This window comes from Sceloporus occidentalis, unplaced genomic scaffold (assembly GCF_023333645.1).
Source record: "Sceloporus occidentalis isolate IW3139 unplaced genomic scaffold, rSceOcc1.0.p SCAF_6, whole genome shotgun sequence".
Taxonomy (NCBI): Eukaryota; Metazoa; Chordata; class Lepidosauria; order Squamata; family Phrynosomatidae; genus Sceloporus; species Sceloporus occidentalis.
Window position 1 is genome coordinate 3,098,719 of NW_028316986.1, and position 144,179 is coordinate 3,242,897.

The window sequence follows — 144,179 nt, forward strand, 5'->3', positions numbered from 1 at the left end:
GGCCTCTTGGAAGTCATAGGTTTGCCATAAGTCAAAGCCAATTTGATGGCACATAACATCATCAACATCTTGGATGTCTCCTTTCAAGTCTGAAATAATAAAGCTCAAGGAAGATTCACTGCTCCTCAAAACAGAAGCCTCCAAAATTTCTGGTAGCAGGAGGGAAGAGAGAGCTGTGACCGTCCTCTTTCCGCTAGAAAGAAAGGCCAAACGGTGACCGATGGGAGGCTGGTAGCTGTCCGAATGTCAGGAAGCACTAATCCATCACAGCTGAAGCTGCCCTTTGAAGTCGCCTTCCCTTGGCTTCCTCTTGGTCTCTCTGGAAGGAACAGGACCGTTTTCATTCTTGTTTCATGCCAGCCAGACATATTTGTGGCAGGTTCATAATAAGGGAGGTAGTGCTTTAATCTCCGCAGAGCTCCTCTTTCTCAGACCTCTGGTCTCTGTCTCTGAGGTTTCGTCACCACCGACAACATTTAGCGTTCCAAATAAAAATCTAGGACACAAAGGCCGAACTCTTTCCTGTTGCTGGAAGCCAGGCAGGTGGTTGCCAACAGTCAGAAGGAGACTTAAGGCAGACTCTAAAATCTGGAGATTAGCCTTAAGTGGGGAAAAGTGATAGAATCACAGAATTACAGAGTTGGAAGGGACCAGAAGGACCATCTAGTCAACTCTCTGCCATGGAGGAAAACACAATTAAAGCACTCTTAAGAGAAGGCCATCCAAGCTCTGTTTAAAAACATCCAAAGAAGGAGACTCCACCACATTCCCAAATAGTCTATTCCATTCTCCTGGCAGCTCTTACAATCAAGAGGTCCTTCCTTTCTTGCCATTTGAATCCACTGATTCATATTTTTGTTCTCTGGAGCAGCACAAAACAAGCTTGCTCCATCTTCTACATGTCCTCCTTTCAGATAATTACAGATCACTATATCATGTCCCCTCTCAACCTCCTCTTCTCCAGGTCCATAAGCTGGTTCTCGCAGCATTTGGCAGGGGTAGCTGCATTGGCCATTTAGTAAATACAAACCAAAATCCACCAAACTATACTGTGCATTTTGGTTGGCCAATAAAGGTATCAATGTTTGGTGGGTTTTGGTTTGAATTTACTAAATGGCCAACACACCTAGACCTGTATGTTTTTGGGATTGTGAGATACCACATTGTAGCTGCAACAGGGGAACCCTGAAGAGTGAACCAGCAGACTGGGACCTTCAACCAAGGTAAAACAATTTTCTTCTTCTCCAGTTTGGACTGGATTGGCCTCAACACCTACCCAAATGTTCCTGATGCAAAAACATGGAGACTTCTTGAGGAATCCATTGTTCTCTGCCTACAAAGAGGCCTGTGATCTCACTGGAATGAGAGGAGGTCACTAAAATGAGTACCCAGATTGTTGGGGGCAGTTAGCTTACAGCTGTAAACCACTTAGGGAGTGCTTAAATGCACTGATAAGTGGTGTAGAAATGTACTTGCTATTGCTATTGCTATAAAGTCATCATCATAACAAAGATGGTGAACAACACTGGGTGCAGGACAGATCTCTGAGTCACTTCACTCCAGAATGAAGAGAAATCATTGCTGAGTACTCTTTGGATTTGGGCTGTCAACCCCTTACATAGCCAGCTAACAGTGTCACTGTTTAATCCACATTTTAGCAGCCTGTCTGCAAGAAAACCACAGGGGACTTTGTCAGAAGCCCTTGGAGCATCATGTAGATAAGATGAGGGAGTCTGGCAGCTGAAGTCCAAAAAGCAACCCTACGAAGGTCTCATTATTTTTAGAGACTCAGCAGTGCTCTTTCGTTTCTCTTGCGATGCAAAGCAATTGCACTTGCATGTGCACCATTCCATTTAGTCCAATTTGTTCCAATTCTTTCTTTCTTCTAGGAGTTGGGTTCCAAATCCACCTAACAGTAGCTCTTTCTAGCTCACAATTTGAAAGTAAGCTGAGAAATATACCTTCCCAAGTCCCAGGTATTACGGCAAGCTGAATGAGAGTTGATAGTGGGGTAGAAGGATTACAGAGTGTGTGTTGGGAGGAAAGAGCATTAATATTTGTATAGAGTAATTCATGAGAGGGAAGACTTTAAGAAGAGAGCATGGCTGCCCTTTTGGTTCACCTCTATGCATTCAAGCCTTTTTGCTCCCTTCCTGTTTCCACTTTCCTCTTCTCCCAAAAGTTACTTAGCCTGGATTTGCACTGCAGTTTGACATCGCTTTAACTACAATGGCTCAATGCAATGGAATGCTGCGATCTGTAGTTTTGCAAGATATTTAGCCTTCCCTGACAAAGAACTCTGGTGCTACAACAAACTACAAATCCTAGGGTTCCATAACATGGAGCCATAACAGTTAAAGTGGTGTCAGAGTGCATTAAATTTGCAGTATGGAAGCAGCCTCTGCTTGACACAAGTACCAAATATTCCTGCAATGTGAACATGTTATTAGACATTGATAATTGCTGGATGCCGGATAATTCCCTGGCCCAGGGCTTGTCAGATCAGGTAACCGGCTCTGGAAAAACACTGGCACTCAGCGAAATCTGCGGAGAGAAAGAGAGCTGATGCAGCTCAGCCCCAGGCTGGCCAAGTTATTCTCCCCTGGAAGGAAGAACAATGAAGACCTCACGTATTTTGTCAGCTCCTTACTGCCTGCTCCGAGGCTGGCTGGCAGGCATCCCTCCATCTCTCAGTTTGCAGCTGCTGGTGGTGCAATACCACGCAGGCAGCACATGTACTGCCACCCTTAAAAGAAATGCACTGGCTGCCAATTTGCTTATCATCTCATTGCAGGGGCTGCTGGTGATGTTTAAAGCCCTAGAGGACTTGGAGCCTTGGCACCTCTCACACCTAAGGACTGAAGTCTGAGGTCCTTCCTCTGTGTCCCACTAGTGAGGTCCATAGGTTGTGTTGGGACATGGCCCCATCCTATATCTATACATTTCATTTTTTCCACCCTAAGTTCAGTACCTTACATTTCTTCCCGTTGAAATTCATTTTGTTAGTTTTGGCCCAGCTTTCTAGTCTATTCAGATTATTTTGAATTTTGATCTTGTTCTCTGGGGTATTACCCAGGGGGTGTTCTCACTGGCTTATACTCCGTGTTACAAATCGAATCCAAGGTATAGCGTTCCTATTAGAAACCGAATTAACTCTAGAACAGTTCCAGAGTAACCCGCAATCGTTCCCACTAAAATCCGAATCGTAAAGCGGATTTTTATTTAATCCGTGTTAATGGCGTATAATCCGGGTTAAAAAAATAGAAGGGTCGAGCCTACAATTTTTCCTTGATTCGGGATAGGATTTGGAGTATTTAAATAGAAACGTTTCGGCCTTTGAATTGGGTCAACTGGATGGGAGGAGCAGAGCGCGATGGGCTGGCCTGGGGGTGTCACCCTCTTTGGTCTCTTTCTGCATCACCAGCACCATTTTCTTCCATTCGCATAATAGCCTTTCCTCCGGTGGATTGCAACCTCCCCTCTGCTCCTCTTTCATAGACCGATGTGGGAGGAGAGCCATTGAACACCATTTTTAACTATCCTTTTTTTCTTTTTCACCTCTGCCTGAGCAGCAGATGGGCTTTCTCTCCCCATGGGGCAGCCAAAGTGAATTTGGGGCTACCGAGGCTCTTTCCAGAGGAACTATGGGATGGGTTTTGCAGGACATATCCCCACTTCATGGCTCTCCAGACAGCCCTGGGAGCAATCTTCCCCAAAGATTCTCTCCCCATGGGGCGGCCAAAGCGAATTTGGGGCTACCGAGGCTCTTTCCAGAGGAACTATGGGATGGTTGTGTTTGTTGTGTTTGTGAGACATTTATCCTCCTCTGCTAGAGAGTGCTGGTGCCATAATAAACTACCATTCCCAGGATTCCCTAGCACTGAGTTATGGCAGTTAATATGGGGAGACACAGAAGAGGACGAATAAGCGCCTCTTCATTGGCTCTTTAAAAAAAACAACCGCGAAATTTATAACGAATTAAAAACGGCCGGGTAGTGGGAAGGCAGGTACAGGCTACACTGGTGTATGTTACTCCGAATTAATGTGATGTCATGATGACGTCGCTTTGATTGACAGCCGAAACAAGTGAATGTGAACGAAAAAGTAACAAAACCGGTTTAAATATACACCGATTCATCCTTGAATGGGGACGAAACAGGGTCAATTATAGCGAATTAAAAAAAAACGTTAAGTAAATGGGAATGATACAAATAAAGCGAATTGAAAAGCGGGATAACACTCGCTGTATTTTGAATCGCTTTGAAATGAACCGCTGTATTTAAATTCGTTTTAAATCACAAGTGAGAACACACACACACACCCCACTTCTCTTAATTTGGTGTCATATGCAAATTTGATAAGCATGCCCACTATTCCTTCAAGTAATTTGGATGAATCGTAGAACCAAATGCCTTCAAGTCATTTAAACCTATTCACTTGGGGCTGAGAGTGTGTGACTTACCCAAGGTCACCCAGTGGGTTTCCATGTCTGAATGGGGAATTGAACCCTGCTTCTAGAGTAGTAGCCCAACACTCAAACCACTACACCACGCTGGCACTCCAGTTATGGAATGTGCTATGGTTGCCCTCCAATTGGCACCAACACCGATTACAGTTAGAAGCCAAGTAAAAACCTGGATGTTCATCAGATCCCTTAGAGCTCACTGATTCCTCTCAAATACTAATGCACTTAACAAAAAACAGTTTTAATCTTTTAAATCTATTTTAACTCATTAATTATGTTTGACGTGTTTTTCATTTATTTAGATTATTTTTATTTTGACCTGTTTGCTTTAATTTCACTTGCAGGCCATTCTGAGATCTGTTTATATAGGGCAAAGTAGAAATATTATGAGAGCCAGCATGACGCAGCGGTTTGAGTGTTGGACTGCAGCTCTGGAGGCCAGGATTCGAATCCCCGCTCGGTCTTGGAAACCCATTGGATGACCATGGGCAAGTCACATGCTCTCAGCCTCCGGGGAAGGCAATAGCAAACCTCTTCTGAATAAATCTTGCCAAGAAAACCCCATGATAGGTTTGCCTTAAGGTTACCATAAGTCGGAAATGACAGGGAGGCACACAACAACAGAACTATTATACATGAATTATAAATATTATAGCATTTTATATATTTGTTGTTATGGGCCTTCTATTTATTTCCATTTTACGGTGACCCTATCAGGGGTTTTTTCTTGGGCTGAGAGTGTGTGGCTCACTCAAGCTGTCCCAGCGGAGAATCGAACTCTGGTCTCCTAGTGTCCTGGTCCAATGCTCAAAGCACTATGCCACGCTGGCTCTCATTTTATATTTTATATCTATTATAAATATATTGTGGTAGAAAGAAACTGAAAAATTAAGGAACTGAAATGAAACTAAAAGAAAAATAGCAACTGGAAGCAAAAAAAGAATTCCAGAAGTGGTAGAGATGCTAACATAATGCATACATTGAATTGTTGTGTGCCTTCAAGTTGTCTCAGACTTATGACAACCTTAAGCCGAACCTATCATGGAGTTTTCTTGGCAAGTTTCTTCAGAGGAGGTTTGCCACTGCCATCCTCTGAGGCTGAGAGAGTGTGACTTGCCCAAAGTCACCCAGTGGGTTTTCATGGCCAAGCCAGGAATCGAACCCTTATCTCTAGAGTCATAGTACAATGGTCAAACCGATGCACCATGCTGGCTCTCATAAATGGAATTGCAAGCAAGATCTCTCAGTAGGATGTCTGTATAACTCAGTTTAAGCAGAATACCAGTTGATGATGATGATGATGATGATGATGATGATGATGATGATGATGATAGCCAATTTAGTGGAATGGCTAGAGCTTTGTATTAGCTTTCTATGTTCCTTTCTTTCATATATGGAAAGACAGAGTTATCTACACTGTAGAAATTATGCAGTTTGACACCACTTTAACAGCCATGGCTCCATCCAGCAGAATCAGGGGATTAGTAGTTTTGTGAAGCACCAGCATTGCTTGGCAGAGAAGGCTGTAGAAACTACAAATCCCAGGTATCCATAGGATGGGGCTACAGCACTTAAAGTGTCAAGATGCATTATTTCTACCACGTAGATGCATCCCATGTTGGCCCATAAATAGTGCTGTGTAGTCCAAAAAAGCTTGGAGATGTGCAAATCAATCGAGAATGGAGAAATAAAGAGTGATGCTTCAGAATAAAAAGGCATGAGAATTGCCAAGATCATTTGGCATTTCTGTTGCATCCCATCCTTCACTTCTGTCCGGTTTCATCAGTTAATTAGAGGAAAGCTTGATTTGGCTGCCACTAGCTGCCTTGGAAGTTTCCAACGGAGGACGCTTTTGTATTGTGGCACTAGGACTGGCTTCTTAGGATGCAGCTGCCTGCCAACACAGATCTTCTCCAAATGCCATCCGGGCAGCAATCACTTCAGAAGAAGACCTTCCTGTCTCCTTTGCTGGCCTGGTAGCACCATGGAAGTTGGATGCCATCAGGAAAACCTGGGCATTTAGCACTGGGTTTGCAGGCAGAACACCAAAAGGAAGTGCTGAATCCGTCCCAAGCTACATCCGTGGCAAAGAGGATGCTGGACTGACGCAACCGCATCCCAGCTGGTCAAGAGATGACCCTGGGCACCTTGGAGATAGTTGCCAGAGGGGTTGCTGCATTGCCAATGGGAGAGGAAGCCATGAAGCTTTCTTGAGATGGAGGGAGCCAGGCCAGAATTATTATAAAAAGGAAGCAAAAACTGAGGAGCACCCAATGAAATCTGAAGAGGAAACTGGAGATGTGTCTCAAGACGAGGCTCAAATGATAGTGGTTTTATTAGTACAATGGGTCCTTGGTATCTGATAGGGTTTGGTTCCAGGATCCCCTGTGGATACCAAAATCCATAGATGCTCAAGTCCCATTAAGTACAATGTATAAAATGGCAAGATCAGGGTTTTCTCATTGGATTTTTCAAAAAGCTATTTTCAAGCTGTGGATGGTTGAATCCTTGGAAATAAAATTGATCGAAAAAGAGGGCTGACTGTACTTTGTTTGCTGTGCGCTACTTCGGAGTTGGGAGGCAAGCATGTTATACACTGAATAAAGAGATATATTGAAAAAGGGGGGCTTCATAGCTACCATTGCCACAGCCACCGTCATCCTCTTCAGAATCACCATCATTAATTCAATGAAAGAATTTGCAGTTGGCCCTCCATATCCAGATTCTCCACCCATGGATTCAAACAGTAGAAATGCTTCTACTACATTTCTATATACTCCATACATGACTTTATATGCTAAGCTAATCTGCAAAGGCTGCATCTGCACTGCAGAAATGATGCACTTTAAAAATGTTTGAACAATCATTAGAATCATTTAAGAAGGACTGGGAACCATTAATCACCTTTTTTTAATAAGGAAAAAGGGAAATTTACGGCAATTGCTTTTGATTAAACTTGGAGTCCCTAAATATGGTAATTGATGTGTAAATATAAATTTGTTTTAAGTATGTATTTTCTAATAGCTATATACTATGGATAGACTTGGTTAAAGCAAATGTTAAATCAAGACTGATTAAGAACATATTTGAAATATACAGAAGTTTGGGGTCAGCTGAACATGGTTGACTGAGAGAGCTTTTTAAAAAATAGATATTACACAGAAGACTAGAAGAGATACAGAGAAGTCATTGTCATTCTACTATTAGTGTCGCTATTTAATGTTGACTTTTGTTTTTAAGTGGTTTTGAAAAGAAATAAAAACTATTTCATTTTTAAAAAAATGCTTGGACAACCATGGCTCGAAGCTCATGGGATTCTGGGATTCGTAGTTTTGTGGGATATTTATGCCTTCTTTGTCAGAGAGCTCTGGGCTCACAACAAACTCCAGATCCCAGGATTCCATACCATTGAGCCTCGGCAGTTAAAGCAGTGCCAAAATGCTTTATTTCTGCAGTGCAGATGCAGGCAAAGGCTCATAGGCATGCTAGCAAAAAGTTCTCTTTTATTGATTCGGCTGCCAGCGGTTGTGGCAGAGATGGGAATTGTAACCAACACATCTGGAATCATGAGGATGAGGAAGGCTGCACACACCAGACAATAAACCCCTTTCAGAAGAAGCCAAGAAATCTCCAGCAAAGACAGGACAGCCGCCAATGCCAAGAAACAGGACAAAGCATCGCATGTTTAATGCCTGGCTCTGAAATGGGGGGAGTTTTAAAGCTGAAAATGGGCATCAAATGGCTGGCTTCACTCCCGCATTATAGCCAAGTTATTATGAACCATGGTCTCATGTTTCCCCAAACATTCCCCAAACATTTCCTGTTGTCATTCTTTTTATTTTCTTATCCTCTTTTGCAGGAGATGGGTAGGTTTCATGTTTTTAATGCACTCCCAAGATCTGTCCACTTAGAGCCAGGTCCAAAATGTGCACAAACACATACGCAGATATCTGATTTAAAGGCAAGCGTGCTGCACTACTAACAGTTTTGTTCTGAATCCCAGAAGGATGCAGCTAATCACTTAATATACTCTGTGTGTGTGTGTGTGTGTGTGTGTGTGTGTGTGTGTGTGTGTGTATATATATGGGAGTGATAAACTGGAGTGATTATATAAAAGTACTGTGCTTCACATGTACTCTTTACTCCTTCCAAGCCTTCTTTTTTGATTTTTGCAATCGATCTACATCAGTGATCCCCAAACTTTGGCCCTCCAGATGTTTCAGACTTCAGCTCTCAGAATCCTGACTGTTGGCCAAACTGGCTAGGGCTTCTGGGAGTTGAAGTCCAAAACACCTGGAGGACCAAAGTTTTGGCAATCACTGATCCACACCTTTCCATTCTGTCTTCAATTCTAATTTTGAATTTGGAACAAAAGGACTGCCAAAAAAAATTATAAAGATATAAAGCAATAAAGGAAAATAATATCATAACCTTCAGAGATCATCTTGACTGACCCTGTCTCCACGCTTACAATGTGATTTTCAACATAACTAATAACTTAAAAGAACAAACAAACGCCCAAATGGCAGGGATCCCATTAATATGGAAGTTAATTACAATGGGTTAATGGATGGATTACTATTGAATTACTAAACAGGTTTTTAAAAAGTTCAGGTTGAATCTCCCTTGTTCAAAATGCTTGGGACCAGAAGTTATTTTAGATTTTTTCAGATTTTGGAATAGGTGAATATCTATAATGAGCTATATAATGGAGGCAGGGTGGTGTACTGGTTTGAGCACTGGACTATAAGACTCTGGAGACCAGGATTCGGATCCCTGCTTCGCCATGTAAACCCACTGGGTAACCTTGGTCAAGTCACAAGCTCTCAGCCTTAGAGGATGGCAATGAGAAATCCAATCTGAATGAACTTGTCAAGAAAACCACATGGTTGCTTCTGTTTTCTTGTTGTGTGCCTTCAAGTCATTTCCAACTTATAGCAACACTAAGGGAAACCTATCATGGGGGTTTCTTGGCAAGATTTGTTCAGAGGGGTTTTGCCATTGCCTTCTTCTGAGTCTGAGAGAGTGTGACTTGCCCAAAGTTACCCAGTGAGTTTACACGGCTGAGCCAGAATCCAAACCCTGGGCCCCTGAGTTATAGTCCACTGTTCAAACCACTGCTCCATGCTGGGTCTCTGGTTCCCCTTAGGGTTGCCATAAGTCAGAAATGACTTGAAAGCACACAACAACAACAACAACAACAACAACAACAACGACAGTCAGATATCATGGAGCTGGGACACAAGCCTCAACATGAACTTCATTTATGCTTCATATACGCCTTACGCACCTCGCCTGTCGGTCATTTGGTACAGAATATTTTTAATACTTTTTTTTATGAAAGAAAAGTTTGCGCACCCTGAACCACCAGAAAGCAAAAGTGTGACCGTCTCAGCCACCAATGTGGACAATTTGGGATTTGGGAATATTTTGGAGTTCCAGATGCAAAAGACTCAAGCCGATGGCATAACTGCAAAGGAGAACAAGGCTCTGCAAAATGCAGGACCTTCAAGAAAAATGAAGGATATCATCACAAAATAAAAGCTAAAAACACTCATATAAATATAAATCCATGTTTCTTAGTCAGGACATTTTGCAATTCCTCCTGGAAAGAAAGTTGCAATGTAGCACCTGTCCTGGAAAAGGAGAACATCTGGTCACTTTGCAGCTGTACCTTGACGTTTCCCCCAGACTTTCTATTGTGAAGCAACAACGCTTCCTTGAACTCTCTACCAGGAAACACTGAAGCAGCACTGACAACCTGCTGAAACATTCTCAGGTATGCACTCAGATAACTTAAGGTCCCATATAGAATCACAGAACCATAGAGTTAGAAGAGACCTCTAGGGTCATCCAGTCCAACCCCCTTCTGCCATGCAGGAACTCTCAATCAAAGCATCCTGACAGATGGCCATCCAGCCTCCCTTTAAATACCTCCAAAGAAGGAGACACCACCATTCTTCAAGACAGCATCTTCTACTATCCAACAGCTCTTATTATCAAGAGGTTCTTCCTAATGTTGAGGTGGAATCTCTTTTCCTGCACTTGAATCCATTGCTCCGGGTCCTGTTTTCTGGAGCAGCAGAAAACAAGCTTGCTCCCTCATCAATATGACATCCCTTCACATTTTTAAATAGGGCTTTCATTTCACCTCTTCACCTTCTCTTCTCCAGGCTAAACATCCCCAGCTCCCTAAGGACTTTATCACACGGGGGGAAATGAGAGATATGTGACCATAAATGGAGACACAATAGCATGAGCTGTCACAGTTTAAATGGTGATTATCCCATGAAAATCGCACAAGCACAATTAAAATGTAATTAACATTTTTACACCCAGAGCGGTAAAAGAGCCATTATCCCAAGAATAACCAGGTAACAAACAGCAACAAAGCACACATGGGATTTTCCCCATGAATGATTTGTTGCTGTTTATTGTCTGGTTATTCCTGGGATAATGGCACTTAAATTGCTTTTCCTTGAGACGTCGTGCAAAAAACCTTTATCGCTACTGCATGATTTTCATGGGATATTCCCGTTTATACGTCCAATTTCCCCGTGTGATAAAGTCCTAAGTCACTTTTCATAGGGCATGGTTTACAGACCCTTTTGGTCGCCCTTCTCTGGACATGCTCCCGCTTTTCAACATTGTGGTGTCCAGAGCTTTTTGAATTGTGGTGCCCATATAAATAATGAGAAAGCGTGCAAACCACCAACGTAGGTGCCATTCAAAGAAAAGGGAGATAAGACTTTCCCATGCACACAGAACCAAGGAGGTATCAAAAGTCTCCAACTCACCATGGCAGAAAAGATCTCAAGCCCAAAGCCAAAGCACTCCAAGGTTTACACCAGATTTAAGACGACTCTTGGGAATCTTCTGAAAAATTGAACGCAGCTCCTAAGTTCTATCTGGGTTGGTTTCCCTGCCAGTCCGAGATTTAACCTGAGTCCATCTACTCCTTGATAGGTCCAGCTACATATTGGATGGACGGACAGACGGGCGTCTGTACTTTCCCATTTACACACGCAAGACTTGGGAGTGCTGCTTTCTTTTCTTTTTTTGCAGCGGTGCTGCGGCAGCGATGTGTGTTTTCAATTTACTTAACTTCCGTGGAATGCTAGGGACTGACCAAGAGAGAGATCTGGTTTTAAAAGAGAAACAGAAGGCCAAGACACAAGTGTCGAAAGCTCAGAAGGAACACGCTGTTCTCTCGGTCGGTTACAAACAGAGCAGCCGCAGCCATTTGACATTGGCTTTGCCAGCCAGCGAGTATTATAGAATAATAGAGCTGGGAGGACCCCAAGATAATCTAGACCAACCCCAGATTATTCTAGATAAAATGAGAGAAAAGAATGGCACTCAGGATTTTTTAAACCGTCCATTTTAGGCTATCTGCACTGCAGAAATAATGCAGTTCAACATTGCTTTAACTGACCATGGCTCCAACCTATGGAGTCCTGGGATTTGTAGTTTGTTGTGGCACCAGAGCTCTCTGATAGAGAAAGATACATAGCTCACAAAACCAAACTAGGTTATACTTCTGCATCTACACTGCAGAATTAAAGCAGTTTGACACTGCTTTAACTGCCACAGTGCAATGCTATGGAGTCCTGGGATTTTTAGTTTTGTGAGATGCTTAGCCTTCTCTGTCAGAGAGCTCCGGTGCCACAACTACAAATTACAAATCCCAGGATTCCACAGCATTGAGCCATGGCAGTTAAATAGCGGTGTCAAACTGCATTATTTCTGGACTGTGGAATCAGCCAAAGCAGAATAATCTCCAGTTGAAAGCTTCATTACAGATGAGGAAAGAGGATTTGGCCAGTTGTGGTTGTGACATTTGTCAGAAAAGATAAACAGGTTATACCACTTTCTTGTGCAAAAGCATCTTATTCTAAAGAGATAGAATGTGTGTTCTGTTACGCTCTGCCTGGGTTAGTGTACCTAAGGGAAAAAGTGGAAGTATGTGACCGTTCATGCTATTGTGTCTCCATTTATGGTCGCATAACTCTCATTTGAAAAGTTGGTGCTGGAGGCAAAGAGTTGTTGTGAAGCAACAACACTTCCTTGAACGATCTCCTATCAGGAAAACCTCCAGCAGCTATAACAGCAGAGACTGCCCAAAAAGAAGACAAATAAATGGGTTCTAGAGCAAAGTGTAGCAGTTTGAGTGCTGGACTAGGACTCTGGAAGATCAGGGTTCGAATCCCTGCTCAGCCACGGAAACCCACTGAGTGACCTTTCGCAAGTCACCTTCTTTCAGCCTCAAAAGAAGGCAATGACAAATCTCTGGAGTTCATCACACGGGGGGACAATTGGAAATATAAGCAGTGATTAAGCCATTATTATCGCACAATTGTGCTAATGGTTTTCACACGATGTCATGTTCAAAGTGATATTATCCTGTGAATAACCTATTATTGTCACGCAATTGCGCTAATGGTTTTCACATGACGTTGTGTTCAAAGTGATATTATCCCGTGAATGGTTTTCACATGACGTCTAGGCGAAATATAATTAAAGTGCCATTAACCTGTGAATAACCAGGCAAGAAACAGCAGCAAATCATTCACAGGATTTTCCCATGAATGACTTTTTGCTGTTTATTGTCTGGTTTCACTCCAGTTTCTCAATGTCCGTTTTGAATTGTGGTGACCAGAAACATCAGCGCTTGTCCGACCAGAAACTCCATGAGAATCTTTTGTATTCCTATGGAGTGGCAATAGGTGCAGCTAAGAACTTGTTCTATGCTCCACGTATTGCGTCTGCAAAGTCCCGTCCAGCAGAGCTGACTCAGCCGCCCCCCGCCCCAAACCCTATACTAGAACCAACTAAAGCCTGCTGTGACGATTTTAAAAACTTCTTTGCAGATAAAATCTCTCAGATAAGGGCTGATCTTGACGCCGGCATTACAACAGAAACGATGTGAGAGATATCCAGCGCTTCCGTGGACTGTGTTAAGCTGGATCATTTTGAGTCTGTAAATACCGATGAAGTGGACAAGCTGCTTGGAAGTGTTAGGAAGACAACATGCACTCTCGATCCATGTCCCTCTTGGTTGACCACCCAGGGAGGAGATGCAGTAATTACACTATTACAACTTATAATAAATGCATCCTTCAGGGAGGGCAAATTCCCATCTGAATTGAAGTTAGCAGTGGTTAAACCACTGTTGAAAAAACCCTCCCTAGACCCCCTGGTGAGAAACAACTATAGACCAGTCTCCCATTTACCATTTCTAGGCAAGGTAATCGAGAGAGCGGTTGCCTTCCAACTCCAAGCAGTCTTGGATGAAACCGATTATCTGGACCCATTTCAAACCAGCTTCAGAGCGGGATACGGAGTGGAGACTGCCATGGTCGCCTTAGTCGATGATCTCCATCTGGGCATCGACAGGGGAAGTGTGACCTTGTTGGTGCTATTGGACATCTCAGAGGCTTTCGATACCATTGACCACGGTATCCTTCTGGAGCGCCTGAGGGAGCTGGGCATCGGGGGCACTGCGCTCCAGTGGTTCCGTTCCTATCTCTCGGGTAGATTCCAGATGGTGAAGCTGGGAGACAGCTGCTCCTCTAAGAGGGAGCTGACATCTGGCGTCCCCCAAGGCGCCATTCTGTCTCCCATGCTATTTAACATTTACATGAAACCACTGGGAGAGATCATCCAGAGATATGGGACGCGGTGTTATCAGTACGCTGATGACACCCAAATATGTTTCTCTATGTCTGTGACTGATACAGGTACTAAGGATGGCATCTGTCCTCTGAATGCCTGCCTGGAGTCGGTAATGGGCTGGATGAGGGAAAACAAACTCAGTTTGCATCCAGAGAAAACAGAAGTGCTGGTGATAGGTTCCCCAGGCCTTAGAAAGGAAATTCATCCACCTGTCCTGAAGGGGGTCACACTTCCGCTGAAGGACGAAGTTCGCAGTCTAGGAGTACTTCTGGACTCATCCCTGCAATTGACATCTCAAGTAGATGTGACGGTCAGAGGTGCTTGCTATCAACTTCAGTTGATACGCCAACTGCGACCCTACCTGGGCCAAAGGGACCTTGAAACTGTGGTACATGCTCTGGAAACCTCTCGGTTATATTTCTGTAATGCACTCTACATGGGGCTACCCTTGTACCAAGTTTGGAAGCTACAGTTAGTGCAAAATATGGCAGCCAGATTGGTCACTGGCTCATCAAGGTTTGACCATATTACACCTATTTTGAAAGATCTTCATTGGCTTCCCATTCACTTCCGGGCACAGTACAAGGTGTTGGTTATTACCTTTAAAGCCCTATATGGCTTGGGCCCAGGTTACTTACGGAACTGCATCTCCCTGTATAATCCGCCCTGCACCCTCAGAACATCAGGAAAGAATTTGATGGAAACAACATCTACTACATATGTGTCAACCTTGCAAAGGGCCTTTACTACAGTGGCTCCGAGATTGTGGAACAGCCTCCCAGAGGAGATTCGCTTGATAACCTCCCTGGAGTCATTCAGAAAGGCAGTTAAAACGGAACTTTTCCATCGAGCAAACCCCCCTGATATGACATGACCAAGAATTTTCTGCCGCCTTATGTCTGTTGAATTTATTAATTGTTTAATTGTTGACGTTTTTAATGAATTAATGGTTTTAATGGTTTACATGTGTATGAATTGTATTGTACGTTTCTATCATTTCAAGTAGTCTGTAACCCCGCTTCGATCCATTGGGAGAGGCGGGGAAACATAAAATTATTATTATTATTATTATTATTATTATTATTATTATTATGTGGTCTTCCTCTTTTCCAACTAGCTTCAACCTCACCAAGCATTATAGACTTTTCTAGGGAGTCACATCTTCTCATGTGGCCAACCTCAGTTTAATAGTCTTGGCTGCCAGGGAGAGCTCAGGCTTGACTTGCTCTTGAGCACATTTACAGTCTGCCCTTTGTTTACGCGGGGGATCCATTCCGGACTCCCCCGCATAAAGGAAATTACATGTATGCTTGAGTCCCATTTAAATGAATGGGGCTCATGCACACGGTGGCGCATCATTGGTCCCTATGGGACGTGCTGCCCCTTCCTCCCCGCGTTCCCTGTGCGGCTTTCAGCGTATGCTGAAAGCTGCATGACCTGTGCCCACATATAACCCAGGGCCCTGTATTTGTCTTTTTGGTAGCTGCAGAACTCTCCTTCAGCACCACATCGTAAATGAGTTGTTTTTCTTCCTATCCGCTTTCTTAACTGTCCTGCTTTCATAACCATACATAGAAATGGGAAATACGATGGCATGGACAATCCTGACTTTAGTATTCAATTCAATATCTTGACACTTCAGGATCTCATCTGATCCTTCATAGCTGCCCTTCCGAATACTAGTCTTTTTCTGCCCCCTTGACTGCGGTCTCCATTCTGATTAAAAACTGAGGAAAGGTATGGGGAGCCTTGAACTATTTCAACGTCTTTATTGTCGACTTTAAAGTTATGTAAACCATCTGTGGTCATTATTTTTGTTTTCTTAAGCCTGCCTTTTCACTCTCTTCCTTGGCTTTCTTCAGTAGTAGCAACAAGTCTTTGCTCTTTTCCATTAGCAGAATGGTGTCGTTTGCTTATCTTTAAACTGCTGTTGTTCCTTCCTCTAGTTTTCAAGCCTCCTTTGTCCAAATCTAACCCCGCTTTCTGTATGGTATATTCTTCATATCAGTGAAACAGAGAGGATGATGAAATGCAGCCTTGTCTGACACTTCCCCTTCTCTTTCTCCATATTCGGCCGTGACAGTGATCTCCCGTCCAGAGTTACATGTCAGAACAAGCAAAGGCAAGGTATAAATATGACAAAGAAAGAAAGAAAGAAATCTGGTGGGTCACTGTGGGCAACAGTTATGGACTAAATGCTGGGCTTTTGTTAGCTGAAATGGCAACATAGAACCAAATGGTGTGAGTCCAGCCTATCTTGGAATAACAGCTGATAAGAGATGAGCATGTGTTACTCCCAAAGGCGGGGGGACTGGGGTCCCTACCAACTCTTTTGGCGTCTCCTTAAATGTCAGGGGAAATGCTTAGCTCAAGGAAGTGTGTGAGAGGCTGAGTAACCTGAGTCATGGAATCACAGAAAGAAAAAGTTGGAAGAGACCTCAAGGGCCATCCATTCCAACCCCATTCTGCCATGCAGGAACTCTCAATCAAAGCATCCCTGACAGATGTCCATCCAGCCTCCCTTTAAAGACCTCCAAAGAAGGAGACGCCACCATTTTCCAAGGGAATGACTTCCACTGCTGGACAGCTCATACTGTCAAGAGGTTCCTCCTAATGTTGAAGTGGAATCTCTTTTCCTGGAGCTTGCATCCATTGCTCTGAGTCCCATTCTCTGGAGTAGCAGAAAACAAGCTTGCCCCCTCCTCAATATGACATCCCTTCAAATATTTAAACAGGGCCATCATATCACCTCTTAACCTTCTCTTTTCCAGACTAAACATTTGCAGTTCCCTGAGTCTCTCCTCATAGGGCTTTATGGTTTCCAGACCCTTCACCATTTTATTTGCCTTCCTTTGGACACGCTCCAGTTTCCCGACATCCTTTTTGAATTGTGGTGCTGAGTACTGGACACAGTATTCCAGGTGAGGACCTTCCAGACAGTAAGTGCTTTTTCACAGATTAGAAAACGCTCCCTCGGAGAATGGTGGTGTCTCCTTCCTTGGAGGCTGTCTTTAAATAAAGGCTGGATGGCCCTCTGTCAGGGATGCTTTGGTTGAAAGTTCCTGCATGGCAGAAAGGGGTTGGACTGGATCAGGGCCCTTGGGTCCCTTCCAACTCTAGCATTCTATGGCCTGGTACATACCACCAAGAAGCGGCGTCCAGGCAGCGATTCTAGGGTTAGGGACTGTGCAGCAACCGCACAGTGCCTAACTCCAGGGCGGCACATCATTGTCGTCATAATGGCGGCCTCTTACGTTACAAGTGTGCCAATGCACTTACTCGCAGGTAAGTGGCTATTAGGACTACGGCTTTGGATTCTATAGGAACCCAGAGCTCACAGAAGGGCCAGGCTGGATGGATGCCCTCAACACAAAGGAGGACATGGCACTGCCAAATGGAGGACCTGCCAGCAAAAATGGGAGACATCACACACACACACAAGCTAAAAACACAGCATATAAATTCATGCTTCCTGGTCATGCCCAGAATGGAGGACGTTTTGGAATTCCTCCTGGACAGAAGGTTGGAATGTAGGAAGGGTCCTGGGAAAGGAGGGCAACCCTAAGGCAACCCAATGGCAGAGTTTTCTTGGCCAGTTTCTTGAGAGGAGGGTGTGCCATTGCCGTCCTCTGTGGCTGAGAGAGTGGGACTTCCACAGCATTGGGCCATGGCAATTAAGGCCTCATTCCCACTACCTTTTAAACCGGATTGCAATTTGGTTTGAACCGGTTCAAATGACCCTGGTTCCCACTTGAACCAAATTGCCAAAGCGATGGGGGGGGGGGGTCATGTGCTAGACCCATTTAACCTGCGTCTTTTGGGCGCTGATGTTTTCCGCATCTTTTTGGATAAATCGAATCCGCGCAAGTGAGAACCAGATGCAGATCAGAATCGATTTAAATTTGCCCTTCAGCCGGCTGGAGCAGGTCCATTTCCAATCGATTCATTCATGAATGTGAATCACAAGTGGATTACGTTAGAGGGGGAAAATGTGATCGGGGCAAATGTAGTGGGAACCACACTCCGCTGTCGAATCGATTCATCGATTCAGATCACTCACCAATTTATCTGTAAGGCCCTTATCACACGAGAAAAATTAGAAGTTATCCCAGGTTCAATGTGAAGGCAATGCAGGGGCAATTCGATCAGGAGCCATCTTAAACACAACTGAGGGTCATTCCAGGGTTAGCTAAATCCTCTTCCCCCCGAATTTACCTAACCCTGGAATGACCCCCGATTGTGTTTAGGATGGCTCCTGATTGCGTTTGGCGTCGTGTGATAAACAAACTTGAAACCCCATGATTGCCCCTGCATTGCCTTCACACTGACCCTGGGATAACTTCGATTTCTGCTTGTGTGATAAGGGCCTAAGTGGGAACCAGGCCTCAGACTGGATTATTTCTGCAGTGCAGACACAGCCAGAGACACTTTGATTTAAGCAGGCTTCCGTTCTCAGTTGTTCTTGTTTCCAACTGATAGCAACCCTAACGCTAGCGATCATAAGGTTTTCTTGGCAAGTTTATTCAGAGGAGGCTTGCCATTGCCTTCCTCTGAGGCTGAGAGAGAATTCGAACCCTGGTCTCCAGAGTCATAGTCCAACGCTCAAACCACTACGCCACGCTGCCTCTCACTTTGAGAGTCTTGCATCTATACTGCAGAACTGACGCAGTTTGAGACCACTCTAACTGCCATGGCTCCATACTGTGGAATTCTGGGATTTGTAGTTTTGTAGCCCCAGAGCTCTTTGTGGGCTAGACAAGGTAACTGTTACATGGATCTGTAATTGGTTGACCGGCCGAACGCAAAGGGTGCTCAACAATGGCTCCTTTTCATCCTGGAGAGAAGTGACCAGTGGGGTCCCACAGGGCTCTGTCCTGGGCCCAGGGCTATTCAACATCTTTATCAATGACCTGGATGACAGAATTGGGAGCATACTTATCAAATTTGCAGATGACACCAAATTAGGGGGAATAGCTAATACCCCAGAGGACAGGATCAAGATTCAAAATGGCCTGAATAGACTAGAAAGCTGGGCCAAAGCTAACAAAATGAAATTCAACACAGAGAAATGTAAGGTATTGCACTTAGGGCAGATAAATGAAATGCACAGATATAGGATGGGTGACACCTGGCTGAATGAAACTCCGTGTGAAAGGGATCTAGGAGTCCAAGTAGACCACAAGTTGAACATGAGTGAACAGTGTGATGCGGCAGCTAAAAAGGCCAATGCTATTTTAGGCTGCATCAATAGAAGTATAGTGTCTAGATCAAGAGAAGTAATAGTGCCACTGTATTCTGCTTTGGTCAGGCCCCACCTAGAATATTGTGTCCAGTTCTGGGCACCACAATTCAAAAAGGACATTGAGAAACTGGAGCGTGTCCAAAGGAGGGCGACAAAAATGGTGAAGGGTCTGGAAACCATAAAGCCCTATGAGGAACGACTCAGGGAGCTGGGGATGTTTAGCCTGGAGAAAAGAAGGTTAAGAGGTGATATGATAGCCCTGTTTAAATATTTGAAAGGATGTCATATTGAGGAGGGAGCAAGCTTGTTTTCTGCTGCTCCAGAGAACAGGACCCGGAACAATGGATGCAAGCTCCAGGAAAAGAGGTTCCACCTCAACATTAGGAGGAACTTCCTGACAGTAAGGGCTGTTCGACAGTGGAATGCACTCCCTCGGAGGGTGATAGAGTCTCCTTCCTTGGAGGTCTTTAAACAGAGGCTGGATGGCCATCTGTCGGGGATGCTTTGATTTGGATTTCCTGCATGGCAAAATGGGGTTGGACTGGATGGCCCTTGCGGTCTCTTCCAACTCTATGATTCTATGATTCCATGATTCTATGATTCTGGCAGAGGCGGCTAAACCTCTCACAGAGCTACAGATCCCAAGATCACATAGCACTGAGCCAGGGCTGTTAAAGCGTGTCAGACGGCGTTAATTCTGCAGTGCAGATGCAGCCTCGGAGCCCTTGTTACAGCCACTTGAGTCATGACATTAAGTAGAGGCTCTACCTCCAAGGGCAGTCTACCTTAGAGCACCTGTCCCTCGGAAAGAAACCGAGAAAGAAAGCCATTGCATCCTTTCCAGGCTTGGGGAGCGATGTACAGTTTGGATGGTGGACCGACTAGATCAAGGGATCCAGGATCCAGCGAAGATCTACTTCTTTGCTAATAAAGGTCGGCGCTAGGACCCCGAAGCGAAGAAGCGCCTCTCTCCAGTCAAGGTATAAAAGGGCGTGGTCCGGTAAGTTTGACATAGGCGTGGCTTACATAGAGGGCGTGGCTTGGATGCATTGCGGGCGTTGTTTGAGCGGAGGTTCACCTCAGGCGAAAAACGTTATACAGTACAGTAGTAAGGCGCGTGATCCGTCAGTCTCCCAAAGAGGCGTGGCTTATGTGGAAGGGGCGCGGTTTTGAGGCGGGGAGGGGTGGGGCTTCCCCTGAGGCGAAAATTGTAACCATTAAGACGGGAAAGAGGCGTGGCCTTAGCAGCCCTCGGGTGGGCGGGGAGTGGGCGGAGTTACATTCTAAGGTGAAAATGGCTCCCAAGGAAGGGCGTGGCCTAGATAAAGGGGCGTGGCTTGGCCACTCTCAGGCAAAATTTGCGGCCGAGGCGCTCGACTGAGGAAAGGCGGGGATGGCAGCGAAGCGGCGGCTGGTCCTGTTCGACCTCGGCGGGGTGCTGCTGGGGTCCGGCGCGCAAGGATTCCGCCGGCGCTTCGAGGAGCCGCTGCAGGGCCTTCCTGGGTGGGTAGCCCTGAAGGGAAGCGTCGTCGCCCGCCCGCGCTTATTTCCTTACGTCAAACATAGAATTTAGCCGCTCCTCCTCTGCGCCCCTCCCTCCCCGAAATCATTCCTGTGTGCGTCGCGCCCGCCCGCGCACCATCCTGGAGGAGGCCTCTTGATGGGGATGAGGATGATTTTAACATAAGATTTGGGTCAGGGCAGGGTTTCCTTCCTCCCTCTCGCTCTCCACTTAGGGAGGCTCCGTTTCTTGTCAAGATTGACTCTTCACCACCAGCAACAAGAGTTTGGTCCCTTCTGAGGCTGAGAGAGTGTGGCTTTTGGCCCCAAAGTGGGTTTCTGATGCTTCCCTTGAGCTCATCTGTAGAAAATAATGCGGTTCGAAGTCGCTTTAAAAGCTGCCCTGGAGCCATCGGAAACAGCTCTGGGATTTGTGGTTTGGCAGGGAAGGCTGAGGACCCTTCAAGAACTACAGATCCCAGGATTCCCAGGGATAGTGCTGCAGGGCATGAAATGGCGTCAAACTGCATCATCATCATCATAATGGTGATGATGATGATGATAATGAAATGTATTTATATGCCGCCCTCCAAACAATCCATAAAACAAACCAATAAAATACAAAAACAATGTAATCACATTATAACCGTAATCCTCCCGTCAGTAACAATAAAATACAATTAAATTAACAGTTATTAAAATGACTGTTAATAATACATTAATTAATATTAATTATTAAATAATTAATGGTTATTTCTACAGGGGCAGGTGTGCCAATGGGTTTTGCACGGATGAGGAAAAAGGATTCGAACCCGAGTCCCTTCTGCAGAACCGCTGCGGCTCAATGCTCTGGAATCCTGGGATTTGTAGTTCTGTGAGATAACTTGGCCTTCTCTGTCAGAAAGCTCTGGTGCCACAACAAACTAAAAATCCCAGCATCCCATAGGATGGAGCCGTGACAGTTGAAGGTGTGTCAAACTGCATTGTTTGGAGCGAAGACGGGAGGAAGCAACATTCACAACCTCAGATAGGATGCAGACAATGACCCCGTAATATTAGCAGAAGACATTCAGGAATTGGAACGGTGAACAAGGAAGGTCAAAGAGGAAAGTGCGAAGGCGGGTCTGATGCTGAGCATAAAGAAAACTAAAACAGTGTCACAACTTCTGTGTAGACAATGAGGAAATTGAAATAGTACAAGAATTCCCATATCTAAGATCAAACAGAATGGCGACTGCAATCAAGAAAGAAGAAGAAGCCTAGGAATGGGAAGGGCAGCGATGAAAGAACTGGAAAAGAGAGTGAAGAGCAAAGCCATACAACTGATCCCTAAAGTCAGAATGGTCCAGGCCATATTCCCCATCATCCCCATGTACGGATGTGAGAGCTGGACAGTCAAGGAAACAGACAAAAAGAAAACCAACTCTTTGGAAATGTTGGGCTGGAGTCGGAGAAGAGTGCTTAGGATGATCCCATGGACTGCCAAGAAGACAAATGGGTCTTTGAAAAGGTTAGACCAGGGCTCTCCTTGGAAGCAAAAACGTTCAAGTTGAGACTATCATACTTTGGCCACATTATGAGAAGGCAGGGATCACTAGGCAAAACAATAATGCTAGGAAAGGTAGAAGAAAGAGGAAGATCACAAACCAGATGGATAGACTCGATCAGGGGGTTATTATGGGCAAGGGCTTATTGCAAGATCTGGGCAAGACTGCAGTGGAAGATAGGGATTCTTGGAGATGTCTCATCCAAGGGGTTGCCATGATTCAGAACTGACTCAAGGGCAGCTAACAACAACAACCGTATACAGGATGCTGACTTAAGCTGCAAAAGACCCTTTGCCCACTTAGGCCAGGATTGACAACTCCGACTGGCAGGCATGGCTAGCCCTACATGGAGAGCCAAAGACCATAGCTGTGTTAGTCTATATCAGTATGCAAAGGGGTATTGAAGCAAGGGGGTTTTGTAGCACCTTTGAGACTAAGCAAGAGTGCCTCTACTCTGTAGAAACAATGCAGTTTGACACTTTTTGCCTGTGTGGGAGATTAATGCTATGGTCCTATCATTGCTGCAGCCTTTTGTGTCGCCTTTTGTGTCTCCAGTGTCTTCCGATTGGCACTTCACTGGCCTCTTGGTTTATGAGAAAAGGTTAACATGTTTGCCACATTAGCTTGCACGCTTAGCTATGATAGCCCTGTTTTAATATTTGAAGGGATGTCATATTGAGGAGGGAGCAAGCTCTTTTTCTGCTGCTCCAGAGACTAGGATCCAGAACAATGGATGCAAGCTCCAGGAAAAGAGATTCCACCTCAACATTAGGAGGAACTTCCTGACAGTAAGGGCTGTTCGGCAGTGGAATGCACTCCCTCGGAGGGTGATAGAGTCTCCTTCCTTGGAGGTCTTTAAACAGAGGCTGGATGGCCATCTGTTGGGGATGCTTTGATTGAGAGTTCCTGCATGGCAGAAGGGGTTGGACTGGATGGTCCTTTTTAGGGGTCTCTTCCAACTCTGATTCTGTGAAAACATGTTAAAATTACTCTTCTCTTGAAACTTGCGAAAATGTCATGTTTGTACTTTCAGTGACCTGACTTCTTGCTAGCATGACTTTTGCCATTCTGTTTGAGGATTGTGGGAGTTGTAGTCCTCCCAAAGTTTTTTCCCTCCTCCAGGTTCTGGTTCTGCCTACCTTAATGGTCTTTTTTAACTGTACGATTTGTAACTTTGATTATCAGCCAAGACTTGCGCTTGGAATGTAGTCTGTGGAGTCCGTTGCTGTTGTGAGGGTAATGAAATGTGGCTAATTAGAACATGCTTTGGGCTCCAGAGATGTGTCAGGAATGCTTTACCTTTAAATATTTTAAACCACAATTGCTGAGCATGAGATCCCTCTGGATACCCATGGAATCATGGCTTATGTGGCGATTAACTGTGAAACAAGATTTTATGTGCTTTATGCGTTTGGTATTCGCTGGAGTTTGGTTCCAGGAACCCCTCTGGATGCCAAAATCTATGAATGTTTAAGACCTATTATATACAACAGCATATTAAAATGATATCCTTTTGTGTCTCCAGTGTCTTCCAATTTGAAATGGCAAAATCAAAGTTTGCTTTTTGGATTTTTAAAAAATATACATATATTTTCAAGCCACGAATGACTGAATTTGTGGATGCAGAATCTGTGGATATGGAGGGCCAACTGTAAATTCAGTGGGGCCTCTACGTTTGCTAGGATTGGGGGCACAGGACCCCCGTGAAAGTGGAAAAACCACAAATAAACTCTTTTGTTTCACCTTAGAGAAGACCTCTCTAGGAATCTCTATGTCCTCCATTGCAACTCTGTGACCAGCATCTGGTAGAGGCTGATCATAGAATTTCTATGGAGGACTGACAAACACTAAGAAAAGTGTTTTCTCTTGGAACTGGCAGGTTCTCCGCACAACCTTATGGTCCAATACTGGCAGAATCACACCAGAGGACCTGGAGATTCCTGGGGAGAACATATTAATAAACACAGCGAATAATCTGCAAAAATCCACAAATAATCAAATCCTCAAAAGTCCCAGATCAAAAGTCAAAGCCCCAAATGGGGAGGGCCAACTGTACTTTTAATGGTGATGGTTCTGTAGAGGATGATGGTGGTCATGGTAGTTTATAAACGTACCTGTCTCCCAACTCCTACGTAGCTGACAGCAAACAAACTAGGGGCAGTCCTTAACATCTACAGATAACATTTGCAAATGAATATCTTCCTGGGTGCAGTCCGTTCTGCAAGATACAACCCATCTACTTCAGCCCAACCTGTTGCTGAACAAGTCAAGCCCTTCCTTTGCTGAAATAGCAGTTTGTCAACCTGGTTACACAATTCAGCTCATAACAATGTGGCAATGAAGACTCTGAGAAAGAACCAGTTGCTTACTTTAAAAAACCCAAACCTTCTTTTTATTGTTTTATTATTTTTCACCTCTGGCAAGGCTGAGGGCATTCTGAAGTTTCCCTTGTCTGACTTCCTCTGTATAAGTACAATACCAGCGATTCATTTACATGCATTCTCTCCCTTCTTCCATTTCTCCATGTCTCTTTTAAATTGCAGCTCACTTCAAAGCTCTTTAATTATATATCTGCTCTGGTTTCTTTAGACATTTCCCATTTTCTTTTGCATTGTGCTTCCAGTATAATGCTGCTTTATGCAACTTCCATCCATAATGAACTCCCTTTCCTTGAAGCATTTCTAGCCCTGGGAGCTGACCCAATATTTTCTGAAATTGATTGAAATCAGCTTTCAGAATGCATATCTGACTGTATTTGGTTTCCCTTTCCTCTGTACAGTATGACCCTTGGACCTCCAGTTTCATTTACCCACATCTGAAAAAATAGGTTCTCTCAAGCATTTTCTAGGTCCTCCAGTGCGATTCAGTGATATGTTTCTGCTGAGAGCCATTCATTTCAATAAGGTTTGTTATTATCCGCAGTGTAGCATTTCCTCGGTAAGTCCAGATACACATTCCCTGCAGATATGGGGGTCCTACTGTATAACAAATCTCAACAGGATGTAGTCACTCGTATTCAAGTTGCTTCCACTCCATTGACTAGTTCGTTCTTCCCTGTTGGTTAGGATCAGATCCAAGACTATCAATCTTCTCCATCTCATGGACAATGAAATTGTCAGCAAGGCAAGTGAGGAATTTCCTGGATCTTATATTCTTGACTGAGTTTGAGTTTCAACAAATATTAGGGTAGTTGTAGTCTCCCTGTACCACTCTATCTGTTCTTAAATGTTTGGTCATCTGTTCTAGGAAGGCATTGTGCAAGTCATCAGTATCAATTGCAGGTGTATAGTAGATGCTCATTACAGTGGGTCCTTGGAATTGACTGAGGTTTGGTTCCAGGATCCCCCATGGATACTCAGATCCATGGATACTCAAGTCCCATTATATACAGTGACATAGTAAAATGGTGTCCTTTATATAAAATGGCAAAATCCAGGTTTGCTCTTTAGAATTAAAAAAAAAAAAATCAAAGCTATGGATAGTTGAATCTGTGGACATGAAGGGCTATAGTTGGCTACATGCGTATACCAGTGGTGGCGAACCTATGGCATGTGTGCCATAAGTGGCACTCTCTGTGGGCACATGTGCCGTCACCCCAACACAGAGTTTGCCAGAGTTTGTTACTGGAAAGTAAGAGGGACTTGGCACTTTGTGATAAATAAGTGGTTTTGGGTTGCAGTTTGGGCACTCGGTCTCTGAAAGGTTCACCATCACTGGTGTATACTATATGCATAAGGGGTCACTTTTGTTTCCCTCCCCTTTAATTTTTACCCAAATACTTTTTCCCCATGAGTTAAGGCATAGATCCTCTCACATATGTATGCATCCTTCACGTATAGTGCCCTTCCTTTTCCCTTTCTGTTTAGTCTATTTCTTTGCCATAGATTATTGTATATATTTAACTATAAGTCAACCTCATGTATAAGTCGAGGGCAAGTTTTGGGAACAAAATTATGGATTTTGCTATGACCCGTGGATAAGTTGAGGTTAAAACTTTGGGGCATGTAACAAAGCAAAGTTTCCAGGAGAAAAGCAAAGGAAAACAATGCCAAAGAACTTACAAAAGTTCAGCAGGTATAACTCTTTATGGTCACACTAAAGACAGATGGATGAGAGAGTAGAGGGGGTGGGAGAGATGCTTCCTTTTTTGATAAGAATTAGAATACAGCGTGCCTGCATTTTACACGGGTGCGCCATATGCGACTTTCTGAAAGCCGTGCTGGAAGAGCCCATCGCATGCCCCGGAAAAAATAATGGGGTGCACACTGCTGTGTTGCGGTGGGCGCGAGCCCCATTACATCTAATAGGGCTCCAGCACACGCAGAATTCCCCTTACAGATCCCTGCATAAGGGGAGGGCGCACTGTACAGTATTGACCCCTGGATAAGCCGACTGAGATTTTTGGAGTCAGTTTTTAACTAAAACTTATACATGAGTATATACAGTATACATCTCTATTACTGGATTCCAGTCATAAGGCTCTTCCCATCAGGTTTCAGTGATGCCTATTCATATTTCCCTTCCTTTGTTAGGGGTTCAAGCTCATCTTGTTTATTGTCCCTGCTTTGTCCATTAGCACAGAGACCCCTGGAATTGTGGACCATTCTCTGTAGCTGCTTTCTTATCTTTTGAGGCTCATCAGCATGTTCTTGTATTATTGCCCAAATCCCCCTATATCTTTGAGGCTTTTGTTCCCAGGTGTCCCTCTAGAATAGTGTCTTCTTCCCCCTGAATTTTTCTTTTCTCCTTGGGGAAAAGTGAGAATTACTTCTCTTCTGATCTGATTTTCCTGTCTTAGGATAAACAGCCTTTCCAACTTTAGTTTGTGATGGTTTCTTCCTCAAAGTTTTCGTGTACTGGCTACAGATAGAAACAGCTTACAAATATTATTTTGGGACAACAGGTCCCAGCATCCATACTTAGCATGGCCATTGGACAGTGGGGAGTTTGAGAACATATAGTAAAGGGGGGAAAACCCCTATGCCCCCTCCTTTGAGCTTCTTCAGGGTGAAGTAGGAACTACTGAAAAAAAGATTAGTGCCCTAAAATGGTAGGTGGATTCTTCCATTTTAAAAATTAATGTCTGATTTTAATCACATCCTTCTTTTTTATTATTATTAGTCCACCAGGAAAGAAAAAGAACAAGCTTTGATAGACTGCTTGTGTGATTCATGTCGCAGAGACATGTCCATCTGGCGTCTCTCTATTTTCTGCCTTTCGCACAAGGTTGGGACACTTCTTAGTCGATCATGGTGATTCTGAATACATTGGACGACAACCTTTGTGCTTATTCAAGCTGTTAAATAATAACTCTCTGGTGTTTATTTTATTCTGGGTCGTGCTGGGTTTGTATTTGTGCTTCTTTCATTTTATCATAAAATTAACTGCCTTTTAAAAATTGTGTTAAATTAATGTTTCAAATGTGATGGTTTGTTTAATTTGTTTTTTAAAAATACTTCTGTAATCATTTTAATGGTATTTTCTTTTTAAGTCTCACTGTTAGCTGTCTTGGGTCTGAGATTAGGAGAAAGGTGAGATATGAATTAAATAAACTCCCAGGAGCTTATTTAAAAAAACCAGTTTTTAGGATTTAAACTTTTGGGAGGGGGTTAAACAGATGTTATGGTCACAGCTTAAATAATAATTGTTCCCTCCAGAAATGCTCTTTTAAAGTAAATTCTTTTGGCTGATCTTATGTTAATTGAAGGATTTGTTTCTGAATGGCATCCTTTGCACTATAAAATAAAGCGATTAAAAAGAAACAATGGACACTGGATATTGGTCTAATAATGAGCAACAGCCAATAAGATGTTAAAGTTAAAAACGTTTAAATTCAAACCATCACTCTTGTTCCAGGTTGGAAAATAGTAATAATAGTCTGACTTTAAAAATAAATACATGAATACAGTAGGCCCACCACATTTTCTGGGGTCGGGGGCAAAAGACTCAGTTTTTGTCCCAAGGAGATGGGGATCACCGCACTGATGCATATCGGGATTGTTGTTCCCATTATGTTTTGGGTTCACGAATCTCTGCGAGTCATTTTAACCCTTGTGTTATTCACACATGCCATCGTTTGGGGATAAAATGGAGCCGCCTCCATTCCCTTGAACAATACAGAGCGATCAGAATCGATTTGAAAGTGCATTCACACTGCCAAAGATGCAGATCGATGCGGATCTTTCAGGAAAACTAAAAACAAACAAACCAGTATTGAATATCTTGTTTAAGTGGGGCTTTTGGTAGCCCCTTGCCCCAAAAATGCCCCCTGAGTGTGAACTCAGGGCGAGTGTGAACACCAAGCAAATGACCCAGAGTAATCTCAGATTATTTTTGTAGTGTGAATGGGGCTTGAGAGACCACCTCTCTAGGAATCTCTAGGTCCTCCGGCAGAACTCTGTGGGCAACATCTCTCAGAATTTGAGCATAGACTCATGCTGGAGGATCTACAAATGCTTAGAGAAGTGTTTTCTCTAGAAATCTCTAGGTCTCCAATGCAACTCTGTGCCCACTTTCTTGCAGCATTTCTCTGGTGGACCTAGCAATTCCTAGAGTGAACAGATTCATCAAATCCACAGAAGTCATAGCCGCAGATCTGGAGGGCTGACTGTAATCAGTTTGAAACACAAAAAAGACAGGAGTGCTTTTTAAAGTCATTTGGATTAAACCATGGTTTAAACCAGCCAACCTTACATAGCCAATGCTTAGTCAGTGCCTATTTTGGAGTTTATCACACTGGGGCTAATTTCAGCATTAAAGAGAGATTAAAGTGCACTTAAAGCATCCCACAAATAAAGCAAAAATGGCAAGTAATTGCGCAAATGATTATCACATGCAATTTTGTAAATAAAGTGATGTCAAAAATGCATTGTCCCTGAAATCCTGAAAGTTAAAAAGATGCACATTAATGGTTCTTTGTGACCACTTTAATGGCAGGTTTTGTGCAACATGTGAAATCGTTTTGCATAGTTGCGTGATTTTCCCAGGATATTCACAAGATAAACTGCTGATCCCCTTCGTGTGATAAACTCCTTAGTCAATGCTGAGGAATGCCTGGAGCTGCAGTCTGTCAACTTCTGGAGGACCACATGGTTGTAACCCCAGTCTAGGAGCAACCACCAAGGAGGCCCTCTCCTGCATCCCCTCCAAACATACCTCTAGAAGAGGGAGGGCTGAGGCAAGGTCCTCTCCTTCAGATCTTTAAACTTGGGCAGTTCATATGGGGAGATGGTGCTATTGTATGCCTTCAAGTCATTTCCAATTTATCGCAAGCCCAAAGTGGCTTTTCTCTTATTCAGAGGAGGCTGGGAGGCCCAATGAGTTTCCATGTCTGAGCGGGGAATCGAACCCTCCTCTCCTAGAGTCCTAGGCTGCCTCTGCATTGCAGAAATAATGCAGTTTGACACCACTTTGCTCAAATCCACAGATGGCAAGCCCTCGCTTGGGGCAGGCAGGCTGTACTAGAGAGGTGTGCACTGTCACACTGTATGCTACCAATATTTCTGAATATTGTGAGGGTAGATGAACACAGAAATCACAGATGGTTGCAATTAAAATAAAATGTAGTGCTGGGACAGAAGAAAAAACTCTTAAGTTAAAAGAAATGTAGGCTGGCAGCACAAACCATTTCAACAACTAAGCCATTGCCAGACCTCCACGAAATCTGTTTTCTATCATTATGAATACTATTATATCCAGTGATGTTACTACTCCTTTGTTTTGCTATTAATTGCCATCAAGCAGACTTGGACCTATGTCAAAGTGATGAATTGGAGACCTCCCGGTCACCCTGCCATCACCTGCCCTGCTCAGGTCTTGCAGACTCAGGGAGCCATGGCTTCATTGATAGAGTCTATCCATCTGAAATGCAGCCTTGCTCTATTCCTCCTGCCTTCTACCTTCCCAGACATCACTGTCTTGCTCTATCATCCTCTCATAATAAGGCCAAAGTGCAACAGCCTCAGTTTAGCCATCTTGGCTTCTAGGGAGAGTTCAGGCTTCATTTGCTCTTGGACCCATTCACTGGTCTTTTTAGCAGTCCGCAGTGCACTTGTCCTTCCACATTCACTGGAGTTGGGGACACAGGACCCCCGTGAATGTGGAAAAACTACAAATAACAAAGATACTATGTTTTTACTTAAGAGGACACCTCTCTAGAAATCTCTCTGTCCTCCAGTGCGACTCTGTGGTCAACATCTGTCAAGCATTGACCATAGAATTGTGCTGAAAGAGCTACGAATGCCTAGTGGAGTGTTCTCTCTAGGAATCTCTAGGTCCTTCGGTATGACTTTTGGTTCATGTTGACCATAGAGTTATGCTGGAGGACCTAGATATTCCTAGAGATAACATGTTAGTAAAACCTGCAAATAATCAAAACCTGCAAAAGTCAAAGCCGCAAATGGGGAGGGACAACAAGTGGGCCTTCAGAACTGTCCTCCAGCACCAGACCTCAAAGGAGTTGAGTCTCCTCCTAGCCGTTTTCTTCACTGTCCAGCTTTCACAGTCATATACAGTAATGGGAAATACAATGGCTTGAACCATCCTAACTTTAGTATTCAGTGATATATTTTTAAAACGTCAGGCTCTTGTCTAGTTTCTTCATGACTGTCCTCCCGCATCCAAGTCTTCTTCTGATTTCTTGACTGCCGTCTCCGTTATGATTAATGACTGAGCCAAGGTTTGGAAAATCTTGAATTATTTCCATCTCTTCAATGGCTACTTTAAAGTGATGTAAATCATTTGTGGTCATGATTTTTTGTTAATGTTCAACCGCAAACCTGACCTTGGCGTTTTCTTCCTTGAATTTCTTCAGTAATCGTTGCAGATCTTTGCTTTTTTCTACCACTAGTATAGTTTTGATGCCTTGAGTCCCTGTATTGGGAGAAGGTGGGATATAAGAAAATAAAGTGGTGATGATGATGATGATGATGATGATGATGATGATGATGATGATGATAATTCATCTGCACATCTATTGTTGATATTATTTCCCCCAATTTTTATGCCTCCTCCTCCTGAATCTAATCCTGTTTCACGTTCTATGTACAAGTTAAACTGACAGAGTGATAAAATACAGCCTTGCCTGACTGCCTTGCCAGTGGAAATCTATTCCATCCCTCCCTATTCTGTGCTAAGAGTAGCCTCTTGTCCTGCTGCTATTCCTCCTGCTGGTATTATTTTCTCCCATTCCTTTGCTCATTGAGCACCCAGAACGAGTCACAACTGCTTGTTGCAGACAGGCTACCTGCCAGAAATGAAGGAGGCTTGAAACTGATCCATCTGTGGCAACTCTGGTTCCATTAAGTTTGACCTTTCCTTACATAACGTTTACTTATGCTAATTGGCTTGTTTGTTTGGCAGCTCTGCTTTGTTTTGTTTATTTACATAATTTATGTCCAATTTTGTCTGTCATAATGGGTCCCTTGGAGCAATTTGGATTTGTAATGAGAAAACGTTGGCCCTTGAAAATCAATGGCAGGGAGGGATGGGTCACAGGGGAGTGGCAGGGCATGTGCTTTGCATGGGGAAGACCACAAGTTGAGTCCCTGCTTAGGAAAGATCTCACCAGATGCAAAGATGAGAGTCTAGATTACCTAATTCTTTAGTCTGTGATAGAAGAACAATTGCTGTGTTGTGAGACCTTTCCATCTCCCTAGGACTGTAAGTGGATGCAGCAGGTGGTCTGCAGCAGGGGAAGCATCACAGTCCTTTTGCTGGTGGGTTCCAGCATCCCCTCACAGCAAGCAGTAGAGTCAGGTCTCTCAACAATGAATTCTACCCAGAATATTCCTTTTGAGGGTCTTCTCAATGATTGCTCCCAGTTTGGAGCTCCCTCCCTGGAGAGGCTGGAATGGCTTCCTCCTTGCTCTCATTCGGTTGGCAAGTAGAAATGTTCCCATTCTGTCAGGCTTTTAGGAATCGGCTGTGCGCTTTGCTATTTTTTTTTTTTAAAAAAATACTGTCTTTTATGACTTTTAAATGAATTTAATGGTAGATTCTTTAATGGTTTGTAAAATAACTTTATATGTACATTACCATCCTCATATCCCCAGGGGATACATTCCTTGACTTATCGTGGAAATACAAAATCATGGATAATAGCAAACTCTATTGAAATGAATTACCTGCAATGGAAATTGACCATAATAATTTAATAATTTGTTTTATTTATATACCGCTATTCCAAAGATCATAGCGGTGAACAGCAAGTAAGCTAATTAGCAATGACCATCGAGTCATGCTGGAGGATCTAAAGATTCCTAGAGAGTACACCTAGCCAGGAATCTGTAGGTCCTGTAGCTCAACTTTATGGAAGAATACCATGAAGGACCTAGAAAGTGTCTAGAGAGAATATTTTTTTTTGTTGGTGTGTGTGTGTGTGTGTGTGTAATTAAAACCATGGGTACTGGCCCCATGGATACAGGGGTCATACTCTCTATATAGTTTACTGATGTCTTTGTATGTTTTTGATCTGCTACTCCCCCTACTACTCCAGTGAGATCTGCCGACTCGCCAGCCACAGATTTAAGCATGCACATGGCCTCGCTGCCATTAAGGATAGCATCCATTAAGGTCAATGCACCATTAGGGACAACAAGACTTCATCTGAAGTCCCATTGTGTAGTGGAGTCTCCTTCCTTGGAGGTCTTCAAGCAGAGGCTGGATGGCCATCTGTCGGGGATGCTTTGATTGGGATTTCCTGCATGGCAGAATGGGGTTGGACTGGATGGCCCTGTGGTCTCTTCCAACTCTATGATTCTATGATTCTATGATTGTCTCTAATGGAAATGTGGCTGTGTGCACGTGCCAGCATTAGGAACAACAGGATTTGAGGTCCCACAGATTTTGGTATCCGTGGACGGGTCCAGAATGGATCCCCCATGGATACCAAGATCCCACTGTATCATTTTTCCATGGCTGACAGTTGTCCTGGATGGATAATGGGTCCCCTGAGCTGTGGTGCACCCGTGGAAGATGATCTCCTGTGGTTTGTATTAATAATTAACAATAGCAACAACATTATTTCTTACCCTAAGGATCAAGGCAGGGTACAATATAGATAAAAACTCATAAAACCATTTATATACGTAGGTTAAAACACATAAACACAGGACAAATTGCAATCATCCAGACGTAAAATTAAAAATACATATATACCGATGTCACGTATAAGGTGAGGCTACGTTTTGGGGCCAGAACTATGGATTTTGATATGACTCATGGATAAGTCAAGGGTAAAACCTAGTGACATGTAATAAAGTATCTAAAGGAGAAAGCAAAGGAAAACAGTGCCAAAGAACTTGCAAAAGTCCATCAGGCATAACTATTTGTGTTGGATGGATGAGAGAAGTGGTGGGGAGTCAGTGCTTCCAGAACAGATGACACTACTGCCTTCCACCACGGATGGTTACCTTTTACTATATAAGAGCTAAAATACAGTACTTATATCGACCCATGCAAACGTCAACTCAGGTTTCTTGAGTCAATTTTTGACTAAAATTTCTAGACTTAAACATGAATATATATAGTGTACCAATTTAAAATTCATATTTTAAAGTGGACTGGGTAGGCCTGCTGAAAGAGATGGGTTTTTAATACTGTTTTAAATTTAGACAGCATATTTAGCTCTCAAAGATGCCCCAGTAGGCCATTCCACAGCCTAAGGGCAGCTGATGAAAAAGTCCTCTGAGTGATAGTTGCCTGTCTAGTACTGTCTGGTTGAAATAAATGTCCTCCAGAGGATATGACTGTACAGGGTAGATTATATGGGAGGAGGCAATCCCATAGATAACCTGGGCTACATAGGGCTTTAAAGATAACAACAAACACTTTGTACTTTGCCCGGAAACTAACTGCCAGCCAGTGGAATGATTTTAATATCATTGTGATATGCTCACTCCTAAATGTATCATCGATCAATCTGGCTGATGTGTTTTGTACTGATTAACATTTCTGAATGTGGTACAGAGGTAACCAAATATAGAGAACAGAAATCCAGCCTTGAAGTTACCAGCATATGAACTATCATCTTTAGGTCTTCCAGTTCTAGGAAGGTTCACAGTTGGTATATCAGCCGAAGCTGATAATAAGCACTCCTGACATGACATTTGGAGAGATGGATCCAGGCGCAGTTTATAGGGTGCAGAAACAAAAGAAAGCAAATCAATGTGTTCAAGCAAGGCCCTTGTCCCATCTGAAAAGGTATGAAAACAGTGCAAGCAAATTGCTGTTGGGGAAGTGGATTCCCTTGGTCCCTTTACAGCAGAGTTTACTGAACACCAGTTAACCTTTCCAGCTGGACAGCCATGACTCTGACAAGGACTCCGAAACCTATCTTTTTGGTGGCAGAGGCCACACTCACTTCACCTGGGTGTCCCAAGTATCTCGAGCAACCCAGTGTCTATAAACCAGCTGCCTGGATCTTGTTGGGAAGATTCGAGGAGGAAGGGGCAGTGATGGTGGTGGGCTACAAGCTTGTGGGGAAAGTATCTGGGAAGCTACTCTCTGGGAATGGAAAGGATGGACTGGATCATGCTGCCGAGGGTCAATGGGAATTGTAAGCCAACACATTTGGAAGGCATCAAGATGGAAAGGCTTGAACTGAAAGGAATGAGGGAGTCATGGTGAGCTCTCCTTTGCTTCTTGTCGTTATGTGCCTTCAAGTTGCTTCTGACTTATGGCAACCCTAAAGCGAGCCTGTCACGTAATTTTCTTGGCAAGATTTGTTCAGAGGGGGGTCTGCCTTTGCCTTCCTCGGAGGCTGAGAGTGTGGTTTGACAGTGGAATACATTGCCTCGGAGGTTGGTGGAATCTCGTTCTTTGGAGGCTTTAAAACAGAGGTTGAATGGCTGTCACGGGGAGGGCTTGGATTGTGTATTTTTGCATGACAGAAGGGGGCTGGACTGGATGACCCTTGGGGATCCCAACTATAGGATTCTGTGACTTAATGGGCAAACTAGCCTAATCTGTTTGCATCAGATTTAGGGAAACAATTCAGCATACTTGGCTGGTTGGGTGTAACTTTCCTTCCTTTACTCTTTCTTTCTTTCTTTATTCAAAATTAGGGAAAGGGGGGATGGAGAGATTAAGACACTATATTTCTGAAATCTCTGCATGGGTTCAGGGAATTAAATTCCAAGTGGGAAGATTAAAAACTCATTTAGTCGGGATGTACCTCTGAGTCCATCCCAGGGGCAAATGGATACTGATACTGTCTTAATTACAAGTTTGGAGATTATCCTGTTGGAAAGGAAGTGGATGAGAGAACTGGAGGTTTTGGCCTATCTCCCCTTGTGTAGTCATGCATGGAAATCTTTGACATCTGTTCAGCGCTGCAAGAAAAACAAGTATTGCTTTAGAAAAGAAAAGTAGATCTAAGAGAAGTTACGCCTTCTATTTGAAAGGTCATTATGCACGCCTTGAATTCTGATGGGTACTTTGTATAGCCAGAGGTTATGCTCACTAAAGTGTTGTCATTGGATTGCCAAGCTTCCAACTTTTGAATTCAAATCGCACTGCTGATTGACACAGAATCAGAAAATCGTAGAGTTGGCTGAGACCCCAAGGGCCATCCAGTCCAACCCTCTTCTGCCACGAAGGAAGACAGAATGCATTCCCAACAGATGGCGATCCGGTCTCTGTTTACAATCCTCCAAAGAAGGAGACTCCACCACACTCCGAAGGAGTATGTTCCACTGTCGAACAGCTCTTAACCATTAGAAAGTTCCTCCTAATGTTGAGCTGGAATCTCTTTTCCTGTAGCTTGCATCCATTTCTCCAGGTCCTATTCTCTGGAGCAGCAGGAAACAAGCTTGCTCCCTCCTCAGTATGGCATCCCTTCAAATATTTAAGCGTGGCCATCATGTCTGCTCTTAACCTTGTCTTCTCTAAGGAGCTGGGTATATTTAGCCTGGAGTACAGAAGGTAGACCATTAGTGATTATTTATTTCAGAACCCGCCTTGAATCCCATTGTGGGAGAAAGGCGGGATAGAAATCCTTGAAATATATAAATAAAAAATCAATATTAAATATGCAGCTTCTAAAAATACATGTTAGCGAACTAGAGAAACTAATTATCAGATTGGTGGTTTTATATGGGGTGTGCGTTTTAGTTGTATTAACTTATTGTATGTTTTTATGCTATATATACTGTTTTAGTTAGATTGTTTTAACTGTTTTTAAATTTTTACTACGGTCACCCCCCCCCCCAACTCATGAGGATCCTCCCCCACAAGTTAGGAGACTCGCAGATAATCAAGCCCCATTTAAATGAATGGGGCACACTCCTGCGCACAAGTATAGGGCGCACACCATGAGAGTGCACCTCATTCACCTCAATGGCAGGTTGCCCTTCTGTGGATCATGAAGTCTGCTGATTTCAAGTTCGCAGACTTGGAGGGGCAACTGTATAAGTTTTTAAAATGCTTTTATCTTGTGAGTTCTGGGAGAAAGGCGGCATAAAAATGAAATAAATAAATAGAGTAATAGAATCCTAGAGTTGAAAGAGACTGCAAGAGTCATCCAGTCCAACCCCATTTGTCCATGCAGGAAGACACTATCCAAGCCCTCCCTGGGACAGATGGCCATCAAGACTCTGTTTAAAAACCTCCAAAGAAGGAGACTCCACCACACTCTGAGGCACAGCATCTTCCACTGTCCAACAGCTCTTAACCCTGAGGAAGTTCTTGCTAATGTTTAGCTGAAATCTCTTTTCCTCAAGCTTGGATCCATTGCTCCAGGTCTTAGTCTCTGGCCATTTTCTATAAACCAGAGCTTGGGAATGTTACCTTTTGGACTGTCTCTCCCCAAACCCCCCAAGAGACAGAGCCTTGACCCCAGGACTGCATCTCTTGTGCCTGTTCCCTATGGAGGCTGGTGGTTCCCATGGCCATGACTTGGTGAATCTGCTTTTGGTTTCTAGCCAAACTTTAAAGGTGATGTTGAAAGTGTGATGTCCTCTCTCTCCGTATAGCAATAGCATTTAGCATTTACATTGTTTACAGTGTTTAGACGTCAAAGAATCGCCCAAAAGCCACAGCTGCAGCGGCAAGGGTATCTTTTCGCCACTTTAAAAAAGAAAGGCATTTTGCCGGCCCTTTTTGGGTTGGCAAAGTGCTGGATCGGGCCCAAGGAGTGCGGTTGCCGCAGGCCCAATCTGGCACTCCCAGGAGCGGCACAGAGCCACTCTATTGGGGCGGTCTCTACAGCTCCATAGTCTTCTTATAAAGGTCTTTCCTTGGCACCAGTTCACTCCATGCATCTCAGGAAGCAGACTTACCCATCTACAAAAGCGTATGCTGCATCTTCTTTTGCACAGTATGTCTCAAAAGTGCTATAAGATCCCTATGCACAAGACATGGCAGCCTCACCCACACAATCCCCCAGAACCTCCACTACCCCTAAATAGCTTTTTATTACAGTCAAAATGACATCCAGTCATTTCCAGTCACCATTTTGAGACAGGCTGCAGACAAAAAAAGAGACATTTGTGTTTTGAGTGTCCCATGGAGGAGGGCTTGGGGTGAAAATCAGTCCCTGGCCCCATACATTTTCCTTCCTTGGTGTAAACTGTGAAGCCGGGCTTGGGCTGCATCTACACTGAAGAATGAATACAGTTTGACACCACTTTAACTGCCATGGCTCAATGCTATGGAATTTGTGGATTTGTAGTTTTGTGAGATATTTACTCTTCTTTGTTAGAGCGTTCTGGTGCCCCAACAAACTACAGATCCCAGGATTCCATAGGATGGAGCCATGGCAGTTAAAGTGGCGTCAAACTGCATTAGTTCTGAAGTGTGGCAGCAGCCATGGTCTTTTAGGACATGGTGGTTATAAGAATTTAGTGAAGTTTGGCTGCTCCTACTCCAAAGTTGCTCATAATTTAAATTATGTAAATTTACAGTGCTTTATAAATAAAGGATAATAATAATAATAATAATAATAATAATAATAATAATAATGCATTCTGTCTCCTAGTGATTTCTACCGAAAAGTCATCTTGCATGGTGGCATCGATGGACCTTTCTCTAGAGCGATGACGGGTCAGATCGGCCTAACCCAGGTAAGGTTGTCTTGGGATGAATACTGCAGCAGCCACGGTCCACCCCTGGCATCTTCCCTTTAAAGCAAAGGTGGGTCTGGTTTGCCCTATGGGCCACATGCGGCCCCATAACCCATCTTTTGTGGTCCTCAAAGCCTTCAACTGCTCCAATTACATTTTTTTTTAAAAGAAAGATTTTCAGGATGATTTATGCAAAACCATGCAGGAAGCTCCCATCCCCAAGCACTTCAGAACTGTGTACTACTCTGAAATACCTCTCTTTTCCTCTGCAGTTTCTCTCAAAATGGCAACGGAAGCGACATGGCATCACTTCTGTCACCATTTTGAGAGGAACTACATAGGAACATGTTGATATTTCAGCTTGCTGTCAGGGGGGAGTCCATGCGGGGCAAATTAGTTCCTGCCCAGTAGTCCACCCCTACTGAAAGCAAGCCTTTTCCAAACCAGTGTCCCTCTGGTGTATGGGACTGCAGCTCCCATCAGTCACCTTTAAGAGAAGTAGCCTTGCTAGTCTCTTGCAGCATGAAAAGGAGAAAGGGAGGAAATGTGGCAGCACTTTTAAGACTGAGTTTTATTTTAGCATGAGCTTGGTCTTAGCCATTTGGAGAGAGGAGACTCAAAGGCATTTTTTAACAGAGTGTTTATATTTTGTGCAGCTGGAAAACTGGCAGCTTGGGGGCGGGAGTATTGGGGGGATCAATATAGGTCTCAGTAGCCACAGTGAGACCCCTGTTCCTCCTCAAGTTGCATGTGGCCCATGGGCTGTATGATTCCTGCCCCTGATTTAAAGGAAACCCATTAAATGCTCTCATAAAGTTCAGTATGTTATGAGTAGGCCAGTGGTTATTCGTTTAATATAATAAATTATATTATTAGTATTATTTTCATTTTTTTCTTTTTAGAAAATATATTTATTGAACATATATATTAACTCAAAACAAAAAACAAACAAAAAGTAACATTACAAGAGATCATAAGCTATATGTTCCATGAGCTCTAATCTCTAACTTACAACTTAAAACACAACCATTCAAACGTTTGAACATCTAAATAATTAAGCTTTGATATTGTTTTGACTCCATTGATTGTCTCATCTCCCAGTCTTCCTTTCTCTTCATCTCTTACTCATTCTTCATATTTCTATCTTCCTTCCTCCCTGCTTGATCTTTCTTCCTTTCCTAATTCCCTTTCTTTACACTTCTTTTCTATCTTCTCTTACCCATCAAACTATTCTTCTCTTACACTTACCTTCTATCTACTTACATTACCTTCTCCTACTTCTTTGTGCCAGTCTCCTCTTCAGTGCTATTATCTATATGCTTAGCTTCTAAAATTTTCAAATATCTTAAAATCAATTGAGCATTTTCTTATCATGCAGCAAACATAATAATTGCCGAAATGTCCATTTTCATTTTCAGATGAAAATGACAATTTACCAAATTAGATCTTTTATTACTTTTGGTTTGTGCTGCAAGGATAGAGATAGTTACAGTATTGGGGGGGAGTGGGAGGACGGATAACTTGTCGATACAGAATTGGTTAAATCGAATATGGGGTATAGCTTTATCGGAGAAGTTCACATATAAAGTAAGGAGAAGTAAAGAAAGAATTTATTCAAGGCCATATGGAAACTATTTATTAGTTACATGGGTCTGAGTAATAATAGTACAGTAGATTCAAACCACCGTGAAATCAAGTGAGATTTTGGATAAATAATTAGTGAAACATAGGAATAACGTTAATGAAAATATGTACAGATCTCGTAGCACCTTTGAGACTAAAGAAAGAAGTTGGCAGCATAAGTTTTCATAGACTTCAGTCTATTTCCTCAGATGCATTACTCAGATGCATTAAGTAAACTGACGTCTACGAAAGCTCCTGTTGCCAATGTCTTTCTTTCCCTTAGTCTCAAAGGTGCTACAAGATCTTTCTATATACTGATTCTATAGACTTAACATAGCTGTATCTTTGAATTGTACCATTAATGAAAATAGATAGTTAAATAGAGGTCATTTTGAAATAAAAGGATAGTCAGAGAAATGTTTTGTACAAATGTATGATTAGCGTGGGGTGGGCTGAGACTATGGGGCTGTTCAGACCTCCCCTTTTAGCGCCAGGTCAGGGCCACTGCAACCAAATACAGAAAAGCTCTGATCTGGCCTTTCTGCACCGCAGAAAGGGCACCGTAGCCGCCAGCGCACAGGTTTTCTGTGTTCCTTTGTCGCTGCATCATCTGGACGCAGCACCAGAGGAGTGCTGTGATGCCGCCTGCTGTGTGGTGCAGCGCATGGCATCGCACCAGCATGGGGGCAGGTGCAGGGCATGCATTGTGCGGAATCCACGCCCCCACTCTGCCCCGATGCCAGCCTTGATGGCCGGTCTATACAGTCTCTAAATGAAGTTTTTAGATTCTGACTTGTTTGTATTATTACAGTGTGTGTTGTAAAGAAAAATAATGAAATTAAAAGAATTTTGGTTTTTTAAAAAGGGTAGGCTTGTCGTCCTTAACCTTAGTAGGTTCACAGGTCCCTTTGAAAAATCTGATGAGCAAGCTATGGATACTCTGCATAGAAAAGTGCAGGTAAAGACATACATACAGGATTTTGACTGATATTTATTTATTTCCTTATAGATCAGTCTGACATGAGAAAATTCCACTGAATCTTTGGAAAGACTGTTCTAAATACTGTACACTCTTACCTCGGGATATGAATGCGCCGGGATACGAAATTTCCGGGTTACGAAAAAAAAAAATAAAAAATATTTCCGGGTTACGAAGGTTATTCCGGGTTACGAATAACCTTTTGGTGCTTTTCGGCGCTATTTCGCACCAAATCGCGGCTTCTCTCCATTAGCGCCTATGGCTTTCTCGGCTTACGAAGCCTTCCGGGTTACGAAAATGGCGGCGGAACGGATTAATTTCGTAACCCGAGGGCCGAGTGTAGTTAGTCCTTTCTCGAGGGGATCCATGGGATCAAATGGATTTCCCTGTGTTGACTCACAGTTGACTCAGTGGGTCTACTTTGGTTGGAATTCATCAAACAGCATCCAGCCCAACTTTTACCTTAAAATTCACAGTAGCAGGACAAATTCAAAATAAGAAGAAAATCAAAGTGGGGAAAAGGCATTTTTGCAACCCCTTCATGGAGCACTTAAGAACACCTGGTTTAGACCTCAGTCTCTCCATCCCTCGGTTTGGGTGGCATACGTCTTGTCCTAGATCTGAGATAGGTGTGTGTGTGTATGGGAGGAGATTTCCATTTTATGGTGTTCTTGTCTTCATTGCCTACTACTTGCTGTCAGAACTAACACTGTGGATCAAGAGTAAAGCCACATCTTCTGACGCCCTAAACTGTATACTGGAATAATTGCATATACAGGTATAAATTGCACCTCTGGGTACATCTACTTTATAGAAATAATTCAGTTTTACATGACTTTAGGGGCTGTACCTCCATCCTAAGGAAAACTGGGATTTGTAGTTTTGCCAAGTGTTGTCTGCTAAAGAGTTCTGGTGTCTCACAAAACGTCAAATTCCAGGAATCTGTCCGATGGATGTTATTCAACTGCATTATTTCTACAGTGTAGATGCACCCACAGGAACACTCTGTCTTTGAGGATTATGGGGATTATGGGAGTTGTTATCTAATCCATCTGGAGGACACTAGGTAGAGAGAATCTGATTGGTACAGTATCCTATCCAAGTAAAGCAACATGGAATGTCTCAAGAAATCCACATGAAGCATGTTCACATCTTGCAAAGAGGCCCTTAATCCAAATTTAATGCAGTTCCTAACCTTCAGTCTGGGCCCATATTTAAAAAGTGTGTTTCTTAGTCTCTTTGCTCCACTCAAAATTATCTTCATTACAATTTTTTAAAAAAGTAAATACATGTGTTTCAGCTTATTTCTGAGCTTGAAGAAGACTCCAAAAAAGTTGCGGCTGCCTCTGGAAGCGCCCTCCCCGAGACGTTCTCAGTGGACCGGTTATTTCGGGAGTTGTGGGAGGGAGAGGTCTTCAACAGCCTTCTTCTGAAGGCCGCTCTGGCTCTCAAGAACAAGGGTAATGGTTTTCATTCTCTGCAGAAGCCCACGGCTAGGAAGACCGCCTAGCGCTCTACAGAATTGCTATTGGTTTAAAAATGGGTGTTGTGCTCAGCTGCTAAAATGTGACGGAGTCCACTAAGTACGCTACAGTCAGTGAATGAAGGAAGTACACGTACTGTAGTCAATATAGATGGAGTATCCCTTATCCAAAAATCCGAAATGCTTCAAAATCTGATTTTTTTTAAGCACTGACATGACGTTTTGAGGAATATTTTGGATGTTGGAATAAAAGTAGCATAGTGTGTACTATGCAAAGGGATCTTGTAGCACTTTTGAGACTAACTTAGCAAAAGGCGTTGTAGCATAAGGTTCCATAGACTCAAGTCTACTTCTTCAAATGCGTGGAGTGAACTGATGCCCAGGAATGACCTTTATAATCAGACTATATGAATAGCTATAAAAATGCAAAACTTGTGTGTATGGGTAACAACAGTCGTTGAAGGTCAGAGGCAGGAGGAAAGATGTTGCCTGAGGTGAGGATGGGCAGATGACCGTAGTATGTATTATGTTTGGGAGGCTGGAGAGAGATGTAAGAGATATGAGACTGGGGATCGATATAGCTAGAGAGACACTGAGGTCATGTGAAATGGCAGGAATGTAAGCATGGTGCTTGGTGCAAATCCGTGTCTCTTTCCATTTCACAGATCCTTCCATCTCTATCCAGCCTTGTGTTGTTCTCCAGCCTTCCAGATGCAGTACATACGGTACTTTGCACCTGTATTCCAAAATCCAGAAACGTTCCCAACTCTAGAGCACTTCTGGTCCCATTAATTTTGGATAGTTTGCAAAATCTGTCTTCCACCTTTGTCCCTTTAATTACTCTTTTAGCCCTGTCACCAGGCCCACATTTTACATTTCTGTTACAGTTCACACTTCCCATCCTCCACTCCTTTGTGTGTGTGTGTGTGTGTATATATATATATATATATATCTTAGGGGTGTCATTCGTTGTTATTTTTCTTCTCAGAAGCAGCAAGTAGTTTTCACGATTTAATTCTCACTCTGAGAAAATTGTGGGAAACTGCCAGTTTCTGAAGACTCTTTGCAGCTTGAGACTTACTCTGCGCAAAATTTATGTATGATTTGGTCTTTTTGTATTTGCATAGAAAACAGCATTTTCTTTGCAGGAAATAACACTCTGCACAGAAATATTATCTTCTGCACGGCATAATATAGTTTTCTGTACATAGGAATTTTGTATGTACAGGTAATAGGTCCCAAACTGCAAACATTCTCATCTGTCTCTAGGATTTGTCTTGTCAAAATTTTTCAGCCCTTGAAAAACATGGGTTTTTTTTGACAAATATTACCTCCCTGATCTTAACTGCTATAACCCTTTCCTCTGAGAGACACGAACCGGCAGTGTCTGCTGGACATGGTCCCCTTCCCTACTGCCATTCCTTTCACCTTTTGTATCATGTCTTTTTGGATCTGAAGGCAAACTTATATGAGAGATTTGTTTTTTCATTTAGTCGCAAAGGTGCTACAAGATTCCTTTTTTTAAAGCTGAAAAGGACTGACAACGCTACATCTTTGTATATGATAATATCAACATTTAGCCACTTTTAAAGCAGTATTTGTAGTCAGTAGCATAGTTAACATTGTATTAATTAATGTACAGGTTGCGTCTGTTATCCGAAATGCTTGGGACTAGAAAGTATTTAGAATTTTGGACTTTAATTGGATTTGGAATATTTGCAAATACGTAATGAGATTTTTGGAGATGGGATTCAAGTCTAAACGTGAAATTACAATGGACTCTTGGTATCCACTGGGGTTTGCTTCCAAGACCCCCTGTGGATACCAAAATTCATGGATGCTCGAGTCTTGTTAAATACATTGACAGTGAAATGATATCCCTTTTCAAGCTGTGGATGGTTGACTCCGTGGATAAAGAATCTATGGATATGGAGGGCTGACTGTAATTTGTTTCGTGCACACCTTATACACATAGTCACAAAGGCAGGGCGTAAATAAAGGTAAAAGCAATTATTATTATTATTATTGGTTTTAGAGTCTACCAGATGTTATTGACTGGAGATCTATTATTGCTTCTCATCCTAGGAATAAGATATCGCCACATAATGTGGCGTATTCCAATTATTGTCATTTTTTGCAGTTTTGCTACTGAAAACCCATCTTTGGACATTGCATTCAAATGTGTTGTCAGTCCATTTGGAATTGCTGTCAGAGCAACCTATCACCATTGGAAATATTATTCTCTCTTCTTCAATGAAAATCTTTAGGCAAAGGTCATTTCTAAAGTAGACATAATAGAGGGATTTCATAGAGTATCAAAATATCCCTTGATAATTTCTCCTCTTGCCTCTTTCCTGGGTAGTTTCAGCTTCATAGGGGTTTGAGAAACATCTCTGATAATTGTGTTTTTCTGCTGTTTTTCTACATGAAGAAGACTGTAGCCCACAAGCCCCACACATATATGCCCCCGCAGAATCTAAATTATACATAGTTCCTAGCTGTGGTAACAAGTGTGATGATTTTTATCATTCAAGCCGTAATGCAAAGCCTCAACTTGACACCCCTGTTCTCCTTAATTCCTGAATTGCCTATCTCTTCTTTTTCAGGTTTCAAGATTGCTGTTCTGACAAACAACTGGATTGATGATACCCCCTACAGACACCAGACGGGGCTTGCCTTATGTCTGTTGCGGAGATATTTTGACAGGGTGATTGAGTCCTGTCGCCTTGGACTGCAAAAACCAGATCCTAGGATTTATGAGTATGTGCTGAATGAGCTGAAAGCAAAGCCAGAGGAGGTCAGTTGTGGACAGTGTTAAACTGTTGTTGTAAACAGAAGGTTTTGTTACTGCTCTGTGTCCAGTTACAGGAAGAGTTATGGGAACAGCTTGTCTGTGTCCCCACTGCTCTCCACCAGCCAATAAATATTAATCCAATGTTTTTATTCAGACACATAGCAGCGTTAGTCTGGAATATCAGTATGGAAAGGGATCTTGTAGCACCTTTGAGACTAAGAACCTTATTGCATGAGAAAAGAAAGCTGTAATGGAGCAAGGGAGTAGCAGTTTTCTCCATGCCTCTATGCATGCTATCATAGCACTTCTGATCTCTTCTCAAGGGAGAAGGCAATAAAAGCATGCCTTTTGACATGTGGGAAAAGTCTGTTTGACGAAAGCCTCCACTCTCTTGCTCCATTTCAGCTTTCTTTTCTCATGTGATAAGGCTCTAACTGTGTGGAAGAAGTTGTCGCGTAGACTTGGTTCTGTTTTGTCAATCTGACTATGCAAGACATTGTAGCATAAGCTTTTGTCGAAAGATTTCTTATGAAAATTACACAGAAGCTACAACTTTTGTGCACAGCTAGTCTCAAAGGTGCTATTTATGATTTCCACTTTGGTAGCCAAACTTCTAGATCTGTGGGGTTTTTTAACATGACATAGCTGCTTCCCCCCCCTTTTTTTTTTTCTTCTGTTTTGCTGTTTGCTTATTTATTTACACACTCTGTAAGGGATTCTGGAGGCAGCTTCTGTTTACCTTGCCTGTTGGGTGCAGGCACTCACTGTACTGTACAGTAACTATAAGGTGGGTTTTTTGGGGAGGGGTGAGGGAGAAGCCTTGCTATGATTCCACCTGATGGAACTTTCTTGTACCTTTTAGTGAGCCAAGATCTGTTAATGATTAGTGCTACAATGGTCTCCTCCTATATTCAATTTGGTAATCCTATCTAGAATTTAGAATTGTGGTCCATAGGGACACCAGCGTGTATGTATGTGGCAGGAGTGGAGCTGATGTGGCCACTGTGTTGAGAGAGGCTGCCTCACCTTGCTTTTCTTCTTGCCCTCAGAAAATATGCCCCTTTGCATAATGCATGCAGGATACAGAATTCTTTGGGTGCAGAATAACTCCTGTCACAAAGACAGAAGACAAAGAAAAGGCAGAATTCCTCAACACCTTCTTTGCCTCTGTCTTCTCACAAAAGGAAAAGGGTGCTCGACCTGAGGACAATGGAGCACAGGACAGATTAGGGGAATTTCAGTACAGAATAAGTAGAGAGATAGTAGAGGAATACCTTTTTAATCTAAATGAATTTAAGTCTCCAGGACCAGATGAACTACATCCAAGGGTAGTAAAAGAACTAGCAAATGTAATATCGGAGCCATTGGCAATCATATTTGAAAACTCCTGGAAAACAGGAGAAATCCCAGCAGACTGGAGGAGGGCAAACGTTGTCCCCATCTTCAAAAAGGGGGAAAAAGAGGATCCCAACAATTATGGTCCAGTTAGTCTGACATCAATACCAGGAAAGATCCTGGAGCAGATCATTAAACAGAGTGTCTGTGAACATCTAGAAGGCAATGCCACAATCATTTTACCTTATTGTGGGGTTTTTGCACAATCAGAAAAAGTCAACACGGGTTTCAGAGAAACAAATCATGCCAGACAAATCTAATCTCTTTCTTTGATAAAATTACTAGCTTAGTAATTACCAGTGGGGTCCCACAGGGCTCTGTCCTGGGCCCAGTGTTATTCAATATCTTTATCAATGACCTGGATGACAGAATTGGGAGCATACTTATCAAATTTGCAGATGACACCAAATTAGGAGGAATAGCTAATACTCCAGAGGACAGGATCAACTGCGCCAGTGGCGCAGTGGTTAAATGCCTGTACTGCAGCCATTCACTCGAAACCACAAGGTTGCGAGTTCAAGACCAGCAAAAGGGCCCAAGCTTGACTCAGGCTTGCATCCTTCCGAGGTCGCTAAAATGAGTACCCAGACTGTTGGGGGCAATTAGCTTACTTGCTAATTAGCTTACTTGATGTTCACTGCTATGATCTTTGGAATAGCGGTATATAAATAAAATAAAAAAAAAACATTGAAAATGATCTGAATAGACTTGAAGGCTGGGCCAAAGCTAACAAAATGAAATTCAACACAGAGAAATGTAAGGTACTGCACTTAGGGCAGAAAAATAACATGCACAGATATAGGATGGGGGACACCTGGCTGAACGAAACTACATGTGAAAGGGATCTGGGAGTCCAAGTAGACCACAAGTTGAACATGAGTCAACAGTGCGATGTGGCAGCTAAAAAGGCCAATGCAATTTTAGGCTGCATCAATAAAAGTATAGTGTCTAGATCAAGAGAAGTAATAGTACCACTCTATTCTGCTTTGGTCAGGCCCCACCTGGAATATTGTGTCCAGTTCTGGGTGCCACAATTCAAAAAGAACATTGAGAAACTGGAGCGTGTCCAGAGGAGGGCGACTAAAATGGTGAAGGGTCTGGAAACCATGAAGCCCTATGAGGAACGACTGAGGGAGCTGAGGCTGTTTAGCCTGGAGAAAAGAAGATTAAGAGGTGATATGATAGCCCTGTTTAAATATTTGAAAGGATGTCATATTGAAGAGGGAGCAAGCTTGTTTTCTGCTGCTCCAGAGAACAGGACCCGGAACAATGGATGCAAGCTACAGGAAAAGAGATTCCACCTCAACCTTAGGAGGAACTTCCTGACAGTAAGGGCTGTCAGACAGTGGAACACACTCCCTCGGAGTGCAGTGGAGTCTCCTTCTTTGGAGGTCTTTAAGCAGAGGCTGGATGGCCATCTGTCGGGGATGCTTTGATATGGCTTTCCTGCATGGCAGGGGGTTGGACTGGATGGCCCTTGTCTTCTCTTCCAACTCTATGATTCTAAGATTCTATGCTCCGCTTGGCTGTGTTATAGAAGCAAGTGACCGATGCATGCATGCACCCTGTTCTGAAAAGTTTTAGATAACCTCCAGATATATTTGACTTCAGCTCGCAGAATTCCTAACTGTTTGCCAAGGACTTATCTGTATGTGTGTGCCATGTGCCTTCAAGCCGTTTCCAACTTAAGATGACCCTAAAGTGAATCTATCATTGGGTTTTCTTGGAAAATTTTATTCGGGGGATGTTTGCCATTGCCTTCCCCTGAAGCTGAGAACATGTGTCTTGATGGGCTTGTCCACAGCACTTTAAAAAATTACCCTTCCTCCAAATCTGGGGCACTAAGGCTGCGTGATGCATGGCCCTATCCACCCCAGATTCAAGGCATTTTACCTTATTGTGGGGTTTTTGCACTGACAGGCACCACCCTTTAAACGTCCAGGACGGTTCCCAGACCCAAACAGAGCGGTTTCCCTCTTCTCCCTTGGCACTACCACTGCTGCCCTGATCACATGCTGGATGCTTCATTTGCCTCAGAGCAAATGGTGGACATTCCTGTGGAGATGGCACTAACAAGGGAGGAGGAAGGAAAAATCTCATCATTTGGGCCAGGAACTGGCCTTAGATGGTGGCACCTGCCAGGATCTGTCCTGGCTTTGAAAGGCGGCAATGGCAGTTGTGGGGATGGCAACGCCAGCAGATCTAGGAAACTTTGCAGGGACAGTCAGGTAGTGTAAACAAGCTACCTGATGTCCCCGTGGAGAAGAAGGTACACAGTTTGGCTCTGAGGTGGGTTCAGGGGCAGGAGCCTATTTGGACTTTTGCCCCTACTGTAGATAAGTCCCATGCTGGCTGGGGCTTCTGAAGGTTGAAGCCCAAAGCACCTGGAGGAACCAAGCTTGGGAAGCACCAATTTAGGGGTTTCTTTCTTCTATTTTTTGCGGACAGTGGTTTTTGCCTTCTTCCTCACTCTAGGTTATTTTCTTGGATGATGTTGGTGAAAACTTGAAACCTGCTCGGGAGATGGGAATCACCACCATCCTGGTACGAAATCCTGAATCTGCCCTGAAGGAGCTGCAAGATCTGACGGGGGTTCAGGTAAGCTTCTCTGGCATGTGGCCTTTTCAATGGAGACCTCTTTCAATTTCGTGCAAGACCGGTTCAGGAGTGTGTAGTGTGTGTGTGTGTTTGCTTAATACAAAAAATTCTAAACTGCTTTTCAAAGCTTCACTCTTCCCGAGGTGGCTTGCATCCTTTAAAAAGGATTTTAAGCAGGAGCGCACGCCCCCTGCAGCCAATTTTAAGGCTGCATTGCATTGCCTTTATTCTATTGTATTCTACTGTTTTGGGGGGGCTTTAGCTTTCCCCTGAAAGACAGCTTTAAAGAGGAAAACAATCCTACAGTCCTAGAGTTGGAAGAGACCCCAAGGGCCATTCAGTCCAACCCCATTCTGCCATGCAGGAACACACAATCAAAGCACCCCCAACAGATGGCCATCGAGCCTTGTTTAAAAACCTCCAAAGAAAGAGACTTCACTACACTATGAAGGGAGCGTGTCCCACTGTCAAACAGCTCTTACCATTAGAAAGTCCTTGAATAGATATCGAAAGCGTGTATAGATAAAAACTGTACAAAAAGTTCTGTTTGAAATACCATGATTGATTGATTTCAGTCATATACTGTATATACTCATGTATAAGTCTAGAAACATTAGGCAAAAGATTGACCCAAAAAACCTTGGTCGACTTAACCATTGGTCAATGTAAGTACTGTACTTTAACTCTTATCAAAAAGGGAACCATGTAAGTCTACAAAAGCTCATGCTGCCAAATTCTTTCTTTCAGTTAGTCTCAAAGGTGCTACACAATCTCTCTACATAGTAAAACAATAAGTAATACAAGTTAAAACCATTAAATAATATATCCTGGCTTTTTTTATTAAAAAAATTAATTGGAAACAGGGTAAGTTAAAACATAATGTGAAGTTGAAGGCTTTCATGGCCAGCATCCATAGTTTTTGGTGGGTTTTTCGAGCTATATGGCCATGTTGTATAAGAGTTATTATTAAAACATAATAATGATTAAAAATACAACACACTCCAGTTGAAAGATCTTTTGCAATGTCCCCTTTCACAACCAAAAGCCTGTCTAAACAAACAAACAAAAATGTGTCTTCCTGCTGGCAAAAGGTGGCCAACCTAACCTACCATTGGAGAAAATTTGGAGATGTTTTGAACCTCAACTTCCAGAAGCCCTAGCCAGCCAGCAGTCAGGAATTCTGGGAGCTGAAGTCCAAAACATCCGGAGTCAGCAACCGGCAAGAAGAAAGTTCTCTGCAGAGTACTACAGCAGGCACTATCAAAGAAAGTCATAAACCTGCAAAGAGGTTAGGGCAGGGCATTCTGGCGATGTAGAGGAGCATGGAGGAGACCCCTACTCCCAATGCGCTGCAGGACTGCTGACTTAAACACTATTAACCTTGCAGACTTGCTTGCCTGATAGCTTGACTGAAATCCAGCAGGATTTTGTTACTAAGCCCCTGCATGAAGCATCTTGTCAGTAGCACTGGTAGCTATTTCTCTTGCTCCCAGCTTCAAAAGCCACACAGCATCTTTCTCTGTCTGCGAAAGGTAGCGCACGTACCAGCTGATTCTTGGAAAGTGGATCCCCCTCATTTCCTCCCGCTCCTCAGCAGATGATTTCTGCCTTTTGCACTCTGGAGAGACCTCTGCTGAGTGAACCATTAACCAAGGAAGTGTTAGCCTCTGCTCTTGTGCATCGGCCCAGACAGCTACCTTTGCACTTGGCAGACTTTGCTGGCAGTTGGTTCTACATACTTTTCTTTTAAAAGGGAAAGAGAATACAAAGGGCACTTTCAGACAGCAAGATTGTTTCAAGAGCCAGAAATTAAACTCAGGCCTTTGGCTCTTCTTAATTGCATTGCATTATCGTTCACTTTCATATAGAATTGAGGAGAACAGTTTTCTTTGGAGAAAAGCAAATTTCCAGATCTTGTGATTACAGATGCTTGATGGAGTGCCATTTTTGTGCAAGCCTCCTCTGTACTCTTAGACTTCAGCTTATTTCCTCTGCATGATAAATCCCTTTCATGTATTTTTTGGGAGTGGGGTATTTTAATATATTTCTAAGATGACTTTGCCAGAGTTCATGGATGTTTGCCTCAGTTCTATCTACTTGCTCATAGAATCATACACTTGGAAGGGGCATCACTCACAGTTTCCTCTAGCAAAAAACTATTGTTTACCTCTCCAACTGCTTGTGGGACCATATTGTCCCATGGAATCTCTGTTCTTCAGATCTTCAGGTAAAGCCCTCATTTTGGTCCTGTCACCATCAGAGACACATTTGGTGGGAAGACAGGACAGGGCCTTCTCAGTGGCAGCCCACAGAACTCCCTTCCTATCTATTTAGTTATTTTATAGCCTGTCTTACTCCTGGCGAAGGATTCAAGGCAGCTTGCAACCATTTAAAGCAAAGTACAATTAAAAACTATTGCTACAAAAGTTAGAAGAGAATTAAACCACTGTTGTTATTGTTGTTGCATGCCTTCAAGTTGTTTTTCCAACTTTCGGTGGCCCTAAGGCGGCCTATCATGGAGTTTTCTTAGCAAGATTTCTTCCGTTTGCCTTTGAGGCTGAGAGAGTGTGATTTGTCCAATGTCACCCAGTGAGTTGTGAGTAGAGGGAGTCAGAACCTGGTCTCCAGAATCCTAGCCCAAAACTCAAACTACTGCACCACACTGTCTCTCTAATAAAACCACAGTTCTATTTAAAACATCCAAGTTATGGCTAACCAACAGTGTGACTTGGTAAAAAGCAGTTTCCTACATTCCTATGGCTAACTCTAATTGCCATTCCTCACTAGAATAAACTTGTTCGTCTCAATGGCCTGCGAGGCCCCTTCCAACTCTAGGAACCTTATCATACTAGACGAATCCCACTCAGAAACGGAATTTAAAAGTAGAAAAAACTATGTTTCTTCCAAACAGCAATAATGTGAAAATAAAGCAAACAGTAAGTCGACAAAAACAACACCTTTTTACTTTTGGGAATGTCGTTTTTGTCAACTTTCCATGTGTTTTATTTCATGTTATTGCTGTTTGGTGCAAATGCGTCTGAAAAACATCCCGCATTTGTGGGCTTTTCCAATATTAAAATTCCATTTCTGAGCGGGATTCATCTAGTGTGATAAGGCTGTATGATTCTGTAAACCCATTGAACCAGTGGGATTTACGTAAGTGTTGAAAGAAGTTGATTCTCTGTGTCTGGTCCAATTGGGTTTAAGCCAGAAGTTCCCTGGGTCAGTCCTTACGGCACTCTTAACATATCCCTTTCTTTTCTTAAAAAATCATCTCTCCTCACAGCTTCTCGACCAAGAAGAAAACCTTCCTCCAGCGTGCGAACCAGAGAATGTGGCTCACGGCTATGTGACCATCAAGGTAATTGCAGGAAGATAGTATTGTCAGTGTAGTGTCACTTTTCATGGTTTCAGCAGGGCTAATCATTATGGGTACTACTACCTGAAATTTTTTTCACACATATGTTGCAAAACTAGGTGGATTTTTTTATTATCTGCTTTTCATTGTCCACAATGTTCTTTGGGATGGAATACAGTCTGTGATTTAGGAATGGCCGCAGCCAACCATTGTTATTTACCACCTTTGCGTCGACTCTGACTCATGGCAACCCTGTGGATAAGGCATCTCCAATATACTCTGTCTTCCACTACTCTGTGTAGTTCTTGCAAATCCATGCCTATGACCTCCTTGATTTAGTCTACCCACCTGATGTGTGGTCTTCCTCTCTTTCTGCAGTCTCTTCCTTTCCTAGCATTATCACCTTTGCTAGTGAAGCATGCCTTCTCATGATGTGGCCAAACTATAACAAGCCTCATCTTGGCTTCCAAGGAGATTTTGGGCTTTAACTGCTCTAGGACTCATTTGTTTGTCTTTTAGGCTGTCCATAGTATCTTCAGTACTCTTCTCCAGATGTGTTGCTTTTCCTCTTATCTGCCTTCTTCAGTGTCCAGTTCTCACATCTGTACCTGGTGATGGGGAATACAATGGTTTGAATGATTCTAACTTGAGTTCTCAGTTGTATATCTTCGCTTTTTAGGATTTTCTTCTTATCTGTTCTTCATTTTCCATAATGTTCTTTGGGATGGAATACAGTCTGTGATTTAGGAATGGCTGTTGCCAAACATACTATATGGGTATACCTCAGTGTACAAAGAGGACATGTTCTTGGCCATCCTGCCTTTAACAGAAAATTTGGTAGCAGAGACAGAAATAACACAGAAAGAAAAAGGATAGTTCACTATGTTTGAGCAGATTCATCCAAAACTAACAATACGCACATGGAAAATGAAACAACCAGGTCAGGGAAGCTTTCCATAAGTAAACAAATATATTTTGAACTTTCTAGACACCATGTAAAAACATCTTCCAAATGCATCCAAGGCTGTTTTTCCCCCTTCACCAGCCTCTATTTTGTTTTTTTTATGATTTTCATTGTGCTGCTGAAAATGAACTTAATGATCTATGCTTCAGTAAGAGTTTAATGATTTATGCTTCTTTAACTTGCTGGTTAGGTCATCTTATCTGCCTTTTCTCTCTCTTTTCCTGTTCACACATGGTCAGTAAGGGATTTGTGAGTTATGTGCCATCAAATCATTTTCTGACTTATGGTGACAGCAAGGCAAACCTGTCACGGGGTTTTCTTGGCAAGATTGGTTCAGAGGGGATTTGCCTTTGTCTTCCTCAGAGGCTGAGTGAGTGTGACTTGCTCAAGGACAGCTAGTGGGTTTTCATGGCTGAGTGGGGATTCGAACCCTGTTCTCCAGAGTGTAGTCCAAGGAGTTTATCACTTGGGACGGATCCCAGGCAGAAACGAGATTTAAAAATCTGGGAAAACCCTGCAAAAGTGGGCTGATTTTCAGACACATCAGGGTTAATAAGCAATAACGCAACATTAACTCGAACAGAAAGTCGGCAAAGCCTGCTCCTTTTTACTTTCGGGATTTTCCAGAAATAAAAAGGAGTGGGTTTTGTCTACTTTCCATTTGGGTTAATGTCACGTTATTGCTCACTAACCCTTACGTCATGTGAAAATCAACTTGCTTTTGCAGGTTTTGTCCCCTTTCTGTTCAGGTTAACCCTCGACCTCAACTTTACCCACTTTTGCATTTTTTTTCCAGTTTAAATTCAGTTTCTGCATGGGATCCGTCCCGTGTAATAAACTCCCAACACTCAAACCATTATGCCATGCTGGCTCTGTAGGATTTGAGAGACATCTCCTGGGAGACAGCTCCTGTTTACCTTGCCTGTTGTAGGCAGGTGCACACTACAACAGTAGGATCAGCTAAAATAGAATCCCATTCTTTCTCAAATCAAATTTTTATTGCACTGTTTACTAATGTTGCAGCCCAGCACTGAATTTCTGTTTCTGCTGCCCTCTCTTACCATCTACCCATTGCTGATACAGCTAAAAAGCATCCAGCTAAATGGAGACAGAATAGGAAAAATGAAGCTGGGGGGCCTAAAAAGACTTTGCAAAAAGGAGCTTCTTTGTCATGGAGCCTTGTTCACTGAAATATGCCTCTAAATTGCCACTTTGATTTCTAAACAGAATGACGCTCCTCATCAGCTAACTGGCTGCTGGATTTTGGCCTGATTCAGCAAGGCAACACAAAGCACATAGCTGTTCTTCAGAGAAAATATATTGGCCTCCGTGTATATTTTTCCATAGGCCTTTCTGGACACACATGCAAGAGGAAGTTGCATGTAAAGTGTGTGTTTGTATAAAGTGTTCATGGGATGCCATGTCAGCTTGTAGGTAAAAACAGTCACGTTATTGCATATTTGGACTGTCGGTACACAGCACTCAGGCTCATGCTCAGCAGTCAAGGATGCAAAATACACTTACTCTGCCTTCTTGGCTTCAGGAAAGATGTACTGGTGGTGGCGTTATCCTAGAATAGCAATTGCCAAGCTTTGGTCTTCCAAGTGTTTTGGGTCTCAGCTCCCAGAAGCCCTAGACAGCTTGGCCAGCAGCCAGGAATTCTGGGAGCTGAAGTCCAAAACATCTGGGGGACCAAAGTTTATGAACCACTCTCCTAGAAGTTTCTAAACTGTGTAGACAGTTGCTAGAATCCTCTGCAGAATCTCAGAAGGCCATGGCCTTCCATGTACCCTGCTCTTTTTATTTACTACTTTAAAAAAACACTAAAATTGCCTCCTTAGGTATGGTTTTATTTTTCGATTTAACAAAGGCCTCTCCTCTCCCTAAAAGAGCTGGCGGTATGGGTTGCCAGAGTGAAAATTGGACAGGGCTTCTATAGCTTTAATGGTTGTAAAGAAGAGGGAATTTGAGCAGGTGTTGCTTGTTACCTGGTTGCCTGCCAAGGAACATCTGCTGAATTTCTCTCTTCTACACAACCATTAGAGAGTGTCTGTGCGGTAATGATTTAGACTACGACTTTAGGAAACCTGGGTTCATAGAATTATAGGTCTGGAAGAGACCACAATGGCAATCTAGTCTAACCCACTGTCAAGTAGGAATACCTAAAGCTATAAAAGCCATGGTGTGCCCAAAGCCAGACGGCCATCCAGTCTCTGTTTAAAAACCTCCAAAGAAGGAGACTTTACCACACTCCGAGGCAGTGTCTTCCACTGTCAAAAAGCTCTTACTATCAGAAAGTTCTTCCTAATGTTGAGGTGGAATTTCTTTTCCGGTAGCTTGAATCCATTACTCTGTGTCCTATTCTCTGGAGCAGCAGAAAACAAGCTTGCTCCATCCTCAATATGACACCCCTTCAAATAGTTAAACATAGTCATCATGCATGTGTCTGCCTAACCTTCTCTTCTTCACGCTAAACATACCCAGTTCCCTAAGCTGCTTAGGCTTGTTTCAGTTCTCTTCCTGTTTATGAATGCGCAAAATATGTAGTTGGTGCCTTTTAATCCAGGGTGTATTTGACATGTTGGAATTTGTGCTGAGATTTAGAAATGTGGTTTGCTCATTCCATCTGCGGTTCTAACTCAAGCCTTCTCTTCCTCCAATCCCACCCTTAGCCTCAAACCCAGTTGCACTTTGTGGAGATGGGTAGTGGTCCAGTCATTTGCCTCTGTCATGGCTTCCCTGAGACCTGGCTTTCTTGGCGATATCAGGTATGGCCATTTTATTTCATTTTTTACTCAAGAGCCAGTGTGGTTACGTGGTTTGAGTATTGAACTAGGATTCTGGGAAACTAGGGTTCAAGTCTCTGCTCAGCCATGCAGACCCTTTTGGTTGCTGGTCACTTCTTGTCTCTAAGGGATTGTGATTGTCTTTGTGTCATTGTCAGCTGCTTCCCCCTGGCATAGTCTTCACAATTTCCACCCTGATAAAGACTGGAAGCCTCTGTTTTTAACACATTATAAATCCAAGCTTTTAACAAATCTAATTGTTGCTTTCTGTTATATCCATGTCGGCTGCAGTGGCTCTATGCCCTATGGAATTTCTTCTGAAAGAACCTTCTAATCCCTTCTTTTTGGTGAGAAGGGAAAGAGATTGTGGCTTCAGGAGGGGTTTGGGGTTGAGCAAAAAGAAGTGGTTAAGCAAACTGAATTGATCCCACCCCCATTTTACTCCATTCAAGATTGTTCTTTTCCTCCATACTAGATTCCGGCACTGGCTGATGCTGGTTTTCGTGTCATTGCCTTGGAAATGAAAGGCTTCGGAGATTCCACAGCTCCACCAGGTGAGATGAGAGAATTCAGAGACATAGCTGTCTTAGCTCAGAATATCAGTGTTCAAAAGGATCTTGTAGCACTTCTGAGACTAACTGTCTGAAAGAAGTTGTAGGAGCTCATTCCCACTTACATCTAAACCGGTTTGTGATTTGCCTTCGCTCTGTGTTGATAAATCGAATCCAAAAGATCCATTGTTGTAATCGCTTTTTTTATTTGCGTGATTGTTTTCTCCACTAGTTTGTGCCACTTCAAAATGCATGTCAATCATCTGTGCATCGTCAGTGACGTAAGTGACAGCCTGGGTAGCCCAGCTTGGGAACTACAGTTGGCCCTTCCCTTACACGGGGGATCCATTTTGGACCCTGCTGCATAAGGGAAATACTGCATAAAGTCAAGCCCCATTAGAAACAATGGGGCTCGTTCCCATGCCATGCACCTGGCACCTCCCCATTGTTTCTTCCTCACGTGGGAGAAGCCTTTCTGGCACGGCTTCCAGCATATGCAGGAAGCTGTGTATAGCACGCCCATGTACGACGTGGGCACACTGTGTGTGTGTGTGTGTGTGTGTGTATTTAAAAATTGATAGAAGATTCGATTCATTGGTCTTGCAACTACAGTACTTGCCTCACTGATTGCAAGTAGTTGCAAAATCAATGAATCAAAACTTCTATCATTTTTTTAAAAATCATGTGCCCATAGGTCAGATCACAACCACAAAGGCGGTTCTGGGGTGGTAGTGGATCTACCAAAAACTAAGGAGGGATGGTAAACACCCCTCTGGCATTTGTCCCTCCCCACCAGAATGTTGTGATTCAGATCCGTCGTTCCCACTTGTAGAACATGCTTCGGAATCGATTCTTTTCAAAAGAAACACCAAAGAACTAGGGTCAGGAAAGAGGGATTTTGTGTGTGTTTACCTCACTTCACTGCGAATGAAACCAATCACAGTAAGATCAGAACCAGTTTCAAATGGGAACGATGGTCATATAACCTGATCAGCAATTCACTTTAAATCATAGTGGGAATGCGGTCCACCATCAGCTTTTGTAGGCTTGGCCTACTTTCTCAGATACATGACGTGAACTCTATGCATCTTAGGAAGTAGACCAAGGACTTTATCACAGAGCCCTGTTCTCACTGCAGTCACGCAAATCAATGAAAGCTCGAACATGATGGTTTTGTGAGCAGCTGTTATCCCATGACTTTGCAATTGCATAATTGGGGCAGCTGCTGTCATTGTGTTTTTTTCCTGCTCTCTCTCTTAACCCAGCCTCCCTACCCTATACCATACCCAGCATACCTTTTTTAATTTACTTTATTTTTTCTTTTTTAAAATGGAATTCTGCACTTCTGTTAATGTGATTTAAGTTTTTAATAAAGAAATAAAAAAAGAAATACAAAATAGTGAATCGGGTTGCTTGGGAATGGCAGGGGTGGAGACAGGAGAAGAAAAGAAGACTGTGATACCAACTGACTACCAATATCACAACTGCCCAGGCAGCAATGCTTCGCACTTGAGGAGTCCCGGGATTGCTGCACAATTGGGAGCTATTGATGGGTTTCCCCCATTAATGAAAAAGGATGCCCTAGCCACACTTATCATACAGAATAGCTGTAGGGCGGGAGTGACGTCATATGATAAGTATTGCCAGATTCGCTATTTTATGACTACAGTTGTGGTTTACTGCACACAGTAATCTCCCATGTCTACAAAAGCTTATCCTACAATGGTTTTGCCTAGTTAGTCTTACTGGTTAGCTGGTATTTGGCATCTAGGCCCAGTTTTGGCGGATGTATTTTGTAAAAAAAAGAAAAATAAATTAAATTTAAATTGCTTGTTAGCTGTGCTTCCTTTATGTATTTAATATCCCATTTATCTCCTGAATGGGACACAAAGCAGCTTAAACTGTATGTTAAAACAAAACAGCTGAAACAGTCTTTCTTCCTCCTTTCTCCATCTTAGTTCAGTTCTGGGCCCACTCCAGCACACAGCCTCACACATCCTTCCTCCCCTCTTCAAGTCTCTTTCTCTGTAGCATCCCAGGAGGCAAAAGCCCAGCTGTATTGTTCAGCTCTTGCTGGAGACTTTTGCCTTCTCTTGCCCACGTGGAAGAGTCTATGGCAGCTTTAGGAACATTAAAAATAAATTTGTGGGTATGCAAACGGCTTTCATAATTCATTTTGCTCTTGCAGATATAAAAGAATATTCCCAAGAAGAAATATGCAAGGTAGGTCATGGCATTCAAGAGTGTCTCCTTGTCTTTTTGCTTACCTCTGACTTGATTGATCCTGAGCAAACAGTTCCAATGAAAGGTCCCTCATCAATGTATTTACTCCAAAGAAGGTATCTTTAAAGTGCATAAATGGATGTTTGTTTTGTATGAGCATTGCAAGAGTGTGAAGCAGAACATCTGTCATGCCACAGGAATGCAGCGGTCTTCTGTTGTTGTGCTTGAAATGTCTGGTCTCTTGCATGGCAGCCTACTTTTCAACATTCAGGATTTTTTTTATTAGAGCAGGGTTGTTCATGTGAGCTTCTGTCTGCTCCCTGAAATAACAACAATCCTGCTACTGAACTGTAGAATCAGAGTTAGAAGGGTTCACCAAGAGTCTTCAGTATACACTTATTCCAGTGCAAGTATACCTCAGTTAACAATCAGATGTTTATTTATGGTATAGAAAAATTATCATTCCAGTAATGAAATATCAGTCTTTTAGCATTCAAAAAGAAGTTTAAAAGTTCACTTCCTTTGACTATTTTTGAATTTCCAAGAAACAGGTAAATAATTCAAAAGAATGTGGATGTCTCTGAATATCAAGGAACTTTCCCAAAGGAAATGTACTCATGTGAGGACTTCTTCCCCAAATGTAGCTACTGTGGGACAATGCACGCTAATGCTGCATTTTTAAAAAATGCATACAGACAGACATTAGGCATTTGTGCGCCCATTAGGGCATCCTTTTTTAACAGTATGCAAGTCTTTAAGAAGAAATCAGTACTGAATTGACTTGGAGGCAGGAAAAGTGTGTGCATGTGCCCGAGCCTTCAAATCTCCTGTTGACTTAGGCTGTTGCATGAGTTTCCCAGAGTTTTCTTAGGCTTAGGAATACTCAGAGATGGTATTGGCCACTTCCTTCCTCTAAAATAGAGCCTAAAAAATGACTTGGATTGATCTGCAAGTTGCTAATACATACTCTACTAGTTGACTGCTGTTCACAATCTGCCTCTGCCTATCCTAAATAGTGTGTTTGGAGAAGCAGCAGTAGAGGAAGGAGGAAGCAGCTAGTAGAAGAGAACTGAAGGCTTATTCTTGTGTTTGCTTCCTTAGGATTTGGTGATCTTCTTGGACAAAATGGTAAGTCCTTTACCATGTTTTTTGAAAAGAAACTTGAGTCTTATTTTGTGTTGTTCTTATTTGCAGTCAAGTCAACTTCTACATACAGTGACCCTCCGAATGAGAAACTTCCAAGACACCTTGTCATCTGCTGCCTTGTTTAGGTCTTGCGAACTCAGGCCAGCCGTGGCTTCTTTGATTAAATCAATACACAGTACCTATAGTACAGTCTCACCCTCTTTTCCTATTGCCTGCCACTTAACTAGGCAGAACATCCTCAGTTTAGCCATTTTGGCTTCTAGTAAGAGTTCAAACTTGATATGCTTCAACACTCATTCATTTCTCTTTCTAGCAGTCTGTAGAACTCCCTTCCAGCACCACATTTCAAATGAGCTGATTTTCTTCCTATCAGCTTCCTTTACTGCCCAGCATCCATATTCATGCATAGAAATACTATGGTCTGGATGATTTGGAGTTTAGGAAGGGGCATTTCAAATATCCAGTTAGAATGCTCCAATGCCCCACAAACTCCAGGACTTCTCTAGTTGCAGCCATGGCAGTTCAAATGCTGTCATTGTGCTATAATTGTGTAGTCTGAAAGGACCCCCGGACTTCTAATTTGTATAGAAAACCTATACAGAAACCAGTGACCTTGCACACTATAAATTAGCCACATGGTTTATTTGTGCAAGATTGCCATTTTCAGCCCAGAAAACAGCACTCTTGCACAAAGAAGTGACTAGCTGGAGGGAAAATTAATATTATAAGCTGCTACCAGTCCCAAACTTGAAAAAATTATCAAAAGAATGTTTTAACACAGGAAAAAAAACAAGATTATTCCACAAAGAACGCTGGTGTACTTCTACACAGACTAATTTCCCCACAAAAAAAATCTGGATTGTGTGGGATGCTTGGCAAAAACTGCACAAAATTATTGGCACTTTGTTATCCTTCGTGAGCAGGTTTCCTGACTATTGGGAAACCCGTTTTTTGTCCTGGAAATAAGTAACTTTCTATTTTTTCCATCTCTTGTCTTGGAGCTGGGAAAGAGAGCAATATATAAATATAACCCCTGGACAGAGAAAATCTCTGCAAAACCATCTTCAGGTTAGTGTTGCAGTTCTAGTTTTATTGTCCACCGCCATTTCCATCGCTTTCTCCCTTTAGTGTGATCTTCCCTTCTCTCTCTGATCATGATTGCTGAGAAAGAGCGGGTAAAGGTAATAGAAATTCTGTCCAAGTTCAGACGTGCCTGGTTTTCTTTCCCCCAAGCATCATAGAAAGAGAACAGTAAAGGAAGATTCTCTCGGGACTTGGCAGGCGGCTGGAGTGAATGTTTTAATCAATTTCCCTCTCTTGGCTATAGTACAGTCCCTCGGATCAGTTTAATATCGGAGGCATCCTCTGTTGAAAGAGTTATGATTTGTGCCAGAGATGGAAGAGCAGAGCAGCCAAGCCAAAAAAGACACACACACACACACGGGCATTGTTGCACTAGCTCTTTGTTATGTATTGTAACTAACCCCAGCTTTGTTTGGGTCACAAATATTGATTGCTTTAGAATGCTATGGTTTCATCCTGGCTTGCAGAGTGACTTGATGCAAATGGTGTGTGTGTGTGTGTGTGTGTGTGTAGATGGGACATTGTTCTTTTTCCTCTTCTGCCCTCAGCTTCCAGGGTTTTTTCAATACGTGTTGATTTCAATTTGGGTTAGCTCAGTTGTGTGCATATTTAGGCAGTATTGAATTTTCTTGGACTAAACACTTTCATTTCATTTCTGCCCTGCCTTTTTCCTCACATGGGACCGAAGGCAGCCTATAGTATAGGTTAAAACATATTTAAGCCAAAGCCATTTATAATGTAAATGTTTAAAAACCATTAAGTAAAAAATCCTGTTGAAAATATTGGCTAAGATCCTGCATCACAGATGTACAGTACAGTAGTTGTGTGTAACTACAGGCTGAATCTCCCTTAACCAGAACTCAGAATACTCCAAAATCATCCACTTGGGTGGCTAAAATAGTGACACCTTTTGCTTCTGATGGTTCAGTGTACACAAAGTTAGTTTCATGCACAAAATTACTGAACATATTTTGTATAAAGTTACCTTTGGGCTATGTTTATAAGGTGTATGTGAAGCAGAAATGAATTTCGTGTTTAGACTTGGATCCCATCTCCAAGATATCTCATTACGTATATGCAGATATTCCAAAATCTGGAAAAAAAACCAAACACTTCTGATTCCAAGCATTTCGGATAAAGGTGACTCAACCTGTACATACTGTCTCCTGACATGACTCCTCCACCCAAAACGTACCTTAATAGCCAGCAGCTGCACCAAGCAGCAGAGATCTTCCTAGCCTCTTTCCGCAAGTGAGGCTGTAAGGCGTGGAAGAAGGACCCCCATTGCAACTCATCATCACACCACAGCTTGTTTACAAACAGGTCTGGAAGCATCATTCTGCAGCACCCCAATTGCTAGCAGAACAGACCTGTGTTCCTCAATGCAGCTACTGGCCGTGAAGGTACATTGAGGGGAGGGAATTTTCCACAGCTGTAAACATGAATACCAATCAACTCTAAATGTGCAGATCATAGAATCATAGAGTTGGAAGAGACCCCAAGGGCCATCCAGTCCAATCCCCTTCTGCCATGCAGGAACTCACAATCAAAGCACCCGCTATGACAGATGGCCATCCAGCCTCTGCTTAAAGACCTCCAAAGAAGGAGACTCACTAGACTCCAAGGAAGGAGTGTGTTCCACTGTCGAACAGCCCTTACTCTCAGGAAGTTCCTCCTAATGTTACGGTGCAATCTCTTTTCCTGTAACTTGTAGCTATTCTTCTGTGTTCTAGAAAACAAGCTTGCTCCATCCTCAATGTGACACCACTTCAAATATTTAAACAGAGCTATCATATCACTTCTTAACCATTTCTTTTGCAGGCTAAACATACTCAGCTCCCTTAGTCTTTCCTCATAAGGCATGGTTTCAAGGCCCTTCACCATTTTGGTGGACCTCCTTTGGACACGTTCCAATTTTTCAACATCGTTTTTGAACTGTGGTGCTCAGAACTAGATACAGTATTCCAGGTGAGGCCTGACCAAGGCAGAATAGAGTGTCACTATCACTTCCCTTGATTTAGACAGTATACTTCTATTGATGAAGCCTAAAATCACATTGGCCTTGTTAGCTGCCGTATCAACTGTTGACTCATGTTCCACTTGTGGTCTACTAGGACTCCTAGATCCCCTTCACATGTTGTCTCCTTAAGCCAGGTGCCCCCCATCCTATATCTATGCATTTCCTGTCTAGCTTCTGCATTTGTAACTGCTCAATAGGATGCCACTCAGTAATCTGAAACAAATATGTTTGGTGGGGATGCGAGAGAGGGCCTTCTTGAGGGCTGCCCATAGAACCTCCCTTCCCAGGGAGACCCCAACGTTCCCCTCCTTGCTGCACTCCTATTGACACGCTAAAAGCTTTGTATTCAGACAAGCTTTAAAACAGAATGGTCTAGGGAATGCTATATTGTTTTAATTGAACTGTTTTTAGGAGTTGCTTTTGCTAAAGAAAAATCTTTTTTATTGCATTTACCTGTTTTAACTTGAGGGTGTATTATTTTAATACTGCAAATAGTTCAGTTCTGTTTTAATGTTTGCTTTTTGTCTGAGTTTTTGAACTATATTGTTACTCCCTTTGGGAAGAAAGATGGCATATCAATGAAATAAAGAAAAATATTGTTCTTTTAAAGTGTGAGCCACTTTGAGCCCCAATTTTGGGAGGAAAGCAGGACCTACCCAGATTTTATAAACTTGCCCTATGTCACTGCTGCTAACTGTGTAGTAACTTCCTACTCTTATATGAGCCTGAGGTTTACAGTGGGAATAGTCGCAAGGTCTGTATTCCTTCACTGTGGATTCTTTCATTTCTTTTCATTCATCTTTTGAGGCTTCCAAAATTCTTTTGTGATCAAGGCAACTATAATGTATTGTTTAGTGTAGGCATGTTTCCCTTTTGAGTATGCCCTCCTGTCATGGGAAATCGTGCTTAAACAATATTATACTGCATGAAAGAGGACCACCTTCACCTTGTGCACCAAAGTTGAGTAACATCTGCCTAATTTAGGATATTGAACTGGGTACATTTTAGATTCCAATCCTGCAGTCTCTCGCTCCTTTTCATAAATAATGCCAAACCTGGCGTTGCTGACCTTCCCTGACAAAATGGCCTCCCTCTCCTCCTTTTGATAAATGGTCAGCTCTCAAATAGAGCCCAAAGAAAGAGGTCACCAGATCAGTGGCTCTGATGTTAAATAACGATTCCTCCTTTAACCTCTCCGGGGACATTAATCTGTTTTGACAATATAATTAGGATTGTAGCTCAGATTGCCTGTCCTATTGGAAGGAAAGAATCAATTCAGGATTTATTAAAATGGAGTTGGTATATCAAGGGGAGAGTGTTTGAAAAAGGAGCTGAAATGCCAGCATCAGCAGGTTTGGCTTTTCCTCTTGAAGCTTAAAATCTTGCAAAAGATTTAGAGAGTTTCACTGCAGAGTTCCACTTTACAGTCCAAACTCTGTACTTCTCTGTGTCATCGGCTACAATACAATTTCAGGACTCAAATAAGTGATGAGCCTAGAGCCCACTTCTCAGGATGCGCTGTTCTATATGGGTTGTTCCCTGTCCTTGAGATCTGATTCGGGACACAAGGCAATCAACTGGAATTAAAGCAAGATATTAGTGTGTTTGGCCAGGACTTAGCATACGGTTGATATGCCTTTATACTTAAGCAGCCCTGTTGGGGCAGTGGAATTTATATAAGTGTCAAGTCAACAGTGTGTCTCTTGATTCATTGGGTTTACTCCAGGTTGGTCTACATATGGGGTTCAAGCCCTAAAAAGAATGTTAAAAGTGTGGAAAGCTTAAAACCTAGTAAAAGAAAACTGCAACTCCTTTCCAGTTAAAAATCCCTTCCTCAGGAAGTGAGATCAGTTGGCCTGTGTGTGACAATGTGCTTTCAAGTATCCTTATGATGACCCCGTGAATTTCCTTGGGTTTTCATAGGCAAAGACTCCTCAGAGATAGTTTTGCCAGTTCCTTCCTCTGAAATGTAGCCGACAGCATCTGGTATTCATTGGTGATCTCTCCTCCAACTAATAACTGACAGTGCTTAGCTTCCAGGCTCAGACGGGATCTGGTGCCTTTAGGGTAGGCCTATCTGAATTTTAAAAAACTATCATACAGTCATAGAGTTGGAAGAGACCACAAGGGTCAGCCAGTCCAACCCTCTGCCATGCAGGAACTCACAGCTAAAGCAGCCCCAACAGATGTCCACCCAGTCTCTGTTTAAAGACCTCCAAGGAGGGAGACTCCACCAAACTCCGAGGGAGTCTGCTCCACTGCTCTACAGTTCTTTTTGTCAAGAGGCTCTTCCTAATGTTGAGATGGCATCTCTTTTCCTGTAGCTTGCATCCATTGCTCTGGATCCTAGTCTCTGGAGCAGCAGAAAACAAGCTTGCTCCATCCACAATGTGACACCCCTTCAAATACTTAAACAGGGCTCTATCATATCACATCTTAACCGTCTCTTCTCCAGGCTAAACATACCCAGCTCCCTAAGTCTCTCCTTGTAGGGCATGCTTTCCAGACCCTTCACCATTTGGGTCACCCTCCTCTGGACACGCTCCAGCTCTCTCCTGTTCTCACCAGACATGCCTATGAAGGGAACAGGAACTTCCTGACAGAGCTGTTGGGACAATGGAGCAGGCTGTTTTGAAAGGTGGTGGACTCTGCTTCATTTGACGTTTTTTAAGATGAGATTGGGTGCATTCCCTAGCAGTGAATTCCTACATTGTCAGCAAGCCAGTCTAGATGGCCCTTGGGAGGTGGGGGAGGGTGGGTTGCATACTACATCCAGTGCTCCTATAGGAATCCAACAGCAGTGATTTGGGATATTGTGCACTGCTTTAGTAAGCCTCTTTGATGTGAACCTGGAGACTATTCTTACATATATTTCACCTACCCAGCTTGCAATTTCTGTGGCTATGTTGTAGCAACTTTACATTTAGGCTTTCTTGAGCCACATTTTGGGGGACTCATGGAGTTGGAAGGCATGCTCAAGGGCCACCTAGTCCAACTTCCTTCCTATCAGTACAGAAATCCACAGTTAAAGCACCCCTAAGAGGTAGCTATCCAACCTTTGCTTACGGAATCATAGAATCATAGAGCTGGAGGAGACCCCAAGGGCCTCCACCTCTATCCAGTCCAATTCCATGCTGCCATGCAGAAAGACACAATCAAAGCACCTCTGACACTTAGCCTCTGTTTAAAAACCTCCAAAGAAGGAGACCCCACCACTCTCCATGGCAGCATAATCCATTGTTAGACAGCTCTTACAGTCAGGAAATTCTTCCTAATATTTAGGTAACCCCTAAATGCTTAAAAATCTCTGAAGGAGGAGATTCCACCATCTTGCAAGGGATTCCATTCCATTGTAGAACTGCAGTTTCCTTCCATAAGTTCTTCCTTGTGTTTTGTTGAATCTCTCTTCTTGTCATTTGAATGCATTGATTGGAGTTCTACTCTCTGAAACAGCAGAAGATGCATCTCACTCTGTCTTCCACCTGAGAGTCCTTCAGATATTTGAAGATGGCTTTCATAAATACCATAAATAATAATAATAATAAAATTGCCCCTCAATCTTCTCTTCTCCAGGCTAAACAGACACATCATTAATGCCCTCCATTTTTCTTCTCTCTGTTTCTCATTTTCTCTCTCTGTCTTGCCCCTACCTGCCTTGGACCTGGTGCCTCTGGAAACAGTTTGTTGTCATCTGTTGTCTCACCTCCTTGCTAAGGTCAGTACCTGCTCTGTGCCTTCTGAAGAATGAGATTTGCTAGCACAGCCTCTCTAAAATAATTTGTTTAGAAGAGTGAACTTCAGCAGTCTGCAGAGCAAAGACTCCAAAACAGCATTAGATTAAGCAACAGTGTCATAAGGGGAGATGGCAGTAATGGAATTAACAAAAACAAATGAACTATTCCAGTGCTTTGAGATGTTTAATTCATGCAATGACCTTGATTTTCCAATACGATCCTAGGCTGCATAAATAGGAGTATAGAGTCTAGATCAAGGGAAATAAAAGTGCCACCCTATGCTGCTTTGTTCAGACCTCACTTTGAAAAATACTGGGTGCAGTTCTGGCCACCAAAATTCAAAAAGGGATGTTGAGAAGCTGGAGCATGTCCAATGGAGGAAGACTAAAATGGTGAAGGGTCTCGAAGCCATTCCTTATGAAGAGAGACTTAGGGAGCTGGGGATGTTTAGCCTGGAGAAGATAGGGTTAAGGGGTGACACAGTAGCCATGTTTAAATATCTGAAAGGATGTCATTATTGAGGCTGGGGCAAGCTTGTTTCCTGCTGCTTCAGAATCTAAGTCATAGAGTAATAGATGCAAACTACAGGAAAACGGATTCTACCTCAACATTAAGAAGAATCTCTTGACAGTAAGAGCCATTTCAACAGTTGAACCCACTCCCTTGGAGGGTGGTGGAGTCTCCTTCTTTGGAAGTTTTTAAGCAGAGGCTGGATGGCCATCAGTCACAGAGAGTGCTCTAATTGTGAGTTCCTGCATGGCAGAAGGGGGTTGACCTTTGGGGTTTCTTCCAACTCTACGATTTCATTAATTATTGTGGGTTTAGGACCCTCATTGGCCTTGCAGTGATCCATGAGAGCAGCACCTCCCAACCCCTGAAAAAGATGTGATAGAATCCTACAGTTAGAAGAGACTACAAGGACCATCCAGTCCAACCCCATTCTGCCATGCAGGAACTCACAATCAAAGCATCCCCGACAGATGGCCATCCAGCCTCTTTTTAAAGACCTCCAAGAAAGGAGACTCCACTACACTCTGAGGGAGTGTGTTCCACCGTTGAAGAGCCCTTACTGTCGGGAAGTTCCTCCTAATGTTGAGCTGGAATCTCTTTTACTGTAACTTGCATCCACTGTTAAGTGTTCTCGTTTCTGGCGCAGCCGAAAACAAGCTTGCTCCATCCTCAGTATGACATCCCTCAAATACTTGTACAGGGCTATCATATCACCTCTTAACCATCTCTCCAGTAACTTTTGTGGGGGTGTTAGGGCCCTGTGGCCCAAAAAAAAACAGCCTCAGGTGCCATCTGTCACCCATCGGCCGCCCTTTCTTCAATATTTATCAGTCTTACTCGGCTTCCTTTGTCATGCTCTTACAGGACCTGGTATCCCTAGCACTCAGAGTCTTGCCAGGTGTGGCAAAACAGGAGATTTAAGATGATCCACACTAAGACTCAATAGATCAAGATGGTGGCATGGTTCCTTGGTGATTTTTCTGTTGAAGCGCACACTGACCTCTGGAGCAGAGAAAAAGAGCCTGGGCCATTGACGTAGTTTCTCCCAAATGTCCGTCCTGCTAAGAACTCTCCCTGTTTTTTGTTTTGTTTTAAAGCAGCTGGGGCAATGAAATCAACCAAATTGATGTTGAGAGAAAATGCAGAGCAAGTCTGGGCCAGAAGAAGGAAGTGTAGATCACCTTGTAGCCCTTTGCAGATAAAAGCTCTCAGATCCATTCTGATTTGAATGCCACATTTCAGGCATGGGCAACAATGGTGGGTCTGGGGGATAGTTTAATGTTACTTGGACCCCCTGGGGGCCCATGTGAACTTCTAAAAATTACCCCCCAAAAAAAATCAACAACCAAGCAGCAAAAATGTCCACTTGCCATTCAATTGCAGAACAATACACAGATTAAAATGTAAATCATTCAACCATCAGTATATATACCCCACTCTATTCCATGCCAGCATTCTCTCAAGATGCCAGGCACAGCTGCTGGCAAAACATCAGGAGCAAACTCTTCTAGAATATGGCCTCATAGCCCAAAAAACGCTCAAGAAAATATGGATGCTGGCCGTGAAAGTCTTCGATTTCACACGTCCACTTCTGGTTTTAAAAACTATGATACAGTGCAGAGGGAAACTTATAAACTATGTAAAAAATGAGCTTCTGTTCTTGGATGCTCCTAGGAGAAGTGATTGATCCTCTTTGTGTGGGACAGGACATGGGGAGCATGGAAGGGTAGGGGTGTATGAAAATAACCTTGTTGTTGTTGTGCCTTCAACTTGTTTACCACTTGTGGTGAACCTTAGATTCCCTATCATGGAATTTTCTTGGCAAAGATTTGTTAGAGGGGATTTGCCTTTGCCCCTCTATGAGACTGAGAGAGTGTAACTTGCCCAATGTCACGCAGTGGGTTTCCATGGCCGAGTGGGGATTTGAAACCCTATTCTCCAGAAATGTGGTCCATTGCTCAAATCACTACACCATGTTGGCTCTTAGAAAATAATAACACTGTAATAACCTTGAGACCACATTTCATAGAATCATAGAGTTGGTAGAGACCCAAGAGCCATCCAGTTCAACCCCTTGCCACTCACAATTAAAGCATCCCTGACAGATGGCCATCCAGCCTCGCTTTAAAGGCCTCGAAAGAAGGACACTCCACCAAACTCAGAGGGAGTCTGCTCCACTGCCAAACAGTTCTTGTTGTTAAGAGGTTCTTCCTAATGTTGAGATAGAATCTCTTTTCCTGTAGCTTCCATCCATTACTCCATGTTCTAGTCTCTGGAGCAGCAGAAAAACAAACTTGCCCCATGCTCAATGTGACACCCCTTCAAATACTTAAATAGGACTATCATATCACCTCTTAACTGTCTCTTTTCCAGGCTAAACATACCCAGCTCCCTAAGTCTTTCCTCATAGGGCATGGTTTCCAGGCCCTTCACCATTTTGGTGGCCGCCCTCTGGACACGCTCCAGCTTCTCAACATCCTTTTTGAATTTTGGGGCCCACAACTGGACACAGTATTCCAGGGGAGGCCTGACCAAGGCAGAATACAATGGTAATGTTACTTCCCATGTTAGACACTATACTCATATTGATGCGGCCTTGGCCTTATTAGCTGCCGCATCACACTGTTTTCATGTTCAACCTGTGCTCTACTAGGACCCCTAGATCCCTTTCACACGATTTCCTCCTCCATAGTTGATATAGGTCCAGAGGATGTAACTTTGAGCTTTTCTTGTCCACTTAAAATTTGCAGCGACTCCAATGTCAGGTTTTCCTCATTATTGCTTTGCTGTTCTCTTTCTCTGCATCTCTGTTGGTCGGATTCCTTTCCCGCTGTGTTGCCACTGTTCTGGGCATGTGCGGCCCCACAACAACACACACAGACTAGCGTCTCCCTCACCCACTCCCTCTTCTTGGCTTTGTTGTGTTGATTTAAATTTCCTCCACAGCGAACATGAAGAAGAGTTCTGAGGAGCCTTTGTTCTCCACCTCCGACCCCAATTCTGATGGGCTTTATTTGTCCAATCGATAGCAACGTAACCTGCCATTCTTTGGTGTTGGAACAACTGTTTGTCTGCTTTTTGAAATGGCTTGGTGGGCTTCCAGGGTTTGAATGGGATCAGTAAGCACCTTGCCTGCCTGGAAACATGAAGGAAAAAGCCCAAACTTGGCAGGGAAGTGCCCCCTAATTCCTTTCTGTGCTCCCCCCATTTCCCAAAAAAATCAAGTGTTTGGCAGTGTGCAGATAAGATGGAAAAGGGAATAAGAAGATGATAAGAGAGGAAGAATGAATAACTGGCATTCTCAGAGCAAATCTATGAATATAAGACACTCTTCCATTCATTCTTCCCTTGCAGAAGGAGGGAAATCCCTTCTTCAATCATAGATCCCTTCCTCTTCCTTGCTTCTCTACCTCTCTCTGTGCCCTGGCAAGAGACAGCTTTACATTTACATTTACATTTAATTAACTTTGGAGGGCAAGGCTTTGAACATGTAGGTTCTCTGTCAACGTTGGCGATGAAAATTGGTGTGTGCAACCTGCTCACATGGAAGGCCCCCTTTCATTTAATTTGCTTGCTGATGAAATGTCCCCCGTGCCATCTGCCGCCCAGCAACAATTAGGCAGAAAGGTTAAGTACCATGACTCCGAATCAGAGAAATGAATCATCCTCTACTCATAGTAAACATTCTCTTTTGAAATATACATATTCTGCCATTTCAATGAAATGCAAGGTACCGAAAGCAATTTCCCACCGTTTATTTAAAATATTGCACAGAGTCTTCAGCAGCCCAGGATAGGCAAAGGAGGACAAGGCACTGCAAAATGTAAGACGATCAAGAAAAATGTAAGACATGACCACATAAAAACTAAAATCACTAATGTAGATGTAAATTCATGCTTCTTAGTCATGCGCAAAATGACGAGGGCTGAAATGTAGGACATGTCCTGGAAAAGGAGGGTGTCTTGTCATCTTAGTCTAGGGGCAGTTATCTGCTTCCAGCAACCACACATTCTGCAAAAATACTCTCCTCCAAAAAATAACACAATAGCTAAGAGTCCACTTCCAGTTTTGAGATATGACTTTTTCTTTCTTTCTTTCTTTCTTTCTTTCTTTTTGGTATTACACTTGGAAGGGCAAGTCTTCCTTCAGTTCCTTCAGCTGTGAAGGAACTAGACAAGATCCTGACATGCAAAGATATATCATTGAAAGCTGAAGTTAGACTCGGCCATGAAAACCCATTGGGTGACCTTGGGTGAGTCACACATTCTCAGCCCCAGAAAACCCCATGGTAGGTTCACCTTAAGAGTTGCCACAAGTTGGGAATGACTTGACAGCACACAACAACACTTGTGTAAAGATGTGTAATTAAATACCAAGTGTGACCAGTCTAATGAATTGGAAATGATATATTGACAAGAATAAAGACATAACAGATAGGACATTACAATATACGCAGTAACCAGCTAGTACAAGAAGACACAGTCACACACATATCAATAACATGTATAGAAAGCATGTGAAATAAACAGTATTAACCCCATATATTTCACCCCATTGCATACATATAACAGAGGAATCTCACTTCGTTAGACTTGTCATACTTTGTTCACCTCTACAGTCTGGTGCTTTTCACCCTTGTGTAATGGTTTCCATTTTATACTGCTGCTCCCCCTTTCTTCCGTTTCTCATTAAGTACCAAAGTCAGAATCATACATTTCATCAGATTTCCAATTTCTATGTGTGAGTGTGAAAGCTGGACTGCGCATAGAAGGAAAATCAACTCCTTTGAAATGTGGTGCTGGATCTCATGGACAGCTAAAAAGACAAATGAATGGGTCCTAGAACAAATCAAGCCTGAACTCTCCCTAGATGACTCAACTGAGGCTGTCGTACCTTGGCCACACCTTGAGAAGATGTGACTTGCTAGTCCTGGCAAGGTAGAAGGCAACAGAAAAAGAGAAAGACTACATTTTAGATGGATAGAGAGACTCTTATCAAGGAAGCCATGGCAGTGCTGAACTTGCAAGACCTGAGCAGGGCTTTTGTGGATAGGGTGACTTAGGGGTCTCTCATTCATGGGTGTCACCATATCGAAGTCGATTTGTTGACAATTTACAGAAGATCTCCAGCCTATGCTAAATGATGAGGTGTAATTCACATTTAAGGGGAGACAGACAAGGTGGTCTGAGGAGCAGAGTGGATTGAGGGTCACAAACACAGCCTTGGCCCAGGCAAAGGCCACACATTTCCCGCCGCTGTGCTCAAGGGGAGTCAATGGCTTGCATGGCTGGATAAACGTATGTTTGTGCCTTGCTTGCAAAGAAAAGAATCTTGCTGTTTGCCTTTTCCTAATTAGCCTACTAATTAATCTGGCTTGTTTGTTCCATTCCCAGAGAGGGCTCTACAAATCCCTCTCCCTCTCTTCTCAGATGTTTGCAAATGCCTTTTCCACTCTTAATTAAATGTAGGCATTGCATCTCGGGGGGCTGATCCAGTGCCCTTGTGTTCCTTTAAATACACAGGCAGGACTTATTGCAGCAGAGTATGAATTGGACTCTGCCTTCTCTGCGGACCATGTCCTCTGCTGCGTGAATTCCACTTCTTTATGTTCGTGCCTCAAAAATCCAGGGTGGGAAGGATTTGGATGTATGCAGGGATGTGTGTTTCTTACCAGCTTTAGAGAACCTTAAATCCTAATTAATGAATTCATTAAATTTTATTCATATCCCGCCCCCCGGAGTGGGACCCAAGGTGGCTGACAAACGAATCGGCTCAAAAACGTGAACATTAAAATTCCAAACACAAGTTAAAACCATCACATTAAATTAATAGATTATAAATAGTGTAAAATCATTAAAACCATACAAAAGTTTAAAATAAAACACTCCCATGTCATAAGAGACTTCTCTGCAAGCAATTACACATTAAAAGTCTGCTTGGACAAAAAGAATCTGGTGGAAGGCGAGCAGGGAAGAGGCCAGCCTAGGCTGCCACCGCACTGCAGAATGAATGCAATTTGACACCACTTTAACTTTAATGGCCTGTTTAGCCTGTTTAGCCTGGAGAGGTGACATGATAGCCCTGTTTAAATATTTGAAGGGATGTCATATTGAGGAGGGAACAAGCTTGTTTTCTGCTGCTCCAACAGAACCCGGAACAATGGATGCAAGCTACAGGAAAAGAGATTCCACCTGAACATTAGGAGGAACTTCCTGACAGTGAGGGCTGTTCGACAGTGGAATGCACTTCTTTGGAAGGTGATAGAGTCTCCTTCCTTGGAGGTCTTTAAACAGAGGCTGGATGGCCATCTGTCAGAAATGTTTTGATTTGGATTTCCTGCATGGCAGGGGGTTGGACTGGATGGCCCCAGTGGTCTCTTCCAACTCTACGATTCTATGATTCTATGATTCTATGATTCTATGAACTGTCACCATCTGAAACCTTCTGAAAGGCTTTAATAGCAGATTAAAATAATGCAAATGTAAATAATTGTTAAGGTTACTCAGTTAAGGTTGTTGGTGTTTAATGATTAAAAGTGTGGATTTTTATCCCAAGGTGTATTTGGAACGGTAAGATGTTAAATATTTTAAGTACATTTTTTTCAAAGAACTTTGCACTTTGGATTGTAAATGTTGCAGAGCACTGTTCCTTTTTTGGATGTTAGTTCCCAGAATCCTCTAGTCGGCATAGTCATGGGGATTCTGGGAGTTGTCATCCCAAAAAGTAACTTTTCCAAACACACAAAGCAGTCCTGAAAGTTGTTCACCCAACCTCTGTTTAAAGAACTTCTAAGTTAGTATATTCCACTGTTGAATAGCTGTCTAAAAATGTAAAGCTGAAGTCATAGAATCGTAGAGTTGGAAGGGACTGCAAGGGCCATCCAGTCCAACCCCCTGCCATGCAGGAAATCTAAATCAAAGCATCCCCGACAGATGCCCATCCAGCATTTGTGGTATTGCATGTTACAAAAATTGTAAACAACACACTACATATCACTTGTGAATATGAGCAAAAGCTTCATTAACACACATACAAAACACACATACACATACATGCAAACACAAAAGGGTGTGCAAGCAGTCCCAAGTGAGCTTCGTACGCAAGATAAACTGATGAAAGAGTAGAACGTCTGTAGAATTAATGGAACTTGTCTAATTTGCAAGTGTTGAAAGAGTGAGGCATTGGAAAGCGAGGTCTGGGAAGGCTGTAGTTGATGGTCCTAATGTACAGGCAATAACACCGAGTTGCCATCATCCTCACCCTCACTGTTGGTTTCAAAGTCTACCAGGTGTTACTGTCTGGAGTTTTGGATCATCGTTGACTTAAGTTCTATACAAGAAACTAGGAACAGGTGAGGTATTGTCACTTAATGCATCCTGTTCCAAATAGTACGACTTTTTGTAATTGTGTTTTGGTGATCCTGTCTTATGGCCATTGCCTTCAGCCGTTATGTCAGTCTGCTTGGAATTGCTCCCAGTACACATCTTACCACTGAAGCCGTGTGTGTTTCGTTTTACCCAGAGATGCCAAAACCCTTACTATTTCATTATATACCAGTTTCACAGTCTACCAAGAGTTAGCAACTAGAGTTTTGGATCATCGGTAACTCAAAGTTCTACCCAAAATTCTAGGAGCCAGACGAGATACCATTGGACAATGTGGGATGACAAGCAATACCATTTTTTGGCAGTTGCGCTCTTGTGATCCTTGTATGGTGCCTTCACTCTTATGTTCTGTCGGTCCAGAGCTTCCAGAGCACCAAGCACACAACTGGAACCACACTTGTTTTCTTTGCCCAAAGGTGCTGGATCTCAATTTGTAGGTCTCAGTAGTCTTTTTCTTCTCTATTTCTTTGATTCTGGGATTGCCTCATCACCATCATTACCAATGCTGATCCTTCTTAGCTTGTTTTTACTGCAGCCTCTCTTTCCCAAGCTGCCTCTTCCTACAACAAGCCTTTGGCCTTTTTCTTGCTGCCTCAGCAGAAGCCAGCCACAGCGTCTCACTTACCGGTGTGTGGTTTTAGACAAAACTGCTCACCAAAGGAGCGTAGTTAATCAAGTGGAATTTGCTATGCCAGGCCTGGCTGAGTCCATGGCTGCTGATGAGGCAGAAGCAGGGAGCAAGAGTGAGACCCCAGAATTGCCACAGCTGTGAGCCAATGGAAGCTGTCACACTGACAGCATGCTTGATGCTGCAAACTTGGCATGACGGGTAAAGTATTTGGAGTTGCATGAAGCATCGGTCACTGGTCCCACAGCACAGTCCAGGAATAAGTTTGGCAGGACCTTTGTACAGCACTCCAAAGGCACAAAGCATTTTGTTCTTTGCAAGAGTTCTGAATCTTGGCCTCCCCTGCCAAAGCGCGAATGGCTAAAGCATCAAGCCCGTCTCCTAGTTCCTGGGTTAGTGTGCTTCCTTTGCTAATGCGTGCACATAATGCTAGCAAAAAACTGCATTTCGGAAGACAATAGTGTGCATTTATCTGTTTCAATCACTGCAGAGGGGAAATGTTGCTGGCTGATAGGGGATCAGGTTGTTGCTAATTGCCATCAGGCTGCCTTCAACTTACGGTGACTCCGCCAATGAGAGGCGCCCGCAGCGTTTGTTCTCCACCTTCAACTCTTTGCTTAAACCTCCCTCTCCTCCTGTCTCTTCACCATTCTCTCCTAATGACTTTGCGAACTATTTCATCTCAAAGATTACCACTATTCGCTCTGAGATAGTCCCTCCCGATTCTTCTTCTGCTCATAATCTTCTATTGCCCTCGCCTAACAAATTTTCTGTGTTTCCCCCTGCTTCTTTGGATGAACTATCTACACTTCTGAACTCTTGCAAACCTGCAACCTGTTCTCTTGATCCAATTCCTACTCGTCTTCTAATTTCTGTAGCTCCCTCTTTTCTGCCCTCGCTTCTTCATATCTTCAATCTCTCTCTCTCTCTCTCCAGGCTCCTTCCCATTGGACTTCAAACACGCTCTCATTTCCCCAATTCTGAAAAAAACTTCTCTTGACCCCTTCTCTTTGTCTAGCTATCGTCCGATTTCTCTTCTTCCCTTTCTTTCTAAAGTTTTGGAACGGGTTGTTTATTCTCGCTGTCTCGAGTTTCTCGAAGCCAACTCCATTCTTGATCCCTTTCAGTCTGGTTTCCACCCAAGGCATTCTACAGAGACAGCGCTCACCAAGATCTCGAATGACCTTTTACAGGCCAAGGCTAATGGTCTTTACTCTGTTCTCATCCTTCTCAATTTGTCTGCAGCCTTTGACACCGTTGATCACTGTCTCCTAATTGACATACTCTCTGACCTTGGGTTCTCAGACTCTGTTCTCGACTGGTTTAGATCTTATTTGTCTGGCAGATCTTTTGCAGTGGTTTCATCCTCTGTTTCCTTATCTGTTGGAGTTCCCCAGGGCTCTGTTCTGGGTCCCCTTCTGTTTTCTCTCTACACACTGTCCTTAGGTAAACTCATTAGCTCTTTTGGTTTTTCCTACCATCTGTATGCCAATGACACCCAGCTGTATCTTTCCACCCCTGACCTTTCTCCAAGGCTTGAACAGCAAGTTTCGTCTTGTCTCACAGCTGTCTCGCAGTGGATGCGCCATCGGCGTTTGAAGCTCAACATGTCCAAGACGGAGCTTCTTCTCTTTCCTCCTAAGTCTACCCTTCAACACTCCTTTTCTGGCTCTGTGGACAACATTTCTATTCAACCAGTCCAGCAAGCCCGCAGTCTTGGTTTTATCTTTGACTCTTCTCTGTCGTGTATCCCTCAGATCCAGACCACAGCCAAGGCTTGTAGATTCTTTTTGTACAATATTGCCAAAATCCGACCTTATCTCTCCGCCTCTTCTGCCAAGATCCTGGTCCATGCCCTAGTGGTCTCACGACTTGATTACTGTAACGTCCTCCTGGCTGGGCTTCCTCTTTCTCACTTCCATCCTTTAATCTCTGGCCAGCATTCAGCTGCACGCATTATCACTGCCACCCACCGCTCTGACCACATCTCTCCTGTGTTGGCATCCCTTCACTGGCTCCCCCTCCCTTTCCGTATTCAGTACAAGCTCCTGCTGTCGATGTTTAAAGCCCTCCATGGGCTGGCCCCTCCTTACTTATCAGACCTTCTTTCTCCTCACCTTCCAACTAGGGCCCTCCGTTCTGGTAGTCAAGGGCCTGTTACAGACAGCCAAAATAAAGCTGCTTCGAGTCACAGTGGAGGTATGGTGTTTCAATGATGCATGCGTCCTAAGAGTCCAGAAGCCACACCAAAGCCACGCTCCAGTCCTTAGGGATGGAGTGTGGCTTTGGTGCGACTTCTGGACTCTTAGGACGCATGCATCATTGAAACACCATACCTCCACTGTGACTCGAAGCAGCTTTATTTTGGCTGTCTGTAACAGGCCAAGGTCTGCTGTCCCAGCCCATGATTTCCTCTGCCCCATCCCGGATTCACCCCTTTTCACTCGCTGCCCCTCACTCCTGGAACCTTCTTCCCCCGTGAGACACAAGGGCCATCAGTTCTTTAACCAGCTTCAAAACGGAGCTGAAGACCATCCTGTTCAGAGAAGCGTTCCCAGGCATTGCATAATTGTCACTTGCTATTTGATGTTCTTTTGTTGTCTGTTTTATTTCCTGTATTGCTATGTATTTTATATGTATTATCCTACTAGTGAGGCCCCTTCCCCACCACCTTTCCCTTCTCCTTCTGTGTCGTGTCTTTTTAGATTGTAAGCCTGAGGGCAGGGAACCATCCGATTAAAAAGATTGTATGTACAGCGCTGTGTAAATTTACAGTGCTTTATAAATAAAGGTTAATAATAATAATAATAATAATAATAATAATGGACCTCCAAGAGACCCTATTAATAACAGCCCTGCTTAAGTCTTGCAAACTAAGGGCTGCGACTTCCTCGATGCAATAAATCTACCTGTGCTGTGGTCTTCCTTTTTTCTTGAGCAACACTTTGGGAGGTTGAATAAGAGAAGAAAACTGTGCTGAATTCTCGCTGGTCTGTTATTCTTCCCGACAGGATCAGATTTTCAATCTGAGAATGAATAATTACAAATCTCCTTTCCATCCTGAACTTCCTATATTTCTATGGTGGAATGACTACCTTGGCTAGAGAAATGTGGAGGACAAGCATTGCCAGCATCTCTTCCATTGATGAAGAATGCTTGATTGTTCATGCCTTAGTAGGTTTTGGAGGGGAGCTGTGGTCTGCCATCTTGGCACCACTGGGTAAAGAGAGCTATTCTCCAAAGGCAACACCAGCCAAGAGTTTGCCCTCTTGCAGAGGGTTGCTCTTGGCTAGTCGCCTTGGCTGCCCAGCTCAAAAATATCCTACCTCTTCCCAGCAGCAGCTGGGACTGATTTAGTATTTGGAAGAAAACTCCAGCAAGGCTGTCATGGGATCTTGCCTTGGCCTTTTGGAACAGACAAGGAAAGAGGTTGGTGGAGGGTGAGTTGAGAGCAAAGCCATATCTTGTGCAAACAGATGGCACTTAAAAGAAAGAACGGTGCTTTCAAGCTAAGTGTGGACCTGGATGCTTGGAATTGGCACCTTAATTTCTTTTTCTTCTCATCTCCTTCCTTTTCAAGATAACTTGGCTCTGGGTGTTCCCTTCCAGCTCGGAGTGACACTGTGCCAGTATTGTTGCCCGAAACTCAGAGAAGGTTCATTTTTTCAGGAAATGTTCCTTGCCGTTGGAACTCAGGATTATGGTCTTGTCCATGTTCAGATACGGTGGGTCCTTGGTATCCGCTGGGTTTTGTTCCGGGACACCCCATGGATACCAAAATCCAAGGATGATTTATGGCTTTGTGAGCTGTCACATAAAAAAGGAACGTTTCCAGGCTCAGCAACATACAGTGGGCCCACCACATTCCCTGGGATTAGGAGCGCAAGACTCCCGTGAAAGTGGAAAAACGGCAAATAAAAAAAAAAACCAAGAATTTTTTTACCTGAGATTATACCTACTGTATCTAGGAATCTCTGGGTCCTTCAGTGCAACTCTGTAGTCAATATCCACTGGAAGTTGACCATAGAAACATGTTGGAGGACCTACAAATGCCTAGAGAAGTGTTTTCCCTAGGAACCTCTAGGCCCTTCATCGTGACTGTATGGTCAACGTCTGGCAGAGTTGCGCTGGAGGAACTAGAGATCCCTAGAGAGAACATATTAATCAAAACTGCAAATCTGCAAAAGTTAAAGCTGCAAATGTGGAGGGCTGACTGTAGATGTGTTTCTAGACATTACTTCTTTAACAGAAGATTTACTGCAGGAAGAATATGTCTTATCCAAAATGCTTGGCACCAGAAGTGTTCCATATTTTGGATTTTTTTGGATTTTGTAATACCTGTGTTTCCATAGAAACAATAAAACATAATGATTCTATGAAACATAATGAGGCTGGAGAGAGACTAAGGTTCCGTGAAACCGTGGAAAGTGTGAATTTGTGCCATTTCACAGATCCTTGAGTCTCTCTCCAGCTGCATCTCTTTCCAGCTGTGTCTCTCTCCATCCCTGCAAATACAGTACAGGTATATACTATGCTATTTACATTGTGGCTCAAAAGGTTTTGGATTTTGGAGTACTTTGGATTTTGGAATTTCAGATACGGGATACTCAATCTGTATCAGAGGCAGAAATAACATGGATAGAATAGGGATAGGTTCCTGTATCACAAAACAAGAAGAGCAGATCAACATGTTTCAGCAAAACAAAACAAACAATTGCATGTGTGAAATGAAATAGCCAGGTCTGGTAAGCCTTGTGTAACTAAATAAAAACATTGCAAATTTTCTGAATACTGCTTGAAAGCATTTTCCAAAATACATCCTGGGCTGTTGTTTTTATTTTCACCAGCCTCCAGTTTTCTTATGATTTCCATTTTGGTGGCCAAACTGGGCTTTTTTCCTTAACAACCTGGAGGTAGTTGGTGAGGCACCTTTCTCACAGCAGGGAGAAAATTATCAAAATTACTTGTTGCCCCCTTCAAGAATAAAATTAGGAAAGAATTACACCCCTCATCCGAGACTCACTTTCCTTTTCTTCCTTTCCACACTAAGTGCGATGCTTCTGCTCTGTTCCGTCTATTGAATGTCCAGCCACCACTTTCAAGATGGGTTCTGTGGAGTAATACCTTGTGCTTATAGGACAAGCTTCTGAAATGTTGTTGTTGTTGTTGTTGTTATTTTTATTAACATTTATGTATAGAGTGCTGTAAATGTTGTGTTAACATGGCCTCATTTTTTTCTCCCCCCCCCCTCCAGGGCATCTCTCAGGCTACTTTCATTGGTCATGACTGGGGTGGGGCCACTGTTTGGAGCATGGCTCTCTTCTACCCAGAGCGAGTCAAGTAAGTTAATCTATTAATTTTTCCATTAGTTCATGGCTTTCCTGTAAAGACTCAGCCTGACTAGTGGTTAGAGTCTTGGATTAGGGCAAGAGTGGGCAACATGCCACCTGTCAGCTGCATGCCAACCCCAGGACCCACTGGGTTTTTAAAAAAAATGAATTTTGCTATGAAATTTTTTTTAGAACTTCTGAAAAAAACATGTCAGGAGGAGAGGAAGGAGGATGATGATGATGATGATGATGATGATGATGATGACAGTTGCAACATAATGGACAAATATAGCTACCCTGCCCCTCACCCCACTCCCTTCTCTCATTTCTTTCTGTGACATTTTTAGGGCAGTGGCCAGCCTAAATACACCCTTCAAACCTGCAAACCCTGAGATAGATGTGATGAAGTTGCTTGAATCGAAGCCTATCTTTGATTACCAGCTCTACTTCCAGGAGCCGGTGAGTAGTGTCTGAGGCAGTGATTCCCAGACATTGGTCCTCCAGGTTATTGGACTTCAACTCCCAGAAGCCCCAACCACCCTGGCCAACAGACAGGAATTCAGGGAGGTGAAGTCCAAAATAAAGCTTGGGAATTGCTGCTCTAAGCCAATCATGTGGTGGTGGGCCGGGCTAAAGGCAAAAAGGAGCCATGCCAAAAATGTTAGCGTATTTAGCTTAGAACTCTTTCCCACCTGCTAACAAGCTGCAGAAGAAGCATTTCAGCCTTCTACAAAGAGGGGATGGGGAACCTGTGCAAAACCTGGGAATTCTCCCAATGCTGGTACTGTATTAGAAGAAAGGAGGCATGGCCCAGTGCCCCAGGCTGGGATCCACAAAGGCCAGATTTATTCCAGGAGTTTATTCTACATCAGTTGGAATGAACTGATGTGATCTCAGCCAATTCTGTGGTTGTCAGGATGAAGCTGAACCAGCATCCAAAGAGACTAGGGTTTTCCCCTCAGTTCAGGGTCCCTGCTGTCATTTTTGGAACTGGATCATCAATACCAGACTTCTCATATTTGAAGCTTCATTCTATCTGTCAAGTGCAGGGCCCAGTGCTGCCATCTCTTAGTCCTAGGGCTTCTCTACATGATTGAAATACTCCTCATAACAATTGATTAGAATGCGATCTGCTCACATGTGTTTTGCAGGAGTTTGGGGCTTTTGGGGAGGAGCATGAAAAACTTTAAACTCTGGAGAGAAAGGTTTTGAAGTCTTTTACAGAGTATCCAAGAGTATTCACAAGGATGTGCCCATTCATCTGCATGGCATGGATTCACATTTTCAGCAGAGCAAGGGAAAATAGGCGCAGATATAATAATAATAATAATAATAATAATAATAATAATAATTTGTTTTATTTATATACCGCTATTCCAAAGATCATAGCAGTGAACAGCAAGTAAGCTAATTAGCAAGTAAGCTAATTAGCCCCCAACAGTCTGGGTACTCATTTTAGCGACCTCGGAAGGATGCAAGTCGAGCTTGGGCCCTTTTGCTGGTCTTGAACTCGCAACCTTGTGGTCTTGAGTGAATGGCTGTGCAGGAAAGTGGTGTGAATGTGCAAAAAGCCACAGCTATCCATGCAATGCATGAGTGTAGACTAGCCCCTGTTTGTGCCTATCTGAAGAGGGCCTTGGGACCAGAATCCTTTGACCGTCTCTCAGTTACACAACTTGCTTTTGGTTGGCAAGATTCCCAAGTCAAAGAGCAGTATTGTCGCTGACATGCTGGCTGTTGGCTGCTCCCTCTTTTTCTCCTGCTCCTTATTTTGCCAGCCAAAAGCAAGATATGTAGCTGAGAGACATTCAAAGGATTCTGGTCCCAAGGTACAAATAGGGGCCAGTCTACACTTGTGCATTACGTGAATAGAATCTGTCCTTCAACAACTTGGTTGTGTCCATGTACAGCTCAGGACAGTATAGAGGTTAGGTGGAAGGAAAAATGGTTGCATGAACCATGAACTTAGGACAGCTCATGGCAAGACGTAGATACAGGTTCTGTAATCAATACTCCCTCTGCCATCACCCAGATGGGTTTTAGAGTCCTTGATAGCATCATGGCCAAAATGTTAATAGTGGTCCAGTGACATAGAAAGGCTTCATTTGTGCTTGATAGTCTCTCTTTAGCTTAGATGTTCAAGGTTGTCCCAAGGAACTGAAGGCTAAGAACAGACAGGGAAGTAAACTTTTCTTTTAGCATCCTAGTTTTATTGTTCTCGTAGCTGTTACAACAGAAGATGGGTCACACCTGCACAGTTCACTTTCCTTTGTTTGGTTCTGCCCTATATAAACCCTAGGATCCTCCTTTCCATTGTTTCCCTGAGGGGGAATGCATCCAGCCCAGAGGATCTGCAGAGTTCAATTTCTGTTGTTGCTTCTGTATAAATGTTGCCTCACCTTGTCAGGTGGCTGCATCCCAATTCACCAGCCCTGTTATCAACCACGGGGATATAGACCATCAGCCATGGAATCGTCTGGAAGGTATTTTTACCATACATGAAAGGAGTCACAGACAGAATAGAGAAACTGGTGTGGAAACACAATCTTCAAATGGTTTACCAACTGACGAAGAAAATCCAGCAAATGTTACTTAGGGGCTCAGTTGTTACAGGTTGAGTCTCCCATACCTGAAATCCTTGGAATCAGAAGTGTTTTGGATTTTGGATTTTTTCAAGTTTTGGAATATTCACAGGTGCATAATAAGATATCTTGGAGATGGAACCCAAGTCTAAACATAAATTACATGTATTTTTCATATACCCCTTACACGCATAGCCTGAAGGTAATTTTATGCACAATATTTTTAATAATTTTGTGCCTAAAGTCAAGTTTATGTACTTTGACTCAAGAGAAAGCAAAGGTGGGCAGTTTTGGATTTTGGAATATTTTCAATTTCAGAATTCTGGATAAAGGAAGCTCAACCTGTGCAAACTTTAAAAAGAGAATTGCAGAAGTTTAAAAAGAATCCCACCCCAGTCAGTTTTTAAAACCCTGATGTTTTGACTTGCTGCCAGAAGGAGAGTAAGGATGCGGCCAGCCTGACCTCCCTATGGAGGGTGTTCCAAAGCCTGGGAGCAGCCACCAAGAAGGTCTTTTTTGTCATTCCCATTAAATGAATCTGGGAAGGTGGCGGGACAAAGAAAAGGGCCTCTCCAGATGACCGTAGAGGTCTAAAGGGTGCATGATGTGAAATATGGTCCTTCAAATAATCTGGCAAAACCGAAGGAGCTGGACTGCAAGAACTCACTCTTCATTAGAACATCGTGAACAAACCATCTGCTACAGGACACAGAAACCAATTGCAAATAACTAACTGTAGCTAGAGATGCCAGCTTTTTAATAAGGGGACGAAGCCAATGCAAACTTTTCTAAAGGTGCAAGCGACATACAGTCAATCAGAGCAAAAGGCTTAAGACTGGGGACATAGTGTATAAGAGAACAACGCATTTGCATAATAAAAGCCAGTTAGAACAGCTCTGGAAAGCAATAACCTTGAGCAGCCAATTGGGTGATTTCAATAATTCATCTCTTTAATCACAACGGCGAACAGAGCAGGAGAATGACACGGAAATGCACTTCAGATGCCCAGAAATTGCTTCCAGCTGGGTTGCCCCCCTTCCTTCCCCTCCCCACCAACTCTCACAACATATTAGAGAAGATGTGCCTCCTGCACCCTGCCCCAGAGTGAGAAAGTCTCCAGACGTGGTCTCTGTGTGGCAAAGATACGTCTTTCTTTGGGTTGGCTGGCTTGACTGGCAGAGCACAGGAGCCAGGAGCAGCGCTGGCCCACTTGGGGCATGAATAAAGCAAAAATACAACTCCATAGAGAAATAATAATTATATTTAAAAATCCTTCTAGAACTCATTTGGCAAAGAAACAGTTTACTTTGGCTTGGTAAGGCTGAACTTGGGTTCCAAGGCTATCGTCTTTCTCTCAGTTTGACTCCACTGCCAACCCACAAATCCATGCCCCTCAAACAAACAGCTGCACACCATGAAAAGTCCAGAACTGAAGAACAGGATTGGGGGGAGGGTAATTCTGAGTGTTTAATAAGCTAATTACCAAGGGAGGAGCATTAATTCCTTTCCCCATAGTAATTCCTCCATTTGTGGAGCCCATGTTTAACTACTAGTGTAGCTTCTTTCTCAAGTGCATCTCTACCTTACCAAAACAAAGACTGCTAGACTTTCTTGTTCTCTACATTTGTTTGTTTTTATTTTCCATCAAGTTGACTTCTACTTATGGTGATCCTATGAATTTTCTATATAGGTGATTTCTGGGCTCAGGACATCCTATTTAGCAGTAGCAATAGCAAGTACATTTTTATACCGCTTATCAGTGCACTTACACACTCCCTAAAGTGGTTTACAAAGTGTAAGCTAATTGCCCCCAACAATCCAGGTACTCATTTAGGCAATTTCAGAAGGATGCCAGGTGAGTTGAGCCTGAGCCCTGGCTGGTATTGAACTCACAAGCTTGTGGTTTGTGAGCAAGTGGCTGCAGTGCAGGCATTAAACTACTGTGCCACCAGGGCTCTTCGTCAAATTTGATCAAAATCCTAAATTGGGTCTGGACTGTTTTGGTCAAAACTCCAAATTGGGCCCAGACTGTCTTCATGACACAGACACCCAATTTTGGCCTTCCTCCCCCACATCCGCATTTAGACAACTTACCTTTTGCTGCAGGTTTTTGGCTCTCTCTTCACAGCAGCAGTGGTAGCTATCCCTGAAAGCAGCTTGGTGATGCCACTGTGGGCATGAATTGGGTGTGAGTTGCTCCAAGGCCAGAAGAAGGTGCCCAGCATTGATAGTGTGGTTGGGCACTTTGTTCTGACCTCAGCAGAAGCGCCATGTGATGAACGGGGACAGCGTGGGACGCTGTGAGAACCGAAAACCTGCAGCAAAAAGAGAATAAGGGGTGAATTCAGAGGGAATTCAAGGCTAGATTGTTCTGGGAGCAGCCCAGAGAGACCTTCAAGAGCCCTCTAGTCATCAAATGCGCTCAGCTCTTGCAAACTCAGGGCAGTTGTGGCTTCTTCAGTTCAGTCAATCCACTTCCAATGCAGTCTTCCTCTTTTCCTGCTGCCTTCTGCTTTCCCCAGCATTAATTTCTTTTCTAGTGAGTTATGTCTTCTCATGCTATCGCTAAAGTATAACAGTCTCAGTTTAGTCATCTTGGCTTCTGGGAAGAGTTGAGGCCCATTCATTGGCCTTTTTAGCAGTCCACGGTACCTGTAAAGCTGTTCTTCAGTGCCCTATTTCTTCCTTTCCAGCTTTCACAGTCATACAAAGGAAGCAGAAATGCTATGGTCTCCACAAATGTGCTCTAAAAACAGACCTGGGTTCCCAGTGAGTGCCAGAAACAAATCCAGATGATGCCTGGGCTTCAGATTCCCAGTCAGATAATTGCTCACTTTTGGTTCCCCATCACAGAATACCTCTGTTAATCCAAGATCTTGTCATATGGGAAACCACAGTTAAGTCTGTAGGAACCTCTGGTGTTCCATTATCATAGAGAAATCACTTGCAAACAAAATGTATTCAGTGCCAATCCTCTGCCCATGCCAGGCTTAGAGGTAGGCTGGTCTAAGGAGGGAATGATCCCTCTTTCAGTCCTCAGCTCTGTTTGTGCCAAGAAGGAGAGACTTCTGTCTTCTGTCTTCTCTCTTAGTGGAGTGCATAGGCCAGGATAATTACTGCCTTCATCTTCCTCCTCCTCCTCCTCCTCCCATGGGAAATGGAGTACAGAGCAGGTTATATGTGTATACACATTTTCATAGAATCATAGAGCTGGAAGGCTCCACTAGACTCCAAGGAAGGAGTGTGTTCCACTGTCCAACAGCTCTTACTCTAAGGAAGTTCTTCCTAATGTTGAGGAGGAATCCCTTTTCCTGCAGCTTGCATCCATTTTTCCGGGTCCTATTCCCTGGAGCAGCAGAAAACAAGTTTGCTCCCTCCTCAATATGACATCCCTTGAAATACTTAAACAGGGCTATCATATCACTTCTTAACTGTCTCTTCTCCAGGTTAAACATACTCAGCCTTCTAAGTCTTTCCTCATAGGGCTTGATTTCCAGACCCTTCACCATTTTAGTTGCCCTCCTCTGGACTGTCTCCAGCTTCTCAACACCCTTTTTGAATTGTGGTGCCCACAACTGGACATTGCATTGCAGGTGAGCTCCGACCAAGGTAGAATAGAGTGGCACTAACTGGGAAGCTAGTTGTGTGGTCTCAGTAAACATCCCCAGTCAACATCTTTTCTGCAGGCTTTTGACCAACCCACTGTTGAGGGCACTCTCTAAGCAACAGTGGGCCGACATTCCCACCTCATCAGCAGTTCAGCTTGCAGGATGAGGAAGAAATAATGCTGAGGCTGAGCACTGAATCATGGCTGGCCTCAACTACAGCAGTAATCCAATTTAGCGTTGCAAGGAAGGGCACCATTACTCACTGAGAGTGGAGCATAAAAAGAGAAGAAAGAGTACACAAACTCTGGCTGCACCCAGGCAATTCCAAATTAGAGCTAAGCGTGCCTCTCAACCACGAGTGATGAAGGCCCTTAAAAACTGCTCCTGGCACGATCTGGTTTTTAAATTTATTTATTACTTACTACAAACATCAGAAGAGTTGTTTTCTTTTAGTTTTAAAACAAGAGAGTACAACCAGTTGTTTAAAAGCCTAGTGCATTAAACCAACCATAACTCCCTCTTCTACAAAGTAAATGCCACGGACTGCCAAAAAGACAAATAAAAGGGTCCAAGAGCAAACCAAACCTGATATTGCCCTGGAAGTTGGAATGAATTAACTAAGGCTGTTAAGTTTTGGACATATGAGACATCAGCGGCATTTGCACTGCAGAATTAATAATTAGCTTACAGTTGTAAAAAACCACTTAGAGACTGCTTAGTTCAGTATGAAGCGGTTTATAAATGAAGCTGCTATTGCTATTAATACAGTTTGACATCACTGTCACTGCCATGGGTCAGTGCTATGGAATTTGGGGATTTGTAGTTTGTTGTGGCACCAAAACTTTGACAGAGAAGGCTGAATAGCTCATAAAAAAATTGGAGAATTCCATAGAATTGTCAAACTACATTATTCGTGCAGCGGAGATGCAGCCAATGTGACTCACTGCAAAAGATGACAATGTTTGGTCAAGTGGAAAGCAGTCAGAAAAGAGAAAGACTGCCCTCCAGGAGGAATGGATCAAGGAGAAGGGAGCCACGGCTGCCGCCTTGGTTTGCAAGACCTGAGCAGAGTAGGTCTGGCTTCACACTTTACACTAGAGGTAGGCGAATGCATGGGGACCAAGGATCCATTCTCATACCAGGCCCTCCACCATGAACCATCCACAACCCAAATACCTCTGCTTTTGTCTGCAGTCTTTCTCAAAACATCAACTGGAAATGACATTGTTTCATTTCTGGTTCTCATTTTGAGAGGGACTGTAATAAAAAGAAAAGCAGTTTAGGGAGTAGTGGAGGATTGTGTGTGTGAGGCTGCAGTGCCCTGTGTGTTTCTGCATGCAAAGGGATCTTGTAGCACCTTTGAGACTAACTGTGTGAAAGATGTTGGGCCATAAGCTTTCCATAGACTTGGTCTACTTCCTCAGATGGATGGAGTGAACTCGTGCACAGGAAGGACCTTTATAATAAGGCTATGTGACTAGCCATAGTAATTGTTCAGTTTTAACTATGGTCACTGAGGGACAAAGGCAGGAGGAAAGTTGTAGCATAAGGCCAGGGTGGATGGATGACCCTCCTATGAGTGTGCAAGGATGTGGTGTGTGCAGGCTAGGAACCAGAAAACAGATGGGATAAACTGGCTAAGAGGATCCTAGTGAGGCTGGGGTGTTAACCATTGTTATAATATAGTGTGCCAGGAAGCCATTGTCTCTCTTCAACCCGCTATTGACGGATTGGAGTTTTGCATTTTTCATTTTGCCAGCATGGTGTAGTGGTCTGAGTGTTGGACCTAGGGTTCTGGGAGACCATGGTTCAAATCCTCACTGAGCCATGGAGACCCACTGGGTGATTGTGACCAAGCCAAACTCTCTGAGCCTTAAAGGATGGCAATGACAAACCTCCTCTGTAGAAATTTTGCCTAGGAATACCCTGTGAGAGGGTTGCTATATGTCAGAGTCATCTTGAAGATACAGAACAACCATGATGTTAGCAGTACAGCTCTCACACTTGCCCATCCCATAGTATCAGAGCCATAAGGTGACTGACATTTTCCGATGTCACAAAATGTCAAAGTTTTCCAAAGATGCCTGTTAGGGAGGGGATCAGGTCGGATAGAAAAATGTATTCATAAACATGTCAGAAGTGTGGGAGTTTCTCTTCCTGGCATATCAATGTGTATGTTTTTCCAGAACTGATGTGAAAGGTTGGGACAAATGCATGGCACTCTCCAGCCCTGAAAAGTGGAGCAAAAGAAATGAGAAAGTGGAGTTCTGCTGTCTGACTGATGAAGCTGCCAGGAGTTCAAAAGAGTACAACTTCTGAGCTCCTTTATGAAGACATTTGTATCTCCGGAAATGCACATTCATCTTCCTTTTGTCTCCTTTGCTCCTTAGGCACATTAAACAAAACTTTAATCAACAGAGCACTCTTAATTGCAGGAAGACAAACCGTCCTGGCGGTAATTTTTCCTCCCTCCCTCAGATGGCAGCTGTACAAAGCTCCAGCAATCAGAAACGGGGGGCATTGAATCTCTCGTTGCCCCTTGCCAGCCCTTTCTGCGGCACAGAGGGTGGTGGGAAGGGGGTTGGTCCCTGTGGTCTTTTAGGAAAAGGAAAAACACAGGCCCTTAATTCAACATCTTTCTTAGCCAAGCCTGAATCCCCTTTGATCAGTTTTATTGAGCAGCAAAAGCTTTGAGTTCTACTAAAATGCAGCTCTGAGTGAATAGTGCAAGTTTTGCAAACCAGAAAAGAAGATATTGGAGATGTGGATTTGGAAAGGGAGACAGGACTACGTGATGATGGCAGCATTTTACTCTCCCAACTAGGAAATTGGCAACAGGGGAGGGGGTTGACCAACTGTTCTCTGAGCAAAGCATAAAGTACTAGTGGTTACAGAATCATAGAGTTGGAAGGGACCCAAGTTGCCATCCAACCCAACCCCTTTCTTCGAGGCAGGCAGACACCATTAGAGTCCTCCCATCAGACAGATGGCTATCCACCTCTGTTTAAAAACCTCCAAAGGAGACTCCACCACCCTCTGGGACAGCATATTCCACTCTCAAACAGCTCTTATTGTCTGGAAAGTCTTCCTAATGTTAGGTGGAATCTCTTTTCCTGTAGTTTCCATCCACTGCTCCATCTCCTAGGCTATGGAGTAGCAGAAAACAAACTTGCTCCATCTTCAATGTAATACCCTTTCAAATAATTAAACATGGCTATCATAGAATCATAGAGTTGGAAGAGACTTCAAGGGCCATCCACACCAGCCCCCTGCCATGCAGGAACACACAATCAAAGCACCCCCAACAGACAGCCATCCAGCCTCCATTTAAAAACCTCCAAAGTTGGAGACTCCAGGTCACCTCTTGTCTATAAAGATCTCTACCTGGACTTTGAGAGCCTCAGTAGAGGCCCTTCTCTTAGTCCCACAGTTCTTACAAGTATTTCATGCGGGGACATGATTCAGGGCCTTCTCATCCCTCCCTGAGGTGGCTAGATGTGTTTCCATCACCATGCAAAGACATTTTTATTCCAACAAGCTTTTAAGAATTGAAGGTTTTTCTTTTTATTGATTGATTGATTGATTGATTCCCCCGCTCACTATTAATCTAATATACAATCAAAATCAATATTATAGGTTTGAGTATCCCTTAACTGTATTCCAAAATACAAAATACTTCACAATCGTCCATATGGGCAAGTAAAATAGTGACACCTTTGCTTCCTGTTCTGTGCACAAATTTTGTTTCATTCATTGTTTGAGAGAGAACTAGCCCAGGTTCATGAGGCCAAGAGTTTTTGTTATTGTGGTGGTGGTGCTTTTAAATTGTTTCTGATACAGTGGGATTTCTTAGAATCATAGAATCATAGAGTTGGAAGAGACCACTAGGGCCATCCAGTCCAACCCCCTGCCATGCAGGAAATCCAAATCAAAGGATCCTCGACAGATGGCCATCCAGCCTCTGTGTGAAGACCTCCAAGGAAGGAGACTCCACTACACTTCGAGGGAGTTTGTTCCACTGTCGAACAGCCCTTACTGTCAGGAAGTTTCTCCTAATGTTGAGCTGGAATCTCTTTTCCTGTAGCTTGCATCCATTGTTCCAGGTTCTGTTCTCTGGAGCAGCAGAAAACAATCTTGTTCCCTCCTCAATATGACCTCCCTTCAAATATTTAAATAGCGCTATCATATCACCTCTTAACCTTCTTTTCTCCAGGCTAAACATCCCCAGCTCCCTAAGTCGTTCCTCATAGGACATGGTTTCCAGACCCTTCACCATTTTTGTTGCCCTCCTTTGGACACGCTCCAGTTTCTCAAGGTCCTTTTTGAATTGTGGCGCCCAGAACTGGACACAATATTCCAGGTGGGGCCTGACCAAAGCAGAATACAGTGGCACTATTACTTCTCTGGATCTAGACACTATACTTTTATTGATGCAGCCTAAAATTGCATTGGCCTTTTTAGCTGCCGCATCACACTGTTGACTCATGTTCAACTTGTGGTCTACTTGGACTCCTAGATCCCTTTCATACGTAGTTTCATTCAGCCAGGTGTCCCCCATCCTATATCTGTGCATTTTATTTTTCCGCCCTAAGTGCAGTACCTTACATTTCTCCGTGTTGAATTTCATTTTGTTAGCTTTGGCCCAGCTTTCTAGTCTATTCAGGTCATTTTGAATCTTGATCCTGTCCTCTGGGGTATTAGCTATTCCTCCTAATTTGGTGTCATCTGCAAATTTGATAAGTATGCTCCCAATTCTGTCATCCAGGTCATTGATAAAGATGTTGAATAGCACTGGACCCAGGACAGAGCCCTGTGGGACCCCACTGGTCACTTCTCTCCAGGATGAAAAGGAGCCATTGCTGAGCACCTTTTGGGTTCGGCCGGTCAACCAATTACAAATCCATGTAACAGTTACATTGTCTAGCCCACATTTAACAAGCTTGTTTGCAAGAATGGCATAGGAAACCCTGTCAAAAGCCTTACTGAACTCAAGATATACTATATCCACAGCATTCCCTTCATCTACCAAGATGGTAATTTTATCAAAGAAAGAGATCAGATTTGTCTGGCATGACTTGTTTCTCTGAAACCCGTGTTGACTTTTTGTGATTATGGCATTGCCTTCTAGATGTTCACAGACTCTCTGTTTAATGATCTGCTCCAGAATCTTTCCTGGGATTGATGTCAGACTAACTGGACGATAATTGTTGGGATCCTCTTTTTCCCCCTTTTTGAAGATGGGGACAACGTTTGCCCTCCTCCAGTCAGCTGGGATCTCTCCTGTTCTCCAGGAGTTCTCAAAGATTATTGCCAATGGCTCCGATATGACATTTGCCAGTTCTTTTAATATCCTTGGATGGAGTTCATCTGGTCCTGGAGACTTAAATTCATTTAGATTAACAAGGTGTTCCTCTACTATCTCTTTACTTATTCTGTGCTGAAATTCCCCTATTCTGTCCTCTGCTCCATTATCCTCAGGTTGAGCACCCTTTGCCTTTTCTGAGAAGACTGAGGCAAAGAAGGTGTTGAGTAATTCTGCCTTTTCTCTGTCTTCTGTTAGCATTTTGCCATCTTCTCCACGCAGTGACCCTACCGTTTCCTTCTTCTTCCTTTTGCTGCGGACATATCCAAAAAAGCCCTTTTTATTGTTCTTAACCTCTCTAGCAAGCCTGAGTTCATTCTGCGCTTTAGCTTTTCTGACTTTACCCCTACACATGCCTGCTATTTCTTTGAATTCCTTTTTTGTGATTTCCCCCTTTTTCCATTTCTTATACATGTTCCGTTTCAAACTTAGCTCCGTTGAAAGTTCCTTAGTCATCCATCCTGGTTTCTTGAGACTTCTCCCGTTTTTCTTTCTCACTGGAACTGTTTGAAATTGTGCCTTCAGTATCTCCCTTTTGAGAAAGTCCCATCCGTCCTGAACTCCTTTATCTTTTAGTATTTCTGACCATGGAATCGCCCTCAATACTTCTCTAAGTTTACTGAAATCCGCTCTCCTAAAGTCTAGGATGCGTGTCTGACTCTGCCTGGCTTCTCCTTTCCACTGTATTACAAACTCCAGGAGAACATGGTCACTTCCACCTAATGATCCCACCACTTGCACCCCATTAACCAAGTCATCCTTGTTGGTTAGGATCAGATCTAAAATAGCTGACCCCCTTGTTGCCTCTTCCACCTTTTGGACCATGAAATTGTCTTCCAGGCAAGTGAGGAATTTGCTAGACCTTGAGGATTTTGCTGAGTTTGACTTCCAGCAAATATCAGGATAGTTGAAGTCTCCCATCACTACTACATCTCTCTTTTTTGACTGTGTGGTCATCTGTTCTAGAAAGATATCATCCAATTCCTCAGTCTGACTTGGGGGTCTGTAGTTGACTCCCACCGTAACACCCTTGTTGTTTCCCTCCCTTTGATTCTTATCCAGATGCTCTCCACCTGGCTTCCATGATTGATGTCCAGGATCTCTTCACTGGTGTAAATATCTCTGACATATAGTGCTATTCCTCCTCCTTTCCTGTTTGGCCTATTTCTCTTAATAAGGTTATACCCCTCTATTTCCACATTCCAATCATGAGACTCATCCCACCAGGTTTCAGTGATGCCTATTATATCATATTTGCTTTGTTGTACTAGGAGTTCGAGTTCATCTTGCTTATTTCCCATGCTCTGTGCATTAGTGTAGAGGCATCGCAGACCACGAGTCCCATTTACTTTTTGCTTGTGCAAGTTTTTTTTGCCTCCCACTGTTGGGTCCTTGCACTGTTTGCCTTGTTTCCTCTGTGTCAGTTTGACTATTTTTGCCATCCCTTTCGCCTTCCTTAATATTGTCTCCCTTCCCTTCGGAACTCAGTTTAAAGCTCTCCTGATCAAGTTCTTGAGACTGTTGGCAAAAACATTTCTTCCAACTGGCGTGAGATGCAACCCGTCTGTTGCAAGAAGTCCCTCCTCATGGAACCGCAGCCCATGATCAAAGAATCCAAATCCTTCTCGGCGGCACCATCTGCGAAGCCAGTTGTTCACATCCGCTATTTTCCTCTCCCTTCCTGGACCGTGCCCTTCGACTGGCAGAAGAGACGAGATGACAGCCTATACATCCATTCCTTTCAGCTTCCTACCAAGCGCCTCGTAATCCCTTTTGATGTTCTGAATGCTGTGTCTTGCAGTATCATTAGTTCCCACGTGGACCAAAAGGAAGGGGTATTGGTCAGTAGGTTTGACCAGTCTTGTCAGCCTCTCTGTCACATCACGGATCTTTGCACCTGGAAGACAACACACCTCTCGAGACATCTTGTCAGGCCTACAAATCACTGCTTCTGTACCCCTCAGCAAGGAGTCCCCCACTACGACCACACGCCTCCTCCGAGGCTTAGCAGCGACTGTTCCCTCGGGTGGACTCTCAGGCTCCCCTGCTCTGTCCCAGAAGTCTGTCCATGCTGCTCTTCTTCATCCTCCTTGATAAGGGAAAGAGCTTCGAATCGATTCTCTAGCTGCAAGCTCCCTGAAGAATCCCTTCTTGGCTTACTTCTCTTTGTGACATTCCTCCAGCTGTCTTCCTCCTGTGTATGTGAAGTGACCTCCTCCACCTTAGCATCTTCCTCTGCGTGGTACTCATCCAAGATCGTTAGTTCTGTTGTGTCCAGGAAATCCTCTTGTTCCCTAATATGCTGAAGTGTAGCTAGACAGGCCAGGTTTGTTTGTTTTGGGGTTTGCCTTTGTCTTCTTCTAAGGCTGAGAGAGTGTGACATGCCCAAGGTCATCCGGTGGGTTTCCATGGACAAGCAGGGATTCAAACTATGGTCTCTACAGTGTTAATACAGCTCCTTAACCACCATCTTCTAGTTGATTTCAACTTGTGGCAACTCTCTCCTAGGGTCTGCTTGGCAAGATTTCTTCAGAGGAAGTTTAGCATTGCCTTCCCCTGAGGCTGAGAGAGAGTGATTTGTTTACTGTCACCCAGTGGGTTTCCATGGCTGAACAAAGATTGAAATCCTTGTCTCCCAGAGGTCTAGCCCAACACTCCAACTGTTATACCATGCTGCTGGTAATCGCTGCTTGAGGTGCTCCTTTGGTGTTCCATCATCATTGGAAGTTCACTGAATGGAAATGAGCCTCCTGGGTAAGGGTGAGACTGAACCAGTAGTGCTCCAAGTTGCATCTTGAATAAACTACTGATCAATGCACACACTTGCACCCCTCAGGGCGTTGCAGAGGCTGAACTGGAGAAGGACGTGAGTAGGTTCCTGAAGACCATGGTGCGATCAACTAGGAGAGAGGTCAGTCACCTGTATGGAGTGTGGTTTGTTTGCTTTTAAAAATATGTGTATTTTCAAATTTTTGTAACAATACGAAAAGGCTGTGCATCAAGACAGAAGCAGATAAGATCTTAATTGGTAAAGGTATTCCCCTTTGACAAGGTTGTCAAGTTGTGTCCGACTATAGGGGACGACACTCATCTCCATTACTAAGCCATAGAGCCAGCGGTGTCCAAAGACAACTCCATGGTCATGTGGCCAACATCACTGCACAAAACGCTGTTACTTTCCCACCAAAGTGGTACCTACTTGCATTTGCATGCTTTGGAACTGCTAGGTTGACGGGAGCTAGCACTGTAATTCAATAGCCATAGCAGTAGCAAATACATTTCTTTACCACTTAAGCACTCCCTAAGCAGTTTACAATGTGTAAAGTAATTGCCCCCCAAAAGCTGGGTACTCATTTTAGCAACCTACATTTTGTAAGGCTGAGTGGACCTTGGAGTCCCTGGGACTGAACTCACAACTTTGTGGCTGTGAATGGCTGCAGTACAGGCATTTAACCTCTGTGCCAGCAGGGATCCCTGTATCGCCTCCTAGCCCACAAGGGCTCCCAAGGCAATGAACAAATAAAAGCTAATTAAAACAATTATCAGTGGGGGCTTGGATCCAGCCTTGCACATCCCCATGGATACAAAATATTGCTGGATCTCAAGTCCATATAAGTTTATGGATCATGACGTGTGCATGTCCACATGCATGCATCACCATTGACTTATATGGGGTAGAGCTAGCCACAGATGCTCCAAACCACAGATAGCTCACCCACCAATATTTTTAACACATTAAAATACTCTTTAAAAACTCCTAAAGGCAGTCTAAAAACAATCCTAGAATCCAGTTTTTAAACAATTACAACAACAATTTCAAATACTGAACGCCATGCAGAACAGCACTGTTTTGGCTGCCTACTGGAAGTTGAAAAGCAATGGGGCCAACCTAACATCCTTGGGCAGGGAGTTCCACAGGTGAAGCACTAGTACAGAGTAAGACCTGTTACGCATGCCCACCAGTCTGTCGTGCCACATCTGACAATCTCAAATTTCTGTCAGGTTCATTTGGGAGGGGGCACTGGTCTTTTAGATGTCTTGGCCCAAAGTTGTTTAGACCTTTATGAGTCAACACCAGCACCTTGAATTGAGTTCAGAAGCAAATCTGAACCAGTGCAAGTCTTGCAAGACCGGGGCTTAAACCGTCTCTAACATGCACACCTGATGCCAGTCTGACTGCTGCATTTTGCACTAGCTGCAACTTCCAAATACTTTTCAAGGGAAGTCCCACAAAGAGCGCATTGCAGTAGTCTAATTGGAAGGTAACTACAGTATAAACCACTGAGGTCAAATCTGCCTCCCCCAAGAAAGGACATGACTGGAGCACCAGCCAAAGCTGGGAAAAGGTGCTTTCTGGCTACCGCAGCAGCCTGTAACCAGTATTGGTATTTAAAACATTTTGTTGTGTTTTCTTTTTGTCTTCTTTTTTATCTTCTTATGCCTTTGCAATGCAATCAAGATTTTCATTTATCTGCTTCAGCTCCAGAGTCAATATTGTCAATAATTATACCTCCATTGAAATGGGTTTCACCAAAACCTTCCCTCCTTTTGTTGTGGACATCATGAGGATGATTCTTCATAGGCAAAGACAATGCATTTGTACTATGCCGCAACAAAATTGTTGCACTGATTTTCATTATGCAAGGACCTTGTTTTGAAGGTCGACTTTGATTTACAGTATTTATTTAAGCTATTTTTGTATCACCTCCTAACCCATAAGGACTTTTCAAGTAGGGCAGTACAATATGCCCTGTTAAGCCTGATTTTTAAGTATAATTTGTCTAAGGATTTCCAGTTCATTGCAAGTTTCCATTCTTGGAAACATAGGATCTTAGAGTCCAACCCCCTGCCATGCAGGAATGCACAACCAAAGTATTCCTGAACGTTTTGCTCATCTGGCTTCTGTTGAAAGACCTCCAAAGAAGGAGAGCCCACCAGCCTCCAAGGCAGCCCATTCCACTGCCAAACAGTGGAACAAAAGAGGTTCTTCCTAAAATTTAGGTGGAATATTTTTCGCTGTAATTTGAATCCATTGGTTCATGTTCTAGTAAGGAGCAGCAGCGGACAAACTGGCTCTATTGTCTACATGACATCCTTCCAGATATGTCAAGCTAACAATCATGTCAACTTCTCCTTCTTTGGAGGTTTTTAAACAGAGGTGGGATGGCTATCTGCTGGGAGCACTTTGATTGTGAGTTCCTGCATGGCAGAATGGGGTTGGACTGGAGTAGTCTCTTCCAAATCTATGATTCTCTGATTCTAAATTAAACGTAGCTTATGGCATCATTCCATGTAGCAAGCAATGCCATTTCTCATTTCAATTGTAGTAAGTTGTTGGGTCCCCTAAAGACAGAAAGGAGCAAATAGTACCTTGCAGCTGTGCCATGTTTGGGCCTGTTATTCCACATCAAGAATTTCTTTCCAATGGCTTCAACTTTGGGACTGTCAGGTCACATGGATAACCATGGTCCTAAAGTGAAAAATTAGGGCCCCTTGGAGTTGGCCAACAAAGATTTGCACATGACTGCCTTGTGGCTGCATCTACCGATCTCAGCAGGGTTTCCTGTGTTTGAGGAACACATATCCCTGCAGGGAAATGAATAATGGCAAATATTCTTTCTGTTCCTATTTCAAACACTGTCCTTACAGGACCGGATGGAGGGCGCTTTCCTTGACATCAGAAACGTACGGGCACGAGGTAAGGGACTATGGGAGAAGGAGGGGGTTGCCATGTTCTTAGAAATCATTGCAGGCATGGCTGTGGAGTTAGAAGCCATTTTGGGCGGAGTCTGCGTCTGCAGAAATGTACCAGCTCCAATTCTGGTAGAAACCTATAATATGAAATGCCTAGTTAATTGTGTATTTGCATTCATAGGAATTTAGGAAAGTTTTCTTTTTCAGAAATGGCAGTCAAAGAAATTTAGTTTATGTTCTGCCAATCTAAGCAGAACCCGACAATTCACATGGTGATGGTGAAATGCCTTATGCTGCAGTTTTACTACTATAAATTTGTTATGACTAATTAATACAGTCAACCCTTTTTATCAGCTTGATTCTTTATCCATGGATTCAGCCATCCATGGCTTGAAAATATTCAAAAAATATATAAATTCTAAAAAGCATCGCTTCTCAGCCTTTTGGCTAAGATCAAGAGTCGTATAAATTCCAAAAAGCAACCTTGATTTTGCCATTGTATTTAATGGGGCTTGAGTGAGTATCCATGGATTTAGGCATCCATGTAGGGTCCTCAAATCAAGCTCCAGTGGAAACCATGGGCCTACTGTGTACGTTTGCCATTCGTGGAGGTGTTACAATTGGACAGTAGAAAAATAGAAGCATTGGAGTTGAAGGTTTGGTGTCCCAACTCCACAGCCCTGGTTTTACGGTTAGACCTTGTCTCTTGTACCATTTAGATAAGGAGAGGGAGAAGTGAAGTCACTTCCATTTATTTATTCATTTATTTGTTTGTTTGTTCATTCAAATATTTCCATCTCCCTTTATATGCAAAGATCTCAGGGTGGTGTGCTATAAAATCAATTTTAACAGTTTAGAAACAATTCAAAAACTATTAAGTGCAATTTAAATAGACTAAATAAATTAGGTCACCAGACAGGTTACGGCCAGTTTAAAGACAGTTAAAACAACTTAAGGTAATTTAAAATCAATCACAGGGACATTTTATTTTATTTACTGACTGACTTATTAAATTAATTTGATATCCCCCTGGTCTACCATCACAGGGTCTAAGGCAGCTAACAACAAATTAAAACAAAGTAAAGGAGACAGTGGTGTGCTTTGAGCCTTGGACAATGACTCAAGACCATGGTTTGAGCACCGCTCAGCCATGGGATCCCACTTAGTTACCTTGAGTCACATTCTCTCAGTCTCAGAGGAAAGCCATGGCAAAACCCTGCCCCTGAACCAATCTTGCGAAGAAAACCCCATGGTAGGTTCAGATCTTTGACCATCTTAGGTCACCCTCAAGTCCAGGGGTCGGCAACCTCTGGCCCGCGGGCCGGATGTGGCCCGCGGAGGCCTTTTGGCCGGCCCCCGCCTGCCCCTGCCGCCGCCGATTGTGGCTTTTCCCCGGTCCCAGGCAGCGCCATTTTTTTCAAAATGGCGGCGAAGTCTTGCGCAAACTCAGGCAAGGTCACGTGAGACTTCGCCGCCATTTTGAAAAAAATGGCAGCGCCTAGAGGCGAAGTCTCGCGCAACCACAAGAAAGGTCGCGTGAGACTTCGCTGAGGTCCGCTGCGGCCGCCAGAGCCCTCGAACAGGGCTCAGACGGCGGCAGCGGGCATCTGGGAGGCCCATTGCCTTCGCTGGGGCCCTCCAAGAAGGCTCTGGTGGCGGCAGCAGCCCTCTGGGAGGCCCGTTGCCTTCTCTGGGGCCCTCCAGGAGGGCTCCGGCGGCGGCAGCGGGCCTCTGGCATCAGGGGCCGGCAAAGAGGCGGAGGCCTCCAGCGCTGGCGGCCCCCGCCAGCTTTTTTGCCGGCCTTTGACAGGGCCTGGGGCCCCATCAGGGGCCGGCAAAGAGGGGGAGGCCTCCAGCACTGGTGGCCCCCACCGGCTCTTTCCTGGCCTCTGACAGCGCCTGGGGCCCCGTCAGGGGCTGGCAAAGAGGAGGAGGCCTGGCCCCCGGGGTGGAAGCTCCACCCCGGCATGCAGCCCTGCCCCCGGAGGGTGGAAGCTCCACCCCCGGCTTCAGCCCCCCAGTTGTCTGAGAGACAGCAACCCGGCCCCCGGCTCAAAAAGGTTGCCTACCCCTGCTAAAGTCCATCAACACCCCAGAAGATAGGATCAGAATTCAAAATGACCTTGACATAGATTGGAGAGCTGGGCCAAAACTGACAAAATGAATTTCACCAAAGATAAATGTCTGGTACTACATATAGACAGGAATAAAACAAAAGGCACAAACATAGTATGGGTGGTGCATGGCTTCTAAGTGGTATCTGTGAAAAGAATCTAGGAGTCTTTGCTAAACATGAGTCAACAGTGTGATGTAGTGGAGAAAAGGCCAATTGGATCCTAGGCTGAATAAATAGAAGTGTAGTGTCTAGATGGAGGAAAGTGATAGTGCCGCTTTATTCTGCTTTGGTCCGCCCTCACCTGGAATCCTGTGTCCAGATCTGGACAGTACAGTTCAAGAAGGATATTGAAAAGATGGAATGTATCCAAAGAAAGGCGCCCAAGATGGGGAAAAGTCTGGACACCAAAACTTATGTGAAATGACTTGGGGGAAATGGGTTTGTTTAGCTTGGAGAAGAGAAGTCTGCAAGGTGACTTGAGGTCCGGAAACCAAGCCAGTGAGGACCAGATGAGGGAAGAAGCTTGTAGAAGAGAAGACTGAGAGGGGACATGATATGTTTAAATATCTGAAGGGATGCCAAAGGGTCAAAGGAGCCGGCTTGTTTTCTGGTGCTCCAGAGCTCACAACCCAATAGATTCAATTTAGAAGAAAACATCAGGAAGAACTTTGTGACTGTTAGAGTTGATTGACAGTAGAATAGACTGCCTTGTAGGGTAATGGACTGTCTTTCTTTGGAGATCTTTAATCAGAACTTGGATAGTCATATTTCCAGAGTACTTTACTTTTCTTGCATGGCAGGGAATTTGACTAAATGTTTCTTGGGGTACCCTCCTAAGTACTTGATAGCCATAAAGTTCTTACCCGTTCACTAGTATCATGCTTACTTTATTTTCCTGCTTCAATGTCAAGGATTCAGTGAATCCAAAACAGCAATGGGGCATTCTGCTTTTCTATTATTCCTATGAAATTTTGAATTTGGCCTTCAAAACCTGAGTGCTACTCTTTCGTCTTTTGAGGCGCCAAGAAGATTGCGTCAACACACTCATAACAATACACTGCTACCTTTGCATCTGTATCTACACATTAGCGTAGTGTGATTTCAGAACTTTTCAGTGAGAGGAAAACAGTTTACATGTCACACCCAATTGACAGTTTGCAAACATGTGCAAATAGAGGCTCCAGCTCAGACACACAAGGGCATTCATTCTGGGGAACTGCATTTCCATACCTCTTTAGCACATGCCATCTTCAACCAACTGTCCTTGCAGCATTACTTTAGTGACAGAATCCCTTCTCGCTCTACAGGAGGTTTGCTAGTAGGACTTCCTGAAGACCCACCGCCAAGTTCTCTCCTGCCAGAGCCTGTGCTCCAGTACTACGTCCAGCAGTTTCAAAAATCTGGATTAAGGTAAAGGAGGGATGTGGGGTCTGGAGTCATCATTTCTGTTTTGGTGGGCTAGTCTTTGTAGAGACACCAATTCCCTTCATAAGGACTACGGTGTTGAACCTGTGCAGGGTGTCAGAATCCTGCAGGATTCCAAATTGCTTCAGTAGCTAAAATGTAGAAAACCTTTATTAAGAAACTACAGATCCAGACTTTCATTGTGAGAACTAACCAGTGAATATTGAAGTTGCCTAATTAAACTTCACACAGTTTTAAAATTCATCTGGGCTTAATGCTTATTCTTTATAATTAACCAACAGATTTCTCCACACTTTCCCATGCCACCCCTTTTCTTTGTTGTTATAATGGAATCCCTTTCACAGAAATTACCTAGAGCAGGCTTGGATCTTACCTTCGTCCCTTCCAGTCTTATTTCAGCACCTGGGTATGAGATCACTACAACCCAGCAATGCCAGCTTTACTCTATAACCCATCACCCTTGATTCCCAGCATGGCATAGCGGTTTGAGTGTTGGACTACAACTCTGGAGACCAAAGTTCTCAACCTCAGGGGAAAGATAGTGGCAAACCCTCTCTGAACAAACCTTGCCAAGTACAACTCTAAGACAGACCTGTCATTTGGTTTTCTTGGCAAGCTTTATTCAGAGGGGGCTGGAGTATAATGCCCAGCAGCTAACAGGGTGGCACACAGTATCATCAGGGACCTTTCTCACACCTGGAAAAGTTAGTTCTTCACTTTGCTCTCTATGAATGAAACGGTCGTACAGGATCACTTTTTCTCGGCCCTATTATTTTTGCTATTATGTTTGAGAATTAAGATTGAGCTTGTTGTGGGGAGGATGCAGGTGGCGTGATGCTCAGCAGTGGTGCTAAGAGACCTTCTCATTGGCCTCTGTATGAAGCTGTTTCTTTCTCTTTTCACTTCTTTCAGGGGGCCAGTGAACTGGTACCGAAACATGGAGGCAAACTGGCGCTGGAACGCTTCTGCCTGGGGCAGAAAGGTATGAGTTGGAGAAGATTGTGTCACATGTTTGACTTTTGGGAGGAAGAAGATTCCTCTGTTTTCTTCTCTAATGGAAACACAATGAGCTGCCCCAAGCCTACAGGCCAGTTGTGGAGTGTGTGTCCTATGCACCGTATCTGGCCACCAAAAGGGTTGGATTCCCAAGAATCGGCACCCCCAAGTAATTTCAGAGGGTGCCTAGAGGAGATGAAACCCACCCCAATACTTTTGGGCAATGCCCAGAAGAAGTAAAACCCAGCCCACAGAATAACCCAAATCACTACAAAAAGCACCATAATGTGATGGCTTGACTGTATTTGACCTGTCACCACCCCGCTCCCAAACTGGAGAAAAATAATCCAAAGCCGGGCACAAATAAAGCTCAGAAAAAAATAGAAGTTCCTTCTGGCCATTTCTAGGTCACCAGGGACACGTTGGCATAGTCCATCAGGGAGGTATGGGGGTGAAAACCAGCCCCCAGAACAATCACTCACCTCTACTATAGGTAGAAAAATGGAGGAGAAGCTTATCTGAAGGTTACACCACCTGTGAGAGTCTATTGTGCTCAAGGTTGGTGGCATTTCATCCAGAAGAGGAAAATGCAAATGTAGCCTGCATTAATAGAACCATAGTTTTCCAGACAAGGGAAGTCATGGTCCCCGCCTATATTCTGCATTAGTCAGGCCTCATCTGGAGCACTGCTTTCAGGGCTGGGCACCTCATTTTAGGAGGAATATTGACAGTTTGGAGCAGGTTCAGAGACAGTCAGCAACGATGATAAGAAGTATGGAGAATAAAAAGTATGGAGGAGAGGTTGAAGGAGACAGCAAAGATGATAAGAAGTATGGAGAAAAAAAGTTTGGAGGAGTGGTTGAAGGAGACAGCAAAGATGATAAAAAGTATGGAGAACAGAAAGTATGGAGGAGAGGTTGAAGGAGACAGTCAGCAAAGATGATAAGAAGTATGGAGAACAAAAAGTATGGAGGAGAGGTTGAAGGAGCTGGGCATGTTCAGCTTGGTGAAGAGAAGACTGAGGGGTGGCATGGTTGCCCTCTTTAAATACCTCAAGGGCTGCCACAGAGAGGAGGGGACAGGCCTGTTCTCTGCTGCCCCAGAGGGTAGGACCAGGTCTAATAGTTTGAAGTTACAGGAGGGTAGATTTCAGTTGATCATTATTAGGAACTCCTTGACTGCAAGAATGGTTCAGCAATGGAACCATTTGCCTGGAGAGGTGGTGGGGTCTTCTTCTCTAAACATCTTCAGAAAGAGGATAGACAGTTCTCTGCTGGCTTTTCTTTAGCAGAGATCCAACACTGAGCAGAGGGATGATGATGATGATGATGATGATGATGATGATGATGATGATGATGATGATATTTTTATTTATATTTTCCCGCCTCTCCCAGGTGGATTGAGGCGGGATGCACCCAGTCACCTATAGTGCCCTTTCCAAACTCCAACCCTACAATTCTGTGTTTGTGAAACAATTTCAAGTGCCAAGTGTTGAAAGCTGAAACACATCAGAGTAGGCTTCCACTCCCATCTCTTCATCTGAGACAGAATAGTGTTTCTACAGCTCCTTTTATTCTGGAACTGACTGTAGCAATGTGTGTTTAGCTTGCTTTGGGCTATGACAAAACTCTCTCTCTCTCTCTCTCTCTCTCTCTCTGTATGTGTGTGTGTGTGTGTGTGTGTGTGTGTGTGTGTAAGTAAGTGATAGCAAAACATTTGGGTTTATTGATTCCTTAGTCATTGATCTCAAAGACTAGAGCTAACAATATAATTATCTTATGTTGCTTGTTACTGATTACTACTACTACTTAGGAGCTTAGCAACCAAGAGGATCAAAATGAAAACACTGGCCCTTGGATAAGAATTCTCTCACACAAACACGCACACAATGTAGTTTTCCTACCCAAATTTATTGCAAGTTGTTTTAATCATGTGCATTTTCATAAAAGTATCTATTTAATTGTTGGTTTGTGTGTATGTGTGTGTGTGTAGTCTTAGTAAGCTAAGATTTTAGCTGAATTTGGTTTTAAATTGTTGTAAGCCAAGACATCTGGAATCAACCAAAATGGCCGCTGAAAATGATGCAATGTGTCAGTGCAACATACCAGGAAGCATAAGGGAGGGGTGCAATTTCCATGGTTCTTGCAGTTGCCCATGTCTGCATTAACTCATCACTAATCCCTGCTCCAAATGATAACAACTTTCCTTGCTTAAATCCACAGATCAGAGTCCCTGCGCTGATGGTTACTGCCGGGAAGGATGTTGTTCTCCACCCAAGGATGAGCAAAGACATGGAAGAACAGGTAAGGGTGTTAGCAGCCTGTTGTGCACTAGTTTGTCAGTCCATTGAGCATCTTAACCACCTCTCCCCATAGTCTCCAGATTGGATTACTGTAATGTGCCTTACATGGGGCTGCCTTTGAAGACTGCCTGGAACCCTTTGGTTCCAAATGCTGTTGTGAGTTTGTTGTATGTAAGGAAGAAACTGGTTCTTCTAATAATGTTTGGATCACAAATTGCATGACATAATGCCACCATCCATTGGGGTGTTTTAGTGGTAGTTTCCTGCACAGGCAGGAGTTGGCATGGACAAAAGCCTAAGGGCCAGGGGCTAGTTCCCACCTGCCACAGATCCCACTCCGCAGGTCACACACTCCAACAGCAAGCTGAAATTCCTCTGCTTTCCTCTGTAGATCTTCTCAAAATGGCAAGGGGGAATGAAGGAGCATTTCATCCCGTTGCCATTGTTGAGCGTGACTTCAGAAGAAAATTGAGGTAATACACGATCTGATGTGGGGATATTTTTGCATGTTTCCACACATTTGAGGGACTTTCTGAGCCATTTTAGGGGATATTCCCTAGAATTGCACCACTTAAACAAAACAGTTTGCAGGGTTGGGGGCTTTTGAGGAGAGGGGATGCTTTAGGAGCCACAAAAGTGATGTCCAAGGGAGCAACCATTCCTGGATGAGATGCCCTTGGGATCCCTTTTGTCAAAAATATATTGAGTTTAACCTGTCTTTCTTTGTTTGTTTCTTTGTAGATTCCACAGCTCAGCCGTGGCCACATTGAAGAGTGTGGACACTTCACTCAAATGGAGAGGTAATAGTTAAGCTGTGACAACTGGGAGATTTTTGTATAATTTATTGAAAAAATCATTTGAATTTCAGAATTAAGAAATGGTTTTACGCCTTCTAATTTGTTCTTGGGTGGGGGGAGCTGAGGGGAGATGCTGAAAGTTGCAGGGAACATATGCAGGTTAAGGCTCTCTTATCCAGGATTCTGAATTCCAAAACATTCCAAAATCCAAAAGTGCCCATATGGTTGGCCAAGATTCTGACACCTTTGCTTTCTGATATTTCAGTGTACAGAAACCTTGTTTCATGCACAAAATTATTAAAATATTGTGGATAAAATTACCTTTATTTTGTTTTGTTTTGTTTATTTCATTTATATGCTGCCTTTCTCCCTAAAGGGACCCGTAAGGTGTATACGAAACATAAATTAATTTCATGTTTGGGCTTGGGTCCCATCTCCGAGACATCTCCTTATGTTCTTACAAATATTCCAAAATCCCCCCAAAAATCTGAAATCAAACGCTTCTTGTCCCAAGAATTTTGGATAAGGGAGACTCCACTTCTATTGAAAGGGCTACTTATATTCTTTGCTAAGAGAGTTGCACCAAGGTTCTGTTCAGATTTCTGGCGCTGTCTTATGCATGTCTAAGCATGTCTATTGAAATAAGCATTTTTGTCAGATGTAGAATGACCATTGTAGGTCCATGCCTGAAACCTTGCACTAAGTATGGGCATTCTAGATCAGACAAAAATTGCACCATTGCACATCCAAATCACACCTCACACATGCAAGGCTACAGGAGGCATAGCACTTTTTAGAAACAGGAATAAGTGATTTCAAATGGGACAGAAAATCAACTCTGATAACTGGCTGTTGTCGCATGCCTTCAAGTCATTTCTGACCTATGACAATCTTACCATGGGGAATTTTCTTGGCAAGATTTGTTCAAAAAGCAATTTGCCTTTGCCTTCCCCTGGGGCTGAGAGAGTGTGGCTTGCCCAAGGTCACCCAGTGGGTTTCTATGGCTGAGCAGGGGATTTGGACCCTGGTCTCCAGAGTAATAGCCCTACTCTCAAACCACTACACCATGCTGAGGGAGCCATCAGGCAGACCCAGCAACATCTTGGACTGCCTGAAGGAAGAGGCCCCTCCCTCCTCAACTGTCATCTCGGCCTCAGAGGGAGCCATCAGGCAGACCAGCAACATCTTGGACTGCCTGAAGGAAGAGGCCCCTCCCTCCTCAACTGTCATCTCGGCCTCAGAGGGAGCCATCAGGCAGACCCAGCAACATCTTGGACTGCCTGAAGGAAGAGGCCCCTCCCTCTTCAACTGTCATCTCGGCCTCAGAGGGAGCCATCAGGCAGACCCAGCAACATCAAGGTCTGCCTGAAGGAAGAGGCCCCTCCCTCCTCAACTGTCATCTCGGCCTCAGAGGGAGCCATCAGGCAGACCCAGCAACATCAGGGACTGCCTGAAGGAAGAGGCCCCTCCCTCCTCAACTGTCATCTCGGCCTCAGAGGGAGCCATCAGGCAGACCCAGCAACATCTTGGACTGCCTGAAGGAAGAGGCCCCTCCCTCCTCAACTGTCATCTCGGCCTCAGAGGGAGCCATCAGGCAGACCCAGCAACATCTTGGACTGCCTGAAGGAAGGGGCCCCTCCCTCCTCAACTGTCATCTCGGCCTCAGAGGGAGCCATCAGGCAGACCCAGCAACATCAGGGACTGTCTGAAGGAAGGGGCCCCTCCCTCCTCAACTGTCATCTCGGCCTCAGAGGGAGCCATCAGGCAGACCCAGCAACATCTTGGACTGCCTGAAGGAAGAGGCCCCTCCCTCCTCAACTGTCATCTCGGCCTCAGAGGGAGCCATCAGGCAGACCCAGCAACATCAAGGTCTGCCTGAAGGAAGAGGCCCCTCCCTCCTCAACTGTCACCTCGGCCTCAGCGGGAGCCATCAGGCAGACCAGCAACATCTTGGACTGCCTGAAGGAAGAGGCCCCTCCCTCCTCAACTGTCATCTCGGCCTCAGAGGGAGCCATCAGGCAGACCAGCAACATCTTGGACTGCCTGAAGGAAGAGGCCCCTCCCTCCTCAACTGTCACCTCGGCCTCAGAGGGAGCCATCAGGCAGACCCAGCAACATCTTGGACTGCCTGAAGGAAGAGGCCCCTCCCTCCTCAACTGTCATCTCGGCCTCAGAGGGAGCCATCAGGCAGACCCAGCAACATCTTGGACTGCCTGAAGGAAGAGGCCCCTCCCTCCTCAACTGTCATCTCGGCCTCAGAGGGAGCCATCAGGCAGACCCAGCAACATCTTGGACTGCCTGAAGGAAGAGGCCCCTCCCTCCTCAACTGTCATCTCGGCCTCAGAGGGAGCCATCAGGCAGACCCAGCAACATCAGGGACTGCCTGAAGGAAGAGGCCCCTCCCTCCTCAACTGTCATCTCGGCCTCAGAGGGAGCCATCAGGCAGACCCAGCAACATCTTGGACTGCCTGAAGGAAGGGGCCCCTCCCTCCTCAACTGTCATCTCGGCCTCAGAGGGAGCCATCAGGCAGACCCAGCAACATCAGGGACTGTCTGAAGGAAGGGGCCCCTCCCTCCTCAACTGTCATCTCGGCCTCAGAGGGAGCCATCAGGCAGACCCAGCAACATCTTGGACTGCCTGAAGGAAGAGGCCCCTCCCTCCTCAACTGTCATCTCGGCCTCAGAGGGAGCCATCAGGCAGACCCAGCAACATCTTGGACTGCCTGAAGGAAGAGGCCCCTCCCTCCTCAACTGTCATCTCGGCCTCAGAGGGAGCCATCAGGCAGACCCAGCAACATCTTGGACTGCCTGAAGGAAGAGGCCCCTCCCTCCTCAACTGTCATCTTGGCCTCAGAGGGAGCCATCAGGCAGACCAGCAACATCTTGGACTGCCTGAAGGAAGAGGCCCCTCCCTCCTCAACTGTCTTCTTGGCCTCAGAGGGAGCCATCAGGCAGACCCAGCAACATCTTGGACTGCCTGAAGGAAGAGGCCCCTCCCTCCTCAACTGTCATCTTGGCCTCAGAGGGAGCCATCAGGCAGACCCAGCAACATCTTGGACTGCCTGAAGGAAGAGGCCCCTCCCTCCTCAACTGTCATCTCGGCCTCAGAGGGAGCCATCAGGCAGACCCAGCAACATCAGGGACTGTCTGAAGGAAGGGGCCCCTCCCTCCTCAACTGTCATCTCGGCCTCAGAGGGAGCCATCAGGCAGACCCAGCAACATCAGGGACTGCCTGAAGGAAGAGGCCCCTCCCTCCTCAACTGTCATCTCGGCCTCAGAGGGAGCCATCAGGCAGACCCAGCAACATCAGGGACTGTCTGAAGGAAGGGGCCCCTCCCTCCTCAACTGTCATCTCGGCCTCAGAGGGAGCCATCAGGCAGACCCAGCAACATCAGGGACTGTCTGAAGGAAGGGGCCCCTCCCTCCTCAACTGTCATCTCGGCCTCAGAGGGAGCCATCAGGCAGACCCAGCAACATCAGGGACTGTCTGAAGGAAGGGGCCCCTCCCTCCTCAACTGTCATCTCGGCCTCAGAGGGAGCCATCAGGCAGACCCAGCAACATCAGGGACTGTCTGAAGGAAGGGGCCCCTCCCTCCTCAACTGTCATCTCGGCCTCAGAGGGAGCCATCAGGCAGACCCAGCAACATCAGGGACTGTCTGAAGGAAGGGGCCCCTCCCTCCTCAACTGTCATCTCGGCCTCAGAGGGAGCCATCAGGCAGACCAGCAACATCTTGGACTGCCTGAAGGATGAGACTTCTCCCTCCTTTAACTCTATTTTGTATTTTTTACGATTTTACTGTACACCGCTATGATCATCGCGGAATAGCGGTCTATAAATAAAACATATTATTATTATTATGCTGCTCCTCAGCAATGGTCCTTCTGGCCATTTATTTATTTAGAACATTTATATGATTTACAAATATTTATTGTATTTTACTATTGCATTTTTAATATTTTATTTTAGTATTGTATTTTTGGTATTTTATATTGAAGTAGTTATAAATGTCTTATCTGTTGTAAAGCACCATGTACATCAGTGGGGCTATATAAATAAATAAAAGCCACAACTACAACAATGATTACCCCTCCTTTCATCTAAAAAGGCTCCCACAAAGACTTCCAAATAGTTAATTTGACAATTCTCCACCCTGAGGCTTCCAACCTAAAAAAGACACGAAACAGGAGAAGGGGAGGGGATGTGTGCAGGTAGTGATAGGAGGCGATGTGTGTGTATTTCTGCACACACATGCCTGTAGTGTACATCAGCACAATGAAGATGCATGCAAAAGCCAGACTTTCTAACTCTGTGGATCAAACTCTTCCACACATTAATTGCTCCGATCTCTCAGCCTCTGTGTGTGTTCTGAAAAAAGAGATGCTTTATTTCTCCTATAAAACCTTGTGTCCATCCCTCTTCCATTCCCTGCCTGCCCTTTCATCTGTGTTTCTTAAACTGCCTTCCTATTCTATAATGTCACACCAACTGTTAAAAAACGAGGAGGGGGGATTGCAATGCCCCAATCTTGCAGGGACAAAGGCCATTAAATAAGCCACCAGTGGAATTGCCTTTCAGCTGGGTCCTGGAAGAAGGGATGATAAATTCTCCCAGAGGATGAATAAATCATAGTGAGAGGGGGGCGTTGTTTTCATCACAGCAAAGACTCAAACCAATCTTTCTTCCTTACCACCAAACACCACCACCATTTTACAGAGGTATAAAATCTCACCCGCCTAACGGCAAGGCAATAATACTCCTCTGAATTTATGGGGCGTGAATGGAAGCGATGGGGATGGGCGCAACAGTAAAGGGCAGCAGGCCTATTATGGTCTTCTGGCAGGAGAGGTGCCTAGGCTGAAATGCCATCGTGCCCATTCAGGAGAAAGAAAATTGGATCATTGTCTACAGTGGAACATTTTACAGTGGGCCTTTGCTATCTGCTGGGGTTGGTTCCAGGATCTCCCATGGATACTAAAATCCATGGATGCTCAAATCCCATTATATGCAATGGCATAATAAAATGGGGTCCTTGTAAAACATAGAATCATAGAGTTAGAAGAGACCGCAAGGGCCATCCAGTCCAACCCCCTGCCATGCAGGAAATCCAAATCAAAGCATCCTCGACAGATGGCCATCCAGCCTCTGTTTGAAGACCTCCAGGGAAGGAGACTCCACTACACTTCAAGGGAGTTTGTTCCACTGTCAAACAGCCTCTTACTGTCAGGAAGTTCTTCCTAATGTTGAGGTGGAATCTCTTTTCCTGGAGCTTGCATCCATTGTTCTGGGTCCTGTTCTCTGGAGCAGCAGAAAACAAGCTTGCTCCCTCCTCAATATGACTTCCTTTCAAATATTTAAACAGGGCTATCATATCATCTCATAACCTTCTCTTCTCCAGGCTAAACATCCCCAGCTCCCTGAGTCGTTCCTCATAGGTCATGGTTTCCAGATCTTTCACCATTTTCGTTGCCCTCCTTTGGACACGCTCCAGTTTCTCAACATCCTTTTTAAATTGTGGTGCCCAGAACTGGACACAATATTCCAGGTGGGGCCTGACCAGAGCAGAATACAGTGGTACTTTTACTTCTCTTGATCTAGACACTATACTTCTATTGATGCAGCCTAAAATTGCATTGGCCTTTTTAGCTGCCACATCACGCTGTTGACTCATGTTCAGCTTATGGACTACTTGGACTCCCAGATCCCTTTCCCATGTAGTTTCATTCAGCCAGGTGTCCCCCATCCTATATCTGTGCATTTCATTTATCTGCCCTAAGTGCAGTACCTTACATTTCTCTGTGTTGAATTTCATTTTGTTAGCTTTGGCCCAGCTTTCTAGTCTGTTCAGGTAATTTTGAATCTTGATCCTGTCCTCTGGAGTATTAGCTATTCCTCCTAATTTGGTGTCATCTGCAAATTTGATAAGTACTGTATGCTCCCAATTCTGTCATCCAAGTCATTGATAAAGATGTTGAATAACACTGGGCCCAGGACAGAGCCCTGTGGGACCCCACTGGTCACTTCTCTCCAGGCTGAAAAAGAGCCATTGCTGACCACCCTTTGGGTTCGGCCGGTCAACCAATTACAGATCCATTTAACAGTTACTTTGTCTAGCCCACATTTTACAAGCTTGTTTGCAAGAATGTCATGGGAAACCTTGTCAAAGGCCTTACTGAAATCAAGATATACTATATCCACAGCATTCCCTTCATCTACCAAGCTGGTAATTTTATCAAAGAAAGAGATCAGATTTGTCTGGCATGACTTGTTTCTCTGAAACCCATGTTGACTTTTTGTGATTATGGCATTGCTTTCTAGATGTTCACAGACTCTCTGTTTAATGATCTGCTCCAGAATCTTTTCTGGGATTGATGTCAGACTAACTGGACGATAATTGTTGGGATCCTCTTTTTTCCCCTTTTTGAAGATGGAGACAACGTTTGCTGGGATTTCTCCTGTTTTCCAGGAGTTCTCAAAGATTATTGCCAATGGCTCCGATATTACATTTGCCAGTTCTTTTAGTACCCTTGTATGCAGTTCATCTGGTCCTGGAGACTTAAATTCATCTAGATTAACAAGGTATTCCTCTACTATCTCTTTACTTATTCTGTCCTCTGCTCCATTATCCTCAGGTTGAGCACCCTTTGCCTTTTCTGAGAAGACTGAGGCAAAGAAGGTGTTGAGTAATTCTGCCTTTTCTCTGTCCCCTGTTAACATTTTGCCATCCTCTCGACGCAGTGGCCCTACCGTTTCCTTCTTCTTCCTTTTGCTGCGGACATATCCAAAAAAGCCCTTTTTATTGTTCTTAACCTCTCTAGCAAGCCTGAGTTCATTCTGCGCTTTAGCTTTTCTGACTTTATCCCTACAAATGCCTGCTATTTCTTTGAATTCCTTTTTTGTGATTTCCCCCTTTTTCCATTTCTTATACATCTTCCGTTTCAAACTTAGCTCCGTTGAAAGTTCCTTAGTCATCCATCCTGGTTTCTTGAGACACCTCCCATTTTTCTTTCTCACTGGAACTGTTTGAAATTGTGCCTTCAGTATCTCCCTTTTGAGAAAGTCCCATCCGTCTTGAACTCCCTTCCCTTTTAGTATTCCTGACCATGGGATCACCCCCAGTATTTCTCTAAGTTTACTGAAATCCACTTCTCCTTTCCACTGTATAACAAACTCCAGGAGAACATGGTCGCTTCCACCTAAGGATCCCACCACTTGCACCCCATTAACCAAGTCATCCTTGTTGGTTAGGATCAGATCCAAAATAGCTGACCCCCTTGTTGCCTCTTCCACCTTTTGGACCATGAAATTGTCTCCAAGGCAGGTGAGGAATTTACTAGACCTTGAGGATTTGGCTGAGTTTGACTTCCAGCAAATATCAGGATAATTGAAGTCGCCCATCACTACTACATCTCTCCTTTCTGAGTGTGTGGTCATCTGTTCTAGAAAGATATCCAATTTCTCAGTCTGACTTGGGGGTCTGTAGTAGACCCCCACCATAACATCCTTGTTGTTTCCCTCCCGTTTGATTCTAATCCAGATGCTCTCCACCTGGCTTCCATGATTGATGTCCAGGATCTCTTCACTGGTGTAAATATCTCTGACATATAGTGCTATTCCTCCCCCTTTCTTCTTTGGCCTATTTCTCTTAATAAGGTTAAACCCCTCTATTTCCACATTCCAATCATGAGACTCATCCCACCAGGTTTCAGTGATGCCTATTATATCATATTTGCTTTGTTGTACTAGGAGTTCGAGTTCATCTTGCTTATTTCCCATGCTCTGTGCATTAATGTAGAGACATCACAGACCATGGGTCCCTTTTACTTGCTGCTTGTGCAAGTTTTTTTGCCTCCCACTGTTGGGTCCTTGCACTTTTTTTCTTGTTTCCTCTATGTCTGTTTGACTATTTTCTCCAGACCTTTTGCCTTCCTTAATATTGTCTCCCTTCCCCTCGGAACTCAGTTTAAAGCCCTCCTGATCAAGTTCTTGAGACTGTTGGCAAAAACATTTCTTCCAACTGGCGTGAGATGCAACACGTCTGTTGCAAGAAGTCCCTCCTCATGGAACTGTAGCCCATGATCAAAGAATCCAAATCGTTCTCGGCGGCACCATCTGCGAAGCCAGTTGTTCACATCTGCTATTTTCCTCTCCCTTCCTGGACCGTGCCCTTCGACTGGCAGAAGAGACGAGATTACAACCTGTACATCCATTCCTTGGATGTACAAATCACTGCTTCTGTACCCCTCAGCAAGGAGTCCCCCACTATGACCACACGCCTCCTCCGAGGCTTAGCAGCGACTGTTCCCTCGGGTGGGACTCTCAGGCTCCCCTGCTCTGTCCCAGAAGTCTGTCCATGCTGCTCTTCTTTATCCTCCTTGATAAGGGAAAGAGCTTCAAATCGATTCTCTAGCTGCAAGCTCCCCGAACAATCCCTTCTTGGCCTACTTCTCTGTGTGACATTCCTCCAGCTGTCTGCCTCCTGTGTATGTGAAGTGACCTCCTCGGCTCCAGCATCTTCCTCTGTGTGGTATTCGTCCAGGATTGTTAGTTCTGTTGTGTCCAGGAAATCCTCCTGCTCCCTAATATGCTGAAGTGTAGCTACTCTGGACTCCAACTGCTACACTTTCTCCTCCAAGAGGGCTACCAGCTTGTACTTGGGGCATGTGAAGTTCTCCACTTCTGTAGGCAAGAAGACAAACATCCCACAAGTGTTGCAGGTGACTGCTGTGGTTCTGTCAGTGTCCATACTGAAAAGTCTTAGGAAATTACTGGGACAGGACTGTGGGCTTCCTCCTAAAAAAAAGATCCTCCAGAAAACACCAACGTTAAGCTCCTGATGTTTCAACAATTTGTGGCAGGGTGCTCAATCAACTCCGCCTGTGCTGTAGATCTCCTCTCTGCTCCTCCTCTCTGTAACATGGTAAACTCAAGGTTTCCTTTTTGGAATATATACAGTGGGTCCTTGTTATCCGCTGGGGTTTGGTTCAAGGACCCCCCATAGATAACAAAATCTGTGGATGCTCAAGTCTCATTAAATACAATGCCATAGCAAAATTACATGGCATATACTTAATTTTTCCATGAAAATTGGTGGCACTTGGATGTGGTTTGTCTTGCCTGAATTGCAACAAGGGATTCCACTGATTTCAGAAACAATTTGAAGGCACACTACTAACTACTACTACTACTGAAGTATGGGGACCTATCCTCTAATCCAGGTCTTTCACTCTGAGAAAGACCCCAAAGTTTGGTCCAAACTTTAGATCCGGAGTAGAGTCTCCTCCCCTCCTGGTGTGTGGACTACAAGTCTGACACTTCTTTCCCAATACCAAATGAAGCATAGTCTCATTTTAAAGCTGCAGCCCTTTCTTATGTCTGGTCATGGCAGAATTCCATAACTGAACCATGTGTATTTGAATGAAATACTTTGTTTGCAGGTATTGGTATAAAAGAAATAAATAGCTTCATATACAGATATACATGCCCATAGATAAAGTTAATGTTTGAAGCCTCGTGTAATTTAATGATGCGACTCCAGTCTTTCCAGCTGCCACTAAATGCTTCTTCAGAGCCCTTTAGGAAAATCCAATTTCAATTTTTTAAAAAAACAAACACTCCTATCATTGACATGATCAGCTCTGCTTCATATAAACTTCCCTTTAATAATCTCTCTTGCCTCTGTGCAAAGTAGGTCAAACCACCCTTATTTTACATAATAATGATAAAAGGTGGTAATATGTTGTAGTTACTCATTTACTTAATAACGTTCCTTGGGCCTAAATGCCATTGCTCTTCCTAGCTGCAGTAAGACCCAGGGAATCAACTGCTGAATGGTTAATTAAAACTTATGTAAATGCCATTGATTTAATGGGTCTATTCTAGTTGGGGAAAGCCAGCGTGGTGCATTGGTTTGAACACTGGAATATGACTTTGGAGATCAGGGTTTGATTTTCTGCTCGGCCATGGAAGCCCACTGAGTGACCTTGGATGAGTCACATGCTCTCAGCCACAGGAAAGCCTGTGATAGGGTTGCCTTAGGATCAGCATAAGTCGGAAACAACTTGAAGGCACACAACAACAGCAGCAATTTTAGTTGTTTAGTTTAGTTGATTGGCAGTTGGATTTAGGCCAGGGTTGGAATCAGCCCTCAAGATGATGTTGGACTGCAACTCCCAATAGCCATGGACAGCACAGCCAGTGGGTTGATGGATAGAATCATAGAATCCTAGAGTTGGAAGAGGCTCCAAAGGCCATCCAGTCCAACCTCCTGCCATGCAGGAACTCTCAATCAAAGTGTACACTGTTTAAAGGATGTTAGGAGCTACAGCCACATGATTCGCACTCCTGGTTTAGGCCTTAATATGACATGGCATTGCATGGAATGGCGTGTTCTAAGACTTCACGCGGTGGCAACTGGCCACTTCTGTGCTGGTTGGGGATGGTGGATCAATGCAGGAATTATCCAAAGTGCTAAACCTATCTGAGGGATAGAATCATAAAGTCCTAGAGTTCGAAGGGACCTCCAAGGGCCATCCAGTCCAATCCCCTGCCATGCAGGAAGACACAATCCAAGCACCTCCTCCAGAGGCGGGTTGGAAATCTCATTCTTGCACAGCAGTTGAACAGACCTCCTTTGCCCAATCCAGCTGCTTGTTCTTAAGGTGGCCGGTGGGGCATTTATATAGTTCTCCAATAAATGTACTCTAGGGGCTTGTCTACATGATTAAAATATTCCTCATTCCAGTTAAATGTGATCGGGCCACACAGTTGGCAGGAGTTTGGGCTTTTTACGAGGTGGTGGTGGTGGTGGTGGAAAAAACTCCTTCAAATCTTCAGAAAAAGCCTTCACATTCCGGCATCCATACATTTTTGTGGGTTTTTCGGGCTATGTGACCATGTCCTAGAAGAGTTTATTCCTGTCGTTTCACCAGCATCTGTGGCTGGCATCTTTAGAGAATTTTTGAAGATGCCAGCCACAGATGCTGGTGAAATGTCAGGAATAAACTCTTCTAGGACATGGCCGCATACCCCACAAAAAGCCTTTGCATTGTTTCCCTGTGTCTCTGCGGAAAGATGCAGAAATGTGCATTAATGCATGTGTGGCCACCCTCTGCTTCGGATGAATTCGGATGGGTCTGCATTTTCAGCAGAGGCAGGATGAATAGATGCAAATAGATGCAAATTTGCACAGGAATGTAAAGTCAATTAACCATCAATGCCAATGTGTGAAAATCTGCATCAATTCACTGGATACACTTATGTGTAGAGTAGACCTGGGTTACAAATCCATAACTGCAGTATTGAATGCCAGCATATGTTCCCTGTATGAGGCCTGGTGGCGCAGTGGTTAAATGCCTATACTGCAGTCACTCACTCAAAACCATAAGGTTGCGAGTTCAATGCCAGCGAAAGGGCTCAAGCTCGACTCAGGCTTGCATCCTTCCGAGGAGGTTGCTAAAATGAGGACCCAGATTGTTGGGGGCAATTAGCTTACACTTTGTAAACCTCTTAGGGAGTGCTTAAGTGCATTGATGAGTGGTATAGAAATGTACTTGCTATTGCTATTGCTATTCCCTGCACATCGAGTTGAGGTCTTCTTTTTCTTATTGAAAAGCTTTTTGTTGCCATAAAACCTTGCCCAACACTGCATTTTCCTTACAGGCCTGCAGCTGTGAATAAAATCCTCATTGAGTGGCTGGAGGGGATTCACAAGAATGCATTGCTGCAAACCATCGCCAAGCTGTGAGCAAGACTTCAGGAACTGTTCTGACTCAGTCGCCGTCAGTTGCTTTGGAGAAGTCGGTGGGGGGCTCATAGAGAATTAGTTGCAGAACCCTCTCAATGCTTTCCTATTGATAGCACTCAGAAATAGGATGCTTTGGAAGGAATTTGTTGCTACCAACTGAAAGCAGGTTATGAATCTTGCTTTAATAGCGAACAGCAAACGCTGAATACACTCAAAACTCTTATCATTTTGGCTCTCCAAAAGGAGACACCCTTCTTGTGTTTTGTTCTTGCATACTTCCAAGCAAGAACAAATGCTTTCAAAAGTTTTCTCCTTGCTGGGAGAGACAGTGAGAGTTTTTGACCATTTTTCAATGATTTCTTGCTCATCAGGACTTCTCTGTGAAAAGAAAAAGGACAGAAACATTTTTGCAAAGAAAACAAATAGTACAGAAAATGCACTCTCATTAGGGGCAAAAATGTGTGGGGTTTTTGTGTGTGTGTGTGTGAAAAGGCAAGCTTTTGCACCATTTTTTCACAAAGAAGTTCAAAAAGAAAAAAGAAATCACAACAGTTGGTCATTTTCTTACTGAGGGATCTTAACGTGATGAAGACAAGAACATTTGCAAGATTTCTTTATATCCCTAACTCTTGTGAAATAGGCAAAAGGGAAGCCTGAGAAAGAGATGTCAAGAAAACCATCCACCCACACACACCCCAAAATTAGAATTGCCTGGTTGTGACACTGTGTTGCTGGTTCAACACACCATGCTCTATTGAATTAGGATGAGACTGACCGAAATAAAGAAGTTGGCAGCATGAGTTTTCGTAGGCTTCAGACTACACTGCTACCCCGGGTTACGAAATTAATTCGTTCCGCTATTCCTTTCGTAAGCCGAAAATTTCGTAACCCGAAACGCTTTTCCCATTGAAAATAACTAATGCGTTCCATGACCTCAGACTGAACCTGCAAGTCAAAACAAAGTCACAATAGAGGCCTATTAAGCTAAGTACCCTACAATACAATGTAATACAAAGTTGCCTGAGGCACTAAAGAGCTTAACAATGACTGGCAGGTCCATTCTAAACTTTCTAATGATCTTAACAATGACTGGCAGGTCCATTCTAAACTTTCTAAGGATCTTAACAATGACTGACAGGTCCATTCTAAACTTTCTAATGATCTTAACAATGACTGACAGGTCCATTCTAAACTTTCTAAAGGATAAAGAAAAAAAGTTTTTTTCTCTCTTTGATGGTTCTGGCATCTCAGAGTCAGGCAGGAGGAGGAGGATGAGCTCTCAAATCATCACACCCATGACCAAAGCACCCCAAATCTAAAAAAGCAACCCCATGGTCACACTCTCTGGCCCAAACTTGCAAAAGTCCCACCCCACACTCTCAAATCATCACAGCCATGGCCAAAGCACACAAGAACTCAAGCCCATAGGCCAGAAACCCCAAATCTGAAAATGCCACCCCATGGTCACACTCTCTGGCCCACATCAAATCAAGGCCAAACATGCAAACCTCACATCTCACACTTTGAAATCATCACACCCATGACCATGCCACCCCAGAACCCAAACTCAAAGGCCAGAAACCCCAAATCTGAACATGCCACCCCATGGTCACACTCTCTGGCCCACATCAAATCAAGGCCAAACATGCAAACCTCACATCTCACACTTTGAAATCATCACACCCATGACCATGCCACCCCAGAACCCAAACTCAAAGGCCAGAAACCCCAAATCTGAACATGCCACCCCATGGTCACACTCTCTGGCCCACATCAAATCAAGGCCAAACATGCAAACCTCACATCTCACACTTTGAAATCATCACACCCATGACCATGCCACCCCAGAACCCAAACTCAAAGGCCAGAAACCCCAAATCTGAACATGCCACCCCATGGTCACACTCTCTGGCCCACATCAAATCAAGGCCAAACATGCAAACCTCACATCTCACACTTTGAAATCATCACACCCATGACCATGCCACCCCAGAACCCAAACTCAAAGGCCAGAAACCCCAAATCTGAACATGCCACCCCATGGTCACACTCTCTGGCCCACATCAAATCAAGGCCAAACATGCAAACCTCACATCTCACACTTTGAAATCATCACACCCATGACCATGCCACCCCAGAACCCAAACTCAAAGGCCAGAAACCCCAAATCTGAACATGCCACCCCATGGTCACACTCTCTGGCCCACATCAAATCAAGGCCAAACATGCAAACCTCACATCTCACACTTTGAAATCATCACACCCATGACCATGCCACCCCAGAACCCAAACTCAAAGGCCAGAAACCCCAAATCTGAACATGCCACCCCATGGTCACACTCTCTGGCCCACATCAAATCAAGGCCAAACTTGCAAAAATCGATGCCCACACTTTGAAATCATCACACCCATGACCAAACCACCCCAGAACCCAAACTCAAAGGCCAGAAACCCCAAATCTGAACATGCCACCCCATGGTCACACTCCCTGGCCCAAACTTGCAAAAGTCCCACCCCACACTCTCAAATCATCACAGCCATGGCCAAAGCACACAAGAACTCAAGCCCATAGGCCAGAAACCCAAAATCTGAAAATGCCACCCCAAAGTCACACTGTCTGGCCCACATCAAAGCAAGGCCAAACTTGCAAAAATCGATGCCCACACTTTGAAAACATCACAGCCATGACCAAGCCACCCCAGAACCCAAACTCAAAGGCCAGAAACCCCAAATCTGAACATGCCACCCCATGGTCACACTCTCTGGCCCACATCAAATCAAGGCCAAACATGCAAACCTCACATCTCACACTTTGAAATCATCACACCCATGACCATGCCACCCCAGAACCCAAACTCAAAGGCCAGAAACCCCAAATCTGAACATGCCACCCCATGGTCACACTCTCTGGCCCACATCAAATCAAGGCCAAACATGCAAACCTCACATCTCACACTTTGAAATCATCACACCCATGACCATGCTACCCCAGAACCCAAACTCAAAGGCCAGAAACCCCAAATCTGAACATGCCACCCCATGGTCACACTCTCTGGCCCACATCAAATCAAGGCCAAACTTGCAAAAATCGATGCCCACACTTTGAAATCATCACACCCATGACCATGCCACCCCAGAACCCAAACTCAAAGGCCAGAAACCCCAAATCTGAACATGCCACCCCATGGTCACACTCTCTGGCCCACATCAAATCAAGGCCAAACTTGCAAAAATCGATGCCCACACTTTGAAATCATCACACCCATGACCAAACCACCCCAGAACCCAAACTCAAAGGCCAGAAACCCCAAATCTGAACATGCCACCCCATGGTCACACTCCCTGGCCCAAACTTGCAAAAGTCCCACCCCACACTCTCAAATCATCACAGCCATGGCCAAAGCACACAAGAACTCAAGCCCATAGGCCAGAAACCCAAAATCTGAAAATGCCACCCCAAAGTCACACTGTCTGGCCCACATCAAAGCAAGGCCAAACTTGCAAAAATCGATGCCCACACTTTGAAAACATCACAGCCATGACCAAGCCACCCCAGAACCCAAACTCAAAGGCCAGAAACCCCAAATCTGAACATGCCACCCCATGGTCACACTCTCTGGCCCACATCAAATCAAGGCCAAACATGCAAACCTCACATCTCACACTTTGAAATCATCACACCCATGACCATGCCACCCCAGAACCCAAACTCAAAGGCCAGAAACCCCAAATCTGAACATGCCACCCCATGGTCACACTCTCTGGCCCACATCAAATCAAGGCCAAACTTGCAAAAATCGATGCCCACACTTTGAAATCATCACACCCATGACCAAACCACCCCAGAACCCAAACTCAAAGGCCAGAAACCCCAAATCTGAACATGCCACCCCATGGTCACACTCCCTGGCCCAAACTTGCAAAAGTCCCACCCCACACTCTCAAATCATCACAGCCATGGCCAAAGCACACAAGAACTCAAGCCCATAGGCCAGAAACCCAAAATCTGAAAATGCCACCCCAAAGTCACACTGTCTGGCCCACATCAAAGCAAGGCCAAACTTGCAAAAATCGATGCCCACACTTTGAAAACATCACAGCCATGACCAAGCCACCCCAGAACCCAAACTCAAAGGCCAGAAACCCCAAATCTGAACATGCCACCCCATGGTCACACTCTCTGGCCCACATCAAATCAAGGCCAAACATGCAAACCTCACATCTCACACTTTGAAATCATCACACCCATGACCATGCCACCCCAGAACCCAAACTCAAAGGCCAGAAACCCCAAATCTGAACATGCCACCCCATGGTCACACTCTCTGGCCCACATCAAATCAAGGCCAAACTTGCAAAAATCGATGCCCACACTTTGAAATCATCACACCCATGACCATGCCACCCCAGAACCCAAACTCAAAGGCCAGAAACCCCAAATCTGAACATGCCACCCCATGGTCACACTCTCTGGCCCACATCAAATCAAGGCCAAACTTGCAAAAATCGATGCCCACACTTTGAAATCATCACACCCATGACCAAACCACCCCAGAACCCAAACTCAAAGGCCAGAAACCCCAAATCTGAACATGCCACCCCATGGTCAGGCCCATTCTAAAGGATAAAGAAAAAAAGTGTTTTTCTTATCTTTGCTGGTCTTGGCATCAGAGTGAGGCAGGAGAAGGAGGAGGAGGAGCTCTCAAATCATCATAGCCATGACCAAAGCAACCCCAAATCTAAAAAAGCAACCCCATGGTCACACTCTCTGGCCCACATCAAATCAAGGCCAAACACATCTCACACTTTGAAATCATCACACCCATGACCATACAGTACAAAAGTGTTTTTCTTATCTTTGCTGGTCTTGGCATCTGGTCCTGGCATCTCGGAGTGAGGCAGGAGGAGGAGGAGGAGGAGAGGGGCAGCCCAAAAAGCCAAATTTAAACCAATTCAAGCAATTTAACCACTTCAGCCAATTCAAGCAATTTAACCACTTCAGCCAATTTAGCCAATTCAAGCAATTTAACCAATTCAGCCAATTTAGCCAATTCAAGCAATTTAACCAATTCAGCCAATGCCACCAATTTAACAAAGTTAACCATTTTTTTAAAAAGAATTTGGTGTTTTTTTTTAGGGTCACCTTTTTTTTAAGGGTCACCTTTTGCCTTCTTGGATGACGGTTCTCCCGCTCTAGGGAAGAACTGGTCCAAGGATGTCTGCTTTTGCCGGCCCTTAAGCAGGTTCTTAAAATGGCTAAGGCAGACATTATCAAAATGGGCAATGGCATGGCTGGTGAGCACCTGCTCAGGGTGGTGCTTCTCCACAAAGGAAGCCACATTGTGGAATTGCCGCAAAATGTCTTTAATTTCTGCCGTTGGCAGAGATGCCCCCGCAGCCTCCTCCTCCTGGCCCCTGTCGAAATGGAGCACGTCTTCATCCACGGCCGAGTGTTGCATCGCCGCCAAGGCCTTCAGGTCCTCTGTTGTCAGGTCCTCGTTGTGCTCCTCGATGAGTTCCTCCACGTCCTCGTTGTCCACGTCGAGTCCCAGGGACCTTGCGATGGAGACGATCTCGTGCACCTCTTCCTCTTCACCTGGCTCAGCACCCTCGGACTGTGACCCTTCCAAGGAAGAAGCATCAGGCCACAGCTTCCTCCACGCAGCAATCAGGTTGCGCCTGGTGATCGCCTGCCAGGCCAAGTCCACCATCTTTAAGCACACCACGATGTCAAAATGCTGCTTCCAGAACTCACGAAGGGTCAGCTGTGTGCTCTCGGTCACATCGAAGCAACGCTTGAAGAGGTGCTTGGTGTACAGCTTCTTGAAGTTGGCGATCACCTGCTGGTCCATGGGTTGCAAGAGGGAGGTCGTGTTGGGTGGCAGAAACTGGACCTTGATGAAGGAGAACTCCGCGAGGATGTCCTTCTCCAGGCCATGCGGGTGCGCAGGAGCATTGTCCAAGAGGAGGAGGCACTTCAGGGGCAAATCTTCTTCCTCCAGGTACCGCTTCACTGTCGGGGCGAAGACACTGTTGATCCACTCGACGAAAAGGAGGCGTGTCACCCATGCGCGGCCATTGGAGCGCCACATCACTGGCAACCTGTCCTTCTGGATGTTGTGTGCCTTGAACGCCCTGGGATTCTCGGAGTGGTACACCAACAGGGGCTTGACCTTACAGTCCCCGCTGGCATTGGCACACAACGCAAGTGTGAAGCGGTCCTTCATTGGCTTGTGGCCTGGCTGTCTCCTCTCCTCCTGGGTGATGTAGGTGCGGCGAGGCATCTTCTTCCAGAAGAGGCCCGTCTCGTCGCAGTTGAAGACTTGCTGCGGGACGTAGCCTTCCTCCTCCACCATGGCCTTGAACGCGACGACGAATGCTTCAGCGGCCTGGTGGTCTGCGCTGGACGCCTCGCCGTGACGGACGACAGAGTGGATCCCGGTCCTCCTCTTGAACCTGTCGAACCAGCCACGTGATGCTTTGAAGTCCGGGGTGGCTGGCTCCTCCTGCGAAGAAGTTCCTTCGCCTGCCTCCTTGCTGGCCAGGTCTTCGTAGATGGCGGTGGCCTTCTCGCAGATGACCGAGGTGGTCACAGTGTCCCCGACTCGCTCCTTTTCCTTGATCCAGAGGAGAAGCAGGCGCTCCATCTCCTCATGCTTCGGTGTCCTCTGCTTGGCGATGGTCGTCACGCCTTTCGCTGGAGCCACAACAGCTCTGATGGCCTCCTTCTGCTTGAGGACAGTGCCAATCGTCGATGGGTTGCGTCCATACTCCTTGGCAATGTCCACCAAGCGCACGCCCCTCTCGTGCTTGGCAATGATGTCCTTCTTGTCCTCCAAGGACAAGGGAGCCCTCTTCTTCTTCTCACCGCTTGGCTTGGGAGCCATACTGTACAGTAGCTCAAGCCTAAAAAGGACAAAAGGCACAGGCACTGAGCAAAAGCCACAATTGGAAACCACCCCCACCCCCATGGTCACACTCTCTGGCCCAAACTTGCAAAAGTCCCACCCCACACTCTCAAATCATCACAGCCATGGCCAAAGCACACAAGAACACAAGCCCATAAGGCCAAAAACCCCAAATAAGAAAATGCCACCCTATGGTGAGAGTCTCTGGCCACATGTGACCATAGCCAAAGTGTTAAAAGTCTCACACCACACTTTGAAAACAGCACAGCCATGAAGAAATCAAAGCAGCAAATGAAGCCCATCATCCCCAATTCAGAGCATGCCACCCAAACAGCAAAAAACCCCCAAAAAAGCAACCCAGCAGCTCTAACCCATCATCCACACATCAGAGCATGTTACCCAAACAGCAAAAAACCCCCAAAAAAGCAACCCAGCAGCTCTAACCCATCATCCACACATCAGAGCATGTTACCCAAACAGCAAAAAACCCCCAAAAAAGCAACCCAGCAGCTCTAACCCATCATCCACACATCAGAGCATGTTACCCAAACAGCAAAAAACCCCAAAAAAAGCAACCCAGCAGCTCTAACCCATCATCCACACATCAGAGCATGTTACCCAAACAGCAAAAAAACCCCAAAAAAGCAACCCAGCAGCTCTAACCCATCATCCACACATCAGAGCATGTTACCCAAACAGCAAAAAACCCCAAAAAAAGCAACCCAGCAGCTCTAACCCATCATCCACACATCAGAGCATGTTACCCAAACAGCAAAAAACCCCCAAAAAAGCAACCCAGCAGCTCTAACCCATCATCCACACATCAGAGCATGTTACCCAAACAGCAAAAAACCCCCAAAAAAGCAACCCAGCAGCTCTAGGCCATCATCCACACATCAGAGCATGTTACCCAAACAGCAAAAAACCCCCAAAAAAGCAACCCAGCAGCTCTAACCCATCATCCACACATCAGAGCATGTTACCCAAACAGCAAAAAACCCCAAAAAAACAACCCAGCAGCTCTAACCCATCATCCACACATCAGAGCATGTTACCCAAACAGCAAAAAAACCCCAAAAAAGCAACCCAGCAGCTCTAACCCATCATCCACACATCAGAGCATGTTACCCAAACAGCAAAAAACCCCAAAAAAACAACCCAGCAGCTCTAACCCATCATCCACACATCAGAGCATGTTACCCAAACAGCAAAAAAACCCCAAAAATGCAACCCAGCAGCTCTAGGCCATCATCCACACATCAGAGCATGTTACCCAAACAGCAAAAAACCCCAAAAAAGCAACCCAGCAGCTCTAACCCATCATCCACACATCAGAGCATGTTACCCAAACAGCAAAAAACCCCCAAAAAAGCAACCCAGCAGCTCTAACCCATCATCCACACATCAGAGCATGTTACCCAAACAGCAAAAAACCCCAAAAAAACAACCCAGCAGCTCTAGGCCATCATCCACACATCAGAGCATGTTACCCAAACAGCAAAAAACCCCCAAAAAAGCAACCCAGCAGCTCTAACCCATCATCCACACATCAGAGCATGTTACCCAAACAGCAAAAAACCCCAAAAAAAGCAACCCAGCAGCTCTAACCCATCATCCACACATCAGAGCATGTTACCCAAACAGCAAAAAACCCCCAAAAAAGCAACCCAGCAGCTCTAACCCATCATCCACACATCAGAGCATGTTACCCAAACAGCAAAAAACCCCCAAAAAAGCAACCCAGCAGCTCTAGGCCATCATCCACACATCAGAGCATGTTACCCAAACAGCAAAAAACCCCCAAAAAAGCAACCCAGCAGCTCTAACCCATCATCCACACATCAGAGCATGTTACCCAAACAGCAAAAAAACCCCAAAAAAGCAACCCAGCAGCTCTAACCCATCATCCACACATCAGAGCATGTTACCCAAACAGCAAAAAAACCCCAAAAAAGCAACCCAGCAGCTCTAACCCATCATCCACACATCAGAGCATGTTACCCAAACAGCAAAAAACCCCCAAAAAAGCAACCCAGCAGCTCTAGGCCATCATCCACACATCAGAGCATGTTACCCAAACAGCAAAAAACCCCCAAAAAAGCAACCCAGCAGCTCTAACCCATCATCCACACATCAGAGCATGTTACCCAAACAGCAAAAAACCCCAAAAAAAGCAACCCAGCAGCTCTAACCCATCATCCACACATCAGAGCATGTTACCCAAACAGCAAAAAACCCCCAAAAATGCAACCCAGCAGCTCTAGCCCATCATCCACACATCAGAGCATGTTACCCAAACAGCAAAAAAACCCCAAAAAAGCAACCCAGCAGCTCTAACCCATCATCCACACATCAGAGCATGTTACCCAAACAGCAAAAAACCCCAAAAAAAGCAACCCAGCAGCTCTAGGCCATCATCCACACATCAGAGCATGTTACCCAAACAGCAAAAAACCCCAAAAAAACAACCCAGCAGCTCTAACCCATCATCCACACATCAGAGCATGTTACCCAAACAGCAAAAAACCCCAAAAAAAGCAACCCAGCAGCTCTAACCCATCATCCACACATCAGAGCATGTTACCCAAACAGCAAAAAACCCCCAAAAATGCAACCCAGCAGCTCTAACCCATCATCCACACATCAGAGCATGTTACCCAAACAGCAAAAAACCCCAAAAAAAGCAACCCAGCAGCTCTAACCCATCATCCACACATCAGAGCATGTTACCCAAACAGCAAAAAACCCCCAAAAATGCAACCCAGCAGCTCTAGGCCATCATCCACACATCAGAGCATGTTACCCAAACAGCAAAAAACCCCAAAAAAGCAACCCAGCAGCTCTAACCCATCATCCACACATCAGAGCATGTTACCCAAACAGCAAAAAACCCCCAAAAAAGCAACCCAGCAGCTCTAGCCCATCATCCACACATCAGAGCATGTTACCCAAACAGCAAAAAACCCCCAAAAAAGCAACCCAGCAGCTCTAACCCATCATCCACACATCAGAGCATGTTACCCAAACAGCAAAAAACCCCAAAAAAAGCAACCCAGCAGCTCTAACCCATCATCCACACATCAGAGCATGTTACCCAAACAGCAAAAAACCCCCAAAAAAGCAACCCAGCAGCTCTAGGCCATCATCCACACATCAGAGCATGTTACCCAAACAGCAAAAAAACCCCAAAAAAGCAACCCAGCAGCTCTAACCCATCATCCACACATCAGAGCATGTTACCCAAACAGCAAAAAACCCCAAAAAAAGCAACCCAGCAGCTCTAACCCATCATCCACACATCAGAGCATGTTACCCAAACAGCAAAAAAACCCCAAAAATGCAACCCAGCAGCTCTAGCCCATCATCCACACATCAGAGCATGTTACCCAAACAGCAAAAAACCCCCAAAAAAGCAACCCAGCAGCTCTAACCCATCATCCACACATCAGAGCATGTTACCCAAACAGCAAAAAACCCCAAAAAAAGCAACCCAGCAGCTCTAGGCCATCATCCACACATCAGAGCATGTTACCCAAACAGCAAAAAACCCCAAAAAAGCAACCCAGCAGCTCTAACCCATCATCCACACATCAGAGCATGTTACCCAAACAGCAAAAAACCCCCAAAAAAGCAACCCAGCAGCTCTAGCCCATCATCCACACATCAGAGCATGTTACCCAAACAGCAAAAAACCCCCAAAAAAGCAACCCAGCAGCTCTAACCCATCATCCACACATCAGAGCATGTTACCCAAACAGCAAAAAAACCCCAAAAATGCAACCCAGCAGCTCTAGCCCATCATCCACAAATCTGAACATGCCAGTAGCAAAACCCACAATCCACACTTTGAAAACACCAAAAAAATAAAAATAAAAAAAATAAAAATTAAAAAAAAATTAAAAAAATTTAAAAAAAATAAACAGCACCCCAGCACCCCAGAGCAAAAGCATGGTCACACTGTCTCAGCCCACCCCACCCCACAAGAAGAAGGTAAAAATCCATCAACCTACCGGTAGAGAAATTGCTGATGGCCGGTCTTGATCCGAAGATATGGCAAAGCCAGAAAAAGTCCAAAAGTCCCAAGGCAGAAAGCTAGGAAAAGTCTGAACCGCAACCAAGACTAGAGCTCCAAAGAGACTCTTTGTCACCAGTCCGCAGGGCCAGACAAAGGGGGCAGATCGATGGAAGCCGGCTTTTATTTCTCAAGGCAAGCCACCCCCCCCCAATTTCGTTAGCCAATGCAATTGATTGGCTTGATTTCGCAAGCCAATCACTGCTGCTAACGAAATTCAAAAATCGCGCCAAAGCTAATCCTAACCCAGCCCCCTGGGTTAGCCGTTAGCCCTTTAAATCCCTGGAAAGCCTATCGCTGCACTTTGCATCATTTGAATTTCGCGCCGAAAAGGATTGCGTAACCCGAAGAATCTTTCGTAACCCGGGACAGGTTTTTCCAAGCCTCGTTTTTCGTATCCCGAATATTTCGTAACCCGGTCCTTTCGTATCCCGGGGTACCAGTGTACTTCCTCAGATGCATATATCTTTGCATTCTACCATTACTGAAGTAGGAAGAAATGATGAACTGAAGCTGTCCTTATGTGCTGGGCTTCAGAAACAACTTCCTTGTTTAAGGCTGCATCTGCACTGCAAAATTAATGCAGCTTGATACAACTTTAATTGCCATGGCTCCATACTATGAAGTTCTGGGATTTGTAATTTTGTGAGAAATAGCCTTCTTTGCTCTGATGTCCCAACAAATTACAAATCCCAGGATTCCATTAGATGGAGCCATGGCACTTAAAGCGGTGTCAAACTACATTATTTCTGCAGTGCAGATGCAGATGCAGCCTTTGAAGAATCGTGGTCTGCGGTCCTCATCCCTTGGGAGCACATAAACCTCAGTGTCCTGGTTCTGATGGTGCAGGGAAACTAGCTTAAGCAAACCCAGGAAGTCTCCTCTGAATTCAACTTCTTGAGAATCTTCTATTTTATTTTTATTGTATTTAATCTTCTAATATTTTAATATTTCTTGAAAGCTTTCATGTCTCCAGCTCTTAACATTTTGAAGATAAACCCCACATATATGGACGGACCATGACAGTTGAAATCTGAGCCATTCTGTTGATTATAATGAGAAATCAGGTGGAACAGAAGACTAAGCTCAGTTTTGAGGATGGCATTTTAGATGCTGAATCTGTGTTCAAGATTTTATCACACAGCCCTGCCTTAAATAGAGGCACCAGGTAATATGTCTCGGGTCTTTTTAAGTACAAAACCAATGTGCCTTACTACTCGAAAGAAGCCCCTGTTTCTACTCACCAAGGTTGCTCCAGGGTGCCCACTGATGTGTAGTTGATTTTGGGTTTGCAAGGCCAATACAGAATTTGAAAAGTTTGCGTTCTCGAACCCCCAGTTCCTGGGATCCTGGGAGTCTGTTGCTCAAAAATACTTCTTTTTCAAGTACTTAGGATTCTTGGGGACTTGGGTGTAATGATGCTCTTGCTGATACTGCTGCTTTGATTGTTCTGGGAGCTTGTAGAAAAATCAGTAACAAATAAAAATTTGTGAACAATGTTATTGGCTGGGCCTTTGCTGGGAAAAAGGAGAGGGAGAGGCTTTTAAGAGTGCTGCACTTTTTTCTAATGGCAGACAATCTGGAGCCTGTCCAGAGGAGGCTGACCAAAATGGTGAAAGGTCTGGAAAGGTCTCCGCAAGCCCTCTAAGGAGCAGCATAGGGAGCTAGGGAGGTTTAGCCTGGTGAAGACAAGGTTAAGAGGTGATATGAAAGCCCTGTTTAAGTATTTGAAGGGATGTCATATTGAGGATGGAGCAAGCTTGTTTTCTGCTGCTCCAGAGAACAGGACCCAGAACAATGGATGGAAGCTCCAGGAAAAGAGATTCCAGCTCAACATTAGCAAGAACTTCCTGGCAGCAGAACAGGCTTCTTTAGAGGGTGGTAGTGTCTCCTTCTTTGGAGGTTTTTAAACAAACCCTGGATGGCCATCTGTCAAAATACATTGATTGTCTCTTCCTGCATCACAGAAGGAGGTTGGACTGGATGTCGCTTGGATTATCTTCCAACTAGGATTCTATTAAGTTTATCACACAAAGGAGATTGGGAGTTTATCCCATGAATATCCCAGAAATATCGCGTAATTACGCAAAACGGTTTCACACAATGTCACACAAAACCCACTATTAAAGTGGTCACAAAGAAGCATTAACACACATCTTTTTGCTTTCAGGATTTCAGTGACAATGCATAAATATCATTTTATTTGTGCAATTGCGTGTGATAATCATTTGCACAAGCCCTCACCATTTCCGCTTCATTTGCAGGATGCTTTAAATGCGCTTTAATCTCTCTTGTATGCCAAAATTAGCCCCAGTGTGATAAACTCGTGTGATTCTAGATGTTTCTATATTCTAGACTGTGGTTGCCATTGGTCCATGCTGGCTGTGGATTCTGGTGGGTTGAAGTCCAAAACCTCTGGAGCACTGAGAGTTCCCGAGGCCTGATTTATATCTGGGATTGGAATTATCAACCCCTAGAAATATTATTGCACTGTAATGTCCATCACCCCTTACCATGGGTCAAACTAGCTCTGGATTCTTGGAACGGAAGCCCCAAGCATCTGGAAAGGCAAAGTAACACAGCCCTGACTTACATTTGAGATGAGAATCATCCAGCTCTGAAGATGCTCCTGGACCATTTCTCACATCATCCCTTGCCATGGGCTACACTGGCTGTGGATTCTAGGAGCTGGAATCTAAAACATGTGGAAGACCAAAGCTTCCTGTACCCTGGCTTGGATCAGGCATGGGAATCATGCAGCCCTGAAGATGTCCCTGCCCTACAGTTCCCATCATCCCTTAACAGGGGCCTATTGTCTGTGCATTCTGGGAACTGGAGTCCAAAAGATTTGGCAAGTTAATGATTCCCCAGCCCTGACTTGTATCCTCCAGAAACTGATGGACTGCTACTCCCAGCAGCCCCCAACTAGCAGAGCCAGTGGTAAGGAATGCTGGGATCTACAGTCCAGCCACATTTGGGCATCTTAATCTGTATTTAGTAGTGAAGGAAGCAGGCATGGAAAAGCGTCTGATAAGCTCTTTAGCATTAGGCCTCGGAAAGAGAAGGGAGAGTGAAAAATATCTCCTTTTAAAATCACAATTCTATTTCCAATGGGGGAAAAAAAAGAAGGGAATTAATATTGGGGAGGGAATGGCCCCAGCGCCAAATCCAACCCCTCCTTCTGCATCTGAAACCATAAAGCAGCGGGTGTTGGGTTTATGCAGGCTAAATCATGCCTGACAGAGCTGATAGCCTTTTCTTTTTATAGGATTATATTTGGAGGGGAGGGCATTGCAAGGCAGAATGTATTGGGGGAATGTGTTATTAAAGCCTTTGATACAGCGGCCCTCGAAATCCATCTCGGAATTAATTCAAATTGGCTTTAACAGGAACAAGGCTTGCAAATGGATGAATAAATGGCCGGCGTGTGAACTTGAGTCCAATGTCTTGACACGGCCAGTTTGGTGGGAAATGTGGGTTCTGTTGAACCCTGATTACGTATTTGCGGGAAGACATTTTGTATGTATGGGACAATGCTTTGCATTCAGAGGGGTTTCTCTTTCATTCTGGGCAATCTTCCTTTTCTTACCTGCCTCTCCCCATGGATCAAGGTAGGGATCAACAATAATTTACAGATAAACAATATCAGTTAAAACACATATCAATTTAGAAAGACAAGATACATTGCTCCCATGTCATATGCTGGTGTGCCATATGCAGCTTTCATCTTATGCTGAAAGCTGTGCACTGGAGAAGGCAATGGTGTGTGTGGCGCACTGCACCGTGTGCACAAACCCTATTGTTTTCAATGGAGCTTGAGCATTCGTGGAATTTCCCTTATGCGGGGGGGGGGGGGGTCCAGAACGGATCCCCCGCATAAGGAAAGGGTACGCTGCATCAACATATTGAAACAACCTACATTTAAAATCCATAATTTCAAATTCACCATTTAAAAGTAATATGGATAAGGCTGCTGGAAGAGACTGGTCTTTAATGCTCTTTTAAATTCAGATAGTGTATTCAGCTGTCAAATCTCTTCCAGCAGGTCATTCCACAGTTTTGGGGTGGCGAAAGAAAGAGAAATGTCCGCCAGAGGACTTGAGTGTAGACTCAGGCAAAAACAAACTTCTTCTGAGTCTCCTAGATTGCCTTGTCTCCCACATTCATAGAGAACATAGCCACTGGAGAGTAGTACCTCCAAGGCACATCCCAGAGAGGTGTCTCAGGGAGATGCCATGGTTGATGGTATCAAAAGCCACTGAGATATCCAGAAAAACCTACAGGGATGCGGTCCTTCTGCCCAGTTCCCTGCATAGGTCATCCAACAAGGCAGCCCAAAGCTGTCTCTCTCCTATAACCAGGTCTGAGACTAGACTGGATCTAGATGGCCGGCCTCATCCAGAAATCCCTGGAACTGAGAAGCCACATACTCCAGTACCTTGCCCAAAAATTGGATGTTGGAGACGGGAGACTGGAGACTGATGTAACTTCTTCTGGCCCAAGCCCCCAAAACCTGATGGAAACCTATGCTGCAATCGTTGGCAGAATGAACCTCCTTCTCCCCATGCAGCTGATTCCTGGTAAAATACAGTAGGTTTGGAGAGGGAAATTGTGATTATAGCAATAGTGTCACCACTGTAGCAGTTGTAAATAAGAACAGTTACAGATGAAAACAAAAATCCATCAGAGATACCTTTATTGGCCAACCAAAATGCACAATATTTTTATTTGCATTTGTGAAATGGCCAATACAGCTACGTATTGTGAGTTACAGATGAGTAAACCCAGATAACTTCTGTATTCCCAGATGCTGTTTTTAAGTATACTTAGCTAAGTAGTTCATACGGAGTACTGGCCTTTATTTACATGCAATGATAAAGAGCCCAAACATAAGGGCTTGATTGTTTTTCTTTCTCTGGAAGCACAAATGGAAATTGCACAAAATTAGAAAACAAATCTCTCCATAGATAATTGGAGAAGGAGACTGTGGACATCGGCTCTTATGGAAAAGCTTTCATACAAAGTCAACAAGTGGAGAGGTGCACAGGCAGAATCTGAAGTCTACAGTGTTCGGTCTCCATCCATGCATTAACTATGGACTTTATCACATGGGGGGAAATAGGGGGAAATCAGGGGTTTAAACAGTGATTATCCTGTGAAAATCGTATGACTGTGATGAAGATTTTCACGCACATTGCGATTAAAGCATCATTATCCAGGGAATGACCAGCAACAAATCATTCACAGGATTTCCCCATGAATGATTTGTTGCTGGTTATTCCCTGGTTATTCCCAGGATAATGATGCTAAGACAGTTTATTGCTCAGTCCAAAGACCATTGCAAACAAAACAACCAAACTTCAATACATTCATTCAATCACAATTATAAAATTATAATTACAATTATCAACGTGACATTGATAATGATGCTTTAATCACAACATCATGTGAAAATCTTAATCGCGATTGCACAAGTTTCACAGGGTAATCACTGTTTAAACCCCCCGATTTCACTGTGTGATAAAGTCTTATGATGACCGTGATACTAGTTCATTTTAGTTATATAGCCACCTTAGGGCTAGTCTATGTATTTAAAATACTCCTCATCCAAGTCAACTAGAATGTGAGCCAATTACATTTGATTTGCAGGAGTTCAGGCTTTTTGCACAACCCTCCCCCCCCAAAAAAAAACCCACCTTAAAGTCCATGGGAACAGGCTTCACAGTTTTTGCCCAAGTATCTGCTGAAATCCACAGAAATCCAGATTATCACACAGGTGGCCATGTATTCTGGTTTGCATGCATTCAGATAGCTACACATTTTTAGCAGAGGGAGGGCTATGAAACAATTAATGCCATCTGTAAAGCAAATTAGCACACAGAGTTAAGTCTCCTGTTTTGGGAATTTCAAAATCCAAAATATTCCAGCCCATCCAGCCCCCCCCCCTCCCAAATTCCTTTGTGGCTGAGATAGTGACGTCTTTGCTTTCTGGTGGTCCAGTGTACATAAACTTTATTTCATGCACAAAATTATATTTAAAATGTTGTATAAAATTACAGTGTGCCTTATGTGGGGGATCCATTCTGGACCCCAATACACATGCGTAAGGCAAATCCTGTGTGTGTTCAAGCCCCCGTGGCACATGACATGGCATGTACCACAGGCGCATGCCCGGTTCACCTTATTAGGGTTCACCGTCTGCTTGACCTCAAGTTGGTGTATGGCAAGCCTGCATATGGTGCAGGTACGCTGTATCTTAATAATAATAATAATAATAGTAATAATAATAATGTATATCCCGCTTCTCTGTGCAACATAACCAGGGCGACTTACATTAAATAAAATAATAATAATAAAATATTTATATACTGCCTTTCCTGTAGATCAAAGCGGTTCACAACATAGTAAGCATGTGACACATGTCACAGTACAAACAATAAAATGGCTCAGTAATTACAATCACAATTTCATACAAATTCCTAAAAACCTGAACCATATACAGATCCTTAAAACCATCAATTGTGTGTGTGTGTGGGGTGGGGGGGGGGACTCCTTAGTCTAAACAGAATCGGGAGAATATGCTACTTGAAAGAGGTGGGGTTTTAATGCCTTCTTAAAGGCTTCTAATGTAGAACAGTGTCGGGTCTTTTCTGGGAGTGCGTTCCAGAGGGTAGGCGCAGTCGCCGTATAAGTCCTCCACTGAGTTGCTGCTAGTTTTACCTTGGGGCAGTCAAGTAAAAATTTCCCCGTTGTTCTGAGGGTGCGGGGCGGATTATGTAGGGAGAGGCGCTCCCTCAAGTAACTCGGGCCCAAACCATGTAGGGCTTTATAGGTAACAACCAAGACTTTGTATTGCGCAAAAACATACATTCCCATATCCCAGTATCCCACCCCCTCTAAAATACAATTAAACAAATCTCAATTTAAAACATACCTTAAAATAACAAACAAACAAACAGTAACTGTAACAAAAGTCAGAGGAATAGAAGGTTCAACTTTTTTGGTGGCTGGTTATCTATTCAGGAAAGGCCTGCCTGAAAAGATCCATCTTAGCAGCTTTTTAAAAGCTGTTTAAGGTGGTAATGTGATGGCTCTCATCCGGCAGGCCCTTCCATAGTCTGGGAGCGGTTGCATTTTGTGTTTAGACTTGGGTCCCATCTCCAAGATATTGCATGGACATGACGCAAATACTGGTATTCCAAAATCCAAAACATTTCAGGTACCAAGCCTTTTGGGTAAGGAAGACACAGCCGCTATAAATGTAAATGTGCCCATTTATTACATTCCTTACCAATCTTCTTCAACCCATGATACCAGTAATACTTGGGGATCCATTTTCCAATTGCTTTACCCTGGCTGCAACTCACTTCCACCCAAGGGACCAACTAGCCAGCCATAAAAATCTGGATTGTTGATTCTAGGATGATCTGGATAGAATTAATTGTTTAGGGGGGTGCTGATTCTACCATTTGGCTCTGAAGCGATGCTGGACTCTTATCGGGCAAATGATGATAATGTTTTCTTCTGGCTATATTTACCATTTACCACCAATAAAACTTTACCAGGGGATATGCTGCCTTGGAGTGTGATGGAGTCTCCTTCTTTGGATGGTTTTAAACAGAGGCTGAATGATCATCTGTTGGGGGTGCTTCGGTGGTGTCTTCCCGCATGGCAGCATAGAAGAAGGAGGTTGGATGGATGGCTCTTGGGGTCTCTTTAGCTGCATCAGGCCAAGAGCCCTGGTGCCACAACAAACTACAAATCCCAGGATTCCATAGGATGGAGCCGTGACAGTTCCAAGTGGCACCAAACTACATTAACTCTGCTGCGTGGCAGCAGCCCCTGTTGAGAAGGATCCTGGAATGATGAGAATTTTCACCGTTCGAAATGTATTCTACACAAAATGCATACATACTTGAATTTCTGTGCATTCTGTTCTGCACAGAATATGCAGCCTATTTCAGTGCAGAAAATGCTGCTTTCTGTACAAATAGCCATGCATGTATACATACACACACACACACACACACACACACACACACACACATATATATATATATATATGCATACACATACACACATGTATTGCATAGAGTAAGTTTCAAATGGAATATATTGCTTCGGGCGCTGTTGACTCTCCTTCTTTGGAAGTCTTTAAACAGAAGTTAGATGCCCAGGAGTCCTGTTGCTCTGAATTTTGCATGGCTGGGGGTGTTAAACTGCAATAAACTGCAGTGTGGCAGTAGCCTAAAATTCAAACAGTACTTATCATACAGCAGTGATTTGTGTTGGTTTTCAGTCTCCAGCCAACTCTCAGGGAGCCTTGGAGCTATAACCAATGTTCCAGCTCCGAACACCAGGCTGAAGGCTTAACACAATTATTTTCACGAAAGGCGCACAGTGCGCACACTTGAAGTGTGGCAAATGATCAGAGGAAGGTGGCAGAGCATCCATTAAGCACCTGTTTCCTTGGCTGGCAGCCAGGAGCCCATAAAAACTAACCCTGAAAGGCAGAGGTGCCATGTTGCAAGCAAAGAAAATAACCTTGAATTTGGCTTTTAATCACATTAGAAGCTGAATCCCGGAGCCCTGCAGCGTAAGCACCATCTGTTTGGATAGAAAGACAAAATGAAACAAAGACAAAAGTGAGAGAGGAACAATTGGCGTCAGGTCTGATGGAGAGGCCAATGAGGGATGGATCCTGCTCTTCATGACAGGGAAGGAAAGAAAGGCTGTAACAGGTGAGAAATGTGTAGCGCATGAGTTGCATATGGCCCTCAAAGCCCATCCTTTGCAACCCTCCTTAACACCTCCAAAGGACCTTGAAAACCAAGTTTAAAAAAATCCAATCAGATTTTCAGGCACTTTTTTTTTTTGACCTCTTATGCATCAAATCTGCTTGCAAAGGTAATATTTTAACTTGTCCAACCCCTGAATACTTCAACCCCCCCCCCCCAAAGGTTGCAAAAAATGGCCCCAAATGGAGATCAGACGTGACACCATGTCCCTTCCAGGACACCTGAACCATACGGAAATGGCCCTCGGGGGGCTATCGAGGGAAAAAGTGTTCCTTGCCCCCAAGACAGAGAGTTGGGAGAGCCAGTATGGTGTTATGTACTTTAGTTGGACTAGGATGCTATTACACTGGGGCTAGTTTTGGCATTAAAGAGAGATTAAAGTGCATTTAAAGCATCCCACAAAGAAAGCGAAAATGGCAAATAATTGCGCAAATGATTATCACATGCAAATGTGTAAATAAAGTGACATCGGAAACGCATTGTCGATGAAATCCTGAAAGTAAAAAGATGTGCATTAATGCTTCTTTGTGACCACTTTCATGGCGGGTTTTGTGTGATGTTGTGTGAATCATTTCGTGTAATTACGTGATTTTTCCAGGATATTCACAGGATAAACTCCCAATCTCCTTTGTGTGATTAACTCCTTAGAGAAGAAGGCAGTGACAAACCCCGAGAGTCATAGTCCAGCTCCCAAACAGCAACAACACACTGGCTCAGAGATTTACGCTACAATTTGTCTAGGCTTAAATGTTTTTGCACCAAAAGAAAGTAGGCTAAGTCTCTGTCCTTCTGCAAAACCTCCACAATTTCTGGGAATCACATCTCTTCTTTCCAACACAATAGAAAAGCTAAAAGCATAATGTATGTGCGACACTCACTGGTGTCACATCCCGTCTGCTTGCATGCTCCTTTCAACGGCACTATTTGCATACAATTTCTCAAAGGTCAGCGAAGCATAAATTGATGCGGTTTGATCTCTTTCTTTCCCCACCAAACGTCCCGATTAAATGTGCCACGTTTGCTGGAAACAGCTGGCAACCTTCAGCCGGCTGCTCATTCTCCCGGTGCGGAGGTGGCAGCCGAATGACAGCTCTGAGCATAAGGAAAGATTTATCCTGGCACTAAAACCTCATATGCAGAAATAAACAGCTTCATTTGCCAGTTTATTTATTCTCCCATTTCGTTTATTGTTTAAAAGGGGGAGCAAAGCACCAGAAGCGACAACCGTTGCAGAGAAAGTGAGGCTGAGTAGTGAGCGCAATAAAACCAGGCAGCTGATGTCCACTTTGGTTGTAGGATGGAGCAAAGGATGCCCAAAGGCAAAGCTCTGGCATCCCCAGGGTGAAACTAGCTACCTTTGGTTTGCCACTTTTCTGAGCTGGAGAGAAATGCATTCCCATGCCTTTCCAAGACTTTGTTTGGTGTCAAAAATTGACACCAATCTCTACTCAATGTTCAGTGTCTTGGTTGATGGAACAGAGGGCATGCTTATCAGATTTGAAGATGACACCAAATTAGGAGGGATTGCTAATACTACACTTTGCTAATTATTTTTTGCTAATACTAATACTACACCAGACAGTCATAGAATCATAGAATCATAGAGTTGGAAGAGACCCCAAGGGCCATCCAGTCCAACCCTACTCTGCCATACAGAAACTCACATCCCCAACAGATGGTCACCCAGACTCTGTTTAAAGACCTCAAAAGAAGGAGACTCCATTACACTCCGAGGGATTTTGTTCCACTGTTGAACTGCCCTTACTGTCAGGAGGTTCCTCCTAATGTTAAGGTGGAATCTCTTTCACTGTAGTTTGCATCCATTACTCTGTGTCCTATTCTCTAGAGCAGCAGCAAACAAGCTTGCTCCCTCTTCAATGTGACACCTCTTCAAATACTTAAATAGGGCTATCATATCACCTCTTAACCTTCTCTTCTCCAGGCTAAACATCCCCAGCTCCCTATGTCTTTCCTCCTAGGGCATGGTTTCCAGGCCCTTCACCATTTTGCAGCCCTCCTTTGGACATGTTCTAATTTTTCAACATCCTTTTTGAATTGTGGTACCTAGAATTGGACAAAGGATTCTAGGTGGGGCCTGTCAACATTCAAAATAATTTTAACAGATTAGGAGTTAGGCTAGAACTAACTAAATGAATTTCATGTCAGGGATGATGGGAGTTGTTGCTCTTCACCTCAGGCTGTAACTCACCACCTTGTTATTGAAGCTGAGCTGACCAGCTTTGGTCAGTGGTTATTGCTTTCTCCCAAAGCAGCAGAGTTTTCTGAGAATAGGCTGAAGACCCTGACAATCTTCTCCAAGCCTTCTCTCTCTTCTTCTTCTTCAGATGTCTCCAAACACCATCAGGATTCTGCTGGCTCTTGTATCTTCACTCAAGACACCAACACAACTCAGTAGTCTTTGATAAAAGATCTACTTTATTCTACTATATACAGTTACTATCTCTATATGCCCAACAATCCACAATATCTCTACACTCTACCAATACTCCACAACTACCCACAAGTTACATTAGCAAAACTGGCCATTATTATAGCAAATGTTTGTTACCACCCACTAGACAATTTCCACCCAGTGGGTGTGTACATTCACAATGATTGGTTGACTCAAGTCCAACCCATGAACATCATCTGATCACCTTGTACATGTAACAAGTCTCAGGTGTTACCAATGTACATTCCTTAATTTTGTCCTTAGCTCCCAAGACTTCTAAATTATATCATCCTTTACACCTGTGTGATTTCTTAATTGTTCATGCTTAGTCATTCTGACTTTCACATACATATTTTATTTCTATAACTGCATGTCCCATGTTGCATTTCCTTGACATTTCAACAGGGACAAAGTTGGGTACTAATGCAGAAGAAAGGTCTCCTAATGTTCTAGTCCATCACTCAAACCACTATACCATGCTGGCTCTCCTAAGTCATAGAATTGTAGAGTTGGGAGAGACCCCCAAGGGCCATCCAGTCCAGTTCCCTGGCAAGCAGGAAGATACCATCCAAACTCTCCCTGTGACAGATGGCAATTCATCCTCTGCTTAAAGACCTTCAGAGAAAGAGACTCCACCACACTCCCAGGCAGCGTCTTCCAATATCAACAGCTCCTATTGTCAGGAAGTTCTCTCTTTTCCTGGAGCTCGCATCCATTGTTCTGGGTCCTATTCTCTGGGGCAGGAGAAAACAAGCTTGCTCCCTCCTCAGTGTGACACCCCTTCAAATACTTAAACATGTCACTACTTAACCGTCTCTTCTCCAGGCTAAACATCCCCAGCTCCCTAAATTGCTCCTTTGGTGGTTTCCTTACCATCCACCACTTTGGTCGCTCTCCTCTGGACATGCTCCAGCTGGTCCACATAGAATCCTAGCATTGGGAGAGACCCCAAGGGCCATGCAGGAATACATAGTCAAAGCACTCCTGGCAGATGGCCATTCTTCTTGAATTGTGGGCCTCATTCCCACTACTTTGTAAACCAGTTTGCTAACTGGTTTGAAGTGGCTTAAATGACCCTTGTTCACACTTGAGTTGAATCACTGAAGTGGTTTGGTGAGGGGGCCCCTGTGCTAGACCCATTTAACATGCGTCTTTTTCATGCTCATTTTGTCCATGTCTTTTACAATAAACTGATTCAGTGCAAGTGTGAATGAGGTGTGGATCCAAATCAGTTTTCTATGATGTGATCTGCAATCCGCTGATGAGGGTCCATTTTGAATTGATTCATCAGTCAATGTGAATGACAAGTGAGTTATTTTACAATGAAAATTCAATTGGACCAAGTGTAGTGTGAACCACGCTCCGCTGTTGAACCATTCCATTGATTTGGATTGCAAACTTACTTATTTATAAGGGGAAATGAGGCCGTGGTGCCCAGAACTGGACACAGTCTTCCAGGTGAGGTCTGACCAAAGCAGAATAGAGTGAGACTATGACTTCCCTTGATCTAGACAGGCTCTAAGAGGATGATGCTGACCTCCAGTCCCCCTCCTGAGTTCATTCATGAAGAGATTTCCATGTGGGGCTGGATGGGGGAAGATGCTGTTTGTCAAGGACCGAAAGGCGGGTGATGAGGAAGCAAATGCGCTGTGACAGGCGAGGGCTTCTCCTCAGCGGAAGTGTCCGCCTTGCGATTATTCCAGTTCATTTGGGCCTTGCCAGATGAGGACTGTTTGCTTGTTTGCATTTTACTCTCCAGCAAACAATGTTCAAAAACCCACGAAGGGAAAACCAGGCATCCTTGGGCCCTTCTATTTTCGTGGCATATGCCAAGCAGTTCATTTCTTTATTTCATTCTTCTGGTCTGCCGATCAAGTGACCTTTGAAGCTCTTCCGCTTACAGACGGGACACTCTGATGGAAAAGCAATTCCAGCAACAAGGGTCTCTAAAGCTTTGTAGCAGGCAGCTGACAAAAAGATTTGCATCATTTTGGCAAGACACAAGCATCTGGGATAGAGGATGCTCTCTAAATATTCACTGGGCCATCTATGTAAGCAGGATTGTTATCCTATTAAAGATACAGCGTCTTCATGTCACATCACATTTGTCCGCCATAAAAAATCCAGTTGGGAGGAAGCTGCCGCTTGTGCGTCCTTCACTGTCTACATTTTTTAAAGTTCGAGTGCTTTCTGTCCTCCTTCTGTGGTTTCTGAATTTTAATAAATGTTTTTTAAAAGGAACAATGAGGAAACCCATGGCTTATGAGGAGAGACTTAGGGAGATGCTGGGGATGTTTAGCCTGGGGAAGAGATGGTTAAGAGATGATATGATAGCCCTGTTTAAATATTCAAAGGGATGTCATATTGAGGAGGGAGCAAGCTTGTTTTCTGCTGCTCCAGAGAATAGGAGATGGAGCAATTGATGCAAGCTGCAGGAAAAGAGATTCCAATTGAACATTGGGAGGAACTTCCTAACAGTAAAGGCTGTTTGACAGTGGAACACACTCCCTTGGAAGGTGGTAGTCTCTCCTTCTTGGGAGCCTTTTAAACAGAGACTGGATAGGCATCTGTCCCAGGGAGACATGATTTGTATATGTATATTCCTGCATGGCACAGTGGGGTTGGACTAGATAGCCATTGGGGTCTCTTCCAGCTCTATGATTCCATGAAACCTGCCTTAGCACTTTCCTCTTTGACTTTCTACTACTATAAGGTCCATTGTACACAATGTGCTGGATATTGCTTATTGCTGTGCTGGTGTGTGTTTTAATGAAATATGTCTTAACCTGAGGTGCATCTGCATTGTAGAAATAATGCAGTTTGACACCACTTCAACTGCTGTGGCTCTATCCGCCAGAATCCTGGGATTTTTAGTTTGGTGAGGCACCAGCACACTTTGGTAGGGAAGGCTAAGGACCTTGTAAAACTACAGTTCCCAGGATGCCATAGAATGGAGCCACAGCATTTAAAGTGGTGGCAAACTTCATTATTTCAACAGTGGAGAATATGCACTCTAGGGGTTTTATTTGTATTTTGTAGATTTTTAATGTTTTAATTGTTGTAAGCCACTATGAGGCCTAATCTGGGGAAAAGGTGAGACAGAAATGATGATGATGATGATGATGATGATGATGATGATGATGATGATGAAATAATGATGTAATAATGACACACATCTATGTGCACATGCGCAAACAAAATTCCTTTTTATACAGGAATTTCTTTGGCTTTCGTTTCATTAGCAGCCATGCTTTAACTCTCTGGTTTACTGCTTTAGACCTTTATCCGCCGATTGAATGGATTAATTTGGATTAAAACTAACAAGAACAAAGCTCCAGCTGGGACCGCTAGCCAAAGATGTAATTGCTGGTTTGTACGGTGGTTACACTCACTGCTCTTTTGACAACGGGGTCTTTAGCAATAACAGTTAAAGTCGAGAAGCCCACAAGGTCTGGATCCCCAGTTTAAGCAACCAACTGCTTTTTGGGCAGCTCAGTTTATTTCTGTGCTCCTTGAGTAAAAGCGTTCAGTATGGTCTTTCATATTAGAAGACTGGGTGCATGTACACTATAGAAATAATTGCAATTTGACACCACTTTAAGTGCCATAGCTCCATTTTACAAATCCTGGAAACTGTAGTTTGGTGAAGCACCAGCACCCTTTGGCAGTGAAGGTTGTTAAACTACAAATCTCAGATTTCATAGACTGGAGCTACATACTTCAGAATGCAAGATTCAAAATTCCATAAACTGGAACTACTTAAAGTGGTGTCAAGGAACCATTATACATGGGTCTGACCGCCCCCCCCCCCTGCTTTTTAATTTCCCGAAGCCCTTTTATAGCCTTCATTGGAGCTAATTAAATTCCTTCTTTGTTTCCTGATTGTTAGTGCCCTCCTGGGTCCCTTGCATTTTGGGCAACAGCACTCTGCATGAGACTGACATTTTCGTAAATGGCCTGACATATGCTCAAGATAGAACTGAGAGCAGTTTCACAACATATATTCACCCAGGGGCTGCCATGATGTTCCAAGGTACAGGCATCCGTTGCACAACGGTAGCCAAATGAGTGACTATTGTACCATCATGCAATGTGCAATGAGCACCAATGTATATTGGCACACTTCTTCATGCACATCTCCCTGGTTGGAAAGTGCTGGAGCACAATGGGACCACACAATGTACATGGGAGGTGCCTGATACCTGATGAAGTCAACTTTCCTTTGTTGTTATCAATGAAATT

The 144,179-nt window shown here is 44.0% G+C and overlaps 2 protein-coding genes across 3 annotated transcripts in view; one reads left to right on the forward strand and one right to left on the reverse strand.

The window, feature by feature from the left end:
- LOC149310330 (uncharacterized) overlaps positions 1 to 11,513 on the reverse strand; it is a 23,087-nt gene extending 11,574 nt beyond the window's left edge. Inside the window, exon 1 of the mRNA XM_089528267.1 lies at positions 11,263 to 11,513. Within this exon, the coding sequence (XP_089384393.1) occupies positions 11,263 to 11,265 (3 nt within the window). The 5' untranslated portion in view covers positions 11,266 to 11,513. The remainder of the gene's footprint in view (positions 1 to 11,262) is intronic.
- A 9,239-nt stretch (positions 11,514 to 20,752) lies between these two features.
- LOC149310331 (bifunctional epoxide hydrolase 2-like) lies at positions 20,753 to 118,523 on the forward strand. Of its 2 annotated transcripts, XM_089528737.1 has the most exons (19): positions 20,753 to 20,885; positions 38,406 to 38,490; positions 42,393 to 42,552; positions 45,182 to 45,372; positions 49,240 to 49,362; positions 52,649 to 52,723; positions 56,357 to 56,452; positions 56,946 to 57,024; positions 59,210 to 59,244; positions 60,346 to 60,372; positions 81,005 to 81,090; positions 81,428 to 81,539; positions 95,469 to 95,543; positions 98,282 to 98,330; positions 101,750 to 101,852; positions 102,780 to 102,849; positions 105,086 to 105,166; positions 105,907 to 105,965; positions 117,623 to 118,523. In XM_089528737.1, the coding sequence occupies exons 1-19, from the start codon at positions 20,776 to 20,778 to the stop codon at positions 117,705 to 117,707; spliced, it is 1,701 nt and encodes a 566-aa protein (XP_089384863.1). In that variant the 5' UTR covers positions 20,753 to 20,775; the 3' UTR covers positions 117,708 to 118,523. The 2 variants fall into 2 exon arrangements, with proteins under 2 accessions (XP_089384863.1, XP_089384864.1); XM_089528738.1 differs by lacking the exon at positions 56,357 to 56,452.
- Positions 118,524 to 144,179: the final 25,656 nt, after the last annotated feature.

What these genes read in the sequence shown, in the direction of transcription:
- LOC149310331 (XM_089528737.1), top strand. Translation starts at nt 20,776, where the DNA reads ATGGCAGCGAAGCGGCGGCTGGTCCTGTTCGACCTCGGCGGGGTGCTG. An exon ending in GTCAGATCGGCCTAACCCAG is followed by an intron (nt 38,491 to 42,392) that starts GTAAGGTTGTCT and finishes CATGTGTTTCAG; the next exon opens with CTTATTTCTGAGCTTGAAGA. An exon ending in ACGGCTATGTGACCATCAAG is followed by an intron (nt 52,724 to 56,356) that starts GTAATTGCAGGA and finishes TCCCACCCTTAG; the next exon opens with CCTCAAACCCAGTTGCACTT.